Genomic DNA, 144179 nt, shown 5'->3' on the forward strand with positions numbered 1-144179 from the left:
TACGACTGTTATGTTACGACCGTTGCAACACAGCCAATGACCGATAAGCTTTCGGCTTTCAACAACCGGTGACGACACTTCCGTCCTCCCGTCTGCAGACAGCTCCGGGCGCGGGAAGTGCCATTGCACCATTCCGTGCGCACGATTGGCTGTGTTCGTGAAAATTTTTGCAGTGCGCCTTGCGAGACTGTTTTCAGTTCATCTGGTTTATCCGCCGAGGAAATCGATGGCCGCAGATTCGTGCTCCGAACTTCGATGAGTGGTCTCATTAGGTTTTCAAGGAAGCGGAACTGCTGGGGCGACATGCGCATGATGTTATGAAACATCGCGGCGTCACCAACTCGGAGCTTGGCGAAAAGGTTGTGAAAATCGCCGTCCACGGCCCTGTTGAGAAATACTTGCCGCACCCAAACCCTTCTGCGTCGCCTTCGTCGTCTTTGGGCGATTGAATACATGACTATAAGTTTGTTTTGAGTGTGAATTTCTTCGATCTCGGCCAGCGCTCGCATGTTGGCAGGAGCCATATTGGACCGCTGGTGACGTCGATTCTGCAGCTCCAAATTTGATTGGCCTGTTGTAAAAGCCGTAGTTTAAGCAGCAGTAAATGTGAACAAAGGTGCCGGCTTAACTGCCGTAACGTTTTTTACAGCCGTTACGTTCGATACGCCAAAAGAGCTGTTACGCGCTTTACGACCATAGTGTGAACATAGCATTAGTGGAACGCGCACTGAGCAGCGGCGCCTAATCTAACGCCGGTGCGCCAGTGTAAGGTAGGGGGAGAACCTCTGGCCATGCTTTCGCGTGTTATTGTGAGCAGTTGTGACGTATGCGCAGCAGACATGAGCATGCCGTCAATCTCGATACGACCTGGTGCAGCGACACACTATGCAAATCAGCAGCGCGCATTCACATCCACTGCATATATGGCTGTGTGAGCGGCTTGACGAAGTGACAAACAAGCAGCAGCCGGCGATTCGGTGACAAATTTCAAATTCTCAGGCACGATAGTGCAAGCTAGGTCGATCAGTTCCGTGTCCAGAAAGAATGACGACAGCTGAACGTCACAAAAGCATTCGCATGAGGTCTAGAATATTAACCTATAGCAAGGAAACCTGCCATATAGAAAGGCAGGCGGTGGATCAGTGATTTGTAGATGAAGAGCTTTCTAAGCGGACGATGTTTCTATTTATGTCTCTGGTTCAAGAACGAGCCTTGTTCAATCAACTTTGCAGGAAGACCTAATCATTGTGGACAAATTCTTAAAGGAAAGAGAAATGGAACTGTCTTATAGTAAGCCGGCTGTGCGGCCTTTCACCAGAGGGCATCTAAAGGATATTCAGCTGTGCCTTGAGGAACAACCTTCAGACATAGTGAAACAACACAAATTGCTGATTAACTAGACAGGCAACTTTCTTGCAATTCTCTTAATCAGAGCTCTGGAAGAACAAATTAACTCAGTAAGGAATTTTCCATGCACCCAATAACGCACGACATTTCAAGGTTCGGCTTCATCCCTACTAACGGTACATAATGCACTTATAAAGCTAAAGTTAGCTTATTCTTCACCTGTTCTGCATGGAATCTCCTGTTCATCCGAAGAGAGACTTCAACGACTAATAGCTGGGAGCCTTAGAGTATGCTTAGGCGTTCCTCGAGCGACCTCAATTTCCTTATTAATTACAGAGGCACGTAAACCTCCATTTCCTATTATGAGGACGGTTGAAACCTGTCGACACTATTTTCGCGTTTCAGTGTAACACAAAAGGCACCTACTAGCAATTGCACTTATTGAGAGAGACAGGACGAACATCAATACGATAATTCGGGTGCTAAAAAATCTACTACCACACAACGAATTTTGGTTCTCAGATATCTCCTACCTATCATGGTGACTTGTCGCTCCACAAATCGAACTTACGGTTCAGGGAATTATTCGCAAACGAGATATGTTTATGCTACCAGCACAACAACGAGCGTTATACCAGATATACTTTCGATAGTCTCGCTATATTCAAGCGTTTACAGACGGTTCTTGCCAAACAAAATCTTGCATAACTGATTTTGCCATTCCAGCATGGAACCAAATACAGGCATGTAAGCGATGTCACACGACACCATCAACAACAGCAGAGCTCTGTGCAATACGGTCTTTTTTACAATGCATAAATTCAATGCAAAACAAGGGGAACAATCGGTCATTATTTGCGACTCGCAGGCAGCTTTGCTTCACTTTATGGTGACTCAGCAAATCGCAAAACATGGCGTTAGTTCACGAGACACTGAAGGAACTCACAAAACAAGTTATGGAATATATTCCTGCAATATCACTGCAATATTGCACGATAGCTGCATTTTAAGTTCATCAGAATTACATATAATTTATTTTAATCTCAACCAAGTGCCATAAAAGCAAACAGAGATTTATTTATTCGAACTTTAAGGTGGACAGCTTTGGTACACCAGACTGAAGCTGCCAGCATCTTCTCTCGCTTGGAAGCCTGATTTATTCAAGTATCCTTATGTGTGTCAAGTTTTAGAGCGATCTTTTATTTTAGTCACATTTCAAAAAAAAAGTCAGGACAACTTGTACTGGCTCTTGTAGAACTATGATAGCGTCACTGAAAAAGGAATGACATACGAATTCATTTTGAGGTAAAGAGATTTATTATTTCAAGAATGACAAACACTTTGCTCCGAGAACAAATTTGAGCTAGTCACTATAAAGTGCTTTCGATTAACTTGAGCCACACCATAGGTGAAGAGCGAAATGTCGTTCTTTAATTACTGTATTCTTCCAATACAGAAACTTCCTATAGACTTGCAGTAAAATTTGAGCACGACCGCCAAGCGAATTTTCAGAGCGTCCGAGTGGTTTGGATTTTATAATGAATTTATGCTCAGTGCATTTGTTTGTTTCTTTGTTGTCTCCAATTCAACATATGGAGGAGGGTGAGCATGAAGCTGCCAGAAACACGTCTGGGAAGACCATCAACCCCCTGAAAACATGACAAAATGCATGCCAGAAAACACAGACATGGCTCAAGTGACCAAATAAAATAAAAATGAAGATGTGGCATGTCATCACACACACACAAGAGTCACCGCAGACACGGACACTTAATAAACGCCTAAGATTACAACGTGTACAGTAAGGGCTCATCAATATAAGTTCAGCATTGACAACAAGCTTACAACTACTTTGACAAATTCCTTAAATCGATCTGTATGATGTCAATAAAAAAAGAACGTAAACAAAATATGCCGCGCATGCAGGATGCACAATTATATCATCGCTAATTCAGGGACTTGTGCTTTTGCAGCCAAATAACTCGATGTTGTTCGAGTGGACATTCGACGGAGGAACCTCCTTCTTTACTTCCCGCCTCCTTCCTTTCAACATGGCGTCCACAGCGATCTTGTCTATGTTGGTTATGGGACATTCGCACATGATGTAGAAGACGAAGGCGAAGAACAAGCTGAAGAACAGCAATCCAATGGCATCCGTGAACTGCGTGACAGAGATAGGGTCATATTCATTCGCACATGAAGAGATCGTTATAGTTTTGTTCTTGTCTATCAACTACGATAAAATGTAAATTTTGGTTATACCAACGCCGTAGCTAAATATAGAACACTGAGCAAAATTAACATATCAGAGAAGATAATTAAGACAGGAGCAAAATTAAGTATGAATAAGTGGAAAAGAACAGCAATAATCAAGATGTTTCACAATTGCTTAAAAGCAAGGAAACCATCGCTATATTGTAACGCCGCGGCCGACGCCACTGGGGTCTCGTACTAGGGATTCCACCCAGTATTTTAAGGGCCGGGCCCTTAAGGACCGGCCCATGTGCGTGCCTCCGTGTGCTTCTCGTCTGAGAGCAATAAATGTTTTTCACCACCACCACCACCCCGAAGGAGCATGGAAGAGAAAGAAGCGGCGCGAGGTTTTCGGAATGATAGGCTGTTTCGGATCGCCCCATGTTTTCTCTACCATTTTCACTATAAATAAAACCATTCTTAATTCGTAACTATGTACTAAGAACATGACCAAAGTTGCAAGTACTATACTAGTACGAAGCGTAATACAGAGCGGCAGCATTACCTATGACAGGCATCAGCACATCATCTCATCATGCTGAATGTAGAGTTCACAGACAAGCGAATAAAAAGTCACAAATGCAAAAAGTTATTATTGTAATACATTATAATGAAAAACAAATCATCTCAACAAAACGCACAACTATACTGACAAAATGGTCATCATGAAGTTATGTTGCCATACAAATTGCGTCACACAAATTGTGCAGTGGTAGTTACGGAGAACTAATCAGCTCACTGTGCAAGAAACTCGCGCTGGTGTTTTTTAACGTCTCTATGTCGGGACACGTTCAGGATAACACAACTACTCTCTTTACAGATAAGATACGTCTATCTAAGACGTCTGTCTACGACATCAAGACTCCGACGAACTGTATTGCGATGATGGCAAAATCGTGAACATTCGATGAGGATGTGCTTTACATGATCAGGAAGGCTTAGCACAAGTTAGCTAAACAGCCTGTAGATACGCGAAGTCAAGACATAGACGATGTAATATTGTGTCTATAGCCCATTGAAATTTCACGTTTGGCGAGAAGCGCAGGTAAGGCCGAGTCCATGTTGTACATGAGATGTCATTTCGTCCACTCATTGTACCATGCCGTACTTGATAGTTTACGCCTGGTCATTTGGTGGCTGATGAAGAAAACGCTATGAGTGCCAGTTCATTGAAAACATGTTTCCCTGCTGCCAATTTTCCCGCTACTTCATTTCCAGTAATTTCAGTATGGCTTGGGATCCAGTGCAGATGAATTTGATGATCAGAATATGGTGCGATGCTCAATGGTTTATTATTATCATTATTATTCTGCTTAGTAACACAATGAGAAGTTTTCGCCGCGAAAACTGCCTTGCATTAGTGTCTCCAGGCCTGCTTGGAAACCAGAGTTAATCGCCCGGTTGTGACCGTATGTATTTCCAATATTTGATATCAAAGCTTCTTAACTGCCAAAAAACTTTGCTATTGTATATAAGGTTTTGTGTACTAATTGTATTTTTTGGCATTGCTTTCGACACGGTGAAGGTGGCGGATGGCAAGGGCAACGGCAGAGGGTATACAGCTCGGCGTAGGCCCTGTCACCCTTAAATCGCTCAACAGTGAGGTAGCATGCATTATATACATGCATACACGACACTTACAAATAAAAAATACATATATCATTATGTATTTTCAAATCAAGACAGCTATAGGTCCAACAGAGTAACATATGTAATATCTCCAAAGATGTACAAGCACAAGCTTAATTTGTCTTACAGAAATAAATACAATCAAGCATTCAAAATAATATAGAAGTGAAATAACGTAATTTATTAACATAATATCAAAGAAAGCAAATATGCTGTCCTAACGTTATTAAAGCATTTCTATGATTCGGAGTTTTTCACAATTATGGTCGCATTTGATGACGCATTTATGAGGGTTGGGAATAAATATGTTAGTGGTATCCTATAACGGTACCTGGTCCTGCAAAAAGGAACGCTACAGCGCAGATGCCTGAACTTGTATGGCGCTATACCTCGGATGTAGTACGTTTGGTAAACTGCGTGAGCATCTTCATTAATTTCACCCTGTATATATATATAGCGAAGTTAAGATAATATAGGTACGTGGGTTACTTTTGAAACGCCATGCTTCAAGGAAAACATTTGACGCGTGATCGCGGCTTTCAAGGTTTTCAATGCAACAAGCTGTTTGTTTGTGTGGACAAATTATGCAATCCGAATTCGATTTTTTCAATATGTCTCTTGAATGTGCTTCGGAAGAATGGAACGGTCAGTTTTCTAGAAATGAGCTGCAACCACTAAAGTAAAATATTGCTATAAACTATTATTTTCTAATGGCGCATTACGATACATGGTAGAATAAAAATGTTCCCTTCTTCAAATAGCTCAACTTAAATGGAAGGTAGATAAATGTATTTTATTGACAGGAAAGGGAGAGAGGTTGACCTGAGCTAGTGCGCTCTAATCTGCTACTCAGCACTGGGCAAGAGGGAAGGGGAGTAAAAGTACTAGGATAGATGATGATCATAAGAGAAAGGAAGAGTGCTTATGTACATTCGACGGTGGCCCTAATTAGCCGTTCGTCTAGTTTTGTGTCGTGCACAAACTTCAACCGCACTTTAGTCGTCCGCATTGAAGTTTCAGCGTCAGGCTATGGACCCAGAATAGCGGGCCTCGACAGTGGTTTCCTGCAAACATTGCCTAGTCAATATGTGTTCAAACGTTTCAAGCGTCTGACATTGTTCGCTATCAGGGCTGTTCGAGTGACCGGTGAGGTGTGCGTAGGGGCGGGTGAAAGCACGCCCAGCCGAATCCTTCATATCGATGATGCTTTGCTCTGCGTAACCATCGGAGGCAAACAAAACTACCTTCTGGGTCGATCACATGTAGGCGTCTCTGGATGCTGTCAGAGTTGGCTATGTATGTCCTTGTAAGGTTCTGCATGAGTGGCTTGATAACTGAGTAGGTGTCAAGTCACGAGTAGGCAATCCGTACTTCATCAGAGGAAGAGAATGCCGATATTGCCTCACTGTCAGCGAGCTCATTACCACTCACCTACAATTACCAGACACCCATTGAATAGTGATCAAGAGGTCACCTTGCTTGGCACTGTGATGAAGTTTAGCAATTTGCCGCGCGAGCAGGTAATATGGTCCTTTCTTTGAAGCACATTTTAGCGCCTGCAACACTCATTTGCCATCGCAGAACACCGTCCACATATGAGGTGTCTGCGTTCTCAAAAAATTACCGCCAATTGGATCGCCTTGTCCTGTCTTTGTTCCATCTTAGTGTGCAGTCACAGTTGGCGCTTTAGCTTTTGAAAGCTAAGCAGCAACTAGTTCCACAACGTGTTTTGCTGCACAGAATGTTCTGCAGCATCCTTTGTTGAGCTTGTCAAAGTGCCGTAGGACTCGACGTTGAGCCCGGCGAGATGCAGCGACGTCTAATAGTGATTTTGTCCTTCTGCATTGTTATGCTCTACCCCGTATCGTGTGAAGTTGCTCGTACTGGCCATCAATAGGATATTTAGGTGCGGCTGCGCTGAGCTTTTTTTACGTCGCGTAAGGTTTACGCGATGACATCTTCAACAGTAGGTGGTGAGTGGGTGATTTAACGGGAGGTGTTGACAGATTCTTGAAATGTTGGCCAATTGATGCAACGAACAGTGTGCGGAGCTGGGGTATGTAGCCATTTCAATTGAATATATGTTACAAGATGGCCGCTTCATTGGGTGCCGAGATCAGTACACCATCGTGTAGCAAACAGCAGGCTCTTAGAAACAAACGCACGGTTAAGAAAATCTGCAATTAGTGCCTCGAAAATATGTTGGCGAACCATCATTGGTCACCATCAAGCCTTAACGAAGCATGAAGTCAGCGCAGTCTCTAACACGGGCGTTCGTCGAAGCAGAGTCACGCAACGAACAGTGTGCGGAGCTGGGGTATGTAGCCATTTCAATTGAATATATGTTACAAGATGGCCGCTTCATTGGGTGCCGAGATCAGTACACCATCGTGTAGCAAACAGCAGGCTCTTAGAAACAAACGCACGGTCAAGAAAATCTGCAATTAGTGCCTCGAAAATATGTTGGCGAACCATCATTGGTCACCATCAAGCCTTAACGAAGCATGAAGTCAGCGCAGTCTCTAACACGGGCGTTCGTCGAAGCAGAGTCACGCAACGAACAGTGTGCGGAGCTGGGGTATGTAGCCATTTCAATTGAATATATGTTACAAGATGGCCGCTTCATTGGGTGCCGAGATCAGTACACCATCGTGTAGCAAACAGCAGGCTCTTAGAAACAAATGCACGGTCAAGAAAACCTGTAATTAGAGCCTCGAAAATATGTTGGCGAACCATCATTGGTCACCATCAAGCCTTAACGAAGCATGAAGTCCGCGCAGTCTCTAACACGGGCGTTCGTCGAAGCAGAGTCACGCAACGAACAGTGTGCGGAGCTGGGGTATGTAGCCATTTCAATTGAATATATGTTACAAGATGGCCGCTTCATTGGGTGCCGAGATCAGTACACCATCGTGTAGCAAACAGCAGGCTCTTAGAAACAAATGCACGGTCAAGAAAACCTGTAATTAGAGCCTCGAAAATATGTTGGCGAACCATCATTGGTCACCATCAAGCCTTAACGAAGCATGAAGTCAGCGCAGTCTCTAACACGGGCGTTCGTCGAAGCAGAGTCACGCAACGAACAGTGTGCGGAGCTGGGGTATGTAGCCATTTCAATTGAATATATGTTACAAGATGGCCGCTTCATTGGGTGCCGAGATCAGTACACCATCGTGTAGCAAACAGCAGGCTCTTAGAAACAAATGCACGGTCAAGAAAACCTGTAATTAGAGCCTCGAAAATATGTTGGCGAACCATCATTGGTCACCATCAAGCCTTAACGAAGCATGAAGTCAGCGCAGTCTCTAACACGGGCGTTCGTCGAAGCAGAGTCACGCAACGAACAGTGTGCGGAGCTGGGGTATGTAGCCATTTCAATTGAATATATGTTACAAGATGGCCGCTTCATTGGGTGCCGAGATCAGTACACCATCGTGTAGCAAACAGCAGGGTCTTAGAAACAAACGCACGGTCAAGAAAATCTGCAATTAGTGCCTCGAAAATATGTTGGCGAACCATCATTGGTCACCATCAAGCCTTAACGAAGCATGAAGTCAGCGCAGTCTCTAACACGGGCGTTCGTCGAAGCAGAGTCACGCAACGAACAGTGTGCGGAGCTGGGGTATGTAGCCATTTCAATTGAATATATGTTACAAGATGGCCGCTTCATTGGGTGCCGAGATCAGTACACCATCGTGTAGCAAACAGCAGGCTCTTAGAAACAAACGCACGGTCAAGAAAATCTGCAATTAGTGCCTCGAAAATATGTTGGCGAACCATCATTGGTCACCATCAAGCGTTAACGAAGCATGAAGTCAGCGCAGTCTCTAACACGGGCGTTCGTCGAAGCAGAGTCACGCAACGAACAGTGTGCGGAGCTGGGGTATGTAGCCATTTCAATTGAATATATGTTACAAGATGGCCGCTTCATTGGGTGCCGAGATCAGTACACCATCGTGTAGCAAACAGCAGGCTCTTAGAAACAAATGCACGGTCAAGAAAACCTGTAATTAGAGCCTCGAAAATATGTTGGCGAACCATCATTGGTCACCATCAAGCCTTAACGAGGCATGAAGTCAGCGCAGTCTCTAACACGGGCGTTCGTCGAAGCAGAGTCACGCAACGAACAGTGTGCGGAGCTGGGGTATGTAGCCATTTCAATTGAATATATGTTACAAGATGGCCGCTTCATTGGGTGCCGAGATCAGTACACCATCGTGTAGCAAACAGCAGGCTCTTAGAAACAAATGCACGGTCAAGAAAACCTGTAATTAGAGCCTCGAAAATATGTTGGCGAACCATCATTGGTCACCATCAAGCCTTAACGAAGCATGAAGTCCGCGCAGTCTCTAACACGGGCGTTCGTCGAAGCAGAGTCACGCAACGAACAGTGTGCGGAGCTGGGGTATGTAGCCATTTCAATTGAATATATGTTACAAGATGGCCGCTTCATTGGGTGCCGAGATCAGTACACCATCGTGTAGCAAACAGCAGGCTCTTAGAAACAAATGCACGGTCAAGAAAACCTGTAATTAGAGCCTCGAAAATATGTTGGCGAACCATCATTGGTCACCATCAAGCCTTAACGAAGCATGAAGTCAGCGCAGTCTCTAACACGGGCGTTCGTCGAAGCAGAGTCACGCAACGAACAGTGTGCGGAGCTGGGGTATGTAGCCATTTCAATTGAATATATGTTACAAGATGGCCGCTTCATTGGGTGCCGAGATCAGTACACCATCGTGTAGCAAACAGCAGGGTCTTAGAAACAAACGCACGGTCAAGAAAATCTGCAATTAGTGCCTCGAAAATATGTTGGCGAACCATCATTGGTCACCATCAAGCCTTAACGAAGCATGAAGTCAGCGCAGTCTCTAACACGGGCGTTCGTCGAAGCAGAGTCACGCAACGAACAGTGTGCGGAGCTGGGGTATGTAGCCATTTCAATTGAATATATGTTACAAGATGGCCGCTTCATTGGGTGCCGAGATCAGTACACCATCGTGTAGCAAACAGCAGGCTCTTAGAAACAAACGCACGGTCAAGAAAATCTGCAATTAGTGCCTCGAAAATATGTTGGCGAACCATCATTGGTCACCATCAAGCCTTAACGATGCATGAAGTCAGCGCAGTCTCTAACACGGGCGTTCGTCGAAGCAGAGTCACGCAACGAACAGTGTGCGGAGCTGGGGTATGTAGCCATTTCAATTGAATATATGTTACAAGATGGCCGCTTCATTGGGTGCCGAGATCAGTACACCATCGTGTAGCAAACAGCAGGCTCTTAGAAACAAATGCACGGTCAAGAAAACCTGTAATTAGAGCCTCGAAAATATGTTGGCGAACCATCATTGGTCACCATCAAGCCTTAACGAAGCATGAAGTCAGCGCAGTCTCTAACACGGGCGTTCGTCGAAGCAGAGTCACGCAACGAACAGTGTGCGGAGCTGGGGTATGTAGCCATTTCAATTGAATATATGTTACAAGATGGCCGCTTCATTGGGTGCCGAGATCAGTACACCATCGCGTAGCAAACAGCAGGCTCTTAGAAACAAATGCACGGTCAAGAAAACCTGTAATTAGAGCCTCGAAAATATGTTGGCGAACCATCATTGGTCACCATCAAGCCTTAACGAAGCATGAAGTCAGCGCAGTCTCTAACACGGGCGTTCGTCGAAGCAGAGTCACACATATCATGGTGGGCATTGAAGTCGCCGATAACTATGCGGGGACTTGGACAAGTTTTCGGTATGGACATCAAATATGAACAGTCTATGCATGATGTTGGAGGTATATATCCTCCAATAAGTGAGAATATGCGCCGCTTGTTCTTTAGCGTTCTACAAACGTACACGGTGGAAGCAGGTGGCGGAAATTTGGGCTATGCCTGCCGTGATTTGATGTTTCACTCGCTCGGCCAAACACGCATGCACACTCACACAGAACCGGGAGTTAAAATGTGCAAATAATTTCATTAGGGCATACTCCAGCATGTCAGACTGCCTTAGGCACCTCTAACGAGCTGTTTATTAGTAGTATTTGTCTTTTCTTCTTTCTATAATATGGATAAATAAATTAAATTATGGGATTTTACGTGTCAAAACCACTTTCTGATTATGAGGCACGCCGTATATAGTGGAGGAAGTGGAGGACTCTGGAAATTTCGACCACCTGGCGTTAACGTGCGCCTAAATCTAAGTACACGGGTGTTTTCGCATTTCGCCCCCACCGACATGCGGCCGCCGTGGCCGTAGATAAATAAATAACTATGAGAAAATTCCCTCTTGAGATTGATTGAACTAGATGTAACGGGGATTACCGAGTGAATCCCAAATTCTCTTTGACAAATAGGGGTATTTTAAGGATTCCCTCTTGGTCAAAATTGATCAGCAGGCAACCACTACGCCGCGCCTCAAATAAAATTGTGCTTTTGGCATGTAAGACTTCACAGTTGCAATTCAATTCAAAAGTATTCGCGCACGGCACTTAACAACGCGTTTACATCATTTGCAATTTGGTGAACACCAAATTACGATGTGCTGAGGATGCTTTTTGACTGTCATTCCCTCGTTCGTTACAATCACCGCACGGGCTGTCTGGCTCCACACAGAAAGAAATCTTCCGTTTCATTGTCGTACAGAGCGGTCCAGCGCATGCAACATCAAGCTCCAGTCCTTCGCGAAGCACCTATAATGTGATGCGTCAAATTGCCTCGCCGCCCATGCGCCAAGCCGCTTAGCATGTTCCTTTCGTTCCGTCTCTTAATGGAACCACCATGGTGCAATGTTTAGAACACCTTCGCAACATAAACTTCAGGAGGTCCAAACGAGTCAGGAGATAAAGGTATTTGTTCTGCTATGCGGCACCTTATTAGGGTCGACGAATGGAAGGAAGGCAGCAGACGCAGGTACGTTTATCATCTGTAAGGTGACTGAATTAAATATCAAATTAAGAAAATTCACCGACGATTACGATGCTCCCTAATGCGAAATTTGAGCGGAGCTGCGTACGTGTTTTAATTTCGCAATATATTGGCTGGCACGGACAGTCTGTCTCGTGCGGCATTTTGCAAACGGAGGGATGTATGGCGTGACTGCCTTGCTAATCCGCAGATCGGGAGAGGCGGCGCACTGGGAGAGCCGGGGTGGTTAATAGCAGCCGCAGCAGACAGACTTCCGTTAATGCAGCCCTTTGTTTCCATACAGACGACGCGCGCTACTTTGGCGCAATTTCGAAGTCACTGTCGCCGCAAAGCTCGTTTTGCGCGGTTCTACGCTTTTCTCCTCACGCTTTCGCCATGCCCTCCCCCTCCGCTTTCCGCTTTATGGTTCCGCTGCACCTTCCTCCTTCGCTTTCCTCCGCGTGCTTTCTTGGCTATCGTGGTCTTTCATATCCCGCTGAGATCCGCATTCGCTTTCATCCTTCGCTGTGCTCGTTCGCTCGGTTACGAGGGAGAACGTCGACGCGCGCCGCAGGAACGGGCGCCTAAAAGCTACGCTCTAATATAGCGGGTAAAGATGATCCCGCTCGCTGGCTGTGCGGCAACGCCTGAGGAAACACTCCGCGCTCTTCGACACTTGGCTCACCTGAACGTTTTGCGGGATCGAATCCCGGCCACGGCGGCCGCATTTCGATGGGGGCGAAATGCAAAAACACGCGTGTACTTAGATTTAGGTGCACGTTAAAGAACCCGAGGTGGCCGAAATTTCCGGAGTCTTCCACTACGGCGTTCCTCATAATCAGAAAGTGGTTTTGGCAGGTAAAACCCCATAATTTGAGCAATTAAATTTCACCTGAACGTCATTCTTCATGGGCGTGTGCATTCGCGCTCGGATATAGCGTCCACACGAACAATTTTGCAAATGGATGTGCTTTTTTACGCTTTTAGTGATCTTCCTGACCGCTGAAGAACGGCACACTACATCTCAACACCACTAAGGCGGTAGTTGGACGTTTGCCACGAGTCCAACCACCACCAATCGATCAGTGCCTATCCAGACGTCAACTCAGCGTGGACACCAACTCTTGACGGGTCTCACAAAAGGCTCGCAAAATACAAGCTCTCCGCAGAGGAATTTCGGGTGGAACCGATTTCTTCGACCGAAATTCAGGAAGATCTGGCGTTGTCTTATGACCCAGTGCGAAAAAAAAAGAGGATGAAACCGCAAGCTAGGCAGGCGTTGCTAAGCCGGAGAAGGATTTTCTCGACAGAGATTCCGAAAGAGAAGCAGGCGCTTTGTTGCGACGCGGAACACAGTGCAAAGGAGGTTGAAGTAGCTAGCTTGGGAGATGTAGTTCAATCGGAAGAGGAAATCTTTCCGATTTTCCCTCTCGAAATTCAGGAATAGAGTCAGGCGCTGAATTACGATGAAGAACTCTAAGAAGAAAGAAGATGAAACAGCTAGCTCGGGAGGCCTATTTAATGCCGGAGGAGGAAGTATTTCTGATTTCCCCGACGGCAATTCAAGAAGTTGGTGAGACCGAGGAGTCGCCAACGAAAATAAAAGAAAGGCACTTGGAACTGAGAACCAGCAACAATTCGAAGAGAAAGAGGCGTCGCAAATTGAGGAATTTTGCAGGGAAGACAACGCGGCCGAATAAATCTAAAGCCACTAAGCCCTGTGGGGAGCGCAATGGAAGATGTAGAAAGGCGCGTTTGTAGGTTGGAAGGTTTCGAGTCAGAGCGCGTCCGAGTCGTCAGACGAGGTTGAAAAGAAAGCGACTTTCGGCGCGGAGGAGGAGAAAAGCCAGGGGGCTAGTATGTTCCCCCTCGTTTAGTTCTCGAGGTATAGCCTGTATGACACGGTAGAACGCGGCAGTCAGGCGACGCGACATGGTCATATCAAGCAGGGCATTTTGATAGCAATACCAAAAAGGCAGGTGGACAGTTCAAAAGGTATCGGGGCTGTGCAGCGAGGGGCATGACATACGTTCCTTTTGTATTCCCGGGCTGACAAGCTTGACAGGAGATTTCAGACAGCGCCCACCTCGAAGACGGTTTAAGGAGACGGTTTTCGCGCGCGTAATGTTTGGAAAAAACTTTTTGATATGTCGTTCTGTTTTTCGAGCAAATAGGCTTCATTTTTTTTAGATGAGCTTGCAGCGCCAAGTCTAGGTTAGTTGGTTGAGACATGTAGTGCCACTCTTAAGTATCAGTTCGCACTCCGATAGTAGTCTCGAAAATTTTTTTTTTGAGAAAGACGCGTATTTTAGTGGAGACCTTGTTTAACCGCACAATTTAAAAAAAAAGTGTTAGTACTCTCCCCTTAAGGTGTGTCTCTCTCGGACACATAGGAGCAACGCGTTAGTGCTTGCCTCGTACGGGTATTCGTAAGGCGACAGCGGTTGAGAATCGCTTAGAGCGTGCGTAGGTATAAATTAGAATTAAGCTCGAATCTTCGTGTAATTTCAAGTGCGCAAGTTATGTAACATATTTTGGTTCTTTCATTAGTGCGGGTACTTTTGTGGACAAGAGAGAGAAAATGTTACTGTGTGAGTCGCACGACAGTTGAAGATTGGCGGGAAAATCTGGATTGCTCGAGAAGAAAGCTTCGTCTTCACGGCGTCACTTGTCTCGCCAGACTTCTGCAGATAATGCTTTCTCTGGTGTGACGCCAGCAACCGTGGTCAAGGTGTCGTCCTTGCCCAAATTAACGCAAGCTGTGAAGCGCATGCTGTGCTGTACCTCAGTAGAAAACTGACACCGTGAGAAGAGGCTCTTGCCACCTCGGAGAAAGAATGTTTTTGCATGGAATGGGCAATTGAAAAGCTAGGATGCGATATTCGAAGTGTTAAAGTCACGGTCGAGAGCGACCATGGCCCACTTGCGTGGCGGAAGCAAATGAAGCAAATGTCGGACAGAATCGGCAAACGGATGAGATGGTCGCATCGGCCGGAATAAGAATGCAGACGAGCTGGGCCGGGGACACGAGCTCAGAGTTTTTTAGGAACGTGTTATGTATGTATCGCTATTGATGTTATTGACACAGGCAACCTATTTCTGCCTTGTCGAGAGCTGACCATAGATAGAAAGGAGGAAGACAGAGAGAGGGGTAAAACTTTGTAAAGCGATACGGGGATCATAGCGTCCGGTGGGCGTGTCGCTCGGGCACGCCGACGAGTGTTGTGTGTGTGCCTGTGTATTCCCAGGGAGGTGGACACAACGAAGCGAGGGCTGGGTCTTCGAGCTGCCGCGTGACATCAGCCATCACTACTAGAACGATCTCCGAGGCCGCGATTGAACATGGACGCTACGGGCAACCTGTCATTTGGCCACCCTCAGGTCCAATATCTTAGCGACGGAGGTGTTGCACCGCTTCCACCTGTTTGTTGCGGCTTAGGGTAGCATTATGGCAAGGAATCCACCAAGCCCATCGACTGCTACGTCAAGTTATAAAAAATGGAGGAATAAGGGTTGTTGGCTTAGTTACACGGCTCTAGTACAGAAGCCCAATTCATGCAGGAGCAACTTAGACATCCAAGTTCTCATCAGGACCCTCTGTCCTTCCTCTCGAAAAGTCTCCGCTTTTAATCCCGTCGCCCTCCCTAGGCGAGTCGACTAGGGAATCTGAAGACTGTTCAACATCAAATCACACTCCTCGACTTCGTGGCGATACCACGCACATGCTCGCAAACGCGCAGTTACTCGGCCTCCGAAGAGACTGGTTTGGAATATGCGGCAAGAAAGCAACCTGTGATCGTCGTTGTTGTTCCCCTCCTTTTCATCCTTCGCTCAGGCTTCCAGGTAAAGGTTGAGGTGAGGGCCTTTTGTGAGACCCGTCAAGAGTCGGTGTCCACGCTGGGTTGACGTGTGGATAGGCGCTGATGCATTGGTGGTGGCTTGACTCTAGGCAAACGTCCAATTAACGTCTTTGTGGTGTTGAGACGTAACAGGCAGCACAAAAGGATGCCATTAATTTATTTAAAGTGCGGCCGAAGAGAATGGGAGAATCAGAGGCGAGCAAATATTTTCTAGCCACTGAATGCCTAGCTGAGCGCCTCGTGAACTTTCTCTACGCGCAAAGCCACTGCGTCTCATCACCCAGTCTTCTCTAACCATTAAATACTTTTAAATAGCTTCATGCCTTTCGAGATTCGTGCACTCAGTGCAGTACCTGATGGCAGACCGCCTACGAATGTCTATCACTCGATTTTCCAGATATTTATGAATTGAATAACAACAAAACGACCTGGAAGTTGCTTATGAATTTGTCGTGACCTACACAATTAATTTAAGCAAAAAATTTAAATAAGTGTTGTCGAATTAGTATTGTGTGTATTCTCCCGTTATCAGGTGTGTAAAATTTCCGCACAAGTGAATTAATTAAGCTTTGAAAGCACCTCGTTTTATGTTCGCATGTCTCACCATTGTCCACTGGTCCAGGGCTCTGAATTGCCTTGTGGTGATCAACTTGGTGTACAGCACGTAAGGGTGGACGAGGTAGAGGGAGAAGCTCAGCTTGCCCAACGGCATGAAGGGTCCCATGCTCAGGAACCGATTCACGAGATCTGGCCATGGGAGACGCAGTAACAGAACACAGCGCTGCACGATTGTCTAGCAGAAATAGATACCCCTGGGCCCTGGAGACTTAACAGAAAAAGGAAAATCGCATAGAAAGGCAGCGTCAACCAGAAAATTGTACAAGAACATGGGAAACCTCCCGATACAGCTTTCTGTTGCTTAATACTTTCTGAAAAAAAGTTTTTCTGAGCGTGAAAGAAACTCGGCAATGCACGCAAAATTGGCGCGTGGCTGGCCGCTCGAGGCATTTTGCCTGTGTTCGCGAGTTTCTTTCAGGCTCAAAAAACACACTTATCTGTACCATGTTTTGAGCAAGAGAAAGCTGCATTAAGGTTTCCCATGTTGCTCTATAATTTTCTCATTGACACTTTTCATCTATTTATAATATTTCAGGAGTTGAATGGTTAATTAAGGGTAATTATGTAATTATTCTAAATGTAAAAAATAATCTCTGTATCTCCAACCGACGGGAAACAGCATTGCCTTGGTTGTGTCCAGCTACGTAGCATCTGCATATATTTAGATCTTTGTGCATGATAGTTAGACTTCCTGTATATGAAGCACACAATAACTTAGAGCAATGGAGCCAGCGCATACATCAAATGACACGGTATGGTGCGCGACAAGCATATGAGAGCTTGGTTTCTTAGGTGACGTGTTTTCTCTCTTTCTTCACTTTCACTAAAAGTTGACGAAACACGTAAATTGGGAACATCTTTGTAACTTGAAAATATTTCAATTTCCCCATTTTGTCCTTGGCTTCAGTGAATGCTGGTTTTCTTTAATAAATCGCTTCACTAGTAGAAGTTAATAACATGTTAATAACATTAACAAGTTAATAACAGTTAAATAGAAGTTAACAATAATGTTAATGATAACATGGTAGAAATAAGCAATGAGTGTTTAACTCATAGGCTATGCAACAGAAGGAAGAAAGCTTACATGTGTACTAATCGAAGTATAATAGAGCACAACAGTCGATATGTTCGCTTACAGGCACGGTGAAAGTCGCTAGCCCTTCACTTGTCGACAAACTGCACGAAGCCTGCCTAGTCGCCTTGCCAGCTCTCCCGCTCATGTGTTCTTGGTCAAAGCGGGCGGCCTCAGAGCAGAGATTCTCGCTTCGTGAAGGAATATTTTCAGCGCAGACAAGACGACCACACAAGTACTCACACACGAAGGCAGAATCAGTGCTGACTGACAGCGGATCCGATGTACTCGTGTTCCTTGCGCCGAGAACGTTCGCTCATAACGAAATGAATAGCCTATTCCGAGATCAATTCTGCTGTTTCACTATTACTGCGGGAATTCAAATTGCGCAGCGACGCGCGCGTCATACCTGCCGTCCCTGTGATGCAAGAGTGCAGCATCCAGGTGACCGAGACACTCCAGAGCAGGGGATAGAGGCAGGCGTACAGGGCCGCCAGCGCAGGGTCGTAAGGAATCGCCGCCGAATCCCACGCGTAGGGAAACAAGCACACCAGTGTTGTGATCGCGACAGCCACGACCCACAGCACTGCGACACGCACCTGCACGTGTAGAGATTAGAAGTCGGGTGTCGCGATTACTCATCGACAATCGGAAGCCACGGTAATAAACTTGCTTAAACATGCTTGCTTCCGAAATCAACGGATGCTTCGCGGACTGATGCGGAATATATGAACGCGGATAGACGCTTCGTGATGGGTGCATTTATTATGCCAAAATGAGCCAAATCAGGTGTCATTGGTCTGCGCAATCAATTTAATGGAATTTACTGTACGCAGCATCCCTCGCTTTCCACGTGAAGCTGAAATATGCCTGACACGGAAATTCACGTGAGTGACTTTTGAAATCGCGATAAAAGGCAAGGTATCACGGCAGCTCGTGCAGAATTCAGTTGGTAAATACTATACCTGATAGCTGCATATTATGTAAGTGCACGGCGGAAAAAAAGATTCTAACCATACTCAGAACATTTATCTAGGAAGCTCGAAGTGCGTGTTGTTCGAGCTGGATAGAAAGCGATTTTTTTAGGGCGACATGCTTCCAAATATCGCGATCCAATAGGAATATCTATTCGTTTTTATGACACAATGTCATAAGACCATCGCAAAAAAGATACATATATATATATATATATATATATATATATATATATATATATATATATATATATATATATGTATTAACAAAAATTTTCAGCCCAGTCCATCTCATGATCGGTGTCGACGATAATGCTATTAGCATTGAAACACTGTACAGACAAAACGTATTGTTAAAGACACCTTTATTCATAATCTATGGTAGGCGAAGTTGGCTAAGAATGATAATCGCATTATTACGGATGGATGGATGCTATGGCTGACCCCTTTGGAACGGGATGGTGGGTTTCGCCACCAAGCTCATGTTATTATATTGCCAAATGTCCTACCTATGTCCAAAAAGAAAAAAATAGAAGAAAAAAAACCAACCCTCACTGTGAATTTTGCTTTTGCACGCTTGCGTTGTTTGTCGTATGCCTAGTTTTTTTCCACCAATCCTCCAATCGTCGCTTACTAACTTCTACTGCGGACATGTTTACTTTGCCACTGCTCTCACTGAAACCAAGGGCTTCAAGGGGACCAAAGATGCCTAAATCGACCACTCGGCAGATATATTTATATTCTAATAAAACGTGCTCCATCGTTTCCCTAGCTTTACCGCAGCGAGCACATGCTTCCTCTTGTTCTATCTGGCTTTACAAGTACGCGTTCTAAGGCAACCTGATCTCGCTTCGAAAAGTAATGAGCTTCCCTTTAGCTCTCATAAGTTGTTTTTCGTTCTTTTTCGTTTTTTCCTCTTAAGTAGTTACTCATAGCAGGTTTCGTTTCCATTGCAGCCACCCATGAGATGATCTCAGTCTCTCTGACTTTCCCCTTGACGTTCTTTGTTGCCATGTTGTTCACCGAAGAGGTCGCATACTTGCTGGTATGTTTCCTAGTTTCCTCCACTGTGAGTCAATATTTTTCTTGTACAAATACCTGAAAGCTTTCCCAGCTCATTTACTTTCTTCCATATTCCTCAGTCATTCTTCATACTCAATTTTACTGTGAGCTTCTCTCACTTCAAAACTTGCCCAGCCCATATAACCCTGCACAGTTTCGTAGTCTTCCCGTGAGCGCCCAATGTGAGGCGTCCCACTCACCTTTGCTGGCCATCAAGCCCTTGATGGTCCTTGATTTCAAGCAAACTATTGTATTTCCAAATGTAAGTCCTGGAACCTTTACACCTTCCCACATACCCCGGAGAACCTCGTACCTATTATATCCTCATAGCGCTCTGTGCTTCATTATGGCCGCATTTCTTTTCCCTTATTGCTTTTTCCTGCGTTTCCATATATCTATCGCCTTCGTTTATCCATATACCAATGTATTTATATTCTTTTACTCGCGGTATTTCCTGGCCCTGTATTGCACTGTCTGTTCACTGTGTTCAGTGAATAACACCTGATTTTTTAACGCTAAATTTCAGACCTACATTCTTAACTTCCTGTCCACAGATATATCACTGTCCACACGTTGCATATCACTTTGCTTGTTAACTAGCAAGGCAATGTCATCCGCATAATACAAACCTGTAAGCTTGTGCTCTACTACTTTAGCTGCCTGTTTGTATGAGAGGTTAAACCTATGTTACTTTCCTCTAGCGACCTTTCCATCCTCATCACGCACATCATAAACCGCAGTGGGGATAAAGGGCACCCCTGCCTTAGTCCTAGGTTGAAATCAACTTTCTCCTCGCTCCTCATCCCTTCCCATTCAATGGAAACGGTATCTTCTAGGTAAATCTCTCTCAAAAGCTGTATACAATCGTCGCCCAAGCCTTCCCCATCCAGAATATCCCACAAAATGTTGCGGCATACGTTGTCATTCGCTCTTGTAATGTCTAAAAAAAGTCACATATAACGGTATCTTTTCTACTCTGGATATTTATATAGGCTGAGTTAGGACAAATAAGGAATCTAGACGCCTACCTATTCAGAAGTTCGCCCGGTAATGCCATTATTCTTTGCCCATGCTTCCAGCTTTAGTTTAATTGCCTGCATTGCTAACCTCTATACTGCAGATGTAATGGCGTACGGTCTATATGAGTGAATTCTATCGTTCTTCCCTTACCTTTATACAAGGTGCTTTTTAACTGCACAAAATATAAACCACACAGATGCTCTCTTCCCAGCCAGTTTCGGGTTCAAGCAGCCTGTCAAGGGGAAGTAATCGTTCGCGTAGCTCCCACATGAAATCCGCTATTCAAAATGTAATCTTTCGGATAGGTAGTGTCGAGGACGGGCCCCAAAATACTCATTTGCTGTAGCCACTTATTGTTGATAATTAGAAAGTTATTTACCGTAACTTGGCTGATTACGCACGTAATTGCGGCAAATGCTTTGTATCTAGAGGCTGCCTATCTGTACACTCAAAGGGTTAACATAACGTTACCGTGATTAATATTTTTCTAATCTGAAAAATTTGGTGCCGCAAAAAGAAACCACCCTGTATATTAAAATCACTCTAATTTGTCGCGAACTGCCTGGTATTCGCCTATCTTTTAAAACGTTTTTCTACTGCTTTCTACAGACTTTCCTTACTTTTTGGACATAGTTCTTTAATCAGCCTAACGGGAACTTTGTCTAGCCCTGCGGCTATCCACTTCAAAATTTTCTCTTCGGCTTTCTTCCAGTTGGAATTCGTCAGCACCAGCTCCTTTACCATCTGGTTCTCTTTCCTGCTCTTATTTTCCTCAAGTAAAACCTCGTGATTGCCTTAGAAAGTATAATGTGTTATTTTCCGAATGTTATGTAATGCCGCGTCCCCTTCCAGTTTGTTTCCATCTTCGTCTCGGATACGTTGTTATATTGTTCTAGACTTCCTACCTAATAAGCTTATGTGATTCCAAAATATTCTAGGTGCAGCATTCTTTTTCTCAGGTGTTTCTGACAGCCAATTAGGACCCTGTTATCTAAAACACGACACCTATAAAATAGTGTGGAACCTTTGACAGCATTTTTTAATTTTCTTTCTCTCTCTTCGGGAACTAGACCTTGAGGTCAGCTATTACTGTTTATGTAGCCAAACGAAGGACAAAGGAAAGAGCGTACGTACAACAAAAAACCCATAGTACACAGCACACTTGCATCACAGTATTATATATATATATATATATATATATATATATATATATATATATATATATATATATATATATATATATATATATATATATATATATATATATATATATATATACATAAGGCTAGGTCGCTTGGCGGTGTTTTTGCCCAATTTCAGATTAGCAGATATTAAACAAGCCATCGGCTCCACAATTTTTTTTTTCCTTTGTCATGTCACCCAGGGTTCACAATGCTTCAAACAAGGGTCATTTTGCAGATCACCGCCATCAAAATCTGGCCGGTACGGCCTGGTGTCGAACCAGTGACCATGACTTCAGCAGCGTATACGTGCGCCATACAAGTCGCTAATATTTTTCTAAAAAACAAATATGGTGAAGAAATTCTGTTGGACACATGTTCAAGTATCATCGCACTGAGCGCATCTCTGGCTTGGACACGCCAGTTTGTGCTGCTGACAGGTGACAGCCGTGTCACTGCTAATTTCTGAAACCTCTCATGAAAAGTATTCCCGCGCTGGTAATAATTCATCCGTGTCGAGAACCATTTTGTCGAGGCTGTCGGCCCTTTCACCATAATCGTGCGAGCCGTGACCGAGGGGTGTCGCGGAGTGAACGGCCGATCACAACAACCTGTCCACCGGCTCGAAAGGGGGCAGCTCATCGGTGCCCATTGAAGAGCCCTTGGCCGCGCAGCAGGCGCAGCTCCGGCTCGAAGTCCCAGGTTCGCGAGGAGGATAGAAAGGCCGATCACAACAATGCGTTATCCTTTATTCTATGCTAGGGCACTATTCTGGACATTCCGCCATTTTCTTCGATGCGTGACGTAGGCGCGACGCAAACAAATTGGCGCTGGTGGTCCCGTTTTGCTTACGTAACGTGACGCCAACTTGACGTTTCGCCTAACAAACGTCAAGTTGCTTGTTAGGTCAGAGGCAAACACTTCAGGATACTGATGCCGTACTTTGCTGTTGGCAGGCTCACCGCCGACGCTCGGATACACTTGGAGGGACCGGCTGTACCCACTAGCAAGGTTACGGACATGCGCATCTGAGGATCCGTTTGGCGCATGCGCTTCACCGTCCTTCTGCGCTCTGCAGGCTGCCTTCATCACGTCACGAGCGTCACGTCACGAGCGTCAGGACTTGCTCTGCCACCTGGTGTCTCCTCTGTCGCTTAAAAAGCCTGCTCCTTCAACGGACGCTTGCAGTCAGCGGCAAACATTTCAGGATACTGATACCGTACTTTGCTGTTGGCAGGCTCACCGCCGACGCTCGGATACACTTGGAGAGACCGGCTGTACCCACTAGCAAGGTTACAGACATGCGCATCTGAGGATCCGTTCGGCGCATGCGCTTCACCGTCCTTCTGTGCTCTGCAGGCTGCCTTCATCACGTCACGAGCGTCACGTCACGAGCGTCAGGCCTTGCTCTGCGCCCTGGTGTCTCCTCTGTCGCTTAAAAAGCCTGCTCCTTCAACGGACGCTTGCAGTCAGCGGCAAACACTTCCGGATACTGATACCCGTACTTTGCTGTTGGCAGGCTCACCGCCGACGCTCGGATACACTTGGAGGGACCGGACCGGCTGTACCCACCGGCAAGGTTACGGACATGCGCATCTGAGGATCCGCTCGGCGCATGCGCTTCACCGTCCTCCTGTGCTCTGCAGGCTGCCTTCATCACGTCACGAGCGTCACGTCACGAGCGTCAGGCCTTGCTCTGGCACCTGGTGTCTCCTCTGTCGCTTAAAAAGCCTGCTCCTTCAACGGACGCTTGCAGTCAGCGGCAAACACTTCAGGATACTGATACCTGTACTTTGCTGTTGGCAGGCTCACCGCCGACGCTCGGATACACTTGGAGGGACCGGCTGTACCCACTAGCAAGGTTACGGACATGCGCATCTGAGGATCCGTTCGGCGCATGCGCTTCACCGTCCTTCTGTGCTCTGCAGGCTGCCTTCATCACGTCACGAGCGTCACGTCACGAGCGTCAGGCCTTGCTCTGCGCCCTGGTGTCTCCTCTGTCGCTTAAAAAGCCTGCTCCTTCAACGGACGCTTGCAGTCAGCGGCAAACACTTCCGGATACTGATACCCGTACTTTGCTGTTGGCAGGCTCACCGCCGACGCTCGGATACACTTGGAGGGACCGGACCGGCTGTACCCACCAGCAAGGTTACGGACATGCTCATCTGAGGATCCGCTCGGCGCATGCGCTTCACCGTCCTCCTGTGCTCTGCAGGCTGCCTTCATCACGTCACGAGCGTCACGTCACGAGCGTCAGGCCTTGCTCTGCCACCTGGCGTCTCCTCTGTCGCTTAAAAAGCCTGCTCCTTCAACGGACGCTTGCAGTCAGCGGCAAACACTTCAGGATACTGATACCTGTACTTTGCTGTTGGCAGGCTCACCGCCGACGCTCGGATACACTTGGAGGGACCGGACCGGCTGTACCCACCAGCAAGGTTACGGACATGCGCATCTGAGGATCCGCTCGGCGCATGCGCTTCACCGTCCTTCTGCGCTCTGCAGGCTGCCTTCATCACGTCACGAGCGTCACGTCACGAGCGTCAGGCCTTGCTCTGCCACCTGGTGTCTCCTCTGTCGCTTAAAAAGCCTGCTCCTTCAACGGACGCTTGCAGTCAGCGGCAAACATTTCAGGATACTGATACCGTACTTTGCTGTTGGCAGGCTCACCGCCGACGCTCGGATACACTTGGAGGGACCGGCTGTACCCACCAGCAAGGTTACGGACATGCGCATTTGAGGATCCGCTCGGCCCATGCGCTTCACCGTCCTCCTGTGCTCTGCAGGCTGCCTTCATCACGTCACGAGCGTCACGTCACGAGCGTCAGGCCTTGCTCTGCCCCCTGGTGTCTCCTCTGTCGCTTAAAAAGCCTGCTCCTTCAACGGACGCTTGCAGTCAGCGGCAAACATTTCAGGATACTGATACCGTACTTTGCTGTTGGCAGGCTCACCGCCGACGCTCGGATACACTTGGAGGGACCGGCTGTACTAGCAAGGTTACAGACATGCGCATCTGAGGATCCGTTCGGCGCATGCGCTTCACCGTCCTTCTGTGCTCTGCAGGCTGCCTTCATCATGTCACTAGCGTCACGTCACGAGCGTCAGGTCTTGCTCTGCCACCTGGTGTCTCCTCTGTCGCTTAAAAAGCCTGCTCCTTCAACGGACGCTTGCAGTCAGCGGCAAACACTTCCGGATACTGATACAGTACTTTGCTGTTGGCAGGCTCACCGCCGACGCTCGGATACACTTGGAGGGACCGGCTGTACCCACTAGCAAGGTTACGGACATGCGCATCTGAGGATCCGCTCGGCGCATGCGCTTCACCGTCCTTCTGCGCTCTGCAGGCTGCCTTCATCACGTCACGAGCGTCACGTCACGAGCGTCAGGCCTTGCTCTGCCACCTGGTGTCTCCTCTGTCGCTTAAAAAGCCTGCTCCTTCAACGGACGCTTGCAGTCAGCGGCAAACACTTCAGGATACTGATACCGTACTTTGCTGTTGGCAGGTGAGTTTGATACCTTACCTGCCTATTCTTTGTGTCGTTTTGCCGCTCACTGCACAGCAATGTCTCATCTATGTGGTTCATGTTCTAACGCTATACCTGATGATGGGAAATGTTTGACATGCTGTTCTTGTAATACGAGCTTTCACGTAGGAAAAGGTCGCAGTGCGATTGCTGAAGGCACGTTTGCAAAGATGTCTTCCGCGAAACGTGGCACTGTCCCGCTTGCAAAAGCGGCACGGGAAGCCAGTCCTCTGGAGGCGTAGCTCGTGCGGACAGTACTATGGCGCAGCAGTTGAAGTCTGTGAACGAGAAGCTTGACAAGTTGGGCAGAACTGTCAGTACGCTCGCTATGAAAGTGGGTGAGCTGTCGACGTTTGGGGAGGCCTGCGCTAGAATTTCAGATGCTGCTGAGGAAATGCAGAGATCTGTTGATTTTCTCTCCGCTAAATATGACTCAGTAACATCCTTCGTTACAACCACCAAATCAGAAATAACGGAGCTTCGTAGCCAGGTTGTCTCTCTGTCGTCGACGCTGACCACCCAGGCGGAGCAGCTTGACTGAGCAAACACAGGGCTGAATGATTGGAACAATACAGTCGCCGATGCAATTTTGAAATTCACGGCCTTCCAGCTAAATCTAATGAAGATTTGACTTCCTTCATTTTGGAACTTGCAGTGAAATTGAAAATATCTGATTTCAAAGCAGCTGACATTGCCGCCGTTCACCGTTTGCGCAGTCAAGGCGTCACCCCGCCCACTATTCTGGTCCAGCTGCAGAGCTTCGCTGCGAAACAGAAATGGTTCGAGGCACGTGGAGCTCTGTCTGGTCTAGCGCAGTTGGGAGTGCTTCCACGCCTGTATTTTAATGATAATTTAACTCTTGAGAACCGAGACCTCTTTCGGATGGCACGGTTAAAGAGCAAGGAAACAAATGATAAATTTTGCTGGACAAGAAACGGCAGAATTTTTGCTAGGAAATCAGAAGGGGCGTCACTGCTCAGAATCGATAGGAAGTCCGATCTTGATAAAATTGTTTGAATATGCACAGTTCCGGCTTTCTTGTCACTACTAACTTTTCCGAAGCTAAGGCATTTTTATCTGAGCCACAAGGAAATGCTTTGCGAATAAGCCATGTCAATATACGTAGCATTAAGAAACATTGGGACCAGTTCGTCGCTGCAACCTCAAGTGTCCGCTTTTTGTTTGATGTTTTCGTCTTGACAGAAATAAACATCCCATTTGAATGTACTGTGCAATATACTGTGCCAGACTATCAAACGTTTACATACACACGTCCTGTAGGAAAAGGGGGAGGCATCGCTGTTTTTGTTAAAAATAAGTGGTCCGTTTCGGAACTAACTGTTTCCTTAGTTCACGCTGAAGCAGTAGCGCTTCGCCTGAGCACTCCTGAGCTGTCAGTTGCCATTTTTGCAGTCTATCGCCCTCCGCGCTTCAATACACGGTTGTTTCTGTCTGAGCTAGATACTGCTTTATCATCACTTTCACTAGATGAACATGTGTGCCTGATAGGCGATATAAATATAGACACACTCTGTCCTACGAAGGCACTTGTCAGTGATTACATTGACATTATATCAAAATGGGGCCTAGAAACAACAATCCGTTGTGCCACACGCGAAGAATTTTTGGCAGATAGCCTTACGGTTTCATGTATCGACCACATAAATGTGCGGTCATGTAATTTAGTTATTAATTCCACAGTAGTTCAAACAAAACTAGCTGATCACTATTTCGTATGTACTTCTTTAACACAGCCACTATTGCTTCTAGCGCGTCCAAGACAGAAATTTCAATACCTGATTCAAGGTTATTTGATAGACTAGTCAAAGAATATGATTGGCACATATTTCTATCAACCGTGCCCGCGTCGGAAACTTACGAAAAATTCGTTGCGCTTTTTGATGACTTCAGGAGAGATTCCACTCAAATTATAACGGTTAAACAGCGCAGCGCTAATGATGGTTGGATGTCAGCAGAAATTCTTGCTGCTATAAAAGAAAAAGATATGCTTTGGAGTCTCTGTCGCCGAGTTCCTAACTGCAACACACTTCGGTTAAAATTTAAACTTTGCAGAAACAGGGTTAATGCAGCTATTCGCCTTGCTAAACGCAATCACTTTCGCAACAAGTTTAGGAATGCCCGGTTTGACAGCCGTAAAACCTGGTCCCTAATAAATGACCTCAGAGGTGTTGGTAAAAAGCTACGCAATGATAACTACTTCCTTTCTGACTTTTCATCTGATAGCCAGAGTATAGCTAATGATTTTAACGATTACTTTTCTGGAATATCGGGTTTTTCTAGACCACACCCGGATACATGTACATTAAAAGCAAGTAACCTACAATCGGCTCATCTACCGTTGCTGGCTGATTGTGATCTGAAAACAATTCTTTGAAAGTTTTAAACTCAACAAGTCCGTAGGTGCCGATGGCATCTCTTTCACCGAGCTTTGAAGAAACTACAGCTACATCAAGGACGTTTTGACAGCAAAAATTAATCAAATCTTGTCATGCGGCGTTATTCCAATCAGACTGAAAACGGCAATCATTTTACTACTCTATAAGAAAGGATCTCGAGGCAAAGTTGAAAACTACCGCCCCATATCAGTTTTACCTTGCATAGCACAAATTTTACAGAAAGACATGCTGCTCACTATGAATAGCTTCCTTGATACTAACATGTTATCACCGCAGCAATACGGCTTTATAAAAGGCAAAGGCACTCGGGCACTTTTGGATGATTTTTCTGATTTCCTAAACCTCTGTTTCGAAACTAACCAGGTAGCATGCGCATTGTTTTTTGACGTAAGCAGGGCATTTGACAGTGTCTGCCTTGACTTGTTGTTAACAAAGCTTTCTATGATGGGATTCCGTGGTTTGTTTCTGTCACTTCTCGATAATTTTCTCCGGGACCGGTTTCAGTACGTTTCAGTTCAAAACTTTCACAGCAGCCTTTCTCCAATCAAAGCCGGTGTTCCACAAGGTTCTGTATTAAGCCCTCTCCTATTTAACATTTACGTTAATGACCTGTCTAAGGCAGTCCCCATTAAGATATTTCAGTATGCAGACGATACAGTGTTAGTTTCTCATGCAAGTCAATATTCGATGCAGCTTCTCATCTACAAGAAGCAGCAACGAAGGCAATGGACTGGTTCGCCACAAATTTAATCGACATTAACGTATTGAAAACACACCTTGTCTGCTTTTGCAGTCCATTAAAGAGAGTACACTTGACTAGGGAAGTAATATTACATAATTCACATTGCAATCCATGTTCTTGCGCCCCTATCGACTACACATCTTCCGTAAATTATGTCGGTTTGCGTTTTGACAGCGATCTGTCATGGAAATCACATGTTTCTTATGTCTGTCAGAGGATTCGCTCAGTGCTTTGCTTACTTTATAAAGTCCGTCACCTCATGCCCATCTCAGTCAGGAAAACCACCGCGCATGCGTTGTGCTACAGTGTTGTCCGATACGGAATTACTGCCTACGGACATTGTGCTCTTCGTTATCAAAAAAGAATCAACTCACTAATGCGCTCCCTTTTAAAAGTTATAGGTTATGACTTGTGTCTTGAAGGCAACACCGACATTTTTAAGGCATTATCCATGCCAGATTTTTCTTCGGTTCTACTGCACACAATAGCCCTGAGACATTTCTGGGTCGATTGTTATAAAGTACCATATGTAACTCCCCGTAGCCTTAGACCAAAATGGCGTTACCAAATACCTCGTTGTGCAACAAAATACCGCAAGAGAATGCGCGAATACTATGTTCCTGCGTTGTTTAATTATTTACCCCGTAACGTGCTGCAGCCAACATCAAAATACAAGCTCAAGAAAGCACTAAAGCATGCGGATTTAAGCGGCTATAACATGTAAAGAAATAAACCTCGCTTACCTCCTCCTGTATTGCGCCCACAGAGTGGCTTTGATTAAAAATGTGGTCAGAAAGTTTGTTCCTGCACAGCTTTTATTGAAGCATTTGTGGTTTTTGACTCATTTTGTTATTTATAATCATCTGCTCATTTTGTGCCACGCAAAGTAATCATGAGACATGTTGATACTTGTACGCGCCAGATGTCTTCTCAAACCTGTATATGTGCACATACGTACACCTATTATATATGCGTACAATGTGAGTATCAGTGTATGTATATACATTTATCGCTTCCCTGTATCTCTATTTCTTTCTTTCTTTTTTCTTCTTCTCTTTATTTCTTGATATTGTAACAGTTTGTACGCTGCCGGTCACGCTCTGCCAGTCAAGCCCAATGTGGCTTTGGCAGGCCTGATGAATATATTTGGTTTTATAGAAATAATAAAAGAGTTTATTATTATTATTATTATTATTATTAAACTGAAATAAGGGCACTGAATGTAGCGTTATCGGTAAAGCAAAACAGTTTTCCTCCACAGTAAAAATAAAGCAGCTATCTCAAAGCGTATGATTGTTCCGTCGAAAACGCTTCTCGCTTCCGTCGTCTGCTTCAATAGCTAGGATGTGTGTCCCCGGAAAATGGAAAGAGTCATCGCATGTTGGCGCCAACGCGCTTGTTTTCTTGCTTGAGACAACATACGCGACCTACCAGTGGTGATGCGCGCACGTTCTAGGCCACGTTATCGCTATCTCGTGAAACGCAAGTGACTCAGCCCGACTCGACTGGCTGAGAAATGGCCGAATATCACCGGTAGCGTTGCGCGCGCCTGAGATATCCACTAGAGCGACGCAAGCGCCGGCGCTGCCATCTCTTGTTCATTTCGCTGGTTACTCGCACCGAGGGAGGAAACTTCAAGGCGCCACCTTGCGTACATTTCATTTTATAAATGAGAAAGAGGCCGTTGTCATAACGTTTCATTGTGCGAACAGGCATTAATCTTGATTACAATACGAATGCAGCATTGAAAAGTGGACAACATTGCCGAAAGTTTGCTATGTTCTACCAATATTATTTTGTATAAACGAGTTCTTTTAAAGAATGATGGCCCCAAACACAAATGCCAACACTACCCGAGAGCCATGCAAATACTATTAGCACGCGTTATGAACAAAATATTTTCGTGGCGCCAAACGACGGGGAAAATGAGGCGATACGCATTTCTCTCGGCTGCCATTGCATATGGCTGCTCATTAGCATAATTCGCGCGGCTCGTCGCAGCAAAAATTATGGCGGAAAATATCAGCAATGGCGGCCCAGCGCAACGTCACGCATCGTCAAAATGACGTTTACGAAACAGCCCTTCCTGTGACGCTCCTCGCGAAATATTCCTTCAGCCAATCAGCAAGCTGGCATGGCGCATATCTTGGATCGCCACCACATATTCGCGCAATCGCAGATGCATCGCACTGGCTACCGCTCACACGCAACCGCTCAACGCACGCTACCGCTCACATTATTTTTGAAGCACTAACATCACAATATATCTGCCAAGGACCAAAAAAATGTATTAGTCCATAAAATTTGCAGCTTCACGTCACGTTTCGTCATCTTGATTAAAACGCAAAATTGCATTTTGCAATACTTCCGCTTCCCGGCACAAATTTCAAAGCACGTGACCTTTCGACAGCCAATCAGAGCGTAAACATGGCGGATAATGGCGGCCGTGCAGCCGCCATGCGTGTCCAGCGCCCCAGCTACACTCTCGGCCAGAGTGTTATCATTGTTATCATTCCGGCTCGAGTCCCACAAAGCCGGGAGCTGCTCAACGAGGGATACAAAATAATAATAAAAAACCTTCTCGTCACTCCAAGAGGACACGGTGTTTAAAAAATATATATGCTGCACGCACGTGTAGGCGGAACGGCGGACATGAAACGACTGGCTTTTGCTGAACCGAAAACTAGATTGGATTTGGCTGAAGACACTCTGTTGTCGGATAACATTCGTTGGCTACGCCAAAATCGCGGCGGTTCGCATGGGGTCCGCCGAAACTGAAGCGGGAAACGCTTCGGCGATTTGTTGGACCGCGAGGGTCGCGATCCTGCGCGGGCCAACGGTGGTACGCACGAACTGGTGACGTCCTATCATGTGATGCGCGGACCGCGGTCCAAAAGAGCAATTTGGTCCGTCGTGTGGATCGGCCTTAACCGAATGAACGCGCCGTATAACCATCTCCGATCGCCCCCCAGTTTTGCGAAAATTTGGAAAGTTGGTTCTTTATTCTATGACGTCGTCGCACAGGGACATTTTCCTCGGGCCGCACGTCTCGCATCGGGAAACGGCGATGGCTGCTTGTCTCCTCCAGTTCGTCGCACAGTCATCGGATGGTTCCCTTTCACAGACGATAATGACGCCGAAACTCCTTCCGTCTGTCAGCTCTCTGTCAGCTCTCTGTCAGCTTATCTGTCAGCTCTGATAACGTGTCTAGCACCTCCAGTCGTTGACGGGTCCGGGAGAGCAACCCGAGGCAAAGAATGAGGGGGCGCTGCCATGTTTTCATGTGTATGAAGTCGCACCTAAGAGATGATCAACGCACGCGAGCGCGCACCACCTGCGAGTCTCCGAGGCGGCGCGGCCATGGTCGCAAGCAAGCAGCCAAGCCACAGCAGCGGAACTCAAAGCGGACTACCTCTTCGCCGGTTCCACTCATGGCCGACGACGGGTTCACATTGAAAATTATTGACAGGTGCGTGACGTGTTCATATTTGCGTTACCGCAGCGCTGTCTCTGACGGCCGCTGGCGCAACCACAATTCTGACCACTAACGTGAGGGCAAGGGCACCGTTTCCCTTTCGGAACCATTATGAGATTCCACCACAGGAATCCTTCAGCGGAAAAGTCTAAAGCGTTCGTTTTCGAGGTAAAATGTTTTGGCCCGCCACATCCGGAGAAACTGTGAACTTCCCGGTTCAGCACATTTGTGACAGTCGTGTAGATGGCGCTAGGTGAAAATTTTGCATGTACGTGCTGCAAAAATAGTATAAATTTCTTCCTTTCTTTGCATTTTGTCGCTGTGATTATAGTATATTACAATAAAAATGTCCATAGCTGCTAACGTTTGAGATACAAGTCCTTAGATTGTGGTACGGCTTGAAGATTGCGTCAACTTTATCGATGTTACCAGTGGAAAAGAAATTGTAAAATTCACGCGCCCCGTACAGCGTTTCTTTTTGCTTTATTGGAAAAATATGCGTTGAGATTTTGAATTCAGGCTTCTAATTGTCTCATGCAAAACGGCAGTTTCGTACCTTTAGTACCTTGCCGCAAAAATGGGCACAAGTAGGATCAGAATTCTACGTATTAATTTCCGTCGCATTATTAGGAACACTAATAAAGGTACATAAATGAAATTTTGCGTCCTGCATGGAAATTTCTTGAACTCTAATTTATCCAAAATTTAGCTTCCTTGAGCGTGTAGTTGCCGGGCTGATTACAACAGAACTTGCGATATTTGGCAATCTTCAAAAGCAAGTTATCCAAAAAGTAAATATTCAACATTATTTTGCTGCGTCTAGGAAAGGGATAAATGTGTCCTAAAGCTACAGAGCAAGCCGCAATGCAGTAAATGCGGTAGTTTCTTCTAAATATGGTCACAACTGAGACACAGTTCGCGAAAACCATGTATCTTATGCTTGTTCTTGAACATTTATTTCTAAATCACGATAATCAATTTATTTATATTGTATATAGTTGGAATATACAAGAAATAAGCTTTTTTATGGTACGTAGGACAACTTTATATCCTAAGTAGAAGAGTCGCCATGGTTGCTCCAAAAGTACTGAAAACGGCGGGCTCGTGCCGCCGGAGTGGGACCGCCACCTTGAAGTTAGAAAAAAAATTCCCGAGGATTACGACACTGCCTAATGTGAATTCTGACCGAACCTGTTTAGGTGTTTAGCTGTTTAGCCTACGCTCGGGCACCTCGTTTAGCAGCAGCGGCAGACGAAGCATTTCTACCGGTTGCGCCGCTCATTGTTCACAAAGAAACCGTGAACACAGTAACGCGTGGCTCGCGTGGAGCCCGTTCTCTAACGGCGGCGGCGCAAGTGAAATTATGCATGCGCACTGGATCCAAAGCCCCCGCCAGTACTCTGTTTCCATATATGGTGTCGGTGGACGCGCTCGCCGCATGCCTAGTCGCCGCCGCGCAGCACGTCTCAAGGCTGTTTCACGTGCTGCGACTAGAACGACGAAAATAGGTGCAGTCGCGCGCGCCGCAATGCGATCTTTAGAGGGCCCATTTCACATGATTGCGATTTCAACAATGCGACTGGTGCGACGCCCAGGGTTGCTCACTGCCAGGTTTCGTGGCACACGCTGCATAATTATTTTGTTGTAATGAGTAAAACGTATGCATTATAGTATTGTTCACTTTTCTTTGTGTCATTCCACGCCAACTGTCCCAACCTTGGCGCTCGACCATCAGCGATTTCTTTGAAAAACATTGAGGACTATCTATTTAAAAATTCACACAATTCCGGCGGTTCGCAACAATGTAAGTTCAAACTTCGCGCCCATCTGCTTCGGCGAGTTGCAGAACTGCTGATTCGAGGCGCAAAATTTTTACAGTCGATAACTCGAACGAGCCTTCCCATTTCTTTCTTCAGTTATCGCAGACTGGATGTTAAATCCAGCGCTTCACAAAGGTCAGCGGACTGCCTCATTCGGTCTGAATTGAACATTTAACAACAAAAAAAGACTGAGAGGGCGAGAAATTAAGCGTTTTTAAATGAAAGTTTATTGAACATGCCGAGTAAATGCTGCTTGACAAGCAATAAATCGACGTTACACCAGAAGGAGAAGCAAAAACAGGTGTCTGTCCATACAGATCCCAACAGGAAACTCATCCATCTCTGAAAGTGTAACACAGGCCATGCTGACACAAGATTCTCCCAGTGTCCTTGCATCTACAGCTTCAGTAATTTCTCTAGGCAGCCGATCTCCACATAATGCTATCTTCTTCCTCTACAATGCACTCTCGACATCTGAACATGCACTGTAGAAGAAGGAGCTAGCATATTGTGCTGATCTGCTACCTAGAGAAATTATGAAGCTGTAGATCTAAAACGCTGGGAGAATCTTGTCAGCATAGCCTCCGTTAGAAATGGATGCATTTTCCGTCAGGAAACTCACATCAATTTTTGCTCCTCCTTTTTGTGTATGTACGCCTTATTGCTTGTCAGCCAGCATTTACTCGGCGTGTGCATTAAACTTACGATTGTGAGATCATCTCGGTTTTCTTGTTTGTCCTATGTGTTCTCTGGTGCCGTTTGCAGCCAGGCAATTCTGTTTATTTTTAGACTGCAACAAGTCACTTTAATGGACCTTATGATGCTTCCATGTACCTTATATAATTTCTTTTTATTTTTGCAATGTTACAAGAGGGTACAGTGTGAAGCACTAAGAGCAGGGTACGCTAACTTCTAATTAAAAGGCTTCTTGTGAAAATGCAGTGACTTATAAAGGTTACCAGATAGTAGTACAGCAAAAAACCATGATAAAAACTAATGCTTGATGAAAGCAAACATAATCAAAAACAGGAAAGAGAGGAAATACAAATAAACATACAAGTCCAGAAAAAAAATGTGATTACCAAGTGCGCATGTGGCTACCATCTAAGAAACTCGTTTTTTTTGTTTACAATGGCATGAAACTGGAATAGTGTGCTTGCATAAGCAAGCTGTCAGTCTGTGTATTGGAATAAGAAAAATATTTCTTGAAAGGTGCTGGCATGCACGATTGGCGATTGTAATGCTTTCTTTCTGCACTTGGAATTTTTCTATATTTTCTTTCTGTAGGTTTTTTATTTATGTTTGGTTGCATCAAGCGCCAATGTTTATGTAGCCTTCAAAGCTGTTTTTTTTTCTGGTAAACTGTACAAATCTCCACGATTTTACAAGGAACCTTATATAGTTTGAAGGTAGCTCTCATCCGTCTCTAGCGTCATCCTGTTGATACTGCTTATGTGTGTGCGCGTGCGTGCGTGCGTGCGTGCGCGCGCGCGTAGATTTGGATGTGAAATCAGGGCCTTGGGCGGGTGTATCGTTTGTTTACTGTGCAGCTTCATGAATTCATTAACTATAGTGCAACAGAAGTACAATAGACAAGAACGAAGTGAACACACAGAGCAGTTCATTCTTGTCCGTTGTGTCTCTGTTGCGTTTTAGTTAATAATGAATACACGTGAACTCGTCCAGTTTTCAGTTCTTATGTCGGGATGATAAGCCTGCTTGTGTCCTGGAATATCTGCATGGCTATATATCCTGTAATTAAATTTTGGCGATGTGCTTGCAAGTCGCGTGTCAATCTCCTGATTTTCCTGACAATATTGTGCGATGTGCAGGCCCAGACAGTTTCTGGTGAATCCATGCTGATGTTCAGGGTGTTGAAGTCAGCAAATTTGCACTACAAGTGCTGCTTTGATTGCTTTCAGTTGAGCTTTTCTAGATGTAGGATGACCTAGAATGGTACTCACTTGTATGAGGTTTAATTTTATGCAGTGTCGCACTACTGTTACACTGATATTGCCACATCAGTGTACTATGTGCCTGATGTTTGCTTGCATCTTCATGATTAGCAACCTCCTCTGTGTGTTTAGCAGTTTCATATAGTCTCCTGGTCTAATTGTTTAATCCCATATTGCATGGTATGGGCCTGTTGTGTCTCAAGTTCAGGTGATCCTGAGGTTGTGTTTCTGAAGGGAGGGGTAGTCATTTTTGCATCTTATATGCTTGCTGTCATAGTATCTTGGAGCCAGGTTCTGAGCTCCTCAGGCAAAAAATTTTTGGTCCGTTCCTGCTAACAATGTTTCTGCATATCTTGTGTTATCCGTGATATTACATTGTGTCAAACGCTGTCTGTCGGCTCTGCCCTTCAAGCCCAATGCGGCTTTGGCATGCCTGTTATGTATTAATGCTGGCGGAATTTCTGTGTCAATAAGTATTATTATTATTATTATTATTATTAATTTGGGCTGCAGGCTGCAATGCTACTCTGTCTAGGTGCTTGATCGTTTGCTCTTTCTCATAGAGGTCTTCAGACATGGTAAAGTTGGAGAGACCTGTTGTTATACCCGATGCCTGTATTCAATGAGTTGTCTTTTTTGTGCGCTGCTGGTAATTCATACCGCACAATACCTTGGACACATGCACAGCATCTGCGATTTTCCATAGTGTCCGCTCGTCCACCCCCACGATTTGGAGATTACTCTTTTCAACAGCTGTAGAATTTGCGTCCAGGCATGGCAAAATTGTTTCCCCCACGTGTTGGCTCTGCTGGCATGGTTCTATACTAGCTGAGAATTTGTGGATGTTGACTTGCGCATATATTTGTCCAGCTATGTGGAGTACAATGTGCAATCTGGGGTAGTTATTGACTCTAGTCTTTTTTCCGACGTCGATGTAAGCCGACTTATCAGAAAGCGAGAGGCCAGACTGGCCAAGAAAGTGTGCAGTGTTGTGGAGAGCTTGTTGCGTCATTCTTGATTTCGGTATAATATAGCTTTCCCATAGACTGTAGTACTTCTTGTGGTATGCTTGTGTTGTTGGTGTGGCTGGGACAAATATACCTCCAACTCTTACCTGGAATTTTCTGTCTCAAAACGTTACTGTTGAACTTAAGACCTCTACCAGAAATGTTCTTGCTCATCGTTCCTCTTATTAGAGTAGCATGAGGCACTGCTGTTAGAAGCCTCTTCACTCTCTTCATTCTTTCATAAGCGGTATTACACAATGCCCTGTAATAAAGTTTCTGCTGCTTATGGCCCACTCATATCTGCCAGACGGGCAACTCTAGAAAAAGGCTTTCTTTGTGCTGTGTGCATGGTGTTGTACGGGCATTCATGTATTTTGACATTTATACATCTGTAGAATCAGCTGCCTGATAGATTACCGTGATACTGATCATGCTTATTTGTGCAGTGCTGTTGAACAACGCATATTCATGTAATGAGTGTTTACGCATTCGAAGTATCAGAAAAAATGCTTGTTTTATAATTGTGCCCTTTGCTTTCGGTTGGTGTTGCTATTGCTAGTTAGATTTTGAATATGCATGCCCTACTATGCAATGACCTTTGGGTTCAGTAAGGGGTCAACTAAATCTAAGCGCAAGAGCTTTCTTTTTACTTGTGACTCCCATCGAAAGGTGACTGCCGCGGCTGGCAACTCAACCCCTCACCTTGTGTTAGCAGCGGAACGCCATAGCGAAAGTGGCAGGTGAACAAATTGAAGAACAAGACAGACTTGTCTTTTTTCTTGCCTGTGTATATGTAAAAAGTGCAATAAGTAAATGTGTCGGAGCAAAAAAAAAAGCTGTTTGTGGCCCTTTATTGCATAAACTGCATGTTTTGTATAGTTGAAATGCATAAATTTCTTTTACAATCGCAGTTCTTGCAATTAGCGTGGTATTTCATTACTTATAGAGGTAGTAATCACAGTGGGCATCGTTACATGGGTTTACACACATATATATGTGATCATAAACTTATTAGAAAATGTTAGTAGAAACATGTAAGGTATGGATGTTTCTGCACACTTGATCAGCTCTGAACGCGCAAGAACCGTTTGTACTTAAAAAAATCTAAAATTCACAGGAAAGGATGCAACTGGCTGACTTCACTGCACAGTTTTGATTTCCTTTTCTTCAATGTGTCATCTTCTACTGTTTCATCTCCACGATAACAGGCTCTTTCCTGCTTTTCGCATTGTTGCACGAGTTTTACATGACGGTACGCTGTCACTGTGCCACTATAGCAAGCGAATAATTCACTGAATTTACTAACTGTAGAGTTAATTACCGTTCAAAGCACATGTTTATTCAGATGCGGTAAGGATACAAAGTCCGCAACATATTCAAGGTTTATTGGTTTTTGTGCAAGGAAAAATATTCTCCAGAGATGTAACTTAACGTGCATGAAATATTCAAAAACAAATTAACGACGCTGTTTATTCAAGCCACAGAGTTAATGCTATCGTTGAAAATTCATTACGATAGCCTACACGTTTCCGCTCTCAAATTTAATAAGTAAATGAGGTAAAATAACCTTCTGAGATGCATCGGGAAATTCAGGCGTGATAACCGACAAGAAAATGCAGCTTAACGGTGCCGCGTTCAGCACAACATTGAAACTTCGGGTACTTTGCTATACTGTCATTTTCCCTTGCCGAGGTAAATTATTTAGGCTGCTCCGTACACGTGATTTTTGTATGCTATTCAACAAAATAAAATTGTCAAGACCCCAAAAGGCCATGTCGTCTCGTGGCAACTCGCAAAGGTGTACGAAGCAAACGTGAAAATGCACTTCATTTGCTGCGTAGCGTGTCACCGAACGCGTAGAAACGGGAGAATGGAATCTGCGGTACAAGTTTTTTATTCTCCCTTCGCGTACGTACCGAATTCGGTAATCCACGTCTCCGCGCATTGCACTTGTTGTGCGAGACGCCATTTTCCAAAACAAACTTGCGAAATAGCTCCATGACAGCTCTCCGCGCAATTTCGACGGAGAATCACAGCGATCGCTGCGACGGTGCGACTGTGCGTCAACCGGTTGGTCGCAGCCGAAAATTGGGAGTCGGCACTGCGACTGCGATTTTCATCGCAAACGACGGAAATCGCACTTCAGGTGCGACGAAAATAGCATCATGTGAAACAGGCTTCATGCGGCACTATGTTTCCTCCTCACTCTTTAGCCATACTATGCCCCTTTGTTTCCTCGTCACCCTCGCACCATATTCTTTTCCTCCGCTTTCCTCCTCGCCCTCTCTTCGCTGTCGTCGTCTTTTATCCCCAATGCGCTCCGCGTTCGCTCTTTTATGCTTCGCTGCGCTCGTTCGCTCGGTTACGCCGAGTGACGCCGACGGTCAACGCAGAAACGGGCGCCTAGGTGCTGCCTTCTGAAAATAGGCCATCAGTCTCTTATTTCCTGCTGGCGCTCTTGACGTAGTAGAATGCTGTTCGTGTCAGAGAGGTGTTCAGTAATCAACCCAATCCGCCATAGTGGATCACCTTGTGTGAAGATTTTGTAGTGCTCAGGAAGTTTTAATACGTGTCAGCAGCCACGTAAAGGTGGATTTCCTTTAACATTGTGAATTGTTTGTTCAGAAAAAAGTCAATAAAGAAGTATGAAACACTTTGGCACACCGCGCTATAGCGTCGCGTTGTTGAACTTTTGAAAACCATGTGAGGCGAGTTGAATTCGACCTAGCACCAAAGAAGATTTAATTCTTTTCTTTTTTTTTCAATCACCAGGTCAGACACGACAGACACACACAAAGACGGACACGTCGATCAAAAAGGGGATGAAGAATCCTAAAAATACAAATCGCAATGAAAAAATGATGTGGAGCTGACGCATGGTGAAAATCAATGCAACGCAAAGCGTTTTGCAGCAAGTAGCGTGGCTATGCAATATTGTTTGGGGTTCCGCAAAGTGTTGCCCTATGGACCGGCGCCGGTCCAGATACGCGCGTATCTGTCTGAGGCAACAGTGTTTGTGACTACAGTACCAAGTCTATGACTATACGACAACCTTCCCCTTAAGCATCTTACCATTTACGGATTACCGGGTTAGTGGAGCCATAGATGGCGGTTAACGATAATTTATATTGACATTCCCTTCAAAACGAGGCGGCGAGAAATAGTCCTCGATGGTCTACTTCAGCTACTTAAGTTAGACTACGTACGGTACGTTGCAGTCTAGCATTTTGCTTATCTGTTCCTGATATTTTCTTTGTACTCACGACATTGCATTTCAATGGCTGCCGAGTGACTGCGGAATTATCGGCAACGCCACGCAGATGAAGCTACTCGCTCGGCTCGTCAAAGACATGAGCGGGTGCCTGTATCCCTCTCAAGAACGAATGCTACGCGCCAACTTCAATCACTTGCTCGCCGCATCACACTTCAAGGATGGAATTCACTGGGTTTTCTCAACTCACGCTTCCACTCTCTCGACCCTAACTTGCGACTTCGCCTGCCACCAGGACTCTCCCGCCGCAAAACAACTTTACTGTGTCGTGTATGGTTAGGCGTTGCATTTAGAAATTGTTATCCATTCCTCATGGGAATTACCAACAGTGCGGCGTGCAATTTGTGCAGGTGCGATGAGACTCTTAGAGCACCTTCTGTGTCATTACCCATCCTTTGACGCTCAACGACGCACTTAACACGCTAAACTCAACCTATCACATAATATAGTGGGCTCGCAAGAAGAAATGCTGAGACCATGTCCTATGCATTCTTGCACGCGAAAGGCCACAAAGGCCCTTCTACACTTCTTGAAGGCTAATGGACTGTACGAGCACTTGTGACTGTGGACATTCCTCTGCGACTGACTCTGTGAATGACTGACTCATTATTATTTTTCTTCCCACTTCTTATCTATTCTTACCATGTCCCCCTCCCCGAGTGTGGGGTAGCCAACCGGGCGCGTTCTCGTTGGTTAACCTCCCTACCTTTCCCATTTCGTTTCTCTCTCTCTCTATATATATATATACATATATATATTCCACTGTTCCACTGTCTAATGTGCGGCCAGGCTGGCCGCTTCCGTCCGCGGGGGAAATTAGTGTAAGCATTTATGCGGACTTCATCTTCATCTGTACAAAGTCATCATCAATCATCGGCTCGTGTTCGTTTTTGCGTCGGCGCCATTTTTCCTTCTTGGAATAAAGCGTCGTCTCAACCGTGGTATTTCAATAGATATATATATGTATGTATATATATATATATATATATATATATATATATATATATATATATATATATATATTCAATAAAACCCCTATACCTATACTGCAACCGCTACTCTATCGATCTCTTTTCATGCTTTTCTTCCCACAATTCTTCCGCCCGCAACACATACCATTTATGAAGTCGAGGTTTTGACGGAAGCCCGTCTGGTCGGGAGGCATCATGAAGAAGGGTAAAAAGAAGGACACCGACCACTGAATGAATACAAGAAAAGACGTTTCGGCTCCCCTGACGGGAGCCTTGTTCACAATGAAATCAAGGGCGTGCGATACAATGTTTATATGGTTTTAAAATATGATGTAAGCAGCGCTAAGATGATTTTTGAATGCAGAAGCACTGCTTGTCACTGAAATGTACTGGCGAATCTCGGTGATGACTGGCTGGCCGTACGCCCGGCGAAGGTACGCCCGGCGAAGGTACGCCCGGCGCCGTACGCACGCCCGGCGCCGTACGCCCGGCGCATATACCATTTATATGCGGAAAGTTTCATTCGCACGTAACACCACCGCAACTAATAGAGCATGATATTGCAAACAGAACATGAAGATGAAAGGAAACGCGTTCCGCACGCAACATGAATACCGAAAAAAAAGAGCATTCCCACAACAAAAAAGGTCTCGTTATTCACTGAATGGAGAGCACAACTGCGAAGAATTAAACATTATTCTTTTTTTAATCGAAATCTATAGCGCACAAACGTGAAGCCAAGTAAGCAGCTCTTGTTAGCAATAAAAGAGACATCATGAGTCTGGCTCCATCGCGAAACATGGTCACTGGGATATGCATAGACATTTATCAAGGATATCAGAGGCCACGCTGACCAAGCGGATGCTACTCTCTCACGAAGGACGTAATGTGTAAATCAAGAAGTTTTACAAAACAATTTCACATCTTTCCTCCATTTTTTTTCTCTTTGAAACCAGGACGTGCTGAATTAGCCTTGCTCATTATAGCAGAGTTTGAAATCGCAGTCACCGCAATTGGTGCGCTTGAAACAGGAGTGTGAATGCATGCCAATCCTTTTTCACGGGCACCCATTGCGGCAAATATGGTTTCAAACAGACGTGGTTGTCGCAGACTCAAAAAACGCGCCAGGAAAAATCTTCGTTATTCATGGGCTTTAGCTTTTGTTGACTCCTTCAGCACTTCCCCCCCCCCCCCCCCCCGGCCCACCTTCTTTGTGGGTTTGTCCTAATAAAAGAAAAGTTTGTTTCTCGGCCACATTTGCGACATTTGGAATGGAACTGACGCTGTATGCTCCGATACATAACCAAGAACTCCTGGACGTGCTAACCACTACCCCATAACGACGGCCTAACCACTAATACATGTGGCGTTCTGTTGTTGAGCACGAGGTCGAGAGTACTCGGGCGTAACGGCCGTATTCCGCCTGGAAGCAATTACAAGGACGCACACGCAGCCAGGTCTCGGTGCGAATTATGGAACCAATGGCGATTCAAAATAATCCCAACTCCCTCACTATACGGCGTCCCTCGATAGTACCAATGTAGCTCTGGGCAGAAATTTGCAAATTTAAGAGTACGCATAAGCTAGCTGCACAAACTTTGTTACAAAAAGTTCAGCAATATGACTCTTTCCAATAAGTAGTAATTTCTACATATATATAAATTAAACTGTAAAAAAGCATTGCTGTTCCTAGTGGGGGCAGCGCGGCCTATCTATTCAAATAAAGAACCTCGACTCCTATTATAAACCGCTTCACGCATTGCAAACTTGAAATTTTATTTAGTAATTATACTGACTTGATTACTTATACTTCCACGCAGCCCGGTGTCATCATTAATGTTATGAAACTTGATCCGAGCAGTATAAACGACAGCGCTGCGGCGACACGAGCTGCTGTGGACGGCGGCGCAAGGTGAATTTATGGCGCAAGAAAGCTACAGCAGGTAGCAGTGCCAGGTGCACTGATGACGTTCTGATCATTATAAGCCGTTGTCGCTCTTGAGCGCCTCATGCATCCACGTCGAACCACTATCAACCGTGATCAACGATATTCTGGCAGAGCCGCCGTGGTTGCTTATGGCTATGCATGGTGTTAGGCTGCTAAGAACGAGGTCGCGGGATCGAATTCCGGCCACGGCGGCCGCATTTGGATGGGGGCGAAAGGCGAAACCACCCGTGTAGTTAGATTTAGATGCACGTTAGAAGCCCCAAGTGGTCTAAATGTCCGGAGCCCTCCATTATGGCGTGCCTCATAATCAAATCGTGGTTTTGGCACGTGAAAGCCCCCATACTCTGGCGGCGGCTGTGTATGGCGCAGCTGCGCGGACCTGCAATCTTGCCGCTTAGTTCGCGTTGAAGCGAGAGGCAGCGTGAAGGTGAATGAATTTCCTCGCTGCTGTGGACCCTATCTTAAAGGCGATCGTCTTACGTGATGGGGTTCTTCGTTGGGTAGGCATCGAAATGCTCACGCATTTAAAACGGTAGGCAACTTTCGCGGTTTCGTAGAGGCTATTGAACATATCCACCGCAACTGCACTTTTTCTGGCGACAAGCAATGTTTCCTGAGTGTCGGGCTGTCCGGTGATCTCGAGCCGATAGAACGACAGACTGCTTGCGGAGGACTAGATACACATGGCTTTTTAAAGCATCCGCTTTTCTTAGCTCGTGTCTCAGTTTCGTGTCGTCGGCGCCGTCCGCAGCGCAGGCCTTCCCAGAGCGTCAGAACCTGCGCCCATCAGGGCGAGAGGAGAGTTCGGTCACGTGACGCAAGGCTCGGTCCCCTGAAACACGCAATTGGCGCGGCCCTCCGCGCATCACGGGCAGCGGAGCCCTAAAATGGCGCCAGCACTGTCGGAGAAGTTTTGCTGCGGCGCAGGTCACGCCTCGCCTTCCTATTGCTGAGTCGGCGGTGATGCAGATGGCGTATACGCGGCAAAGTTTGACACTGAAAGTAGTGACAGATATGAAAACTGCCTATCCCGCTTCCCTCTCTCATGCACTTAGAGGGTGGCATGCTAGGTAGAGTGTACACAAACCGGCTGATGGTTCCTTCTCTCGTACACAATTCCCCACTCCTTACCCTACTCCTAATTGCCCACATTGTGAACACAAAGGCAACCTGCTACACACCGTTTGGTGCCGCCCTATTGATCCTTCACTAAAAAGGATTATAGGCGCTAACTGTGACATGGCGCAATGGCAGGCCACCCTGCTCAACCTGGATCCTGACTTCTAGAAGTAGCTAGTGGACCGGGCCATCAGAGCTTTGGGAATGCCAACGGTAGCCCCGGACTAGAGCGCCGGCCATGAGTTCTTAGAAGTTTGGCAAATAACGTTTCTCTCTCTCGCTCTCTCTCAAGGCACGTTTCGCCCGGCAAGCAATCTGCTGCGATGTGCATTATGAGTATTTGCGGCGACATGCCATTATTTGAACTTCATCGCGCGCTTCCTCACGAGGTGTTTTCGTCTGACTTAATAGTGGGGTTGCATTCCTGGATTGAGCATTGAAATTAGGTGATGATGACTAACTCCGATTACGGGCGATTTTCAAGATGTTTTTTTACATGGGGCTCCATTAGAACGTGACTAGCTCCGAATTTACTATTTAAGCAACTGCCCCCAGGGTTCCAATAATAAAGAAAGGAAAATTAACGAATGTTCATCAGCTCTCTGAAACTCACATTATTGCAAGCAAAGTACGTCTGCCTCGCACTACAACTCCTCTACAAAACTGACATGTATGCTACGCTCATATGCCGTTTTTTCGTTCTTTAATGTATCGTCTAAATACCCCACCTATATTGGAATATTATTCTATACCGCCATCTCAGAAAGCTATACTAGAGCCATGCTGCGCTTCATAAGGATGGCTGGCCTACGAGACTGGGATTTATTGCGATACGACTCTGTTGTGCGTGCACATGTATCACTCGTTTTACATTTACACACACGCACACACACATATACACACAAAGAATTAGGGATGTATACATATAGGTATGTTTTATAACATTGACGCCCATCCCTACAGGAGTGGTAATATAATTTTTCTTGCATTTCTTTTTTTTTTGGTACCTGCGCATCAGATATATGTGATCAGGAACAACACTATTGCAGTGCGGATGAATGACATGCTCGTAGATGACGTGCCACTGTTTATACATGCAATTGTCTGAGGCTATGCATAATGCGAGAGAATATTCAATGTCGTCTTCTGCTTCCTCCAACTTATAGGCTAGCAAGCCTCCCGGCCATTTCTTTCCCTCTGTCTTACAAGTAATAAATGTTTAAAAAGAAAATAATTCTGTGCAGCGGGGGCATTTAACCACATGACCAAAGGACTCACCCGTGTAGTCGACCACAGCTTTTTGTTCACGAATACGTAAGCTCCGAATACACCCACGACGAAAGAGACGAAATGCTGGTGAGGCAGCATATAGACGAGACGGATATGATCAGCAGTGTTCCTGTAAAAAAAAGGAAAAGAAAAGCACTGAACGAAAACATACAGTAAATAGTATATAGTCAACCCTTTCCACTTGATGCGCTGAGATTCATACCTTAAAATGATTTTCTTTTTTCTGCATGAAGTCTAAGTAAAGATTACACTTGTCGTCATTCAGGGGCCTTTCACTAGTAGTTAAGCTTTAGTTAAAGAGCATTGTGGCGGAAACTAAGTAATCTCAGACCAGCGTAACTTTCGGAGTGAAGAGCTACTTCCGTGTCACTGCAGCAGCCTTCCGAGCCGGACTCACACTAACTTGTACGCGTACTTTCCCATCGGCTGGCGTTCTGGCTCACTCTCCTAACATTAGCACCAGAATTGTCGATTTAGTTGGTCAAGTAAGGCTCTAAATGTGGAGCAAAGTATCGTGTTTGAGTGCACTGACTACGTTACCTGTGACCGCTAGTCTCACTACAGTGTAGTTAAGGAAGTTCCTGTCGTATGTCATAATTTCCAATGCCCTTGGGAAAGAAAAAAACTCTCATACTCACTATCCAGAGGTATGGAGTGTCAGAAGCGTTACGGGACCGGAACTACACAACCGAACGATATATATGGTTAAGTCGAATAGTAGCCGATGTACTAATGGCAAAGGCTCTACCTGTCTGCTTGCCTTTTCAAGAATTGCTGATCTACATACGCCTCTTCGTTTTTTTAAAACACTGAACCCTTTTTTTGAATGACCCCTGCCCCTCCCATTTCCTGGATTCCTCTCTGTACATGGATCTGTCAATTGCCGAGTAATGTAGATCAATCTCCAAAAAAGTGTCAGACACAAAATGGGTTTTATTGGGAATATTAGAGAGAGAGAGAGAGAGAGAGAGAGAGAGAGAGAGAAAACTTCATGTAGTCGCCTGCAGGTCGACACCATGACTAAATGGCGCCGTGACGCGGGCCCTGACGTCTTCTCAGCGGGTCGTCTCTACTCAACTCCAGCGCGTGTTACTCCCGCGGTCGGCCGCCCTGAGGGGCAACGTTCCGTCGGTTTCGCTCGGCCTCTGTCTTTCAAGAGCCGCCGAGACCTGCTGGACGGCCCAGGTTTGGCTTTCGTGGTCGTAGCATTCCGCCGCAGCCGCCAGTCGCGGCGGAATTGTTATACTTGTAGAAGCTTCGTCGGGGAACCCATAGGAATCCAATCCCATAGGATGTGCGTCAGGGTGGCCCTCTCCCGCTGGCACACGCGGCACACATCACTCCCATTTAATTCGGGGTATAGATGAGTCATTAACACTGGGGTGGGTAAGGAACCAGTTTGCAATTGTCTGAACAGCACCGCCTGCGCTCGGCTCAGCCCCGGGTTCGGGGGTGGGAAAGTCCTTCGGGCCAGGCGGTGGAACTGTGTAAGTTCGTTGAACGTCGTCATGCGGTCCTTGGCACTACACCACGTTGAACGGTTGGTTGCAGCGCCGCGGTTGGTTAGCGCGGTATTATGCTGCATCCACGAACCTTGCGTGCTCGTCCTTGGCGTGAAAGTCGATGAGGGCCTTGGCCCTCACCGCTCTTGTTTCCTTGTTAAACTGCGGGTTCATGTTTCTCGGGATGAGGTCTACCCGAATCCGGCGCCGGGTCCCGTCCGGGACAGAAACGTCGCTACTCGCCTTTATCGCCCCGGGCGTGAAGCCCAAGTATCGAAGTATGCGCCTGCCGGCTTCGGTCATAGAGAGCCACTCCAGCTGGGAGGTCCGTTGCGCTTCCGCAATTTCCTCGAGGGCATTGTGTACTCCTAGGCTCAGGAGCTTGTTGGTGTTCGTACACTCGAATAGTCTGAGCGCTGCCTTGTAAGCTCGGCGTATCAGGGCGTCGATCTTATTCTTTTCACACTGCATCCAATTCTGGAAGGCTGCAACGTAGGTGACGTGGCTGATTACGAAGGACTGCACAAGCCGAATCAAGCTTTCCTATTTCATCTCGGCCTTGCGGTTGGTGACCCGTTTGATGAGACGTATTGCGTTGGTAATCGTGGCTGTAAGGTTCGGACCAGCAGTTCTGACTTGCTCGGTGAGCAGATCAAACCGGAACTGTTCAGCTGGTCTTCGACCGCGTCGACGGCTTCTTGCAGCGTGCTCTCAATGTGACCATCGCTGCCTCCCGGAACCCACAGCGTGATGTCATCGGCGTATATGGTGTGCCGGATGCCCTCGACGCGAGAGAGTCGCTTGGCCACCCCGATCATAACGAGGTTGAATAACAACGGCGAGATGACCAAGTCCTGGGGGGCCCCGACACTGCCGAGCCTCTTCTCTTGGAGCCATAGATCGCCGGCGCAGTGCTCGGTAGTCCGCCCCGTCAGAAAGTCCTTGACGTAATTGTAGGTTCTTGCGCCCATGTTGAGTCTGGACACCTGGGCTAGGATCGCAGAGTGCTTCACCTTGTCGAAGGCGCTCTGCAGGTCCAGCCCCAGAATGGCCTTGTTGTCTTTCGTTAGGGTGTCATCGTCAATGATATCGTTCTTCAACAGAATCATCGCGTCTTGGGTGCCGAGGGAGCGCCGAAATCCGATGATCGCGGTGGGGTATAGTCCTGACTCCTGGGTATAGTCCCGACTTACACCCACGGATGCCTTTCCGTGGGTGTAACCGGAAGGTATTTGCTGTCTATGCGTCTGATTACTTCGGTTCCCCGTTTTCCTTGACTGCTCTGGGAATGATCTTTGCGAGGCGGTCGCGTTGGTGGGATTTTGTTTTAGTCTCATCGAGCAGATGCCGCATCAAGTTCCAGGTTTTGCCGCAATGCATCTGCCCGTCCGCAGCGTTACAGAATTCGTTCCACTGCTGCGTGCAGAGCAGCTGACAATGGACTTCGATGGCGCGACTCTGCTCCGCCACCTTCTTCCTTATGCGCCGATTTATTCGTTGCTTCTTCCACCTGTTTAGGATAGATTGCTTTGCTTCGAATAAGTGCGCGAGGCGGCTGTCAACCTTGTCAACCTGCTCATCCGTTTCTATGATTTAGGTCGCCTCCTTGATCTTCCCCGCGATGTGGGCTGACCATTCTTCTATGTTCTCGATTTCCTCCGTCTCCGTTAGTAACAGGCTACGCTACGGAAGGCATCCGAATCCGTAAAATTATATTTTCTGGTGTCCTCCGAGGCCTTGACCTCCTCCGGTATGATGACCTCTACGATGTAGTGGTCGCTGCCGGGCTCTGACCCCGTGTTGCGCCAGGAAATATTCCCCTCCTCGTCGTTCTTCGTGAACGTGAGGTCCGGCGTCGTATCCCTGGACACAGAGTTCCCAATCCTTGTAGGATCAGTCGGGTCTGTGGTGAGAGTGAAGCCCAGGTATAATGTGTCTTGGAACAGGTCTCGCCCCTTGGCCAATTGCTTGTTATATCCCCATGCTGGGTGCGCCGCGTTGAAGTCCCCGTAGGCGACGAGCCTGTGAGTCCCCGCCACGGTGCTGGCTCTGTGAAGGAGCGTCTTAAATTTTCGCTTCCAGTGTGAAGGGCTACTGTAGACGTTAAGCAGAAAGGTGCTGTTCTTTTGTTTCTTGCCCGTAATGACCTCGATGAGAGTGTATTCAATTTTACTGTTGTGCAACTCGTGCTCAATGAAGGTGAGTCCCTTGCGAACCAATGTGCATATCCCTCTACCGCCGCTGACCTTCGGAGACCTGGCGTATACCTGATAACCGGGTAGCGACACTGCATCAGTGCGAGTCTCCTGTATCATGATTATATCGGGCTTGCGTGCTACTTGTGTTATGTGTTGCTGCAAGACTGCCCTCTTGCTAGCGAAACCGTTACAGTTCCAGTGCCAGGTCACGAGACCCTTCACTGCTGTAGTTGTTGTTGTTGCTGGAGCGGCCATAATTGTTGCTGATTGTGCTGCTGCGTTATTTGCTGTATTGAGTTCGTTAACTGCTGACACGTCCGCTCGATGGCGGCGAACCTGTCGTTAATCATCTTGGTGAAGGTTGTCTTAATATATTCTTCGAGCCCGTCGAGGTGTTCCTCGATTTGGTTGACCTTGCTTTCAGGTTGTCCACCCGGTCGTTGAGCTTGCGCTCCTTCAGGTTCTCGATCGCTCGTCTCTTGGGTGCCGGTTTCTTCTCAGCGGATGTTGGTGGTACAGCGCTGCTGATGCTGGGTGTGGGTTCACATGATACCGCTTGGGGCGTTTCGTTATTGGTGGAACGGCTCGTCACAAACTTCTTGATCTCCGCGATCTCGTTCGCCATCTTTATAATAGTGGCCTCTTGCCTACTGACTTTCGTCTCGAGCTCGTTGTTTTTGCGCCGGAGTGCCTGATTGGTTTCCTTCAACGTCCTCGTTGCCTCGACTTCCCTCGTCTTGCTGTTGTTGTTGCTATCGACGGTCTTGCTGGTGCTAATGGTCTTGGTCGTTGCGGTGGTATTGGAGGTGGTGGTGGTACCCCCCTGTGCTTTCTTGGCACCGCGCCTTGCTGCATCGGCCCAGCTCACGCAGTCACGTGACTGTGATCGCTTACGGCTAAGGCTATGCTATTTACTTTCGCTGGCCCTGCGCTTCGAGACGGAATGTTACGCGCGGCGACCAGCTGGGCCGGCAGGTGTTGCGGTTGCTGACATCAGCGATGGAAATTCCTCAACTCTGAGAGACGCTCGTTGTTGCTGCTGTGCTTGTTGTTCGGCCATCTTGCACTCCCATTGCCTCTTTGTAACTACGTATGGGACCTTGTACCTATTCTTGCAAACCTTGTCACCGGTCAGATGTGGCCCTCCGCACAATCTGCAAGTGGGGGTACATCTATGGTCTTCCTTGGGGTCAACGGCCCCGCAAGCAAAGCAAGCCCTCACGTGAGGGTTTCGACAAACGTCGCGGCGGCGGCCCACCTTTCCGCACTGCTTACATACATTGAATTGTTTTCGATATAGGCTGCACTTGGTGAGAACAGGACCATAGCACACGTAATTAGGGACCTTCAGGCCCTTGAAAGCCACGATGACTGTGGTCGAGCTACCAATCCTTTTCGCACCAAGTGCCAAGGGATTTCTCGAGTTAACAATGTTCCGGTCGATTGCGGCCGTGGAGTCCTCTATTGAGATACCTCTAATAACGCCTTTGACGGTGCCACATGGCGCGGTTTGATATGCACCAACCACGTGTTCCTTGCCACCAATGCAGATCTGTTTTATCTCGGCGTAACGTGAAGCACGTATATCGTCGGGGGTACTCACCACCATGATGTTTTGTTGCAAGTTGGGGCAGATTACAGGATGTTCTTACACAGAAGGAGGTCCCAAAGCCAAAGATTGGGAAGAGACCTCCTTTCTTAACTAAACATAATAAAGCTCAGGTTAGCATAGTTTCAACAAATTCTGAACAAGAAACAATTACAGGTTCCTTTAACATAAATAGCCTAATTGACAATTAAATGTGTATAAATAAGAAGCATATCAAAGAGCAGTGTCGCATAATACCGTGTAGCACTAATATAAATTAACATTATAAATCATCATTATCATCATCAGCCTATTTTATGTCCACTGCAGGACGAAGGCCTCGCTCAGCGATCTCCTATTACCCTTGTCCTGCGCCAACCGATTCCAACTAGCACCCGCAAATTTCCTAATATCCTCGTACCACCTAATATTCTGCCGTCCTCTACTGCGCTTCCCTTCTCTTGGTGCCCACTCTGTCACCCCAATGGTCCAACGTTTATCTAGTCTGCGCATTACATGAACTGCCCTGCGCCATTTTTTTCTTTTGCTGTCTATTAGAATATCGTCTACACCCGTTTACTGCCTGATCCAAACCGCTCTCTTTCTGTCTCCTAAAGTTATGCCTATAGGAATCTTTGTTCCATCACTCTTTGCGCGGTCCTTAAGTTGTTCTCAAGCTTTCTTGTCAGTCTCCAAGTCTGTGCCCCATATATCAGCATCAGTAAAATGCACCGTTTGTATACCTACCTTTTCAATGATAACGGTAAGCTTCCAGTCAGGAGCTCACGACGTCCGCCGTATGCGGTCCAAGCCATTTTTATTCTTCTGTTATTTCCTTCTCATGGTCGGGATTCCCTGTGATTAGTTGACCTAGGTAAACGTACTCCTTCACAGACTCTAGAGGCTGACTTGCGATCCTGAACTCTTGTTTCCTTGCCCGGTAGTTGATCATTATCTTTGTCTTCTGAATATTAATCTTCAACCCCACTCTTACACTCTCCCTGTTAAGGTCCTCAATCATTTGTTGTAACTCGACCACAGTGTTGCTGAATAAAACAATGTCATCAGCAAACCGAAATTTGATGAGGTATTCGCCGTGGATGCTTACTCCTAAACCTTGCCAGTAACAATATAAATGGCAGGACGTAAATAGCCTAATTGACGAACTCGAATGCATATCAAGCACATCAAACAGCAATATAGTGGTATCACAATGGAAGCTAAATTCAGGCGCACTGAATGAATAATTGTGGGTATGAACTAAGCGTCAGCATGGTATAGAATATATTTCTTTAGTGGTTACTTAATTGCATGAATTTTATATGTTTTTGTATTTAATGGTAGTGCGTTCCAGAAAGCGATGAATGAAATATGAACGCTTTTCTTACCCTAACATATACTCTGCCTAAGTTGAAGTTCCTAGTTATGGCAAAACTGGTAACATTGGTATTTATTATAGAAGATTGGGGTATCAAGCTATCGCATCCTGTGTAATTGATTTTTCGGAACAAAAATGTACCGAGGTCATATTGAACAATTTTTGCAACTCAAAGAATGTGATTAGTTTGTAAAAGTTTGTAAAAGATATGTGACGCTGTGGTTGTATGGGCTAAATATAATTATCCTAATAACCTGATTCGGTAGGACTTGCAATGAGTGTAAAAGGGCTACATGAGTGTTTCTCCGGCTTCTCCAATGCACGTGGCCTGCCAGCTACTCCTAGCCCACATCAGGAGGCGTGGCTACGTTATTGTTGAAGTGCTAAATACAAAAGTTAAGATCGAGGTCACGTAGACAAAAGGCTAGAGACTGATAGATGTAGTAAAACCATAAACGAAGGAAAGACCTGCTCAAATATCCACAAAGATTATCTAGGAATTAAGGTAAAGTGGAACGCAGCAATAATGACACATAGAACACTTTGGGGCCCCAATAAATATGAGGTGGTGCGAGGAATTTGGAACGGACTACTGGGGCCAGCTCTAACAGTCGAAAACGCCATTCTGTTCCTAAAATTGGACATATTTTGGGGGTTCGTAGTTAATCAAAGGTGGGTAGGCTACTTGACTTTGGGGAACCGCGTTTAAACCACAAATGAGACAGTGCAGGGAGACGTATGGGTTGGGACTCTTTTGAAGTGAGATAACTGCAGAGCAAAATTAGTTTTGAAGAAAGAATCAGGATCATGAATGAGAATGAATTGGTGGCTAAAGTGCACAAATAAGGTCAAATAATCAAAGGGGACTCTAATCATGAGAAGAAAACTTACAGAACAATAAAAATGAATTGGAGTACATAGCAGGCATTATCATATCCTGATTGGGAGCTTACCACTGTCGTTGAAAAGAAAAGTGTACAATCATTGCATTCTACCGGTGCAAATATATGTGGCAGAAACTGGGAGGTTAACAAATAAGCTCGAGAACAAGTTAAGGGCAGCGCAAAGATCGATGGAATGAAATTTGTTAGGGGTGACGTTAGGAGACACGAAGTGATCGTCGTGGGTCAGAGTGCAAACGCGGATAATCGATATTCTGGGTGCCAATAAGAGAAAAAGATGGCGCTTGGCAGGCCGTGTAATACGTAGGATACATAACCAGTGGATCATTAGAGCTGGACCATTATAGGTAAAGAATGGGTGCCAAGGGAAGGGAAGCACAGTCGAGGACGGCAGGAAGCTAAGTGGGGTGATGATATTAGGAATTTTCCAGGTGCAATTGAGAGTCTGCTAGCGCAAGACAGGGGTTGTTGGACATCGCAGGGAGAGGCCTTTGACGTCTAGTGGACTTGAAGACATGCTGATGATGATGATAAAAGCGCACAAACATTTGTACCTCAAAAGCGTGGAGAGAGAATGGGGGAAGAGGTCACGGAAGTTGTTAACCAGGTACAGATTAATTGAAAGAATAATTAGAGGACCAGGAGTCATCAAAAAGAAAGTGAGCGATACAGCAACCGTAAATTGTATGCAAAGGATGGAAAACAAAAAGACCATGGAGGAAGCACGAAAAAAAGCAAGAAAAAAATCGCGAAGGGAAATCTGTATGATAATGCATAGGTCATTGCCTTGTTATCTGAGGCCCGACCTGACTGCCTGAGGACAAAAACATCCCGAAGCAAATATTCCCTGTACGATGAGGCATTTGCCTGCTGCAGTGAGAATCCGCAGACCAGTTAGCACAGTCTAACGGAATGCGAATGTATTAATCTAGCGAGACCCATAGGAAACGTCCACCTTACAGTAGCGTTGCGATATAAAGCCGATGGAATGATTAACCAGTCGACGGCCTAGCCAAGCCAGAGCTGTTTAAATTGATGATGGAAATAAAGCAGGGAACAAATTGACAGGACCGAATCCGTTACAGCCACAGGTAGCGATACAAGGTAAATATAGAGATCTTAAAGAATAGAGAAGTGATTAAGGAGTCATAGATAAAATACTACACTGATAAATATTTACAAATGACTTGATTAGCTCGAGTAGGCTAGGCTACTTCTTACAACCGACTGTTTCCAAGTGGATGCCAATAAATAATCACTATCATCTAATCGCGTAGCTCGGCGGAGACATCAAAGCCGTTCGCGACTTTTCGAAGACTGAAGGGCTTTATCGCAGAGCTGTCTCGTGCTCCACCAGTAGCGGTCTCATTTCTTTACTCTAGTGCCCAAACACCTGCTGCAAAACAAACGGGCCCACTGCGAATAGGTAGCGGGCACGATTGCAAAGTCAGACAGTAAGACGCCCACTAGCTTTGACGTAAGTAGGGCATGTAAGTTTCCTATGAGTTAATAAATTTAATTTGTACATTTGGATACGTCATTTATTTACCCTGATGCTCATGCACCATCTGCAGACCTGCCGCGGTGGCTTAGTGATTATGGTGTTGCGCTGCCAAGCACGAGGTCGTGGCATCAAATCGCAGCCGCGTCGGCGGCACTTCGATAGGGGCGAAATGTGAGAACTCCCGCGCATTGGGCGCATGTTAAAGATTTCGTGGTGGTCATAATATCCTCCGTAGTATCCTCACTACGGCGTGACTTTCAAACCAATCGTGGTTTTGGCCCGCAAAACCCCGTAATTCAAGATAATTCAAAACACCATCTGCAGCGCGTACAAGACTTTTCACGTACTCCACTGCGGCTGCGTCCTTGATACAGTCTATCCGGTTTTTTTCTTATCATTTTGGAGGTTCATTATCCCCTTTTGATTGCCTGTTCGTATCTGTGATCTATTTTCCATTTTCTAATGTGAGAAGTGACATCTGACTCCACCGTCTATCAGTGTCCATATCTCTTTACAAAGCTATGAGCCCAGCAATGTTAGAAAAGAATATTCGCATCCTCATGCTACTACTACGCGACTATAACGCCATAGCGTTATCGGGATTGGCTCATATACATATTGGATTATGCCATCTACGAAAACCGCTCGCTTGACTCTGCGTCGATGTCTCCAACGTTCTGGCGCAGTGTGCTGTGTGACGTAGAACATTTTAATGAGACGTTGACACTATGTAAGAACATATAACGCCTTCGCAGACTGCGTGACAGCACCCACAGAAACAGTTATGCATTGTGTTTGTGTGTCTCCGTCCTTCCTTCTATCTCTGTCGCAATAAAAAACTTTATTTTTGTTACCACAACGGATGGTTCATGCGACGATCTCTACTATGTCTAGCTTTAACAGCTGAGCAGAACACTTGAGAACAAAAGGAAGACAAGACAAGGACTTCAATTCTGCTCCTTGTGCTTTTCTTGTCTCCTTTTTGTCCAACGTCTACAGTTCAGCTGATGAATTCGCCTTAGCCATGCACGAACTACCTGATATGAATATTATTTGGACGATCTTTACTTCTCCTTTTCAGGCTATACTGAAATTATTTTCTCACTCAGATAACGCTGCTGCATAAAAACTCACTCCATCTGCAGTGATCGCATGAACATGAAGGCGCCATAGCGGTAGGAGTAGACTTGCGCCGCCACAGCCACGGTTGCTGCTGCAGACAAGACCGCCAGGCACACTCCTCCAATCAGGGCCTTCCTGTTTTTCAATTGCGTGTGTGCGTGTGTTCAGAAGAGAAAAAGGAACACACATTACTTATTATGCTGTGAAACTGCGTCGTTAACAACATCTTTAAGGTCGCGTAAATACTGACAGAAATCATGGTTTATAGGCATATGATGAGTGTTTTTTTTCTCCCTCTCTATTACAACTATTTGAGCACACTGCAAATGTTTTAGATCCTAGTACGGACACCGTTCATACCTGAAATTGAGATCTGATACATATTCAGTCTTATAGTTCGTTTACTGGCGATCAACGGCGCCAACACGAAAAGCTAGAAGAAACAAGGTGATTGAGGACATTGAGAAATCGAGGACCCAAAGTACAGAGATGCTATCGACTGGGCGTATACGAAAAAGCGCACTTTTTCCAAGGGGGTCACGAAGCTTCGGGCAAAAAGCGGTCCAGAACCAAGTGTCACCGACATCAGCAAGGGCGGTTATGGGAGCAGCGATCGAAGCGCGACTATGTGAAGAGGGAACAAACACTCAGAAAGAAAAAAAACGTTTTTATTGAAAAACAGCCACTGCTTGATTTCATTCGGCAGAAATAAAATTACTAATCAATGTTATATACGTGTGACGAGGAAAGAAAGATTAACTGTCTTTTACTTTAGCATTAACAATAAATGCCTACTTTCGCGCACCCGCGGAAGACACGTCACCATCGAATAGAATGCAATGTAGCTCTTGGAAGGCGTGCGTTCACAAGTTCATCTGCTACTTTATAAGCACGCCTCGTACGTTGTGTTGTTTTACTTGTTCACGTTGGTCTGAATTATGATGGCGCAGTGTCTTGCGATTGCGTTTAGTATTTGTTCAAGATGTTCAGTCAAAAGTAGGGAGTTAATACCACCAGATCATTGTTAACCTTAGCTGCCTTCATGTGGCTCTGCCGACCGACGGTCCTTTGCGTCCGACGATGCGAGCAGTACTCAACACCCAAAGATTTCTTCGGCTTAGAAAGAAATTACGTTCTGTGTATGGGTGAAATTTTGACAGCTGTGGCCTAACGCTTTTCTGCGTCGTTTCCCGCAATCAGAGCTCGAACCGCTCGTGCAGTCGAACTGCGGGTCCTTCTAAAATACAGCTCCAATGGCAGGCCACTAAAACAAACTTCACGATTTTGGGAACAATAATGGCGTGGAATGGAAATGGAATGGAAATGGCTTCACATTATTACAGCGGAGCTTGCTTAGGCAAGTTTCTAGTGTTTCGTGATTTGCGTAGGCAAAAATGATGGTGGCGTCTTTAGAATTAAAATAGCTGAAGCATAAGGAAAAATCGTATCAGTGTATGTGTCCCAGCTGCGTTTGAGGCAACACGCCGCGGTTCCTTAGTAGCTATGGCATTGGGCTGCTGGCGGCCAGGTTTTTTTTTTTAAGTTTGCGGCCAGATGAGTCAAAAACGGTGACGGATGATGGTTCGATGCGTTGCGATCTGCGCAAACAACGACAGTGCGGCCGTTGTGCCCTATGCCTAACTGACGACGGGAGAGAGCACTGCCGTGGAATGTTCCGACGCGTGCGCCATACACAGACTGGGGACGGAATCCTTGTCGCCGCCGGTATGCGTTCATCCCGGAACGTCAAAGAAGCGTCCGTCAAGAACCGTCCGCGGTTATCGTGACGTCGTGTTACATACAGGTGAAGTGGGGGTGGTCCAAAAAAGTCTTTGATCAATCGCTGAGCGCTCATTGCAAAATTGGAATAGAAAAGTTTGGAATAGCTTTACGTTATAGCGCCCAGGGGCGCTATAACGTAAAACTATTCCAAACTTTTCTATTCCAATTCTGCTATCTCAGCCTTCCGCAATTGGTCAAAAACTTTTTTGGACCCCCCCCCCCCCCACTTCACCTGTCTGGAACACGACGTCACGAAAGCAGCAATACCTCCCCATCTGATATGATGTGTACACACTGATCATGCATGATTGGACCGAACAAAAGAGAAATAGTTATTTCTTATTCGACGCCTTTTCGCTATGAGACCTCGGCTATTGGCAAAAATTTTTAGGGCTGCACCCGCTTCACCTGCTTGTCACGCGACCTTACAAAAAAGCGAAAACTCACCACGTCAAAGGGACGTGTACGCGTTAAAGATGCATTAATATGCCGAACAAGACTGAATTTTCTTCTGAATAGCCGCAGGCTGGGCCACGATTAATTAGCGATGCCTTTTCCCGAAGCTAATGCCTTTCGTGCTTTTTTAAACCTGTGGATACCCGTTATTTCGCTCTCTTTTGGACTGTATTTCTTTTTCTTTTCTGCCTTACATGGATTTTCAAAATCGTGCTGCTGATTCTTGGACCTGCCAATATAGCGACGCGGCTGCGATACCGTAGTCAATAACCCTGTCTCCTTCTACGTCCCTAGTTCCTATATGTACGTTCCCTGACATCAAAAAATTCAGCTGGCAGTAGGCGCTTGTATTTGTAGTACCTCACACCTAGCTAACCACACACCTACCTTCGCGTACTTTGGTGCTTTGCGCTGAATTCTAATCCTGAACTTAGAACAACTCACTCGAATCGTTGTCCTAACTCTATGGATATAGCGTTTGCATGGGGGGTCGGCACTCCAGGGGCCCCTAGACCACTTTGAGCTTGAGGGCGACCGGACTCTTTCTCTCTCGCCATCGCTACCCTCCCCATGGGTGCTGACTCTACCTGCCCACCGCAGTGACTTAGCGGCTATGATGTTCCGCTACTAAGCACGAGGTCGCGGGATCAAATCTAGGTTGCGGCCGCGCATTTCGATGGGGGCGAAATTCAAAAATGCTGGTAACCCGAGCATTAGTAGCATGTTGAAGATCGTGGTTTTGGCCCTTAAAGCTCCAGAATTCAGTTGTATCTCTTCCTCGATCTGTACTTTTCTAGGAGACACATTGACATTGTGTCAGTTCTGAACGTCAGGTTGGAGCTTTCGTTGTTGTTAATTTATTTAAAAACACTCCGCATGCTTCAGCTACACGCTGTTGCTGCCGGAAGCGGGCCAAGGGCATGACAAGGTACGCTAGTTGAAATCAGTTGATTGCGCCCGAGAAGCAAGCAAGACGAGGAAGGGCGAACGTCCTACTGGCATGGCAAATGCGTGCTATCATACATATAAGAACTGGTGCCCGTCGTATATAGAGCATTAGACAGCTGTTACCCTGGTGACCTCAAACTCTGGTGACGTCACAAGTCACAAGGTATGATAATGGACCGGAAGATCAAGGAGAATAGTACGCGATTTTTGTTTTAATTACCGGCTGTGCCTTATGAGCCTCTTCAGGTAGACAAGCAAACTCAACCTGCTCTTGTCTAGTTGGTGTAAACGCCCTGAAATAGGCACATGTGTGCGTCCTCTCTCCTTGCACGAATTCTATGCGCAACTTCGTTGGATTAAAATTCGTAAGGAATTGTGAACATGAGTGCTGCGGAGCTGCTTGAAGTAGGTGAGTGTATTTTTTTTGTCCAGGCTTACCTTTTCATCAGCATGATGAATCCGAAACATGCAAGGTATATCTGGAAATCACACGAAAGAAACCACATGTGGACAGCACACTGAAAAAAAAAGGAAAGGAAAAGGAGCAGCTAAATGGTAATTCACTTTTCTATATCAGAATCAGAATCGGTTTTTATTGAGATCATTAGAATGATTACAAGTTGTTAATATTCAGAAGGAGGTCCCGAAGTCAAAAACTGCAATGGGACCTCCTTTACAAAGTAAACGTAATAAAACAAAAGTACAGCAGTTTCAACAAATTGTTAACATAGAAAAATTACAGGTTTTAGTATAAATAGCATGATTGAAGAAATACATATGCATAAATGCCAAGAAACAAAGCACTGTAACACAATCTCGTTGACAACTGATAAAGTAACTGTGTAAATGACGCGACGAACACAGTATAATTTTTAAACTTGAATGTATATGTGAGGCAAAAACAGAATCCTAATGGTATGGCAATGAAAATGAAATGAAGGCACCCTGAAAGAATTGTTGTGAGTATGGACTAGGCATCAGTATTCGACAGAATGTAATCTTTTGGTTGTTTCTTGAATTCGTGAATTTTAAGTGTTTTTATGTATAATGGTAGTGTGTTCCAGAATGCGATAGATGAAAAATGGATGCTCTGTTTGCCATAATTAGTATGTATTTTAGGTAAAGTGAAGTTCCCATTTATTGCAAACCTGGTAATATTAGTATTTAATAGAGAAGATTGTGGTAACAAGCTATCGCATCGTGTGTAATTGATTTGACGGAACAAAAAGGTACGTAGATAATATTTGACGAGTTGTGTGACCGTAGGAATGTGATTAGTTCGTAAATGATATGAGGCGTTGTTGTTATATGGGCTAAATGTAATTATCCTAATAGCCTGATTCTGTAGGATTTGCAATGAGTTTAAATGGGTTATGTAAGTGTTTTCTCAGCAAGTAACGAAGTAGTTAACGTGGGAATGAATAAATGAAAAGTATAATGATAGAAATATTTGATGGTCCAATATGTTTAGTGCTTTTAGAAATACCCTAATCCCGTAGGTAATCTTCTGTTTTAGTTTCGTGAAGTGTTCAGTAAATTTCAAATGTTTGTCTACTTCTATGCCAAGATAATTGCATGAGAAACTTGCAAGGATAGGACTTCCACCAAAAAAGAAAGGAGGAATGGAGTGAAGTGTTTGTTGGTGGGAAGTGAATACAACAAATTTTGTTTTCGACGGGTTTATCTGTAGCTGGTTAGCATGGCACCACTCCAACAGGCTGTGTAAATCGCCATTAAGGTTAGATACTAAGGTTGTAATACATTTATTGGAATTAATAATAGTAGTATCATCTGCATAAAGTATGCATTTCGAAGAGGACAGGCAGTTAGGGTGATCATTGACGTACAATAAAAGTAAAAGCGGACCCAATATGGAACCCTGGGGCACGCCAATATTAGTGAACATGGTTTTAGAATGAACGCCCGAAATGGCTACTACCTGCATTCTGTTTGTTAAGTAATTTTGTAGTACCAAGAGTGCTGGGCCGGTAATTCCCAATGATTCAAGCTTACGTAATAACATGCGGTGATTTATTTTCTCAAACGCTTTGCTTAAATTTACAAACACTGAAGCTGCATTATTCCCTTCATCGATAGCGAGTTTTAGTTGATCGGTTAGAGCAACAAGAGCCAGTTCGGTCGAGTAACCCGAGCGAGAGCCGTATTGGAATGATGAGAGAATGTTAAGTTTTATAACGTAATTAGTTAAACGTCTTTCTATTAGCTTTTCGATTACCTTACTAAAGAAAGGTAATACACAGATGGGGCGATAATTGGAATGTAAAGAGCGGTCACCTTTCTTAGAAATTGGGGTGATCTTGCCTTGTTTTAGTTCTTTTGAGAAACTGCCTGATTTAAACATGACCTTGATTGTGTCTGCAAGGACATCACTTATTAAGGGAGCAATTAATTTTATATGGGAAGGGTGTAATTTATCGATGCCGGCGCTGGTTATTTTCACGTTGTTTATAATGTTTAGAACTTCCTGGGATGTAGTTGTAAATAAAAAGAAAGAATGTGGCAGGTGCTGGGGCACGGGATTGTCATGCGCAGGTGACTGTAGCTCGCTGCTAAAGAAGAAATCAGCAAGCGCATCAGCTATTTCTTTGGCGGTCTTGTATACCTTATCCTGATAAGCAATTTCTGTGATAGCTTCGCGATTATTTGCCCAGTTTAAGAAGGAGTTAACAATATCCCATTTCTTTTTTACGTTTTTACCGCATTCAAAAATTTTTCTTTCGTACCATGTTTTTTTCAGCTTTTTTCAATGCGGCAGAAAGCTGGTTAGAAAACTTTTCTTGTTAAATGGTTGTCGTTTGGTTTTTCTTATAAAGATTATCCTTTTTGCGCATTAAAGCTAAGAGCTTATCTTTTATCCATAGATTTTGAGGCGACGCGTACTTCTTTTTGCATTTAACTTGAACGGAATGACGATCAACACATGACTTTAAGCAAAGAGTTAAGCAGTGCAAATGCTTTTTGTGGATCATTTGTAGAAAAGATGGGGGAACAGTCAAGGTTCGACACGGCGTCAAGGAATGATTCTTTGTCTAGTATAACCTTCGTGTACGTGATTTTTACGGAGTCATGAGTATAGTGAAAGCTTAAGAATATAGGATAGTGAGCAGTTATGACGGTCATTATAACACCTGCGTCTGGTGGAAATGCGAAATTTGATAATGCATGGTCAATTAATGTACCTATGGGGTGGTTAGCACATCGTGTCGGTATCTTAATTAAACATTCATAACCAAAGCTGTTAAACAATCAGAATAATGTAAATCATTAGTAGACGTACTATCAGCGAGGTTAATGTTGATGTCGCCTATAATTATTACATTTTTGTTTTCATCTGCTAGCAGTCCCCTGACTTTATGGAGAGCAGTACAGAAATCTATTGCTGATGACGTGGGTGAACGATATATGCAACCAATTATTAGGTCTTTGTTGTCTATGTTGAGGAAGTCATTCATGAGGTCAATCTAAACGCCTTCACAATTAGTTACATTAAGTTCAAGAACGTTCCTTCGGTTGTAAGTAATATCTGAATAGATATACAGCGCTGCTCCGCCATGGTTGCTGAACGGACGATTGGAGTATTCAGGAACAAAACTAGAAAAACAGCAAAGGTATTTATCGTGGTCGCTCAACCAAGTTTCAGATACTCCGATGACTGAAAATGGGAAAGTGAATGAAGAAACGAGATCGGAGAATTCATTGAAGTGCTTGCGCAGAATGCGCGCATTCGAGTGCAAGACAGATCGCTGATGATTTGAAAGTAGTTTATTTAACTGGTTAGCTGTTAGATAGGACGAAATTGTGAGACTTGCCTAGGTGACAGGCGTGGCGCAAAGGTGACTTAGAGTTAGATTATCACTCAAAGGTCGGATTCGGTTGCGATGCGAAAGACGCGGCTTTCAGTTGTTTTCCGGGCCTTGATTTGACAGTTTTCTGTCCATAGAAATCTCCAGTTTTTCGTTTTTTTCAGACCCAAGTCTTCGGAAAAGAGAGCTTTGTTTTCAAGTGTTAAGTGTTCATTAACTGTTCAGTTCAGCCTTATACAGTTCACTAAATATACAACTCTCCAACAGACGTACTCTATGAGTGATCATCATATGCATCCTGGCGCATGCCGCTGCGATTAGGTTTCCGAGAAAACTGTCTGTTGCAGTGTCGGACGCACCTGGTGCGTCTACTTATCTTATCATTGCTCTATCATTGTTGTAGCATTGATCTATGCATTGTTCAAATCGTCATCATCATCATCACTAGCCTGTTTTATGTCCATGGGAGGACGAAGGCCTCTCTCTGCGATCTCCAATTACCCCTGTCCTGCGCCAACCGATCCCAACTAGCGCCCGCGAATTTTCTAATTTCATCGCTCCAACTATTCTTCTGCCATCCTCGACATCGTTTCCCTTCTCTTGGTACACATTCTGTAAACCTAATGGTCCAACGGTTATCTTCCCAGCGCATTACATGACCTGCCCAGCTCCATATTTTTCTGTTAATGTCAATTAGAATATCGACCATACCCATTTGCTCTCTGATCAAAACCGCTCTCTTTCTGTCTCTTAACGTTATTCCTAGCAATCATTCCATCGCTCTTTGCGCGGTTCTTCACTTGTTCTCAAGCTTCTTTGTCAATCTCCAAGTCTCTGCCTCATATGTCAGCACTGGTAAAATGCACTGAATGTACACCTTCCTTTTCAATGATAATGGTAAACTTCCAGTCAGGAGCAGACAATGTCTGCCGTACGTGATCCAACCCATTTTTACTCTATGAATTGCCTTCTCATGATCAGGGTTCCTTGTGATTAATTCACCCAGGTAGACATACTTCTTCACAGATTCTAGAGGCTGACTCGCGATCCCGAACTTCTGTTCATTTATCGGCTATTCATCTTTATCTTTGTTCAGCATATTAATCTTCAACCCCACTCTTACACTCTCTCTGTTAAGGTCTCAATCATTTCTTGTAACTCGTCTACATTGTTGCTGAATAGAACAATGTCTTCGGCAAACCGAAGGTCGCTGAGATATTCGCCGTTGATCCCTACTCGTAAGCTTTCCCAGTTTAATAGCCTGAATACTTCTTCCAAGCACGCAATGAATAGCATTGGAGAGATTGTGGCTCCCTCTCTGACCCCTTTCTTTATAGGTGTCTTCCTGCTTTTCTTCTGTAGAATTAAGGCAGCTGTAGAACCTCTGTAGATATTTTCCAAAGTATTTCCGTAAGCGTTCTGTACTCCTTGATTACGTAATGCCTCTATGACTGCTGGTATCTCTACTGAATAAAACGCATTTTCGTAATCTGTGAAAGCCCTAGAGAGAGGCTGATTGTACTCTGCGGATTTCTCGATTACCTGACTGATGACATGGATATGATCCATTGTAGAGTATCCCTTCCTGAATCCAGCCTGTTTTTCTTGGTTGACTAAAGTCCAGTCTTGCCCTTGTACTATTGGAGAATATTTTGGTGAATATTTTATATAACACTGGTAGAAAGCTAATGAGCCTATAATTTTTCAATTCTTTAACGTCTCCCTTGTTGTGAATTAGTATAATCTTTGCATTCTTCCAGTTTTCTGGGACCCTAGCAGTCCACAGAAACTTCGTATGAAGAGCCGCCAGTTTTTAAAGCATTATGTCTCCTCCATCTTTGATTAAATCTACTGTTATTCCATCTTCTCCTGCCGCTCTTCCTCGTTTCCTTCTCTTGCAAGGCCCTTCTGACCTCATCGCTAGTTATAGGAGGAGTTTCTGTATCGTGTTTATTACTGTTTCTAATGGAGGTATCCTGACTCCTCTGGGTACTGTAGAGATCAGTATAGAATCCTTCCGCTAATTTTACTATATCTTAGAAACGGCTGATGATATTACCCTGTTTACCATAAATCTTAATTTTTACTATGCCAAGTTTATTTTTCACTGATATCAGGCTGCGTCCATTTTTTATGGCTTCTTCAGCCTTTTTCACGTTATAGTTTCGAATATCACTTATTTTCGCCTTGTTGATCAGTTTTGACAGTTCCGCAAATTCTATTGTATCTCTTGAGTTGGACACTTTCATTCTTTGTCGTTTCTTTATTAGGTCCTTTGTTACTTCGGAGAGCTTGCCTGCTGGTTGCATTGGTGCCTTATCTCCCACTTCAATTGGTGCCTCTGAAGCCAGTGTACAGGTACGGTTTCATTCATTACCTCTATGTCATCATCAACTCTCTGTTCTAAGGCTGGACATTTGTTTGCAACTGCCAGCCTGAATTTGTCTGCTTTTACCCTTACTGTTTCTAGGTTGACCTTTTCTTATTGACCAATTTTGATATTTCTCTCTTCAAACTGAGGTGAATCCTAGCGCTGACTAACCTATGGTAACGGCACTTTACTCTACCTATCATATCCACATCCTCGACTGTGCTGGGATCAGCAGGAAGTATGAAGTCAATTTGATTTCTTTTTTGACCATTAGGGCTTTTCCAGGTCCACTGTCTGTTGCTACGCTTCCCGAAAAAGGTGCTCATTATTTGAAGCTTATTACTTTCTGCGAATCCTACCAGCATCTCTCCTCCAGCATTCCTAAAATGGACGTCGTAGATGTCAATTGCTTGTTCACTAGCCTGCTTGTTCCTGACTTTTGCATTGAAGTCGCACATTACTGCAGTATACTGAGTTTGAACTTTTTCATCGCTCATTCAACATCTTCGTAAAACTGATCTACTTCCTCATCATCGTGACTGGATGTTGGAGCGTAGGCTTGTACTACCTTTTATCTGTACCTCTTAATAAGTTTGATTACGACTACAGCTATCCTGTCGTTAATGCTGTAGAATTCGTCAATGCTGCCCGCTATGTGCTTATGGATTGGGAATCCCACCCCGTTTTGCTTCTTTTCTAGGAGTCCTCTATAGCAGAGGACATGTCCATTATTCAGCAAAGTACAAGCTTCACCAGTTCTTCTAATCTCACTAAGGCGGATGATATCCCAAACAATGTCTGATATTTCCTCAAAGAGTCCTGCTAAGCTAGCGTCACTGCAGAGGGTTCGGGCGTTAGACGTTGCAATGGTCACTTTCGATTGACAGCCTCTCCGGACCGAGAAATTCTTAGCACCCTCTGCTGCGTTACAGGTCTGACCACCGCGTTGGTCAGGTGTTCCGCAGCTGCTGGGGACTGAGGGCCATTGGGTAATTGAGTGAGTCAAATTCAGGAGGAACCACCCCACGCATGGTCAGTCTTCTGTGATTCCAAAGCAGCCCTACAGAGTGTACTCTCAGCACTGCGCCATGGATCACTTGAGCAGCTCATCGCAGAGATCAGAGAAGTCCACCATCGACTAGTCGACAATGGACACGATATAATATATCTGAGGTTGCCTAGTCACTGTGGCATACATGGCAATGATCGAGCTGACGCAGCTGCCCGATCTGCCCATGACGGCGTCAACTGCGTTGCCATTCCTTTTTCGAGAGCCGACGCAGCGAAAAAACTTTCCGTACTTGCGCGTGACCTGACATTAGCCCAATGGAATTCATCCGATTTCACAAGTGCATGCCTTCATACGCTGGACCCTAATTTACAGCTCCGTATTCCACCCGAGCTTCCACGACGTGACTGCACCCTTCTGGTGCATCTATGGCTTGGAGTAGCATTTTCAAATGCCTACTCTTTCCTTATCGAAATGGCCAGCAGCCCACTTTGTGACTTCTGCGGGTGCAATGAAACAATCGACCATCTTCTTTGTCAGTGCTCTCGTTTTAACCCATAAAGAGCGGTCCTCTCAGCCACCCTAGACAAACTGGACAAGCGCCCAATGTCAGAAAACAAGATCCTTGGAAACTGGCCTACGCGAACATCAGCACAATCTGCTATGAAGGCGCTGCTGCGATACTTGAAAAACACGGGACTTTCTGACAAATTGTGACTACACTGTGGGACGCAGGACTGTACGGTGACACTGCGAAAGACTAGGAACGCCTTTGCGGGCTGCGTGACAGTGCCAACAGAAACAGTTAGTGTGTACGTGCGTGTGTGTGTTTTGGTTTTTCTTTTCTTTTTTTATCCATCTCTCTCTCATCTATTGCATTCCCTTGCCCCTCCCCTAGTACAGGGTAGCCAACCGGAGATAATCTCGGGTTAACCTCTCTGTCTTTCCTTTGCCTTTCTCTCTCTCTTTCTCTCAAATCGCTGCCAGCAATAACAATAAAGGCCAGCATACGTAAAATGGGCTTCGTTTCCACAATTTATGAGTTGCTAAAAGTATATTCATTTTCTATGAAGTGTGAGCATAAAAAAAACCAACCGTCCTTCCGTCTCCTCGACCCCCCTATTCGCCAAAAGGAAAGTTCAGAACGCTTTCCTTTTTTCGTTTTTCTCGTGCCGTGTATCAAATAGCGCGGAGCTGAATGACAAGAAACTGAGTAAGGCTGAAAGCTTTAGTGCAATCCAACATATGTTAAGTGCATCTCATTACAATGTTTAGAAATAGCCGACACAAAATTTACACAATCTCACTAGTTGACTGTAGCGCGCTTAGCGAGATTTGCGGTAACTACGTGTTCTACCTCTACCCACCGTGTTGCCAGTGGCTATGGCGTTGCGCTGATGAGCTCGAGATCACGGGCTGAATACCAGAGGTGGCGGTGTCATTCCGATCGGGACGAAATGCCACGAAAAAAAAATAACGCACAAATCATCTCAAGATTACTGTCGAAGGCAATGCGATTATCATTCGAGCAATGTACTCCTGAAGTCAATTTTATTTACCGTGCGTTGTGGTCATTTTGGGACTCTCGTTGCGTCGGCTTTAAGCCGCTTAGCCCTATACGTCCTACGTTGCTGTGGCACTCGCTTGCCAAGGTCGCCAATGAGCATGGCGGCATGACGATGACTGTATAACCCCGACGCAGTAACGAAGATGCAATGAGGAAGAAGGAATGGTGTCGATAGAACGATAAAAGTGGTATAACTACGGCAGCATCACGACAATAAGATATCGTTTCTTAAATAATGACGATGGCATAACGACAACAGCGTCACGACGACATGAGCGCATTGAGATGACGATCAGTGCATAACGACGATGGTGTCACGACGATGGTGTGATGATGGTATTACAGCTTGATGACAATGATGGCACAACCATGACAGCATGACGGTGGCGGTATGATAATGGATGCGTGATAGCGACTGCCTGACGATGACGCAGTGATGATGATGGCTAGAAAAGGGGAGCATAATCACGATTGAATTACGATAGCATGGTTACCTGCGATGTAATGACGAACAAGAAATGACGTCCATGGATCGAAGAAAGCGGTATGACTATGACAGCATGATGACGGTCGGGTGATGTTACTTAAGTCATCACAAAGACAATGCGACTGCGTGAAGATGGCGTCATAATGAGAATGGTATGGCGAAGGATTTGCGACGATGATCGACGACGACCAGGGAATGACGAGCCGCATGTCGCAGTCAGAATGACCATGATGGAACTACCACTACGGCATTACGACGACGCAATTGCGACGACGCCATGACAACGATGTGAGGAAAATGGGATGACGATGAGTGTATAGTGACAGGAGCGTGGCGACAACTGTATCATGAATCCGATATGAGGGCGATGGCGTGACGAGTACGAGAACGGCATGGCGAGGGTCGGATGACCAAGCTGCAGTGACGACGATGACCCGACCAGGGTGGCAGGACGACTACGGTCTGACAACGGTTACGTAATAGCGACTGTCAGACGACGACGGTGTCATAATCGTAATTGAGTGACGACTGTATGGTTACAATAGATGACGAAGAAAGATTAACATCGATGGAGCGACAAAGGTGGTATGACGACGAGGGCATGACTGCAGCCGGATGACATTATACTTACACGTTATACGTGTGTGTGTGCGTGTGTGTGTGGGTGCGCGCGCGCGTGCGTGCGTGTGCGTGCGTGTGCGTGCGTGTGTGCGTGCGTGTGCGTGCGTGTGCGTGCGTGCGTGTGTGCGTGCGTGTGCGTGCGTGCGTGCGTGTGCGTGCGTGTGTGTGTGCGTGCGTGTGTGTGTGTGTGTGTGTGTGTGTGTGTGTGTGTGTGTGTTCTCCCCAATTTTGAGCTGCCAATACGAGTGTAAGCTGCAGGAACCAACTAGCGACATTTCCCCCTTGACAGCTTCGAATCTGTCGCTATCCTTAGACACCAAAAATTAAGTTTTGCAACCTCTGTTACCAAAGCACTTGGATATTAAAATCCTGAGAAATAATTTCCGGATTTCTTCTTGTTTTGTTTTGTACAGCGTTGCAGGTTGCTTCTTAGCTTATAGAGAATTGACCGTCTAAAATGTGACGCTTCCGTGGCACGAGGAGCTTTTCTTACCTATTTCTGACGTCCGTCAAGCTGTAAAGGCTAGATGTCGCAAGCATAAGTGATTGATTGACTCATTGATTGATTGAGTGATTTATTTATATATTTATTCATTTATTGATTGATTTTGAAGCCCTGTACGATTGCGTGAGCTATGGCAAGACTATGCGAGACATCGCAGCGGAGGGCTCTGGAATAATTTTTACCAACTCCCGTCTTTCGATGCATCCCTAAATCTAAGAACGGCCTTCTTACTTTCTGGAGATCCATTCTTTTCGCCTCTGTCGTTGGTTCGAACGGGGTCCGGATGTTGCCGTCCCCCCGTTATCGTTAGAATCGGCCGCGCGGGGCGACGCGTGATATAAAAAGAACAATGAGTAACGAAACGTGACGTGGCAGAATATGTGGGCCCAGGAACGTTCTTGCGCTTGGCCTCCAACGAGGTGCAGTTGCTGTGGCTGGGACTCATACCCGCGACCTTCATTGTTGGCACCAGAACTGCATATACTTACATGCAAAGCCACTGAGCTATCATTTCATTTTATCCTCATGATAACTTCGTGCCTTCTTGCGCAATGCCTTCTTGCGCACAGCTTGTTCTACGGACGGGACACAGCTGGGCAGCTTTGGCGCGGGGTGCGTCACTGACAGGCTGTTTGTCTTAATATGACAGGACTGCGCTGTGACTGGTTATCTGAACACGCTCTGTTAAATCGGAGCATTCTTAGCGTCAATTGCGCTCGAAAGTTCTAGAAAATCGGGCTTCAGTGAGCGCGGAAACAGCCCACGTGACCGAGTTGCAACCTTATCGTGAATATTTTACTGGCGTAGAAAAGTACCATCTTTTTTATGCGCTGAATGTTTGTGACGTGCGCCAGGGGTGTCCACCAAGAGCTCTGGCACGGCTTGAGGAACATGTCTTCTCTGATGTGGTCCGCCACAGGCCCGTTCATTAAGGCCGGATACACGAACGACACCAGTACGAGGAAAACTGGCGGGCCCGTCAATCTGCCGCGAAAAATGGGTGGGAGGAAGGAAAAATTTACGACCGTTTTCTGTCTCGAAAAATACCAACAGCGTAAAATCATGTCTTTTTTTATATGTATAGAGGTAGTGGGGCACGCATCGTCATTGTGAATGAAAACAAAAAGGCTCTCGACGTTTTTCCAGTGTGGCAAGTTAGGAATTCGGGTTTAGGATGTCAGCTCCACGTAATAGCCATACCTGTTTGCAAAGCGTTGTCCTCTCTCCCTCACTTCAGCGATCCTGCGCAGAGCAAACTTCAAAAACAAGTGCGACGCCCTTAGTTATGTTTGGGGTAAAACACATAAACACGAGATTCGGCGTTCATCTGCTCCATCCAAATAGAGGTTCGCCACCAGGTTTTTACTCGCGTTTTCTTTTTTTACCGGGCCTAGAAAAAGCGTTTCCGCTGGCTAAAGGAGAGATATAGTGAAAAGAAAGCACCTCGGCAAGAGGTACTCCAGTACAGGACATTAAAAATATTTCATAGGTGTTGCCTCAGCTCCCGAAGGAACACTGGAAGATTATCGCCCGCCCCAGGGGTGGTCTGGATGTTCAGAAAACGGGCTCCGCTCGGCTTGGTCGGGCCGTCGCCGCCGCGGCAGGACTCACGTCCGAGCAAGCTAGCCATGACATCGTCTGCCCCAACGCAACACAAAATATTATCGTCCTCAGCACCGCGTCTCGCGATAACGCAGATGCTTATCTAAAAATGAATTGCATCACCCTGGGCATCAAGCAGTACGAACTCAGCACTTACGAAGCCGCACCGCACGCCACGTGTAAGGGTGTCATACGTCAAATTGATGTGTCGGAGAGCCAGGCCGACCTAGACAGAAGCATTCTCAACGAGAGAAATCCGTTAGCCCTGGGAGCCAGGCGAATCAAGAATAGCGAAACGGTAGTCATCGTTTTCGACGGCTACAAGGTCCCCAACTTCGTATTCTACGGCTCGGCGCTAGTCAACTGTTCCTTGTACCTCAGGCAGCACGACTGCTGCTATGCCTGTGGTAGACTAGGCCACAGAGCCGACGTCTGCCCAGCGCCGGAGGACAAGCTATGCAGGAAATGTGGGGCCAACAACCCCGACGACAACCACACCTGCTCGCCTACTTGCAGCCTCTGCGGGGGCCCGCACGCCACAGCGGACAAGATTTGCAAGCAAAGGTTCCAACTCCCGTACATCGTTCGGCGGAGGAGAAGGGAAAGAAATGCGGAATCCAGGAAGCGAGACCCGTCACCAGCGCAGACAAGCGCCGACAGCGAACCAGCTAGAACATCGAGCAGGCGCTCCCGCTCGAGAAGCCGCTCGAGGTCCAGCTGTTCCCGGTCCAGGTCCAGGAGCCGTTCCAGGTCGAGGTCCCGCGGTCGCTCCAGATCGGGAAGCCACTCCCGGGGCCCACAGAACAGGGTCCGGTTCGAGGAGCCAGCCGGTGCTGGGAAACAAGGCGCCACTTGGGCAGACAGGGTGCGGAGTGGAGGAAGAACTGCCGTAAAGGTAACTGGGGGTGCGGCGCCAGAGCATGGTTCGTCGGAAATAGCTCAGCTTAGAAAAGAAAATGCCGAGATGCGCAGCATAATTGAGTTAATGCGAGCCGAAATAGCAGAGCTCAGAAAGGCTAATCAACCTCACCACGTCCCAGTCCCTTGTTCAACCCCCTCAGGAATCCCTTCGGCGACCCCCTCTCCCCAAACCCCTCGGGGACCTCACGCCGTTCCAGTCCCTAGTTCATCCCCTTCGGGGACCCCCTCTCCCCAAACCACAGACGTTCCCATGGTCGTGGATGCGAGCCACTCGGGCAACCCAGCCAAAAGAAAGGCCGTTCCCAGCATGCCCGAAAATGTACCGGCTAAAGCCAAGTCCGAAGTCAGAGAAATGTTGAATTCAATCTGCTACGAGATCAAGAAGATTACCGATCGACTATCTGCAGTGGATCAGCGACTCTTGGTCGTGGATCAGAAGTTAGACGCACAAAACGTCAAAATTCAATGCTTAGAAAACAGAATGCCAGAGATAGAGTCCAAGGTGCAGCAAATGGACATCATGACGTCAACCCACGTACGTCCAGTTTACTTCACGGATGGCGCGTTGGTACCTACGCCGCCATCACTGCACATTCCCGGACCGATTAATAGAACCACCTCCCTCGAGACCCTAGTAGCAACGCCGGAAGGCGCTCTATGCAGCAAGGATGGCGCCACACACCCAATTTAGGATTTGGCAGTGGAACTGCAGGGGACTCCGCCATAAAAGATGCACCCTGCAGCAGTTTGTTCGCACTCACAAAGAAAAGCCACATGTTATATTATTGCAAGAAACGATGACTGATCAGGTTTCACTCCCGGGATACAAAGCTCTTACTCTACGTGGGGATGGCAGAGGAATCTGCACATTAGTCAGCAACAAGTTCACTTTCGTCGCACACGATCTAGGGGTCCGGCCTAGCAAGACGGAGACCTCCCTAGTAGAAGTCATCCCAAGCCAATCCAATACCTCTAGCATTTTTATACTTAACGTATATAGCAGCCCGAGCGATCACAGACAACGTTTCAAAACCATCATCACTAGAGCAACGAAACTCGCCGGAAACTCTCCCCTGGTTGTGGCCGGCGATTTCAACGCCCCCTTTCACGCGTGGAACTACACGCACGACACGGTCAAGGGCAGAAGCCTGTGGCAGGAGGCGGGAGATGCGGGACTCTCTCTATTGACGGACCCAGCCTTTCCCACCAGACGGGGCACCTCCTCGACCAGGGACTCTGTCCCGGATCTCGCCTTTGTTAAAAACGCTGGCTCAGCCATGTGGTCGAATCTGCTCATAGACCTCGGTAGTGATCACTACATCACGGTCACCAGCTTACAAGTGGAGCAGAAAAGAAAGAAGGCGTTCTCGGTGCCTGACTGGGACAAATTCCGTGAGGTTCGCAAGGCCCGCGCCGCCCGTGGAGAAAAGCCGGAGAGTCTCGTCCAGTGGTGCGCACTAATTCTGCAAGATGTCTGCTCCACCACCAAAACCATAGAGACGGATCTACAGACAGACAAAATGGATAGCAGGCTAGCACACCTTCTCGAGGCTAAGCAATCACTTCTCGAGAGGTGGAAAAGCCAACGCTTGAATCGCAAGCTCAGAAAAAAGATAGCCGAGATCAACAAGCAGATCGACGAGCACTGCCAAGCCCTGTCTAGGCAGCAATGGGACGAAATTTGCAATTCAATTGACGGGCAGATGCGCACGGGAGGGAAGTGGAATCTTCTCAAACACTTGCTCGACGACTCCGGCACCAAGTCAAACCAGAGAAGTGTCCTCGCTAAAGCGCTCCACGAAGCCAAGAAGTCGTCTTCGGAAAAGGACATGCTGGAGATGTTGGCTAAGAAGTACCTGCCGCTCAAAACTGTGGCCGATGAGCCGGCATACCCGGTATACAAAGGGAAGCCGAACTCCGCGCTGGACGAACCTTTCAAAATCAGTGAAATCCGCCGCGCCCTACACGACCTCAATGGTAGGTCAGCACCCGGCCCGGATCACATTAACAACAAGGCTCTCAGAAACCTAGAGGACGCATCGATCGAGTTTCTTACAGATGAGATAAATCGGATTTGGGAGCAGGGAATTGTACCTGAAGAATGGAAGTTGGCGAAGGTCATACTAATCCCAAAGCCCGGTAAACCGCCGAGCCTGGACAACCTCCGCCCAATCTCACTGACATCATGTGTAGGGAAGGTGGCCGAGCACGCCATCCATAACAGAATTGCCGAGTATATCGAGACCAACGACCTTTTCCCTCACAACATGATAGGTTTCAGGCCAGGCCTCTCCACTCAGGACGCCATGAAGCTTATCAAGATCCAAATCCTGGAACGCTGCACTCGGGACACGAGAGCCATCCTTGGTTTGGACCTGGAGAAGGCCTTTGATAACATCCGTCACGAGTTCGTCCTCGACGCCATCTCCAAGCTCGACCTGGGCTCGTCCTTCCATGCCTTCGTCAGGTCTTTCTTGAGCAACCGATGCGCCATCCTCAAGGCTGGAGATTTGGAATCGGAGACAATGGAGCTGAGTAGAAGAGGCACCCCCCAGGGATCAGTCATCTCACCACTCCTCTTCAACATCGCAATGGTTGACCTCTCAAGGTATCTAGGCAAGGTCCAGGGCATCGGTCACACGATCTACGCGGATGACATCACTGTCTGGTGCGCGGGTGGCAGTGACGGACAAGTCGAAGCCGCTCTCCAGGAAGCTGTCGACACTACAGAGCGCTTTTTAACCAACACGGGACTCCGGTGCTCCCCAAAGAAATCGGAGCTCCTTCTCTACAGCCCAAGTAGAAAGGGCCGCAAGCCACAGAACTGGAAACCGTCCCCTGAAGTTGACATTAATCTCTACACCAGTTGCGGAGATCCCATTCCCAAAGTCGCGTCCATTCGAATCTTGGGAATGACACTCGAAGGGACAGGCACAAATAGCATCACCATTCACAAATTAGCAAAGAAGACGGATAGCGTCATCGGTCTAATCAGGCGGGTAGCTAACAGAAGGAGAGGCCTGAGCGAAGAGAATCTGTTAAGGCTAGTCCACGCTTTCTTGTTGTGCCATTTTACGTACGTAGCGGCCATGCACGTCTGGAAGAGGGCCGAGCGAGACAAACTAAATGCCATGATAAGGAGGGGCATCAAGAGCGCGCTCGGACTACCAAACTACACACGCACCGACCGACTCCTGCAGTTGGGTATTCATAATACCCTGGAAGAGATTGCAGAAGCACAAGAAAGAGCACAGATTCTCAGGCTCTCCGGCACCAGGGCGGGCAGACGACTCCTAACTGAGATGGGCGTCCCCCCGGCCACTGTCGAAGACGCCTACCAAGGCCTACCGAAAGAGCAGAAAGATAATATCATCATATCGCCCGCCCCGCGCAATATGCATCCCCAGCGCAACGTAGAAAGAAGAAAGGCCAGAGCGGTGGCGCTCCTACGCCGCGCAACAGAACTCCCTGGCGGCAGCTGCTTCGTTGACGCGGCCCAGTATGGAAACAGCGACAATTTCACGGTGGTGTCAATCAACCACAGGGGTTCAACCGTTAACGCGGCTTCGATACGAAGCACGTCGTCGCGTGCGGCGGAGCAAGTGGCCATTGCCTTGGCCCTCCTGGATGACGGACATGCCAACATCTTCAGCGACTCCAGGGCAGCCATCCGCGCCTTCAGCGTTGGCGCCGTGTGTAAGGAAGCCTGTCGCATCCTCGACGGCAAAATCATCACCACCCACACTCTCACGTGGTTCCCCGCTCACATGGGATCCATCACGGGAGGCCCCAGAAACCTCAACGAGCTGGCCCACTCCAAGGCGCGAGGTCTCACTTTCCGCGACCATGGAGAACTCCAACGCCGGCCCGCAGCGGTGGAGAATAGAGATCAACCGACCACATATAACGAAATTGCGCAGCACTTTTATCTCGGCAGGAGAGAGTTTCCCCTTCCACACAAGAAGTTAAATAGAGCGCAGGCATTGACCCTCAGATTACTGCAAACAGGCTCTTATCCCAGCCCGGCTTTATTCCACAAAATTTATCCCGACACCTATGCCACTAGTTCTTGCAGGCATTGCAATGACATCGCTAGCCTAGATCATATGCTCTGGCGTTGCCCCTCGTTACGAGGCACAGAAGAAATCAATGAAGAAAAGTGGCTCTCCGCTATCAAGAGCCCTGATGCTGGGGTGCAACTATGGGCTGTCCAGAGGGCCCACGATGCGGCGGTCGGGCAAGGCCTGGCTGTCCCAACGTGGGAGCGGCCCGCAGCGCGCTGAGTCGCGTACCTCAGGACCTTATTAAAGTTTCGCATCCATCCATCCATCCATAGGTGTTGCAATTGTGTCTTCATTGGTTCTTTTTAGGTGAATCTGCTTCTGAATAAAGGACTCGCAGATTTGGTGATATCCTGGTAATGACAAATCTATGCTCTATCTTTCGTCATCTCTCTAAAATCCACGTCTGAAAATGCCGCAGTTGTTATATTGTAAACTACGGAGAACAAGCTAAACTATTATATTGACACGTGTACTTGTTTGTCTTTATCGGGCGACACGTTTTACCGCCAAAAAAATGTTATCGCACAGCGCAGGACGCGCCTGCATGTATCGGAAGTTTCTGGAATGTTATCAATGCTTCTATCCGCTGTCTCTGACCGAACCTTGTGAAATCTGATCGCATGTGAGCACGACGTTAATAATGTAGAACTTTATGGAAGGCACGCGGGCACGTGAGTCCCAGCGATTACTCTGGAACATTCGACGACTGATGTATAAAAGCCGACGCGCTTGACCCACTGGTCAGATTTTCGACGATCGCCAACCGTGTTCGCCGCTATCGTTGAGTTATAAGTGTAGCCTGTTCTTGTGGGCACAGGTTCGCCCACAAGTTAGTTTTGTCTTTCACAGTATTGCAACTGTGTCCTTCAACGTCACCACCACGTGACATCTGGTGGAGGTGCTTTTCGTCTATGCACCAGACGCCCCCGACAAGCCGTGATCCAAGCTCGGACCGTAAAGAGAGCACCAACGCAGTCACGGACCATCGAGCAAGCCGCTGTCTTCAACAGCTGCCCCGGAGCATGGACTTCTACCTAAGAAGACCAAGAAGGTTGTGGCCAAGGCAACCACAATGGCAGCCCCAGTGTCACCCATCGTACTTCAACAGCCCAGAGAGCCCCCTACTTTCCGTGGAGCTACGTCGGAGGATCCGGAAACCTGACTTGAAACCTTCGAAAGGATCTCGACCTTCAACAACGGGACCTCTGAGGATAGGCTACGACATGTGTACTTCTCCTTGGAAGATGCCGCGAGGACTTAGTTCGAGAACCGAGAGTCCACCCTTGCAACATGGGACCTGTTCCGCACTAACTTCCTGAGGACGTTCACGAGCGTTGTCCGCAAAGAAAGGGCCGAAGTTCTGCTGGAAACCCGAAGCCAACTACCCAATGAGACCATCGCCATCTTCACAGATGAGATGACCCGTCTTTTCCGGCACGCCGACCCGGAAATGTCCGAAGAGAAAAAAATGAGTTTCTTGATGCGAGGCGTAAAGCAAGAACTTTTCGCCCGACTAATCCCAAACCCACCGAAGACCGTAGCTGAGTTCCTGACAGAGGCTACGACTATTGAGAAAACGTTAGAAATGCGCACTAGGCAATATAACCGCCAAGTGCTAAGGCCTCAGTGCGTCACCCAAGCGCTGGGCTCCGTTGATCTCCAAGAGACCATATGGGCCATTGTGCGCGAAGAACTGCGCAAGTTCTTGCCTTCGTCGCAGCCTCAAGTAGCCTCGATCGCTGACATCGTGAAATATGAGGTTCAGCGATCGCTGGGACCTCCTGAGGTGCAACCTCAATTACCGCAGTGCCAACCAGAAGCGATTACCTACGCCGCCGTCACAGGGCTCTGTCACGCCGCCGTTCCGTCGTCCACCGCCAGCACGACCACCCATCGCCCAGCGCACCTACGCGAGGAAGACGGACATTTGGCGCGCCCCCGATCACCGCCCGCCCTGCTACCATTGCGGTGAAGCCGGCCATGTGTACCGCTGATGCCCATACCGCGACCTGGGATTGCGAGGATTCGCCGTCAACGCACAGCGCCCGAGGGAAGGTGAACACCCTCGTGACATCGCCGACTACCTCGCCGCTACTCAGTGGAGCCCTCGACGACCGTCCCGTTCGCCGTCACAAGGCCGCTACCTGTCGCCGCAGCACCGTGCATACACTGGCCCAGCCGGGGGCCGATCCGTGAGTCCATATCCGGAAAACTAAAAGCAGCAACCGATGGAGGTGCAGTTGCTCTTCGACGAACTGACGAAGATCCTCCGCCGCCTACGAAGACTACGAAGAGACTGCCTCGACGACATAACAACGACACGCCGCCGTCCCGACGAAGACTGGAAGCAAAGAATACGCTGACGAAAGACCACCTGACGACGCCACGTATCAGCCACAGGTCAACGCGACGCAGCCGTGATCCGACGCCAAGGCCTAACTGTAACGGAAGTCAAAGAACCACCGACTTCAACGTGCTTCTCGACGGCCACGCAGTCACCGCCTTAGTAGACACAGGAGCCGACTACTCCGTCATGAGTAGACCCATCACAGCCCAGTTGAAGAAAGTTAAGACTGCATGGGAAGGCCCGTTAATTCGGGCCGCTGGAGGACACCTCATCACGCTGACTGGAATCTGCGCGGCAAGAATTACCAGTCATGACCGGGCTTACCCTGCCACTTTCGTTATCCTGCAACAGTGTTCACGAGACGTCATTCTCGGCATGGACTTCCTGAACCAACACGGCACAATCATCAACCTGAAGTCGAAGTCAATAACGCTGTCGGAAGATCAAGCGATAACGCCAGAGAGCCCTCGTAGTCACCACGCCTTGAGTCTGCTCGAAGATCAAGTGAGCATCCCGCCTCGCTCGAGGATTGTTATCTCGGTCGGCACCGAAACGCCCGCTGACGTAGAAGGCGTCATCGAAGGCGACCAACGTCTACTGCTCGACCGTTAAATTTGCGTCACAAGAGGGATCGCTCGACTGCACGGAGGAAACACGAAAGTGTTACTGGCAAACTTAAGCAAGGAGTTCAAGCACATCAACAAGGGCACGACGATCGCATACATCGAGGAAATTCTGGAAACCAGCAATGCGTTTGTCCTCTCGGATTCCGTCGCATCTACCCCGACGACCGTAGTTCCCGAGCCAGACCTCGACATAAATCCAAGTCACCCCGTGATTAAGCGGCAACATCTCAGAAGTCTGCTTCTACGATACAAAGACTGCTTTTCGACGTCATCGAGGATTCGACAAACACCAGTCGCAAAGCATCGCATAATATTCGAAGGGTGCGCTGGGCCTCTCCGCCAGAGCCCTTACCGAGTTTCGACGTGAGAACGCCAAGGTATAAGACAACAAGTCGACGAAATGCTGCGCGACGACATCATCCAGCCGTCGAAGAGCCCGTGGGCGTCTCTAGTTGTTTTAGTGAAGAAAAAGGACGGAACTCGATTATTGTTGACTGAACAAAATCATGAAGAAAGACGTATACCCCCTCCCACGGATAGACGACGCATGGGATCGGCTCTGCAATGCTAAATACTCTCATCGATGGACCTCAAGTCTGGCTACTGGCAAATAGAAGTCGATGTAAGGGATCGCGAAAAGACCGCCTTCATCACGCCAGACGGCCTCTATGAGTTTAAGGTTATGCCATTTGGAGTGTGCTCGGCGCCTGCAACGTTCCAGCGCGTGATGGACGCGCTTTTAGCAGGATTGAAGTGGCAAACCTGTCTTGTTTACTTGGAGGACGTCGTCGTCTTCGCCGGAAATTTCTACGATCACCTTAAGCGGCTTCCGACAGTATTAGAGGCAATCAAGTGATCAGGGCTCACTCTGAAGCCGGAAAAGTGTCGCTTCGCTTACCATGAGCTTCTATTCCTAGGCCACGTCATCAGCAAATCTGGGGTACGCCCCGACCCGCAGAAGACAGCTGCCATCGCAAAGTTCCCGCAGCCAATCGACAAGAAGGCAGTGCGCAGGTTCCTTGGCATGTGTGCCTACTATAGGCGCTTTGTCAAGGACTTTTCACGCATCGCGGAGCCACTAACACATCTAACGAAATGTGATGTCGAGTTCAAGTGGGAAACGCCGCAGGTCGACGCATTTCAAGAACTCAAACGACGCATGCAGTGGCCGCCGGTACTTGCACACTTCGACGAGGACGCCGATACTGAAATCCACACTGACGCCGGTAGCTTAGGCCTCGGTGCCGTCCTAGTCCAGAGGAAAGACGGACTTGAACGGGTTATATCTTATGCTAGCCGGTCGCTGTCAAAAGCGGAAAAGGAATTCCTCGCCATCATTTGGGCTACAGCAAAATTCCGCCCTTACCTCTATGGCAGGCCATTCAAAGTCGTAGCGACCATCACGCGTTGTGTTGGCAAGCTAACCTAAAGGACCCTTCAGGACGGCTGGCGCGGTGGAGCCTCAGGCTGCAAGAATATGCCGTCACCGTAATATACAAGTCCGGAAGAAAACACTCTGACGCCGACTGCTTATCACGCGCCCCCATCGATCCCCCGCCGCAAGACGACGAGGACGACGCCGCCTTCCTTGTAATAATAAGCGCTGAAGACTTCATTAAACAGCAGCGAGCAGACCCGGAGCTAAAAGGCCTCGTCGAGTAATTGGAAGGTAACACCGCCGTTGTCCCTAGGGCATTTAAGCGCGGGTTGTCTTCGTTCACGCTACAAAACAACCTGCTTGTGAAGAAGAACTTCTCACCAGTCCGCGCCAGCTACCTTCTTGTTGTACCATCAGTGCTGTGTTCAGAAGTACTGCACGCTTTACACGACGATCCAACCACTGGGCACCTAGGATTCTCCCGGACGCTGTCGAGGATACAGGAAAGGTATTACTGGCCGCGTCTGACCGCCGACGTCGCCCGTTACGTCAAGACATACCGAGACTGTCAACGACGCAAGACACCACCGACAAGGCCAGCAGGGTTACTACAGCCGATCGAACCTCCTCGTCGACCATTCCAGCAGATTGGCATGGATTTGTTGGGGCCGTTTCCGACGTCAACATCCGGGAATAAGTGGATCGTCGTGGCGACGGACTATCTCACCCGCTTCGCGGAAACTAAAGCTCTACCAAAAGGCAGCGCAGCCGAAGTGGCGAAACTGCTGCGACATGGTGCCCCAGAAGTCCTCATTACCGACAGAGGAACGGCTTTTACAGCAGAGCTCACCCAAGCCATTCTGCAATATAGCCAGACAAGCCACAGGAGGACAACTGCCTACCATCCGCAAACGAATGGTCTCACGGAGCGCCTGAACAAGATCCTCGCCGACATGCTAGCGATGTACGTCGATGTTCAGCACAAGACGTGGGACGCGGTCCTGCCGTATGTAACCTTCGCTTACAACATGGCGGTGCAAGAAAACAACACAGATCACGCCGTTAAAGTTGGTTTACGGCAGGAATCCGACGACGACGATCGACGCCATGCTGCCGCACGTCACTGACGAGGAGAATCCTCACGTCGCTACCTATCTGCAGCGCGCTGAAGAAGCCCGACAGCTCGCCCGCCTACGGATCAAGAACCAGCAGCGTACCGACAGCGGACACTACAACCTCTGACGACGCTTCGTCGAGTACCAGCCCGGCGACGGTGTTTGGGTATGGACCCCGATACGCCGACGAGGACTGAGTGAGAAACTATTGCGACGCTATTTCGGACACTACAAGGTCATCCGACGTATTGGCGCACTGGACTATGAGGTCGTGCCAGACGGCATTTCGCATTCACAGCGGCGCCGCGCACGATCTGAAGTGGTCCACGTGGTGCGTCTTAAACCCTTTTACGGACGCTGACGAATTTTTTTTATTTTGTTGTTTTCTTTGCTACGAGTGTTTATTACTTTCGTTTGTGGGCAGCATCGGGTCGATGCTTTAATAAGAGGGGGGGTATTGACACGTGTACTTGTTTGTCTTTATCAGGAGACACGTTTTACCGCCTAACAAATGTTACCGCACAGCGCAGGACGCGCCTGCATGTAAAAGAAGTTTCTGGAATGTTATCGATGCTTCTATCCGCTGTCTCTGACCGAACCTTGTGTAATCTGGGGCCGAATCTTATAACGGTTCGGAATACGAACCGTTCGCTTCGCCACTTACGTCACTTCATGTGCCACTCCCAAGCCGGCGGTGGAAGAAGGGGAGGACGCGACCAGTAGATGAGAGGGTGCCACCTCTGAAGTGTACGTCATTATATGACGAGCTAATCGAGGAATTGCAGAATGTTTCCGCTTGCTAAATAAATGTAAAATATAAATTTAATATTATACGCCAAGTTCTGAAGTATAAACGTGTGGTGCCGGGCGTTTACGCAATGCAGAAGTAATTTATTAATGTCATTCTTTTTTATTCTCAGCCGACAGGCGGTATCGCAAGCGTAAATGAGTTGGTAGAGCGCAGCGCTATGTCGTCTGCTACCAGGAGCTCGCAGGATGCACGCAACAGGAACGCACTACCGGCATTTCTCAAGTAGGGAGCGCGACAAAACCGTGAACTGGTTCTTAGGGACACCTTTACTAGCCGACTATATCAATTTTCCATCTTTTTTCGCCCTTCGTCATCGGCTCGGACATGACTCGCTCGCCGCCGCGCTGCCGCTGTCCCTGCGATAAGCCCCACGGCGCGTCGCATGATAAAAGCAATGGAACTTGAAATCGAACATTACGATACACGGGCCCTGCATTGCCTGCGCCAAGTCAAATCGAATAGTGTGGTGCTGACGGTGCGCGCTGTGCCGTAAAATTGTGTAACAAAGTGCGGCACTCCCGAACCAGAGAAATAAAGGCAGCCAAATAAGAGATCTCCACAATATCTTTCCGTCCTGACTGTATAGTTTTATCAGCCGAACGATGGAAGTGCTAAACCAACCTAGGTTGAACCCTTCTGACTGCTGAACGGCGATCTGCAAGCTATTCACGCTGGCGATAGCACTGAGAATTCGATCTCACCATGCAAATATCTCCTTGGCATTGGCTTTAAAGCTGAGGTCACGGGAAAGCTGACCCACCCCTTCAACCGGCCAACACAGTAATTGCGAGAGCAACTTTGTGGATGGTGTCGGCAGCAGAGATCTAGGTCATTCCGATGAATGCTTCACGTCCGACCGACCTCTGGGAGCTGCAGGCCAGTGGCGATGAACCGCAGCGCGCAATATTCCTTCCTCTGCGTGGAATGGCCACTCGTACGCTTGCACCTGAGTCCCCTACATTTGATTGCGTAGCCTGCAAAAGGTTTACTTAGAAAGCCAGCAAGGGCGGTGCAACTCATTATCTGTCACTTCTTCGAACGCGTATCGCGCTTCCAGCCGTGGTCGACACCGAAAGAGGAACGTCAAGCAGACGACGAAGGCAAGTCATAGCCTCCGAAGCAACCAACGCACGCGCGCGCGACGCCCGCGTGTCTCCGGGGTCGCGCGACCGGCGCGCGCGGCCAGGGTGACAAGCCAAAGCCAAGCCACAGAAACGGAACCCAAAGCGGACTACCCCTTCGCCGGTTCCTACGACCGGTTCGCTTTGAAGATGATTGACAGATGCGTGACGTATTCGAAAATTGCGATACCGCCCCGCTGCCTCTGACGACCTGTGACGTAATAAAAATTTTGGCCAATCAGGTGAGGCCAAAGGAACGGTTCCCCAACCGAACCGTTATAAGATTCGGCCCCTGATCGCATGTGTGCGCGACGCGAATAATGTAGAACCATAGAGAAAGAAATTCAACAAGAGGGGACACTCTTCAAAAGCTGGCAACAGGAAACACGTCCCGCCTAGTTTCAACAGCATCCGTTAGTTGACGCGAGCATCAGAGAAAAAAGAATCTGAAATAAACTTCTAGACAACGTTTTATTTTTGTTATTCCTCCCCACTAAAAGTGAAAAAGTTTTGCGTGTAAATGAACTTATACTTTGCAACTTCTTGTTGCGTTGCTTAGCAACAAGCTAGCGGCACGCCAGACGCGCGTGCATACGTCATGCGCCAGACAAGCCGCAGGAGTGAGCGAGGCCGGCTGCGCATGTGAAGCTCGCGTGCTCGGTGACCCGTCTCTTTTGGATGTAGCCCGTTTTTTGGGCTCCCGGCGTTCTCTTGTGTTCCGTCTGCATTTCGACGCGGCACCGCTGCACTACTGAACTACAGCAAGGTGACGAATTTTGTTTGCACTCTGCGACGCACTTCAAGCACATTTAGGCTTGCTGCACAAAACTGAACCTATATAGTGACGCAGTTATCGAAAAACAGCTCCGCAGTCCAAGCATAGTTAATATGAGTTAATTACTCGTACTGGGAGATGTCTGCGACGCTTTCTATGAGCCCAAGCATAATTATAACCTATTTCGGTAGTTTTTGGGCACGCTCGCCGCACCTGGCTTTCTGCCGAAAAGCACCTTGGCCGTGTGACGCAGTTTCGTGTGTACCGAGTCTTACCGGGCCAAGTTTTGGTGCCTTCTCTGACCCAAGACATTATTGTAACTAATTTCACTACTTTTTGGGGTACTTTTCAAGCGCAGTGGCCGCGCTCGGCGTAGTGGTGCAGTTAGCGAAAAGCAGCTCGGCTGTGTGCTGCAGTTAGTTTTGCGTGTACTGAATCTTACGCATTCTCTGACCCGAAGAAGTATTGTAATTTAATTGGTAACTTTTTTGGATATCTTGAGGCTTGCTTCAGGCGCCTGGGGTTGTGAAGCTGTTAGCAAAAAAGCAAGCCGGCCATAGTTAGTTTTGCGTGTACTGAATTTTAGTGGGACGAGTTTGTGACGCATTTTATAGCCCTGCAACAATATATACCTTATATCGGTACTCATGCTTCTCGAAAACGCGACGCGTGATTGCCGAGAGTGATAACACGGGAGCGTTGCATGCGCCGGCAGGACGCGTAAAAAAAAAAAACACGGAGGAGCTCAAGAACATGACATTTATGTATTCTGAGCGACTGAAAACAGGCTTTGCACCCACGAGTCTGACTTGATAGCGATTAGGAGGCATTCTGCGAGTGTGTAACATGGTATGGCTGAGCCTGTGTTGTAGCCACCTTTGTGTGCTTGGCGTACCACCGTGACGACTGAGGCCAAGTTGTTTTGGAAACGCGCAGTCACCCGTGTATTTGTGCACTTAAAGTGCAGGAAATAATGCCCGGGAAAGGAGGGGTGCTTGAAAATCGGATGTTCAGATGTTGTGGCATTGTTTGGGAGAAGTCTTTGCTGCGAAATGTACGTAAAAGTGAATTTATCTGTAATGCCGCTCATTCACCACTCACGCACGTTTCGCCTCTACACGCAATACTGTTAGGGTCAATATACCGAAATGATAGCATGCTTGTAATTTAGTTTCTTTCAGCTGATGGCATCCGGTGGAGCATCGTACGGCAACGACTGCTGCTTACCTGGTGCCACAACTTTGGACGAATGCAGAAGAAGCCCGGAAAGAGCATTTATATAGAGCAAAATAAACATTTCATCATTTCTGAAGACGTCTTTCGTTTTCTTCATGAAATTGCACCTGATAGATTCGGCGCAGTCTTGTAAAGGTCAATCGCAATCGTTTCTACTTAATAATGAAACGATTCCACGCCAAGGCCACGCGAGGTTCAGCAGAAGCGAAAAAAAAAAAAATGAATGCCGCGCCGAGCAGCGGAGCCGGCGCGGCGTGTACCAACCGGTGTTCAAAACGCGCGCACCCGAAACCGGAAGGAGTCAATAACATCCGCTTGGTGTGCTACAGTGAATTCGGCCGCTGGGCTCTATGGGAGTGTCCGCTGTTGTTGAAATTTCTTTCTCTATGGTAGAACTTTGTGGAAGGCACGCGGGTCCCAGCGATTACTCTGGAACATTCGACGACTGATGTATAAAAGCCGACGCGCTTGACCCGCTGGTCAGATTTTCGACGATCGCCGACCGTGTTCGCCGCTATCGTTGAGTTAAATGTGTAGCCTGTTCTTGTGAGCACAGGTTCGCCCGATAAAAGTTAGTTTTGTCTATCACAGTATTGCTACTGTGTTCTTCAACGTCACCACCACGTGACAATATGTATTGATAGGACTAAAGCAATTATAAGACCGAAAATATACTGAATAAATACTACTAAAGTATAATACTGATACTCAACTAAAGTACTGATAGGCTAAAGCTACTATACGCGTTGTATGGGTGTATGGGCATTGATGCATGTCTTCAGGTAGCTTGTGCGGGTTTTTTAAGTAGTTGCCTTCAACCAGAGAGATCACGTACACGTGAAGCGTGCGACCAAAAAGGATGTTTCACATACCCCGTCAAGGCCACGAGGTGTGACGCTGGCAAACACTCCAAGATTTCGTTCTAGTAGATCAACACAATTAACCCAGAAAGCAAATGGGAAAACAGCAGCGCGGTAGGTCAATTGGTAAGATCATCGCACGCGTAAGGCGGGACCAGCTGTTCTTTAATCCACTTGCATTTCCATTAATTTATGATTAATTTGATTGTATTAATACGTGCATGTAATTTCTCCTATGCTGTTCTTGGTATCTTTGTTTTCTCCTTATGATATGACTAATAAAAATGAGGCCCTCGGTTTCCTGTCTTCTCGTTCTTTACAAAACGAGGTCTCCAATCCGGTAGCATTGATGCATTCAAGTACCATGTGTGGATTCATTATCCAGTTGCCTTCACCCAGAAAGATCACACCTGCGACAAAAAAAAAGGATGCTGCACATCCGCCGTCATGGTCGGGAGGTGTGACGTTGGCTAACACTCCCAGGTTCAGTTCTAGTGGGTAAATATAGATGCCCCTGAAAGTGGATGGGAAAACGGCGCCGCGGTAGCTCAATTGGTAAAAGCATCACACGCGTAGTTCAAAGACGTGGGTTCGTGCCCCATCTGCGGCCAGATGTTTGCTTCGTTCACTATCATTTCCATTAATCCACAATTTATTTACTTCAATAAATAAGTAGACCTTGTTTCCGCTATGCTGTACTTGGTGTCTTTGCTGGCTTCTTATGATATAGAAGCTAAAGCAATTGTAGATTTGTGATCACATTTTCCACGTGACCTTTATCATAGACTGTAGTGCTAGCATTCATCGAAGTCTTTGGTGCACCAGACTTTACGGGCTATTTCTATCAGCAGTACTTCGTCCGCATATCAATAACCCCTTCACATTTTGCCGCTCCATCTCCCCATGCTTTATTACTTGTACTGATATTCCATCCCTTCCTTCCGGCTTTCCTTGGTAAATTTCTTGTGAAGCCAGTTTAGCATTTTCCCCGCTTTATAGCGCCCCTCACCGGGTCTGACCATATCGAACTCACAGGCGTAGTGTACACAATTCGCGCTAACCATCGAGCCTACAAAGTTCTACACCACTACGCGCCGCGGAAAGAGCATAAATTTCAAGCCAAACGCCGGTTGTCTTTCTCCTTGTGGGCGCCTCGCTCCCAGTCGGAGAGTCGGCGTCAATCGCGCAAGTGCGCCTACGTAGTCCACCATGTTGTGACGTCACTGGCAGTGTCACGTGAATTTGACAATTATTCAACACAACAGCAGTTATTTTTTTTATCCGTCGCATCAATATACCAAGTAAAGTTTTGAGAAATAATAAAACCTACAAGCCGAATGCCTGCGCGTCTTTGTTTTACTTCGCACCACAAAAAGAGTTGCAAAAGTTGCCTTTGCAAGGTATTTGAAAAAATGATTAATCGGCGACTCATCCATTTCCCTGAAATGAGCAAAATGCTTGATCCTTATCAGTGCGGCTTCCGAGAAGGGCGCTCCACAACCGATCATCTCGTACGTGTTGAAGGAAACATCCGGGACGCATTTATACATAAACAGTTCTTCTTATCGATATTTCTCGTTATGGAAAAGGCGTATGACACAACCTGGCGTTACGGAATATTAAGAGACTTGTTAGAAATGGGCATCCATGATAATATGCTAAACCTAATAGAAAGCAATTTGTCCAATCGTACATTCCGAGTGAAAGTCGGCAATGTATACTGTCACGTCCTTTTACGCAAGAAACAAGAAACTGGTGTACCCCAGGGAGGCGTGCTTAGCTGCACGCTCTTTATCATGAAGATGAACACGCTTCGTGCTTCATTACCACCAGCTATTTTTTATTCTGTCTATGTGGACGACATTGAAATAGCTTTTAAAGCCTGTAACCTTGCAGTGTGCGCAAGAGACAGGTACAGCATGGCTTGAAGAAAGTATCAAAATGGGCAGAGAAAAGCGGATTTAAAATCAATCCTAACAAAAGTTCTTGTGTTCTTTTTACATGAAAGAGAGGCCTGGTCCCGGATCCTTGCTTAGAACTGTGTGGACAACAGATACCTATGAACAAAGAGCACAAATTCTTAGGTGTTATACTTGACGATAGACTCACTTTCATTCCACACATCAAATATCTGACAGAAAAATGTCTAAGAATAATGAACCTAATGAAACTTCTATCTAAGACTACGTGGGGCAGTGACCGAAAGTGTCTAATGAATCTCTACAAGAGCCTAATTCGGTCACGATTGGATTATTGGGCCGTAGTGTATAACTCTGCTGCTCCGAGCGCGCTAAGGATGCTGGATTCTGTCCATCATCTAGGTATCCGCTTAGCCACTGGCGCTTTCAGAACAAGCCCGGTTGAAAGCTTGTATGCCGAATCGAATGAGTGGCCGCTCCACTTGCAGAGATCATACATCAGCTTTACATATTTCCTTGTGCTGCACTCTAATCCTGAACACCCATGTTTTATTACCGTTGCCGATGTGACTTGCGCTGCACTTTTCCGCAACCGTCCGTCTATAAGACAGCCTTTCTCGCTGCGTGTGAAGGAGCTTAGCGATGAAATGCATGTCCCACTCTGGGAGCATCGCCTAATGCACCTAATCAAGCTCTTACCTCCTTGAGAGTGGCAGGTGATACACTGTGACATACTTTTTATAAAAAGTTACAAAGCATGCTCCTGAGGCCGAAATCAGAATGCATTTCCTAGAACTTCAGTACAAACACTCCTGCGCAGAGTTCTACACAGACGCTTCGAAGTCAGATGCGGGGGTATCCTATGCAGCAGTCGGCCCATCATTCTCGGAATCCGATGTACTGCATTCGGAAACAAGCATCTTTACGGCCGAGGGCTACGTATTACTCTCTGCTGTGAAGCAAATAAGAAAATCAAACTTCCAAAAGCAGCGATCTATACAGACTCTCTAAGCGTCGTGAACGCCTTATTGTCACTTAGTAAACATAAAAATTCCGTATTTAATGAACTCTATTCGGTCTTGTGTAAAGCGTATTCATCTAACCAGAATATCATAATATGCTGGGTACCTGGCCATAGGGGAATCGAAGGTAACGTTCTGGCGGACGAGATGGCCACGTCAATCGCATCGCGAGCTGTTAACCCTACCGCAGATGTGCCTGTCACAGATCGGAGGCCTTTCTTACAAAAGCAACTGCGAAACCACTGGCAGTGCACGTGGGACGCGCAAACAAATAATAAACTGAACGTTATAAAGCCCCAGTTAGGTTTTTGGCCCTCGCCAACAAAATCTTGGCGAACAGATGTCCTATTCTGTCGCCTCAGAATAGGACACACATTTAGCACCCATAATTTTCTGCTTACTGGAAGTGAACCTCCAACCTGTAGTTGATGCGGGGAGAGGCTGACCGTCCTCCACGTCCTGTTGGAGTGTCGGAAAGCCGAATCGGAAAGAAACATTTTCCGCTTGCATACCGTTATTACATCCCTCTACACCCGGCTATATTTCGTGGTAAGGAACCGCTTTTTAACCACAAGGCAGTCCTCAACTTCTTAAATGATGTCATGCTACACGTTATAAGCCCATTAAATTCGTAGAGCATCCTCGCTCCAGAAGATGCTGCTGCGATAATTGTTTTCCATAGCACATGCCTCCAGGCCCTTGTGTTTCAAGGGCTCTAAGGAGCCCTTCCTTAAGGATTCTGTCCATCATCTAGGTATCCGCTTAGCCACTGGCGCTTTCAGAACAAGCCCGGTTGAAAGCTTGTATGCCGAATCGAGTGAGTGGCCGCTCCACTTGCAGAGATCATACATCAGCTTTACATATTTCCTTATGCTGCACTCTAATCCTGAACACCCATGTTTTATTACCGTTACCGATGTGACTTGTGCCCTCCTTAGAGCCCTTGAAGCACAAGGGCCTGGAGGCAGTAGTGCTCTAGCATATCTTATAACCTGATATATTTTTATCCATCGTATCATTCTTTTTAAATGCAGCTTAATGTTCATAGTACACGTCATACGTCATCGTCATAATTTTATTATACCGATTTTACGCACCTTAGAGCGACCATTTTAAGGCCCCTTTACAGCCACGTCACACCAATTTCATAGAACTCATACTTACACTGCGAACTCATCACCAAGGATTCAGGGCCACTCGGTCAGCCCCAATGGCTGCAATCCTAACAAGCAAGCTCACTCTGCTGTGCGAGATCTCACATGCCACGCGGAAGATCAAGAACTGCTCCAGGGTGACTGCGGCTCCTACGAAGACCCACTTATTCCTTTTCACGAGATCACCTCCCACTATAGGAACTGCAGGAGGTTTTTCCCTCTCCCCCCTCAGAAATCAACCGAGCTCAGACAGTCACATTAAGAATGATTGAAACTAAATCTTATCCCACACCTTTTGTGCTTAACAAAATTGACCAGGATTTTCCCGCGGAATGTAAACGTTGTGGACACACTCCGTGCCTATTTGATCATATGTTCTGGCTGTGCCCCAACCAAAGGGCTTCTGACCTCAACAGTGAGGAGGACTGGAGTCGGCGCATATCCAGCGAAGTCCTCCAAGATCAACTGCTGGCCGTCCGGAGAGCTCACGACATCGGGAAAGCTTTTGGCCTACCGGTGCCTACGTGGGCGGAGCCACCGACTTAGCCTGGGGGCTTTTGCCCTCGGGCCCTAGTTTCTCTGGACCCAAATAAAGTTCTTGCCATGCCATGCCATGCCAATAAGAAATGCGGGGGCCCGTGACCCCCGCATTTCTCGTATGCGGGGGTATGTGCTCGTATACCCCCGTATGCGCTCGAGATCCTCCAGCTTCGATATGGGAGAACACCGGGAAGAAATTTCGCTTGCGAAGGCTAGACAGGTGCAAGTGGAGAGAATGTCTGTGTTGGTGGTGTCGTTCGCCTGCTGAAGCCATGAGTTCGCGGTACTGAAATATTTCTATCTAGGCTATTAATGAACCAACGTGTAAAATTCTTGCCGTAGAACGCTCCCCAGAGGACATTTAACAACTTTCAGCGCATAACCGAAATTTCGCTATGTGCCGCGGTTTAATGCTTTCCTTTGTTACGCTTGAGGCTGACTTTCATACCTCAACAGCAAGTACGTATAGTTGTGACTACGTGGAATTTTCTGAGCGGCCGCACAGCTAATGGCACGGGCCCGCTTCGATGCAGTGGAAATACTCCAGAGTAACGATCAGAGCAGATTGTTGCTCATATTTGCCAGTGACCAAGACCAGTGCCAGGAACCAGTGACTCAAGTAAACCTTTGAGGACCTGGCGGATAACAATTCGTAGCAAAAGGATAGACTGCATAAAATCAGATCTTCAAGGGCTCAAATTAGTAGCTCTATTACAGCTAGCAATTACCTGTACGGCAGACTTACTGCATTTGGTATTCAGAAGAAGCACGACGTGTGAAGCAGCGGGTAGCGAAGCATTAGCGCCTCGTTATCTTATTATATGGCGCTTTCACAGCAATGGTGAACATATGAAGCGATGTGCTCGAACCTGCAACACCCGTTCCAAATATGTTTTCACAACTACTTTTTTATTTGTTGAGGACTTCTCGGTAGGCAAGCACTGGTCCCTTCGGCAATAGCAGGCTCGAACTACCTCATCCGGAAGAAAAATGAAACAATCAGGCACATGTAATATACTCACCTCATGTACCTCTTCCACAATTTCATCGGCCACGGAGTTGGTGGTTTTTTCTGATGCACCTCGTTGAATATGGCGTAAGCAACCAAAAATCCGCTGTAACGAAATGAAGCACTCAGAACCGCAAACCAACATGCATGTCATATGTCATATGCCATCGTCTCTGCTCCATGTGTCAGTGATTTGAATAATGCCAGCGAGATAGTATCCAGCTTTCAGATAACCCCTTCAGCATTGTCGGTGCAGTTCACTGCATGCTCTGGGTTTTAGGTGCTTCAATTTGTAAATGGGGGCACGTAACTGTAGCCTGCACCGTTTTCTGCACGAAACTGTTCATGTGGTGTACCCTAAACGCGTTAAAATCGGAAACGGATCCTCAGCGCGTGCCCTTTCCTTTCTTTTTTGTCACTGTATAATGTTACAGTGAAAAGGTACGGTGGAGCTAGGTGCTGTAGAATTAAAAACACTATACCCTACTGTGTGTCCCAGCTAACGTAAGCCAAGCTGTTGGTGGATGGATGGATACAGTTTTCTTGTACGTTCGGCAAGGTTTAACGCGAGCCGGGCTCAGGTCTCCCACGGGGGAACGTCAAGGCCCTGCCTCAACGTCGCCTCACGGTCTTGCTGGACTTCCCACGTCTGGAGTCCGAGGTCTGAGCTGCGCAGAGCGGCGGCCCACCACGACGACAGGGTCTCCGGAGTAACTGCCATCCCTTTCAACTAAAAAATAAACGTTAAAGAAAGAGACAGTGCAATGCATAACTTTAAGACCCACATTGTTCGGTTTTCAGAGGTCTGACAACCGAAGAGCATAGATCTTAAGATTATATTTTACATCATTTTAAAGATTTTTTTTCCTTGAGCAGCTTGGTTAACGTTAGCGGTGAGCGCACTGACTTCCACATTCTTGCAAAAGTGCGGCGTAAAGTTAATACACAGTTCTGTCTATCACCCTCAGTCAAACAGTGTAGAGAGGTGGCATTCGGTGCTTCAGCGAGTTTTGCGTGCGCTCTGTTACGAGCACAAGGATAATTTAATTAATTATGGGATTTTACGTGCCAAACCACTTTCTGATTATGAGGCACGCCGTAGTGGAGGACTCCGGAAATTTCGACGACCTGGGGTTCTTTAACGTGCACCTAAATCTAAGTACACGGGTGTTTTCGCATTTCGCCCCCAGCGACATGCGGCCGCCGTGGCCGGGATTCGATCCCGCGATAGCACAAGGAAGACTGGGAGAACTATCTGCCGGCAACTTTTTTTGGTATGCGAACGGTTCCACATGAAGTGACAGGGTTCTCGCCAGCAGAACCAGTGTATGGGAGGACGCTCTTTCTCCACTGAGAATGTTAAGAGAGATGTGGGAGGAAAGAGGGGAGAGTCTAACAGTGGTTGAATACGTGCTAAATTTCCTGGAACGGCTAAGCGCAACCCAAGAACTAGTTGGAAAGAACATGGGAGTAGCTCAAAAGAACGCCAAATTCTATTACGACAAGAATGCGAGGCTTCGTACGTTTAACGCTGGAGACCAGGTAATGATCCTCAAACCTTCAAGAAAGAACAAGCTTGAAGTTCACTGGGACGGGCCCGTTAAAGTGTTGCACAAACTTTCAGATACTAACTATGCTCTGAAAATGCCCGGTCGCAGGAAGGAAGTGAAGATATATCACTGTAATTTGATGAAGCCATATGTAGAGCGGAGCGGAGTCATTAACTATACCATCAAAAAGCAGGATGGCACTAGTACGAAGTTTAATGAGTATAGGGCGAGCTCCAACTCTGAAATCGGCCTAGAAGAAGTAGTAGAACACTCGGTAAGCTCGCACGCTCTAAGACCCGAGCAGCTAGATGAGCTAAAAGAGGTGTTAGGGGAATATCTCGACAGATTCAACGATCGGCCGGGTAGAACAAGCTAATAACGCATGAAATTGAGCTGACATCAACCGAACCAGTAAGACCAGATCCTTACAGGGTGTCTCCAAGACAGAGAGAGAGATTATGGAGGCAGAGATACAGCGCATGCTAGAGTTGAGAGTTATTGAGCCCGCTGAGAGTGACTACACGTCACCGCTAATACTGGTTGAAACCCCTAACAAGGACTCTCGTCCGTGTGTTGACTGCAGGAAGTTAAATGTCATCACTAGGGATCAGCTGTACCCGATACCCAACATTGAGTAACGAATTGAAAGAGTTAGCGCTGCTAAATACATTTCAACTATAGATCTCGTGCGGGGGTACTGGCAAGTTCCCCTTTCAGAAAGTGCCAGCCGCTATGCCGCATTCATCTCACCTGTAGGCACTTTTCGCCCTCTCGCACTCAGCTTCGGGCTGAAGAACGCGCCGTTTAGCTTCTCTAAGTTAATAGATATTGTCCTAAAAGCCTTGCAGGAGTTCGCCTTGCCCTATCTTGACGATGTAGCAATTTTTTCGGACAGCTGGGAACAACACGTATCGCACCTCAAACAGGTGTTCTCACGGTTGAGGGAAGCCGGCTTAACGATGAAAGCAGAAAAGTGTAGGTGTGGTTCTTCTCAGGTTACTTATCTGGGCCATGTTGTCGGCCAGGGCATGAGACGGCCGGCCGAGCTGAAAATAGCCACGATTGGAGAATTTTCTCAGCCGCGCACGAAAAGAGACCTTCGTTCATTTTTAGGACTTGTGGGGTACTATCAACGGTACATTCCGAATTACTCGCAAATGGCAAGTCCGTTAACGGACGCCCTCCGAAAGGGAGCACCGAGTAACGTACACTGGGATGAAGACAAAGAGAATGCTTTCCAAAGTTTGAAAACGCTATTGGTTTCTCGCTCTGTGCTTCGCGCGCCAGACTACACAAAGGAATTCATAGTTCAATGGGACGCAAGCGACAGAGGTATGGGCGTGGTACTTAGGTCGGTGACGATAGCGAGGAGCATCCTATCCACTATGCCAGCCGTAAACTAAATGTAAGAGAGGAAGCCTACATCGCTTCAGAGAAGGAATGCGCTTGTTTAGTTTGGGCCGTCCAGAAGTTGCCGTGTTACTTGTACGGCGCGAAGTTCATCTTCGAGACCGACCACTGTGCTCTGACGTGGCTCAATCAAATGTAACACAAAAATGGCCGATTGCTCCGATGGAGCCTCACTCTCCAAGAGTACAACTTCTCCGTTAGATATAAGAAGGGAAAGTTGCATAGCAATGCGGATGGTTTGAGCAGGCTAATTTGAATTCTGCGTTTGCATATCCCGCCTAAATTTTAGGGTTAGTAGTGTTAATTTTATTAAGCCAAGAAGATCCCCTCTCATTTAGCAGGATTCCCTGCATGATTGCTGAATTTGTCAGCACGAAATTGCTTCAGAAATTGGCATAACGAAATGCAGCATTTTTTTTTAGTTTCTCCACTTATGTTTTTTTTTAAAGCCTAGCGGGTCTAAAGTGAGAGCCAATGTACGTCATCTCGGCGCAGAGCCGTGTTGTGGGGTTCATTTTGCAGTTGCCTGTCCTTCTTGGATGTTTTGGGGGGTTGACATTACGCAAGTGGTCGCTGCGAGCCAAGGCATCACCCCCCTGCCCACCAGCCGTTCTCTCACTGCCCAGTGGTTGTCAGCGCTAGACAGTCAAGATTTTGTGGGTCATGGAGGCGCTGTTAAGAACGGCCAGCTTCAAAGCCAGTTCGTTAGCCAGTTGCGACTGCGCAGGCAACATCCCGGGAGCATCGCCGCCAACCTCTAGCCACGGTGTGACCGAGTCGACTTTGTGTCGGTATCAATACGCGCATCCTCCCCTCTCCGTCGCTTCAGCTAGGATGCGTTGTGACTGAAGGAGTTCGACGAAGCAGGCTTTGTGCGCAACACGACAAAGCGGACCGGATTTCCTACGGGCGGGGGAGCTGTCGCGGGAACGCCGACGGAGGCTCCTTCCCGCGCACCGGCCAAGACGCAAGACAACGCGCTACCCGGAACGGCTCCAAGTTCTACGAAATTCGTGTGGCGTCGGTTTCGGACCGTGAACACGTGTGTGTGTGCATGTGTGTGTGTAGCCTGTCCTGCGGAGAGGCGGCTAGTTTGCGATGGCTAAACGAACGTTCGCGTCACCTTGTATCGCGGGAGGACCGAGCGTTTAAAAACTGCTGTTGTGCGGATGCTCGACACACTTCTCTTAAGCAGTCATGTTGGACTGATACACTTTTCTTAAGCACTGATGTTAGACTGATGTACATTCTCAAACAGTCATGTTAGACTGTTATAAATACTGTAAATAAACCCGTATTCCTCGATGAGAAGCAGTCCTTCCCTTCAACAATGTCCTCAGCGTGGATAAGTGGATGGCATGGGCCAGCTACCTTCAAATTCATGCCGGACTCCAATCTTGACAACGGATCACGAGCGATGGGATTGAGCCTCCAATCCTGACAGCGCACAGAACCAAAACAAAGCCGCCATTGTGGCCCGAAAGGCGCGGCCGCTAAGGCAAAGAAATAAAAAATGAGCAAGAAAAAGGAGAACCAAATACGTCGTTTCCTCCACACTTTTCTCCTAGCGCGTGGAGGAGGTAGGGCTTCTCCTCAGTTTCCTTCCTCCATGCTGTATATGCTACCAAGGGTAGCCTTTGGTAGCATATACAGTAACTCTAGCGAAAAAGAGGCGATTGGAGGACTAAACGAAGGGAATCGAGAAAAAACGGAGACGTACAAAAGCACAGTTCGCAATAGGGTATCAGAAAATTTGGTGGTGGGAATTCATACAGCTCTTTTTATTTTTTTATTGTTTAACCTAGGTAGGACATTAGGCAGTAAAATAGCAAGAGCTTGGTGGCGCAACCCACCGCCCCGTTTCAAAGGGGACGCTCATAACATCCCTCCATCCAAAAAAAAAAATGTCCATTTCATTCTCCATTTCCCGTTCGGCAAAATGATGACAGAGCACCAAACAACACATACATACTATGCACAACACAGCAACGCAAACTTTGCTCGAGTCACGACAGAGCAACACAACGTAGTATACTGCGCGGAGCAGAGCAACCACAACACACACAAATACTGCTCGAGCTGCCTACATCCATATGCCTTGGAACCTCGTTATATAGCCATGATGTTTCGACCATTGTAGTGCCAGTGAGTGACTATGTTATAAGTAATTCAGCAATAAGTTTCTATAAAAAACGTGCTTGGGTTATAGTCACCTGATAGGCACGGCAAATCCACACAGACGCGTTAGAATAAAATTGCACTATATACTGAATGCTTTTGACTAGCGACTTTCCATTATCAACATGGTTGCGACAGCGATCCAAGCCTTTCACTTCGAAGCCGTAGCAGATGGCGCTGACGTTTACAAAGTACATTCTGTTGAAATCACTGCAATGTTTTCTCGCCTAATTTGATACAGAAATGGCAAACAATCTGTTATTCGCGGCGTCCGCACGCCGCTGCAAAGCGGCTACGTGCGAGCCGGTGCGCTGTGTGCCGGCGGCTGCCGGCGGCAGGACTTGCCGGGACGCTGAAGCCACCGCTTTCGAGCAAGCCTTAGAAACCATATTTTGCTTTCCTGTCCACAGACTAAAGGTATTCGACCAAGTCAAGGACATCGTTCGCTGCTACACGCTGAGCAGCGGCGTGCGATTTCTAAGGATATTGGAGGAGAGCAGACGTAAATACTAGCGTAGCATCCAAGGAGTCTACGATACAAGTTACTCGCCGTGATGTCAGGATACTGCTACGTATACGAGAACCAGAGATTACTCTCCGCGGTTGGCGTTACTAGCCCCGTTCACCATTGACGATATCAGAAGGCTAACTGCTGGTGTCTGTTGTGTTATATCCACCTCCAGGGGAGTCGTGGTAAGGAAGATTGTTGCGATACAGTCTACTAGGCTACAACTACTATGACCATGGTGGAAATACAGTGGCTGAAGCGTGACCGTCGCGACAAGTGCATGACCGGGAAGGATAGCTCCCACTTTAGAGTATGGCGTCTCTTTCAGAGCGCCTCTTCTGCAAAGCTGTGTCTGCGCCATGCTCGCCGTGCTTTCTGCTAGAGAGAGAGTGTGGTTTCGCTTTGTACCGACGTTCGAGTTCGACAGCGCTATGTAGCTGTTTAATATCCCAGCACTCGAAACAGCGCACAAGACTCCCGTACCCATGTGTGTCCCATTAACTTCGTCTCCCGTTCACGTCTGGGCATATCCATTTGCCCCTCCCCTTGTGCCTTTCATAGGCTTTTCGTACTTTGTAGTTTCAGTGGTCCCTCTACATGTTAGCTTCGAGAGTGCATCCTTTTCGTCACAGACGCTGACAGCCGTATGTGCAAAACTGAAACGCGGAAGTCAGGAATTTGTAAAAGCTTTTTTTTTCAAATTTATTTTCTGGATACTTTTTGTTTGTACGTTTGCTTGTACCCAGCCTTTTAGGAAATACATCTATTGTTGGTCGGTGCTTCCTGTCTCTGTAGTGTAGTGTGCGCTAGATGGTGCATCACGAAGCCGCTGCTGGCGGGCGGAGTCGCAGACGAGCCGGTACGAAAGTGGCACCGGATATGCAGCTGTATATCTGGTTGCATGGTGCGCTCTAGCGCCTCCTTTCTCTGCGGCAGGGTTTGTATTCCAGCTGTGGATTTGACGGCGTTGCTTTAACGCGCTCACACCGCCCAGCTACGTGCCGACGGCGCCATCAAACGTATTTTGCTTTTACTTTGAAGTCGTCGCAGATGGCGCTTCAAAACGGCCACAAATGCATACATTTGAGATAGCTTAACCTTCGCCTCATCCGAATGTCACGCATCTAAACAAGAAAGGCTGGCTGATATCTGCGGGGTCTAGGCTGATATGATTGATAACGGGCTGGCCTCGCTGTGCGTGAGCAGCGGGGCGCTGCTTAGTTAAACTATACCCTTATCGCAGCTCCCCTTCGAGCTAAAGGTTTGACACAGGTGTGCGCTTGTCATGAAAGCTTTAGACCTCAGATTTTGATACTTAGCATTACTTTCCGTCGAAAAGAAGTTATTGTAGCCGATGTTCGGGTCACCGGTGGCGGCGGCGACGCAAGGTACGCACGCAAGGGAGAAAGGTTTCTACCCTTTTAATTGCCACAAGAGGGCGCAACATGTGAAGTGCGTGTGCAGGAGGAAAACGGCTAGTTCCTCCGTTCTCGCGCCCTTGTTTTTAAGAGTATAGTCTCATATATGAACTCTTCGTTCACATAGAGTTGCAGCCAATGACTCACTGTTTCACGGCATGCACTTTTGAAAACGTTCTTGTTATGGTCTATGAGCAAAAAATATGGCATGTCAGGTTTGGAAAGAATGTTCAGGCAGGCCGCAATGCACTTCGCGATGCACTGTACTCTATGCAGTTCGCTTGAGATATGAGTGTAAAACCAGGCGTTTTTTTTTGTCACACTCTTTAGGATCTATATAGCCTTCAAATTTCAGCGCAACGCCTATGGCAGCGACAACAGAGTCGCATGCACACACAACGCCAAATTCATCTAAACCGGCTGCTTACTTAAAGGGAAGCTGAAGAGTCTGTCGAATTCAATAAGACGCTCCTATAGGGATGCGGGAACCTTATAAACCATGTAGGTAACATTTCGGTTTTTTTTTCAATTAGGAGCGACGTAATCGTCGGTTGAAATTGCGCTGTAGCTCCGCCCCCCGTCGAATGCCGCGCGCTGACGCTGACGATGCGAGCGGAGACCGGAAACCGCGGTGTTGTGACGTCAACTCTAGTGTTTCGTTCCTTCGCAGCGTCCGCGACCGTGCCTGAACGCGCTTGTTTCTGCGTGCGTGCCATCGTAATCTGCTTCGATCGACCCTGCATTGCTTTGTTGGTGCGTCTGCGTGTATGTAGAGTGGTAGTCAACGTGCGTGGTAGTCAACGTGAGTGGTAATCAACGTGAGTGGTAGTCAACGTGGTAGTCAACATGTGAAGGTCACTACACGTACTGCGTGAACCGGGAAGCTTTTCACGCGTTTAAACCGCCTTTGTAAATTGCCGACAGCTTTGGACAGCGCACGAATGCCGACGATCGCATCCCCGCTTACGTTCCACGAGGAGGCATGCAGGAACACAACACTGCAGTTTTTTGACCGGAAACGAGCTCACTAGATCGGCGAAAGATCGGCGAGATCACTAGATCGCTTTGCAAAAAACATACTCACCGAAGAACATTTCCAACACGAGGAGATCCCACGACTTTGCTTTCGTTCGCGTCGAAAGCACTACTCCCACCAGCATCGTTTGCTTCTTCGAGAGGCCGGCTCTTCGCAATCGGCTCGTACATGTAGGGAGTAACGCCGAACTCCTCAGAAAAACGCAGCCTCTCTAAATTTTCCATTACCGTCTCAGAAAAACAGCACCAAACTACCTGGCACCACGCTTCATGTGTAGCGGCCGCGGTCGGTTACTAGAGTTGACGTCACGAGGCGCCCGACCAATCACAGGCGGAAACGAGACGCGCGAGCTGGGCGTGTCCACTGCTGCACTTTTCGTCGAAATAAAATATATTTGCGCTTTCTTTCGCTCAATTTCGATACGATATTCGAATTCGGAGGGTTGAAAACCATTATGTACAGATGTTCACTCAGTTTTTTCTGGAAAACCTTTCAGCTTCCCTTTAATGTGTACTAGCAAAAATGAAATTCCTATTGCTCCCTAAAGTGCATGCATCCTTACCTGAGCAAGAAAAATGTTTCGACGCTGAGGAAGCCCGAGAACGCGGTAGTGAGCGCAATATTGGATCTCAGAGCGAGTACGTCGAGAATGTTCCCTTTAAAAAGAAAAAAGAAGAAGAGGGCACTAAGATTAGCAGTACTCGCAAAATTGTGGTTAGACATCTTGAATGCTTTTTAGAGACAGTACACGATGGAAACAACACGACAAGAGGCTGTTTCTGCTTTTTCCGTCGCTGTTTCTATATCGTGTACTGTGTACCGGTGCGCTTGAAAAATTTTCAAGATGCAGATCGACCAACTAGCCTGTTAGGCCGCTCATCTCTCGAACACGCAGAATGGACGGCGGAGGGCTGCATGATTGTTTTGTATATACTTTTGAAGTGCCGCGAGTTGCCGGTGCGTTTTGTGAATAGGGAAGCGTCTAACCCCCCAGCGCCTCAGGCGGCAATCGTTTCTGTGGTTGAGGGGTCGGACGGCCCGCGTGGTGTTGGGTGACGAGCCGAGGCGCGCGCCGCCGCGGGGGGCGCGGTGCAGAGGAAAACGGACTCGGAGAAAATGCTTTTACGCGGGCTTTGTTGACATTCCGCCGATGGTCATAATAGGGCCACGCGGACAAAGCTCGAGCGGACAAAGGTTGTATACGCGACGTTGTGGCGCCGGCTCTTGAGTCCCCTGCTAATTAGAGACGCAGCTGCCAGCAAGGTTGACCACGTCTGGCGCGTACGGAGCGGGGGGTTCACCCCCCTACGCATTCGGACGGCAGCCACGTGCATCTTGTTTTGAGCGCTGGGGAGAGCCCGCTTTGTGTCGTGTTACAGCATGCAGTGCGCGCCGTAGAGAGGGGCGCGGCGTCGTTTGAAGAGCACCCGAGTCCGGATGCCGCCAGCGGTAATTAGTTTTCTACCAGGAAAAACCTTGAGGGGGGCTACGGTACGCGGTGTTGGGACACCAGCGCCCGAGCCACCCTTGCTGGCTAGAAACGCCGCTGAGGTGCGAGATGGCCTCAATAAATCATGCAGGCCTGGCGTGTTTGACGAGGCCGTCACTGACCACGTGGAAATAGGAGGGGGAGAAGAAGATGTGGGAAGAGGGAAAACAGGGTGGTTTTCCAATAGATTCACTTATGAGAGTAAGCCCAGCCCTTTGGGTTGTGGCTTAAGAAACTGTCAACTCTCATTGGCAATTGCTTCCGTGGGATGGGCTAACGACCCTACCGCCCTTTTTCTTTGTCTCTTTCCCCTATAACAACCGAGACGAGGTGCTTGCTCCTCAGTCTAGGCTGTAATCACTAAACCTGATAGAACAGTAAGACTCCGTACGATGCAACGCTAGTCTGGGCCGTAACCACTTAGTGGTAGAACAGTGAGACTCGGTTGGTCGTATGTAATGACAGTTGTCCTAGGCTCTAACTTAAGAAAAAGTAGAAGAGTAAGGCGCTGTTTACTTGTGTGTTTTGTATCAGTGTTCTTTTGCTAACTCTGTATTTGACTGTGTAAATATTTCCGTTGCAATATATCTTCAAGTTTGTTACCTCCAACCTGCCTCCTGCTTCATCAACGCCGATAAACACCTTGAAGAGACGGTTGGTCGACTTCAAGGAGAAAAGAACAACCATCCCAAAAGAAACTTAACTGGCGCAGCCGACAGGATCGGCGAGCTCTACAACATCGAATCCTGGACCAGTGGTGAAGGGATCAAGTCATCCAACGAGCACCTCCTGCACCTTTGAGAAGATCCCACAGCAGCCAAGCCCGGCACCGTGGAGGAGATCCGAAAACGACAGTGCATTCAGCAAAGGGTGAGCAGGATTTCTTGCGTCTTTCTCAAGTTGGCATGGCAGTTGATGTGTAGAGCAAATGGTGAGGACACGCGGGGGCGCAGAGACAATGGAGTCTAATGGAGTTGAGGGTGCGTCGGTGGCGGAAATGGATCGGAATCGGGAGTTATCAAATGACGATAGGCTAAATTCCGATAAGTCAAATGAAATGAGAGAACCCAGTCAGAGCCAGGAATTTTCGCAGCAGGCATCTCAGCCTTTGCAAATTCCGAATGATACAAGAACGCTTGAGCTTGAAATTCAAAGGCTCAATGCTCAGACTACCTGTATACAACTTCAGATCGAGTACGAAAGGCTGTTGCAGGCAAGGACGAATGCTGAACGTCTCAATGGCACGTCGTCCAGCGCTGAGTCGGAGCGGGGCGATCGGAGGCGAAGGGGCTTCGACTCCGTCGAGCAATGCGCAAAAGTGCTGAAAGGGTTCCGCCTGCCGTGTGACGCGGATGTACCCTTATGGTTTGAGGAGGTAGAACGACTTTTTGCTACTTACGGGGTACCGTATGAGAGTCGCGTGCATTTAGTCATGCCAGCTCTAACTGAGCGTGTTCGCTACCTACTGCGTAACCTCAACCAGGAAGAGAGTACAGATTACGAGTCAGTTAAACAGGCAGTGTTGATGGAACTGAAGCTTTCTCCTGCAGAGTATCTGCAAAGGTTTGAGAGAGCAGTGAAGCGGAAGGAGGAAACGTGGTCACAGTTCGCGTCGCGAGTGAAAACGTATTTTTCCTACTACCTTCAAGTAAGAGGAGCCGACACTGTAGAAGTGATGGCAGAACTCATGGTCGCGGATCGTATAAAAGCGGGCCTTAGTATAGAGGGTCTTGAATACGTGAGGCTACGAGAAGGCGAGGAATGGCTTAAGCCACCTGAGATTGCCAAAGTACTGCAAACTTTGGAACAAGCGAAAGGCAAAGGGTATGCCTCAAAGCCATCAGCGGCAGAGATGGGGCAAAAGCCGACGCGAGTGGCGAAAAGCGCCCTAAAGTGCCACGTATGTCACAGCTCAGGCCATTTCGCTAAGGATTGCCCGATGTCTAGTGACAAGGAAAATCAGCCAAAGAAGGCTATCGAGCCAAGGCCGAGGGCACAAAGGGTGGTGATAGCCGACGAGACGGGAAGTGGGATACCTGATGGAGTCCTTACTGCAAAGGTAGAGGCCTTGAAACACCAAGGTGAAGGCATGACTAACCTACAGTTGATCCCGATCTCATGCGGAACCGTATCCACAGATGCGATTCTAGATACGGGGAGTGAAATAACTGTCATACGCGAGAGTCTCCTTCCGAAAAGTATAGTGGAGCCATCAGGCACAATAAGATTGGTGTCTGCATTTGGTAAAACTATTGAGGCAAAGCTAGCAACGTTGCCGGTAAAGTTAAATAGCCCGCAAATGGCAGCGGAACCTCAGAACGTGGACCTACTCTGCGCGTTGACTAATGAGCTCGTCGAGGGCACAGATTGTTTGTTGACCAAGGAAGATTGGGAACATTTGTTGAGGGCCAGCAGCTCTCTGGAATCCACTGTAGCACCGGCCGAGCCTACTCAGAGGATAGAGAGATCAAATGAGAAAGCCGAGGTAGTGGCCTGCAACTTTACTTTGGAGGAGGAAGGTGTTTCTGGGGAAGTTGAGCTAATTGATGAAGAGAGGGATGCGTCAATAAGCCAGAGAGAAGAGTTCCGCAGATTGCAGCTAGCTGACGCTACCTTAAAGAAGGGGTGGGAAGATGCTCGGAGTGGGAAATCCGGCATGTTCGTCTCTGATGGACTCTTACACCACTGGGACTCAATCGTAGGCACCCGAGTGAGACAACTAGTTGTTCCCAAAGACAAGCGCAGTGAGGTGATGCGTTTAGCTCATGAGTCACTATGCGGAGGGCACCTAGGGCCAAGGAAAACTAAAGTGCGTATTAGGTGTAATTTTTTTTGGCCTGGCATGGAGAAGGAGGTATTAGAGCATTGTAGTTCATGCCATGATTGCCAAATTCGCTCTGACAGGCGTCGCACGGACAGAGTACCTATAACTCCTCCCACTAGGCCAAATCACCCTTTTCAAATTGTCAATGCAGACATCATTGGACCCTTAGACAGACCGTCAGCGAAAGGTCATAGGTACGCGCTATGCTTGGTGAACATTTGCACAGGGTGGCCAGAGATTGTCCCAGTGCGCTCTTTGACAGCTAAGGCGACTTGCGACGCGTTGATTGAAATTTTCAGTCGCACTGGCGTGCCGGAAATGATCTGTTCCGACCAGGGCACTAATTTCAAATCACAGCTCACACAGTCGATGCTCAAGAAATTAGGTTGCGCACCAAGATTCTCAACCCCAGAACACGAAGAGAAAATAGCTGCAATTAAGAATGTGGCGACACCACGCACTAAAAAGGAGCTACGCATCCTGCTAGGACTGTGCGGCTACTATCGCGAGTGCGTCCGAGAATGTGCAGAGGTGGCGAGCCCGCTCATGCGGTTAACAAAGAAAGGGGTACCCAATAGCATACCCTGGTCAGAGGAAGCTCAGACGGCGTTTAAGACGCTGAAACAGTCCCTGTGCGAGGCCGTGGCGCTCAGCACTCCGGACCCATCTGAGTCCTACTGGCTTTTCGCAGACGCGTCAGCTACGGCGGCGGGCGCTTGTTTGGCGCAAATGACAGCCGAGGGAAAGGAGAGGCCTAATGCCTTTGCCAGCCACCGCTTCACGCCGACTCAGACGCGATGGTCGACAATTGAGAGGGAAGCGTTTGCTATTATATGGGCCTTAAAGAAGTTTGACTACTGGCTTTTTGGTGCCGAGATAAACGTTGTTTCCGACCACAATCCATTGTCGTACCTTACAACTTCGACTCCACACGGGGCAAAATTGACAAGATGGGCGCTGGCTTTACAGCGATATCACGTGTCAGTGCGACATCGGAAGGGTGTCAGTAATGGTAACGCGGATGCTTTGTCCAGGCTTCACAACAGCTCATGGAAGCCAGCGTAATACTATACTGCCATGCCAACTGGATGGGCGTGAATGTTCCTGCTCACTTGGCGCTGTATATTGCGGACTTTGTGAGTGCCGATTCAAGACCCAGAGACACTAGAGTGCTCTTACAGTTTGGAACTGCAATCGTGTGCTTGATAGTTTGATGACATGTATTGTGTATTTCTTTTTACTCTCTTCTTGCTTTGTTATATGAAAGTGTTTGTTGTTGGGATGTAATTAGGCTAGGGTGTGGTTAGAATGTTCATTACGTAATCGCGGCAGTGATTTATCGTATCACTGAGCGAAAATCAGCCCAGTATACTCTTTAGGGGGAACGTGTTAGGCCGCTCATCTCTCGAACACGCAGAATGGACGGCGGAGGGCTGCATGATTGTTTTGTATATACTTTTGAAGTGCCGCGAGTTGCCGGTGCGTTTTGTGAATAGGGAAGCGTCTAACCCCCCAGCGCCTCAGGCGGCAATCGTTTCTGTGGTTGAGGGGTCGGACGGCCCGCGTGGTGTTGGGTGACGAGCCGAGGCGCGCGCCGCCGCGGGGGGCGCGGTGCAGAGGAAAACGGACTCGGAGAAAATGCTTTTACGCGGGCTTTGTTGACATTCCGCCGATGGTCATAATAGGGCCACGCGGACAAAGCTCGAGCGGACAAAGGTTGTATACGCGACGTTGTGGCGCCGGCTCTTGAGTCCCCTGCTAATTAGAGACGCAGCTGCCAGCAAGGTTGACCACGTCTGGCGCGTACGGAGCGGGGGGTTCACCCCCCTACGCATTCGGACGGCAGCCACGTGCATCTTGTTTTGAGCGCTGGGGAGAGCCCGCTTTGTGTCGTGTTACAGCATGCAGTGCGCGCCGTAGAGAGGGGCGCGGCGTCGTTTGAAGAGCACCCGAGTCCGGATGCCGCCAGCGGTAATTAGTTTTCTACCAGGAAAAACCTTGAGGGGGGCTACGGTACGCGGTGTTGGGACACCAGCGCCCGAGCCACCCTTGCTGGCTAGAAACGCCGCTGAGGTGCGAGATGGCCTCAATAAATCATGCAGGCCTGGCGTGTTTGACGAGGCCGTCACTGACCACGTGGAAATAGGAGGGGGAGAAGAAGATGTGGGAAGAGGGAAAACAGGGTGGTTTTCCAATAGATTCACTTATGAGAGTAAGCCCAGCCCTTTGGGTTGTGGCTTAAGAAACTGTCAACTCTCATTGGCAATTGCTTCCGTGGGATGGGCTAACGACCCTACCGCCCTTTTTCTTTGTCTCTTTCCCCTATAACAACCGAGACGAGGTGCTTGCTCCTCAGTCTAGGCTGTAATCACTAAACCTGATAGAACAGTAAGACTCCGTACGATGCAACGCTAGTCTGGGCCGTAACCACTTAGTGGTAGAACAGTGAGACTCGGTTGGTCGTATGTAATGACAGTTGTCCTAGGCTCTAACTTAAGAAAAAGTAGAAGAGTAAGGCGCTGTTTACTTGTGTGTTTTGTATCAGTGTTCTTTTGCTAACTCTGTATTTGACTGTGTAAATATTTCCGTTGCAATATATCTTCAAGTTTGTTACCTCCAACCTGCCTCCTGCTTCATCAACGCCGATAAACACCTTGAAGAGACGGTTGGTCGACTTCAAGGAGAAAAGAACAACCATCCCAAAAGAAACTTAACTTAGCCCGATTCACCATATTGTGGTTAGACAATTTTGAGGATTCGTACAGCACAGTGTACACTCTCGGCATTGTAAAACTGCTACAGCGGTTTGCTATTCCGCAAATTAAGCGCGGAATGTGAAAGGCATCTTATGTAATGAAGATGGTGACAAATTACACTTTCAATTAAATGTTTGTCGCTTCTTTACTGAATGACGCATTGCAATCTACACAGCACAGTCTTTGCCGACTGCATTAGGCATTCATATCGCGCCCCAACTTCGCATAAAAAAATGGCAAGACACCGTATTGAAGTACTGCAGTGAATAAATAACCTGGTATGGTGCGAAAGGTAAGACTTTCAGTACTCTGATATAGTAATCTAGGCCGCTAATGGAACATGCAAAGCCTATATCACAAAAGCACAAACGCCACTCAGCGGTTGTGGGCAACGTCCAGCTGTCCTTTAGTGTAGCAGTGCGTACATGCCAAGTGCTACCTTATTAATACTTTTACACAGCACGCATCTCATGGCGCCTACTCATGAACTAGGGCATGGGTGCGGCGACATCCCAGTCCTGCCGACTAACAATGCAGTGGAACAAATAATTTAAAGAGCAAAGCGAGGAAGGCTCCGGTGCGTTTTCACACGACGTCACCTAACTCGTTGATGTAGCAGGCGCTAAGTGCAGTCCCGCAGCAAACGATGACGTCGTGGCGACAACAGGTGCTGGCGTAGTGAACGCCAGCTTGCCTGCTACAAGGCCGGCACTTCCGAGAGCAAGGCGAACTGTTATTTCGCATCAAATCCAATTAAATCATATCATAGGATTCAGCGTCCCGAAGCAACACCGGGCGGCTACGAAAGACGCCGTGGTAGTGGATGGATGGATGGATGAAAAACTTTATTAGCCGTGGTAGTGGGGCTCCGAAGTAATTTCGATCGCCATTAACGTGCACCTTGCTAAAGTGAAGTGAGTGGCGTTTCCTCGACGCTTGACTCTTTCAGAAGTTAAAGACGGGATTCAGTGCGTGCAAAAAGCGCGTACCCATGCTGTTCGGCTCCGCTACGACGTAGTTGTGCAGGAGCACGACCCACGCAGCGCTCAGGAAGCGCACACCATCAAGGCAGCGCAGTCGTCCTCCAGCTCCGGCATCGAAGTCGAAGAGTCGCTGGGTGTTGGCGACGGCCGAGAAAGCCAGCAGTAGCTGCGCCTTCGTAGTCTTGGAGTCTTCGCACATGTAGCGGCACGCAAACAGTAAACAAAAAGGAAATAAAACTGAGGTGTCGGTCAAAAGAAAACTGCTGCTTTTGAAAGCAGCGCCACTGTCCTTCTCAAAGACAAAAAAATATCACTGACACTGACATATCTTCAAGTTGGTCATTATAAAATCGCGACTTGGTCTGCGACTAACGTGCAAAACCTATTGTTTGCTCAAATGTCCCTGTCAAGTTGGACACAGCAGCACATACCGGTGGAAGGACTGTTGTGGGCATGCGAACTCGCCGCACGATGTTAAGTATTGGTCTTTGTGTTTAGGCACAGAAGAGCAGCTTCTACCATATCAAACATCAGGTGACGGCTACATTGTCGTTGCACATCAAGATGCTTCCTTCACCGTCTAACCAAAGCCACCGGAAAGGGGCAGTGACGCTTGGATGAAGGGGCTTTAATCTAACCGTGGTACTTAAACAAAAAAATGGTTTTTCACGTTTGTAATTTACCAGTCGGTAACAATACCCGAGTTACAAAGCTTTTATGGCCCTGATATGTGTTCGCCTGTCTCGGGAGAAATTATTTTTGAGCGCCCATGTGCAGTTACGGCCGACAGGAAAGTGTATCACCGCCTTTCTCCGTCATATAGGGGAGTAATTTTTGTTTTCATCATCCCTTTAATATGATGTCTAGTCATTGCCTTTCAAGCATTCTCGGGAGGTGTCGCCATTTCTGTTTTAAGCAATAACGTCTTTTAAAGAAAGCGTTTATCTTAGTAATAACATGGAACATTACTAATCTATTGAAATTTTCACAGCTTTGATTACTCTGTGCGTGTTTCCAGGGCTGTACTGGAGTCGCAAAAAGTCATTGGAGCTAGATGCACCATCGGGAGCACACATTACAACTTCCAAATCGTCAAGTAGTTCTACTACTGTAACATTGTCCTGTGAAACAAGTGATATAGATTTTCCTTGTGTCACATATCGAAGGGTAAAAAAGGTACTGCCGAGACTATTTGCAGATGAAAAATGTGGACATCCTGCTGCTCACTCACCTGCAGTAGCATCAGAGAGTTAGCCTCACGTAATGCTAGAGCTGATAAATTCTTCAAGACATACTGAGCAAGATCACAGAAGGCGCTATCAGCTGCTAGGGAAGATGGTTGCAGCCTGGTGGTATTGTTCCATCATCCGCACCGCCACCACATATTCCCAGATCTCTGAAGAAGCTTGCTTAGGAACTAGCGAGCCATCTAATGATGACAAGATAAGCCTCTGGACTGCGATAAACCTTCACGGGCGATTCCTTTGTTTCCCAGATCGCAAAGCTATACCCAGCGTCGAATGAAACGCTCCTCGAGGCACTCCAGCTTTACAGTTAGATATCAGAAAGTGGCGGAAATCACATGAGTAAGTATAGCTAGAAATCGCAACGTGAAGGTATAGCTAGTTAAGAAGACAGTAAAATTAATCCTTTTATTATTCATTTTCGGGCACCTGTTGCAATTTGGAATTCAAGCTGAATATTAACTAAGTCATATGTCTGATCAACAGAAAGCTAAAGGTTAGCACCACTTCGACGGTTATCGTGCTTAATTAATATGTGCCACAACTTACATTCGTGTTCCACCTGAAACTTTCCCAAAGGCATCCCTCTAGCAGTTCGGGACAATGTTAACTGGCGCTGTCGTTTTGAAGTCATTAAGCGTGAATGATAGCTCGTTACACTGAATCTTTATCAATGCAGTATGGATAATAACTATTAATTGCCGAGCACCTTTGAAAGCTGATTGATTCATTTTTGTTGAATACCGGAGCCACAGATCCACGGCGGAGGCCAAGATCACCACCGCCAGCAAGCAGACCAACGCACACCTGAATTGTAAAGAAAAAGGGAATTCATTACCAAAAGTCCCTGCCGAGTTGCAATGCTGCTTTTTTTCTTCCTTCATTTCCTGTGTGTCATGGCCGAATCCTTACCCGCTTAAGCTAAACGTTCTGTATTGAAACAACAACAAAAAAAACCCAGCTTTATTTAATTTATTTTTCTGCATGACGCCGTTCGATTTGTATGGCCGTTCCGCCTCATTATATATTGTCTGTCGAAACCGAAATTTTTCTGTGGCGGCAAGAATCGAATGAAAAACAAAAGAAATTAAAATTTTGTAGGAGCATTACAACGTATTCCTTCAGTTAATTTCCGGAAAAAACGGCATTTGCAACGACGAAACTGCCTGTTTTCGTAAACTGTGATGCTTTGTATTTCTTGTGATTGGTTTCATCTGTGCGAGGTCACTAAAAAAACGAACAATCTTTAATAACGACAAGATGCAATCACACGATATGGAAAAGCATTCTTGCCATAGCGTGTATACTTACAGTGCGAAGACCTGATCTGCACCCAGCCTTGTCGGTGAGGAATCAGTACAAACAGGGACCTTAACTCGTACGCCGTAAGGTTCGGCCGCTGCGTCAAAAGAGAGTGAAAAAAAAGTCGTCGATGATTTCCATACTCTCTTATGCGAAATTTGAGCGCCGCTCTATTAGTGTTTTTATTTCGCGATATATTGGCTGGCGCGGACAATCTGTCTCGTGCGGCACGTTGCAAACGGAACGGAGTGTGGCGCCACTGCCTCGCTAATGGGCGATCACGAGGGACAGAGCGTGGAGAACGCGTGGGCGCGTTTCACAGCAGCCATCGCAAACACACCTCCGTTAATGCAGCGCTTTATTTTCACATATATTTTCGTTGGACGCGCTTGCCGCACGCCGCCGGTGAACAGAAGACGCGCGCTACTCTGGCGCCATCTAACCATCGTCGCCGTGGAGAGGCACTACGCTTTTCTTCTCACTGCTCATGCTTTCACTCTAGCCTCCTCCTCCCCATTTATCCACGCACTTTCTTCGCTTTTCTTTTCCCGCTGCGGTCCGCGTTCGCTCTTTCAACCTTCGCTCTGCTCGATCGCTCGGTTACGCCGACGCTCAACGCAGGAACGGCCGCTTAAGAGCTGGGCTCTAAAAAGAAAAAAAAAAACATGCTGTGAGCACGCGCCACACACATACACGCCTTGTGGAATACAAATGCGCACGCAACATCAAGGCCGCGGCGCGGCAGTGAAGTCCTCCAGCTGGCGTTACACGTCAAGAGGACACGGACCAAACTTCTCGAGGCTAGAGGCTATTAGCAATAGTGAACTGTTCATACTTTGTTTAAAGGGGACAAGTACGCCCAGTAGATGCACTAGTGCACATTGTGTATACTTATAGCTACTCCGTCTGCCAGTTTATGCGTGCCGTAGGCCCCAAGAGCACCAGTGGACGTGTGGTTCTGTGAGCCAGTGAGATTCAGCAGTCCCGATTCAATGACTGCGCTGAGGAGCTACCCTGTAATATACCGGTTCATATGATCTAGAAACCCTCACATGAGCTCACGAATCATTATATGGTTACCTTATAGTAATGCTTAAGATTGTTCTTCGTTTCTAACTTCACGTTAGTTGCATTAGTTGTGCTCCAACAAAGAAATGCCCGGCTGTGATAGTGTACAATGTCAACGCATTTCCCGCAGAAGACAATAGTAAAAGAAGTAGCGTTGTAATTTCACTTTCCTAGATCACAAAACAATTTTGACAGGCCAACTTTAAAGTGCATATATAGTAGCATAAAATGTGGAATCGCTTATGGGATTAAAAACAAACGTGAAAAGTATTATGAAATTAGCAATGCCCCATAATTTAACTCCGCCACCAAGTGTAGACTGCGCAATAGCGTTAGCCAATTACATGACTTCCGAGATTCCCGACACCACAATGTGGGTTGCCTGGATGCTCGCCTCAGAACTCCCGCGCACCCGAAGCGTACACACACCTTGGGCTCGATCGGAGATCTTTGTTCGGTACGCGTTGTGTTCGGTTGCTGCAACGTCACAAAGTTGCAGTAAGCAAAATTTGCGAGAACGGGGTGGATAGAGCAGCCAATCGGCAAGGGATGAACTCCCCAGAAGTTTACTTCCCTCCTTTGTCGTCTACTTGCAAACAGTATACTACAAACGAAATGTTTTTCGTCTTCCAAAGAATGAAATGTTTATCTAAAAAATGTATTTTTTTTTCTTCTCAAGCATAAACACGTTTTCAAATAGTATTAGGTGTGACTAGTACCATTTATAACTATTAGTTTCTCTGCGTCGTCCCTAGGTGGTGTCCTACAGCGAGAAAAAAAAAGGAAAAAGAAACGACGGGACGCGGGAACAGTGGCGCACTTTTCAAGAGGCAGCAACAGCATTCCAGTGGCTCGCTGGCACCCGATGATGGGGTCAATTTCGCTGTACAACCAACGCACTATTTGCTTCGAGAAACGAAAGCGACGCCGGAATTCGCTTCCTGCCATTTCTTCAAACGCGCTTCGCAGCTACAATTGCTCTTCTTCCTCGTCGAGCAACGCCAGCGCAACAATTGAAGTTTCCAACGCAAGCGCCATTTTCTCGAATTAAACTATGAATTGGATCGAAACGTGCCGTTCCACAGCCGCAGCCGCCGGTTGGATCCAATGCAATCCACCAGACGCGCCATGCGAAGCCAGTCTCGTAACGAGTGTATGATCGCTCCAAACTTCCCAACTCCCGTCGGGTTCAGCGCCTAGCAGATGACGTGCTCGGTTGCACGATGATTGACAGGAGCGTGTCGTCATTTTGATGTGACCAAAAACGTGGCTGCGCCCCGCGGCCGGCGACGCCGGCGCGGAGTAGGCCAATCGCGCGCGCCGGTAACCGAACGAACGCCCCGAAAAATTATCTCCGATCGCACCCCTTATGTCTACAGTCATACCGAAGCACCGGCACAACATTTCGCGGCCGTCACAATCCTCCTGTATGTTCCATTTTTGACGTATACATCTTTGAAGGAGTTGTTCCTGCTTTATGCATGTGACAGACCGGAGGACTACGCATTTTACCGTATCACCTATAACCCAAACCGCCACTTATGATTATATTGCGTTTGAGGATACGGCCACTCATACACAGGCACCTTTACGACGAACACAGGTGAATGATGCCCAAGGTTTGACAATATCCGAACGCGTAAATGAACTAAAGTATGAAGAGAACAGTTAACTCTAGGAAAAGAAACACACATAGTTGAGAGAAAAAAACAGTGTTACCTGCCGTATATCCCTGGTCAGTCAAGGGCCAGCGGACGCGATCATCCGCACTGGTCTCTCCCCCTTAATTCCACCCCTGAGGCAAGGATACCTCTCGCGGATGTGCCGGTCACTCTCGCGAAAAGCAAGTGAGTGACGGGTATAACAATACTCTGTTGTCGGCAGAGGAAGAGCCTGCTCGAAAAGTTTGGAAAGCCTTGGAAGACTTGTAAAGGACATCTTGAATGCCAAACTACTCCAGGCATTTTATGTGAATCCCACAGACTATGAATGGACGGAGACGCTTTAGTTCACTTTAGTTTCTCTTCTCTTCATGTGGCTGTAGCTTAACATCAAACCCACCTTCATTTCCCTCATTATTCGCGATTAAGACATTTTAAAACGTCTCCGGTAAGGAGAGGGCTGATATTCTTCAAACAAGCAATACTTTCACAGCCTAACATTTGATGCTAAGAAGGCGATCGAGCTAGTTGGTCTTCGCTGAAATATGCATAATATACGCAGCAGCGGGCCTGCGTCAAAGTGCTTCAACGTAACTTCGGAGCACTTACAAAAAAGCGCATAGAGCGGAGAGTAACTTACGGGCGCTATAACGTAAAACTATTCCAAACTTTTCTATTCCAATTCTGCTATCAGCCCTCCAGGATTGGTCAAAAACTTTTTTCGACCACCCCCACTTCACCTGCTTGTCAGGCGACGCCACGAAAACCGCGATACCTCCCCATCTGATATAATGTGTACACACTAATTATGCATGATGTGACAGAAAAAGGAAAAATAGTTATTTCTGATTCGGCCCCTTTTCGCCATTAGCCCTCGGCTATTGGTAAAAGGTTTTCGGGCTGCACCCACTTCACCTGCCTGTCACGCGGCGTCACAAAACCGCAAGTACTCATCGCGTCAAAGTGACGTGTACGCGATAAAGATGCATTAATATGCCGAACAAAACTGAATTTTCTTCGGAATAGCCGCAGGCTGCCCCGTTCCGAAAGGAATAGAAGACGGCTGCCGCCGATCACCCAAACGCTGGCTACTTGCACCTGCCGGAAAGCATGGGTGTATTTGCCTATAATAAAACTTCTGCCCCTTTGCATATCTCCCAAGGCTTTCTTTACAACGCCGGAAGAAGTAAAGAAAGCCTTGGGAGATATGCAAAGGGGCAAGGCAGCTGGGGAGGATCAGGTAACAGCAGATTTACTGAAGGATGGTGGGCAGATTGTTCTAGAGAAACCGGCCACCCTGTATACGCAATGCCTCATAACGTCGAGCGTACCGGAATCTTGGAAAAACGCTAACATAATCCTAATCCATAAGAAAGGGGACGCCAAAGACTTGAAAAATTATAGACCGATCAGCTTACTGTCCGTTGCCTACAAACTATTTACTAAAGTAATCGCAAATAGAATCAGGAACACCTTAGACTTCTGTCAAGCAAAGGACCAGGCAGGATTCCGTAAAGGCTACTCAACAATAGATCATATTCACACTATCAATCAAGTGATAGAGAAATGTGCGGAATACAACCAACCCTTATATATAGCTTTCATTGATTACGAGAAAGCATTTGATTCTGTCGAAACCTCAGCAGTCATGGAGGCATTACGGAATCAGGGTGTAGACGAGCCATATGTAAAAATACTGAAAAATATCTATAGCGGCTCCACAGCCACCGTAGTCCTCCATAAAGAAAGCAACAAAATCCCAATAAAGAAAGGCGTCAGGCAGGGAGATACGATCTCTCCAATGCTATTCACAGCGTGTTTACAGGAGGTATTCAGAGACCTGGATTGGGAAGAAATGGGGATAAAAGTTAATGGAGAATACCTTAGTAACTTACGATTCGCTGATGATATTGCCTTGCTTAGTAACTCAGGGGACCAACTGCAATGCATGCTCACTGACCTGGAGAGGCAAAGCAGAAGAGTGGGTCTAAAAATTAATCTGCAGAAAACTAAAGTAATGTTTAACAGTCTCGGAAGAGAACGGCAGTTTACAATAGGCAGCGAGGCGCTGGAAGTCGTAAGGGAATACATCTACTTAGGGCAGGTAGTGACTGCGGATCCGGATCATGAGACAGAAATAATCAGAAGAATAAGAATGGGCTGGGGTGCGTTTGGCAGGCATTCTCAGATCATGAACAGCAGGTTGCCATTATCCCTCAAAAGAAAAGTGTATAATAGCTGTGTCTTACCAGTACTCACCTACGGGGCAGAAACCTGGAGGCTTACGAAAAGGGTTCTACTCAAATTGAGGACGACGCAACGAGCTATGGAAAGAAGAATGATAGGTGTAACGTTAAGGGATAAGAAAAGAGCAGATTGGGTGAGGGAACAAACGCGAGTTAATGACATCTTAGTTGAAATCAAGAAAAAGAAATGGGCATGGGCAGGACATGTAATGAGGAGGGAAGATAACCGATGGTCATTAAGGGTTACGGACTGGATTCCAAGGGAAGGGAAGCGTAGCAGGGGACGGCAGAAAGTTAGGTGGGCGGATGAGATTAAGAAATTTGCAGGGACGGCATGGCCACAATTAGTACATGACCGGGGTTGTTGGAGAAATATGGGAGAGGCCTTTGCCCTGCAGTGGGCGTAACCAGGCTGATGATGATGAAAACTTCTTGCGTAGCCGTGTGTTTTCGAGCACTTTCGGCATGTTTACCCCTCATTCTGCCAACTCTTCTTTGCTGAGGGTCTGTTTTAGCGTCATTCTTCAGCTTCCGTTGCATGCCGCCGCGATTTTCGACCAGCCGCCGCAAGCTAAGTAAGGGAAAGCCGACCAATCGTAGACGCCAGCACCACCTTCTTCATCCGGTTATCGATTTTCAGTGCAGTGGCTCAGCCCCATCGAATCCCTCTCTACTTGAGCCTTCTCCTCGCCTCTTGTCAGCCAATTAGATAAGACAAGCCGCTCACTGTATTCAATGTTATTCGTTTTTCAAGCAAACAAAAGTGACCTCCTATGAACGATGAGAGCGTTTGATTGGTCTGTTCAGACAACCCTGCGGGTGACCGCCCGGTGCTTGCGTCGGTGGTTACGCAAATTTGACTTCAGGAGATTGGAATAGAAACATATTGGAATAGTTTTACGTTATAGGGCCCTACGTCACAAATAGGTTTACGTAAGCTGTTTGGACTAATGCATCAACCCTACATACTTGTTCTTCACAACGTAACGCATTCGTCGCGGCAGTGTAAGCGTCGAACGAACAAAGGCTGGAACAACTTACCAGCTGCGAGCAAGCTCTCCATGTCGGTGGCTGTGCACGTAGACGGGGCACAGAGGGCCGCCCGCATACCCAGCTGGTACGGGTTTTCTTGGAGGCTCTCGAACTCCTGAAAGCTTCCTATGCGCTTTTTCATCTCCGGCGTATTCTCGAAGACGCGTCTGATGAGCTTTCTCAAGAATGGGTTCCCTTGTGCCTTCAGGAAGACGCTGCAGAATGAGCCCCGGAACGCCACTAGGCTGCTGTTAGCACCCTTCGGCACTGCGATTCCCAGGCACTCATCATAGCGCCCGAGACTACCACTGTTCATCTCAAGTACTCCAGCAGGAATGCCCACTGACTCGACAACTGGGAAGCAGGAAAGAAAGAAAAATAAAGAGAAGGATACAAAAGTGTCGTAATTAAAGTTTTGGTGCAACATACTGCTTACACATAGTTGAACACAAAACCATGGCATATATTTTCCGGCTCTGAACAAGTGCTTAGACACGTAGCCTTGCGTATACGGGGATATATATCGCCACATGGTGAAGAAACTGCGCAAACACCAGACGACGGCTATAAAGAAGGCATAGCACAGAGCGCTTATTACCAACTGACGCTTATTTCTGCGAGTACAACGTATACCAGTCAACACACAATGCAAAGCTTATATCAAGAGAGCGGGAAAACGAAACATTTCTTCACCATGTTTTGTCACGATGTGAAGTCACCAACTACTTTACGTGTGCGCCCTTCTACAATTTATGAAGCTCTATAGTTGGAGTTCATGGTCGGTGCCTACAGAGTGTAAGCAGTCTTTTGTGTGACATTGAAACTGATGCTCAGTCCCTGGCCTTGCCCATCAAAACAGCGCAAAGCCTTGGACTTCGTGTTCTCGTATATTGAGTCCACCGGTTTACTGTCTAAACTATGACTCATGCACGTCGTCTCATCAAGATTGTGATTTTATTTTATTATGCATTTATCGTATACATTTGTTGCATAGAGCACTTACCCTTCTACTGATAACATCTCACGACCTGCATTTTTTCCCATTTTCTTTTGTGCCCACCTTCTCCTATGGTCTTTCTTCTCCTTCGTCCTAGTTCCTGCAGAGTAGCATGTAGGCGAAAATACGCTGGCTAAACACTATGCATTTTCAATAAAGAGCTTTCTCTCTCTCTCTCTCTCTCTCGTGTGGCGTCGTTCTACCACCACCTCAGTCCACAATGTCACATTCCTGCGGAATTGGCTTACTACAACAAACGAGACAGAGGTATAAAAGAAGAAGTAGAAGCAGAGGGATAGATGGGAGGAGAGGTGGGCAGGTAAACTAGGCTGCTTCTGGTTTGCTACCCTACACGGAGGCTTAAGGAAATGGACACAAACGTGAAATAAGAAGGAAGAGTGCCATAAACTCATCCGCTTATTCATACGGAGGGCAGCGTTTTTACTGCGCACTCAAGAACAGTCGCGCTGATCAGTCTCCCTTACGAGGAGCAGAGGGCCTCTAGTATAGCTTTCTAAGAGCATGAGGCTAGTTTTTACTGCGCACTCAAGAACAGTCACACTGATCAGTCTCCCTTACGAGCCGCAGAGGGCCTCTAGTATAGCTTTCTAAGAGCATGAGGCTAGCTTTTACTGCGCACTCAAAAACAGTCGCGCTGATCAGTCTCCCTTACGAGCCGTAGAGGGCCTCTAGTATAGCTTTCTAAGAGCATGAGTCTAGTTTTTACTGCGTACTCAAGAACAGTCGCGCTGATCAGTCTCTCTTACGAGCCGCAGAGGGCCTCTAGTATACCTTTCTAAGAGCATGAGGCTAGTTTGTACTGCGCACTCAAAAACAGTCGCGCTGATCAGTCTCCCTTACGAGCCGCAGAGGGCCTCTAGTATAGCTTTCTAAGAGCATGAGGCTAGTTTTTACTGCGCACTCAAGAACAGTCACGCTGATCAGTCTCCCTTACGAGCCGCAGAGGGCCTCTAGTATAGCTTTCTAAGAGCATGAGGCTAGTTTTTACTGCGCACTCAAAAACAGTCGCGCTGATCAGTCTCCCTTACGAGCCGCAGAGTAGTATAGCTTTCTAAGAGCATGAGTATAGTTTTTACTGCGTACTCAAGAACAGTCGCGCTGATCAGTCTCCCTTACGTGCCGCAGAGGGCCTCTAGTATAGCTTTCTAAGAGCATGAGGCTAGTTTTTACTGCGCACTCAAGAACAGTCACGCTGATCAGTCTCCCTTACGAGCCGCAGAGGGCCTCTAGTATAGCTTTCTAAGAGCATGAGCCTAGTTTTTACTGCGCACTCAAGAACAGTCGCGCTGATCAGTCTCCCTTACGAGCCGCAGAGGGCCTCTAGTATAGCTTTCTAAAAGCATGAGGCTAGTTTTTACTGCGCACTCAAGAACAGTCACGCTGATCAGTCTCCCTTACGAGCCGCAGAGGGCCTCTAGTATAGCTTTCTAAGAGCATGAGGCTAGTTTTTACTGCGCACTCAAAAACAGTCGCGCTGATCAGTCTCCCTTACGAGCCGCAGACGGCCTCTAGTATAGCTTTCTAAGAGCATGAGTCTAGTTTTTACTGCGTACTCAAGAACAGTCGCGCTGATCAGTCTCCCTTACGAGCCGCAGAGGGCCTCTAGTATAGCTTTCTAAGAGCATGAGGCTAGTTTTTACTGCGCACTCAAAAACAGTCGCGCTGATCAGTCTCCCTTACTAGCCGCAGAGGGCCTCTAGTATAGCTTTCTAAGAGCATGAGGCTAGTTTTTACTGTGCACTCAAGAACAGTCACGCTGATCACTCTCCCTTACAAGCCGCAGAGGGCTTCTAGTATAGCTTTCTAAGAGCATGAGGCTAGTTTTTACGCGCACTCAAGAACAGTCACGCTGATCAGTCTCCCTTAGGAGCCGCAGAGGGCCTCTAGTATAGCTTTCTAAGAGCATGAGGCTAGTTTTTACTGCGTACTCAAGAACAGTCGCGCTGATCAGTCTCCCTTACTAGCCGCAGAGGGCCTCTAGTAGAGCTTTCTAAGAGCATGAGGCTAGTTTTTACTGCGCACTCAAAAACAGTCGCGCTGATCAGTCTCCCTTACAAGCCGCAGAGGGCCTCTAGTATAGCTTTCTAAGAGCATGAGTCTAGTTTTTACTGCGTACTCAAGAACAGTCGCGCTGATCAGTCTCCCTTACGAGCCGTAGAGGGCCTCTAGTATAGCTTTCTAAGAGCATGAGTCTAGTTTTTACTGCGTACTCAAGAACAGTCGCGCTGATCAGTCTCTCTTACGAGCCGCAGAGGGCCTCTAGTATACCTTTCTAAGAGCATGAGGCTAGTGTGTACTGCGCACTCAAAAACAGTCGCGCTGATCAGTCTCCCTTACGAGCCGCAGAGGGCCTCTAGTATAGCTTTCTAAGAGCATGAGGCTAGTTTTTACTGCGCACTCAAAAACAGTCGCGCTGATCAGTCTCCCTTACAAGCCGCAGAGGGCCTCTAGTATAGCTTTCTAAGAGCATGAGTCTAGTTTTTACTGCGTACTCAAGAACAGTCGCGCTGATCAGTCTCTCTTACGAGCCGCAGAGGGCCTCTAGTATACCTTTCTAAGAGCATGAGGCTAGTGTGTACTGCGCACTCAAAAACAGTCGCGCTGATCAGTCTCCCTTACGAGCCGAAGAGGGCCTCTAGTATAGCTTTCTAAGAGCATCAGGCTAGTTTTTACTGCGCACTCAAGAACAGTCACGCTGATCAGTCTCCCTTACGAGCCGCAGAGGGCCTCTAGTATAGCTTTCTAAGAGCATGAGGCTAGTTTTTACTGCGCACTCAAAAATAATCACGCTGATCAGTCTCCCTTACGAGCCGCAGAGGGCCTCTAGTATAGCTTTCTAAGAGCATGAGTCTAGTTTTTACTGCGTACTCAAGAACAGTCGCGCTGATCAGTCTCCCTTACGAGCCGCAGAGGGCCTCTAGTATAGCTTTCTAAGAGCATGAGGCTAGTTTTTACTGCGCACTCAAGAACAGCCACGCTGATCAGTCTCCCTTACGAGCCGCAGAGGGCCTCTAGTATAGCTTTCTAAGAGCATGAGGCTAGTTTTTACTGCGCACTCAAGAACAGTCGCGCTGATCAGTCTCCCTTACGAGCCGCAGAGGGCCTCTAGTATAGCTTTCTAAGAGCATGAGGCTAGTTTTTACTGCGCACTCAAGAACAGTCGCGCTGATCAGTCTCCCTTACGAGCCGCAGAGGGCCTCTAGTATAGCTTTCTAAGAGCATGAGGCTAGTTTTTACTGCGCACTCAAGAACAGTCACGCTGATCAGTCTCCCTTACGAGCCGCAGAGGGCCTCTAGTATAGCTTTCTAAGAGCATGAGGCTAGTTTTTACTGCGCACTCAAAAACAGTCGCGCTGATCAGTCTCCCTTACGAGCCGCAGAGGGCCTCTAGTATTAGCCCCGAGAACGAACACGAGCGGCGCTGCGAGCGCCGCTCGCGTGACGTCAGGGCACGGACTCGCGCCTGTCGTCTGCTACAGTTCGGGCGTTGTCCGGGCGCTTTCTGCGGTGTTTTCGTTTGTTCGCCCTCGTTCTCTCTGCTTGTATACTTATGGTGGTCGTCTCAAATATATTTTTACGACGTCTTCCTTTGCGAACATTTATTCAAAGAGCTAATTTCTTAGACAACAATGCAGCTCTCGAAGGCAACGCTACAGTGCCAGCCGAAGCGACGCAGACCAGCCAATTGCGGGTTTTTCATACGCGGATAGACAATCGCAAGAGCATAGCCTATAGGAATCCAGTTATGATACCATACCTGCCGCGGTGCAACAAGAATGTCACAAAGCTGGCTATATATGACTTCTACAGCAGTTTTGCATTTCCTCACAGAAACGCTCGGCAGTACTGATACTGATAACTAATACTGGAGCTTAGATTCTACACGGCTCACTTGCTTCTTTAACTGCTTGTCCACATTAGGCGGTTCTTCACGTGTTCATTTTTTTAAGCGGCGGAAACTTGAAGTAAAGTTAATGAAGGCTTACAGCTATTTACAGAGTACAAATAGGAATGTACCAATATATATTCCCTTTTCCTTGCTACAAGTTCAACTCACCTCTTTAGAGCGCGTTTGTCAATGATTAATAATGTATGTTATGTTCCTCTTTTTTTTGTTTATGTTACCTAGTGTATATCATTTATTTATTTCAATGCCGCAGTGTGTTTTGCATTGTTATTGTGGAAATATTTCACTGTTCTTTCATATATTGTATAACTGCAATGTTTTATGGCCACTATATAAATGTAATTTATATGGCGCTTGATGTGTTACCCCATGCAGCCATATTGTACCTAAGGGGGTGAGGTTACCTCAAGCCGCGTCTGTGCGACTTTTTTCCCTCATCCACCTCCACTTACCACTCCTCTGTACATGTGTGTGTGTAAATGGAAATTATTAAATCAAATCAAACTCACTTGAGAAATTTACTGGTGCTTGCTGCTTGAGGAATATACATGACGAATCTGTTTGGCGAACTGACACAGGCTGCTCGGCACAATTTTTTTAGTGAAGTATGCCTGCTGGACCGCATCGCTGCAGCCAGAAAGAAGTCGAAGCGTCAATGATTAGTAGTATGGGACATATTGAAGATATCGAAATTCCCCCGGTGGAGGGTCAGAAATCAAGTGAAAGTATATGCAAGGCTTGTGGTGCTTTCTTTATGAATGTTTGCGATTGGATTGGAGCAAACTTAATTTGCCTGCAAGGTTCTCTTTTATGTACCGACGAAGCGAATAGTTATCCATTTGTATAATTGAACAACGCTGGATCGAGACATGGTGAGACAGAAGGTGCTTGAATTTTCCTTTTGTATACAGGAAATCTAAGCTGCGGTGTAGTAGCTCGAGAATACTTTAGCCATTCCAGTTGGCGCTGTAAAAAACATGCTTTATGGTTTTAATTCGAAGTTGTAGTGAACTGATGTGTTTCGCGAACATAGCGTGCCTCGCCATACGGACAGTCGATTGCTACCGTTACGTGATCAGGGGTGTGCCATATTGTCGATAAAGGCTACTGAGGGCCACTATGAAACATTTCATCACTTTCAATTGAGTGGCTCTCGATCTTAACAACGAAACTTTTCTCTCAGGTGATTGCTACTATGGTGTTTGTGAATTAACTATGTAAATACTCTACATGACGCGCCGTCGTGTTAGCAGCCATGAGCAATTCGTTTTTTTTGGAGGCCTGTTTCAGAGGGGGATGAAAGTAGCAGCAAACTTTTTCATAAGAAATGCGCGCCTAAGTATTTTTTTACGCATTAATGAATGGCCATAATTGAATAGAACAACACACCAGAGTAATAGGAATCATGATGAGAGCTTCGCTGGGCAGTGTCTTTCTAAAATCAGATAACATGTTGACGCCAATTACCAAATTTTTCTTCCACGTAAAATGCAATGCCTCTCATAGCTAAATACTAAAGGAATGTTAAATGTTTAGCGAAGCATCATACACAACTTCGCGCGTTGAATCTGCAGATATTCTTCTTTTAGTCAAAGTTTACCGATAGACACGGCGCATATATGCATTGCAAAACCTAGTAGACCCCTTTAACGCTACTTAGCTTGCGATATCCAAGCCGCAATGTTTCTCGACTCACACGCTTTTGAAGAAGAAACTGTAGTTAAGGTATGGCAGCTGAAAGAAGCCGACGTATTCTTCAATACGTACGGCTCGAGCCACCCATACCCCAAGCATACACGAAGGGAACGAGCGCGCGCGGCAGCCGAGCAAGGCGGAGCGACCGGCGTCCTGGCCGTGACGTCACTCGCGAGAGGGAGCCACTCCTAATTCTCGGGGCTAATAGCTTTCTAAGAGCATGAGTCTAGTTTTTACTGCGTACTCAAGAACAGTCGCGCTGATCAGTCTCCCTTATGAGCCGCAGAGGGCCTCTAGTATAGCTTTCTAAGAGCATGAGGCTAGTTTTTACTGCACACTCAAAAACAGTCGCGCTGATCAGTCTCCCTTACGAGCCGCAGAGGGCCTCTAGTATAGCTTTCTAAGAGCATGAGGCTAGTTTTTACTGCGCACTCAAGAACAGTCACGCTGATCAGTCTCCCTTACGAGCCGCAGAGGGCCTCTAGTATAGCTTTCTAAGAGCATGAGTCTAGTTTTTACTGCGTACTCAAGAACAGTCGCGCTGATCAGTCTCCCTTATGAGCCGCAGAGGCCCTCTAGTATAGCTTTCTAAGAGCATGAGGCTAGTTTTTACTGCGCACTCAAAAACAGTCGCGCTGATCAGTCTCCCTTACGAGCCGCAGAGGGCCTCTAGTATAGCTTTCTAAGAGCATGAGGCTAGTTTTTACTATGCACTCAAGAACAGTCACGCTGATCAGTCTCCCTTACGAGCCGCAGAGGGCCTCTAGTATAGCTTTCTAAGAGCATGAGGCTAGTTTTTACTGCGCACTCAAAAACAGTCGCGCTGATCAGTCTCCCTTACGAGCCGCAGAGTGCCTCTAGTATAGCTTTCTAAGAGCATGAGTCTAGTTTTTACTGCGTACTCAAGAACAGTCGCGCTGATCAGTTTCTCTTACGAGCCGCAGAGGGCCTCTAGTATAGCTTTCTAAGAGCATGAGGCTAGTTTTTACTGCGCACTCAAGAACAGTCACGCTGATCAGTCTCCCTTACGAGGCGCAGAGGGCCTCTAGTATAGCTTTCTAAGAGCATGAGGCTAGTTTTTACTGCGCACTCAAGAACAGTCGCGCTGATCAGTCTCCCTTACGAGCCGCAGAGGGCCTCTAGTATAGCTTTCTAAGAGCATGAGGCTAGTTTTTACTGCGCACTCAAGAACAGTCACGCTGATCAGTCTCCCTTACGAGCCGCAGAGGGCCTCTAGTATAGCTTTCTAAGAGCATGAGCCTAGTTTTTACTGCGCACTCAAGAACAGTCGCGCTGATCAGTCTCCCTTACGAGCCGCAGAGGGCCTCTAGTATAGCTTTCTAAGAGCATGAGGCTAGTTTTTACTGCGCACTCAAGAACAGTCACGCTGATCAGTCTCCCTTACGAGCCGCAGAGGGCCTCTAGTATAGCTTTCTAAGAGCATGAGTCTAGTTTTTACTGCGTACTCAAGAACAGTCGCGCTGATCAGTCTCCCTTATGAGCCGCAGAGGGCCTCTAGTATAGCTTTCTAAGAGCATGAGGCTAGTTTTTACTGCGCACTCAAAAACAGTCGCGCTGATCAGTCTCCCTTACGAGCCGCAGAGGGCCTCTAGTATAGCTTTCTAAGAGCATGAGGCTAGTTTTTACTATGCACTCAAGAACAGTCACGCTGATCAGTCTCCCTTACGAGCCGCAGAGGGCCTCTAGTATAGCTTTCTATGAGCATGAGGCTAGTTTTTACTGCGCACTCAAAAACAGTCGCGCTGATCAGTCTCCCTTACGAGCCGCAGAGTGCCTCTAGTATAGCTTTCTAAGAGCATGAGTCTAGTTTTTACTGCGTCTCAAGAACAGTCGCGCTGATCAGTTTCTCTTACGAGCCGCAGAGGGCCTCTAGTATAGCTTTCTAAGAGCATGAGGCTAGTTTTTACTGCGCACTCAAGAACAGTCACGCTGATCAGTCTCCCTTACGAGCCGCAGAGGGCCTCTAGTATAGCTTTCTAAGAGCATGAGGCTAGTTTTTACTGCGCACTCAAGAACAGTCGCGCTGATCAGTCTCCCTTACGAGCCGCAGAGGGCCTCTAGTATAGCTTTCTAAGAGCATGAGGCTAGTTTTTACTGCGCACTCAAGAACAGTCACGCTGATCAGTCTCCCTTACGAGCCGCAGAGGGCCTCTAGTATAGCTTTCTAAGGGCATGAGGCTAGTTTTTACTGCGCACTCAAGAACAGTCGCGCTGATCAGTCTCCCTTACGAGCCGCAGAGGGCCTCTAGTATAGCTTTCTAAGAGCATGAGGCTAGTTCTTACTGCGCACTCAAGAACAGTCACGCTGATCAGTCTCCCTTACGAGCCGCAGAGGGCCTCTAGTATAGCTTTCTAAAAGCATGAGGCTAGTTTTTACTGCGCACTCAAAAACAGTCGCGCTGATCAGTCTCCCTTACGAGCCGCAGAGGGCCTCTAGTATTAGCCCCGAGAACGAACACGAGCGGCGCTGCGAGCGCCGCTCGCGTGACGTCAGGGCACGGACTCGCGCCTGTCGTCTGCTACAGTTCGGGCGTTGTCCGGGCGCTTTCTGCGGTGTTTTCGTTTGTTCGCCCTCGTTCTCTCTGCTTGTATACTTATGGTGGTCGTCTCAAATATATTTTTACGACGTCTTCCTTTGCGAACATTTATTCAAAGAGCTAATTTCTTAGACAACAATGCAGCTCTCGAAGGCAACGCTACAGTGCCAGCCGAAGCGACGCAGACCAGCCAATTGCGGGTTTTTCATACGCGGATAGACAATCGCAAGAGCATAGCCTATAAGAATCCAGTTATGATACCATACCTGCCGCGGTGCAACAAGAATGTCACAAAGCTGGCTATATATGACTTCTACAGCAGTTTTGCATTTCCTCACAGAAACGCTCGGCAGTACTGATACTGATAACTAATACTGGAGCTTAGATTCTACACGGCTCACTTGCTTCTTTAACTGCTTGTCCACATTAGGCGGTTCTTCACGTGTTCATTTTTTTAAGCGGCGGAAACTTGAAGTAAAGTTAATGAAGGCTTACAGCTATTTACAGAGTACAAATAGGAATGTACCAATATATATTCCCTTTTCCTTGCTACAAGTTCAACTCACCTCTTTAGAGCGCGTTTGTCAATGATTAATAATGTATGTTATGTTCCTCTTTTTTTTGTTTATGTTACCTAGTGTATATCATTTATTTATTTCAATGCCGCAGTGTGTTTTGCATTGTTATTGTGGAAATATTTCACTGTTCTTTCATATATTGTATAACTGCAATGTTTTATGGCCACTATATAAATGTAATTTATATGGCGCTTGATGTGTTACCCCATGCAGCCATATTGTACCTAAGGGGGTGAGGTTACCTCAAGCCGCGTCTGTGCGACTTTTTTCCCTCATCCACCTCCACTTACCACTCCTCTGTACATGTGTGTGTGTAAATGGAAATTATTAAATCAAATCAAACTCACTTGAGAAATTTACTGGTGCTTGCTGCTTGAGGAATATACATGACGAATCTGTTTGGCGAACTGACACAGGCTGCTCGGCCCAATTTTTTTAGTGAAGTATGCCTGCTGGACCGCATCGCTGCAGCCAGAAAGAAGTCGAAGCGTCAATGATTAGTAGTATGGGACATATTGAAGATATCGAAATTCCCCCGGTGGAGGGTCAGAAATCAAGTGAAAGTATATGCAAGGCTTGTGGTGCTTTCTTTATGAATGTTTGCGATTGGATTGGAGCAAACTTAATTTGCCTGCAAGGTTCTCTTTTATGTACCGACGAAGCGAATAGTTATCCATTTGTATAATTGAACAACGCTGGATCGAGACATGGTGAGACAGAAGGTGCTTGAATTTTCCTTTTGTATACAGGAAATCTAAGCTGCGGTGTATTAGCTCGAGAATACTTTAGCCATTCCAGTTGGCGCTGTAAAAAAACATGCTTTATGGTTTTAATTCGAAGTTGTAGTGAACTGATGTGTTTCGCGAACATAGCGTGCCTCGCCATACGGACAGTCGATTGCTACCGTTACGTGATCAGGGGTGTGCCATATTGTCGATAAAGGCTACTGAGGGCCACTATGAAACATTTCATCACTTTCAATTGAGTGGCTCTCGATCTTAACAACGAAACTTTTCTCTCAGGTGATTGCTACTATGGTGTTTGTGAATTAACTATGTAAATACTCTACATGACGCGCCGTCGTGTTAGCAGCCATGAGCAATTCGTTTTTTTTGGAGGCCTGTTTCAGAGGGGGATGAAAGTAGCAGCAAACGTTTTCATAAGAAATGCGCGCCTAAGTATTTTTTTACGCATTAATGAATGGCCATAATTGAATAGAACAACACACCAGAGTAATAGGAATCATGATGAGAGCTTCGCTGGGCAGTGTCTTTCTAAAATCAGATAACATGTTGACGCCAAATACCAAATTTTTCTTCCACGTAAAATGCAATGCCTCTCATAGCTAAATACTAAAGGAATGTTAAATGTTTAGCGAAGCATCATACACAACTTCGCGCGTTGAATTTGCAGATATTCTTCTTTTAGTCAAAATTTACCGATAGACACGGCGCATATATGCATTGCAAAACCTAGTAGACCCCTTTAACGCTACTTAGCTTGCGATATCCAAGCCGCAATGTTTCTCGACTCACACGCTTTTGAAGAAGAAACTGTAGTTAAGGTATGGCAGCTGAAAGAAGCCGACGTATTCTTCAATACGTACGGCTCGAGCCACCCATACCCGAAGCATACACGAAGGGAACGAGCGCGCGCGGCAGCCGAGCAAGCCGGAGCGACCGGCGTCCTGGCCGTGACGTCACTCGCGAGAGGGCGCCACTCCTAATTCTCGGGGCTAATAGCTTTCTAAGAGCATGAGTCTAGTTTTTACTGCGTACTCAAGAACAGTCGCGCTGATCAGTCTCCCTTATGAGCCGCAGAGGGCCTCTAGTATGGCTTTCTAAGAGCATGAGGCTAGTTTTTACTGCGCACTCAAAAACAGTCGCGCTGATCGGTCTCCCTTACGAGCCGCAGAGGGCCTCTAGTATAGCTTTCTAAGAGCATGAGGCTAGTTTTTACTATGCACTCAAGAACAGTCACGCTGATCAGTCTCCCTTACGAGCCGCAGAGGGCCTCTAGTATAGCTTTCTAAGAGCATGAGGCTAGTTTTTACTGCGCACTCAAAAACAGTCGCGCTGATCAGTCTCCCTTACGAGCCGCAGAGTGCCTCTAGTATAGCTTTCTAAGAGCATGAGTCTAGTTTTTACTGCGTACTCAAGAACAGTCGCGCTGATCAGTTTCTCTTACGAGCCGCAGAGGGCCTCTAGTATAGCTTTCTAAGAGCATGAGGCTAGTTTTTACTGCGCACTCAAGAACAGTCACGCTGATCAGTCTCCCTTACGAGCCGCAGAGGGCCTCTAGTATTGCTTTCTAAGAGCATGAGGCTAGTTTTTACTGCGCACTCAAGAACAGTCGCGCTGATCAGTCTCCCTTACGAGCCGCAGAGGGCCTCTAGTATAGCTTTCTAAGAGCATGAGGCTAGTTTTTGCTGCGCACTCAAGAACAGTCACGCTGATCAGTCTCCCTTACGAGCCGCAGAGGGCCTCTAGTATAGCTTTCTAAGAGCATGAGCCTAGTTTTTACTGCGCACTCAAGAACAGTCGCGCTGATCAGTCTCCCTTACGAGCCGCAGAGGGCCTCTAGTATAGCTGTCTAAGAGCATGAGGCTAGTTTTTACTGCGCACTCAAGAACAGTCACGCTGATCAGTCTCCCTTACGAGCCGCAGAGGGCCTCTAGTATAGCTTTCTAAGAGCATGAGGCTAGTTTTTACTGCGCACTCAAAAACAGTCGCGCTGATCAGTCTCCCTTACGAGCCGCAGAGGGCCTCTAGTATAGCTTTCTAAGAGCATGAGTCTAGTTTTTACTGCGTACTCAAGAACAGTCGCGCTGATCAGTCTCCCTTACGAGCCGCAGAGGGCCTCTAGTATAGCTTTCTAAGAGCATGAGGCTAGTTTTTACTGCGCACTCAAAAACAGTCGCGCTGATCAGTCTCCCTTACTAGCCGCAGAGGGCCTCTAGTATAGCTTTCTAAGAACATGAGGCTAGTTTTTACTGCGCACTCAAGAACAGTCACGCTGATCAGTCTCCCTTACAAGCCGCAGAGGGCCTCTAGTATAGCTTTCTAAGAGCATGAGGCTAGTTTTTACTGCGCACTCAAGAACAGTCACGCTGATCAGTCTCCCTTACGAGCCGCAGAGGGCCTCTAGTATAGCTTTCTAAGAGCATGAGGCTAGTTTTTGCTGCGCACTCAAGAACAGTCACGCTGATCAGTCTCCCTTACGAGCCGCAGAGGGCCTCTAGTATAGCTTTCTAAGAGCATGAGCCTAGTTTTTACTGCGCACTCAAGAACAGTCGCGCTGATCAGTCTCCCTTACGAGCCGCAGAGGGAATCTAGTATAGCTTTCTAAGAGCATGAGTCTAGTTTTTACTGCGCACTCAAAAACAGTCGCGCTGATCAGTCTCCCTTACGAGCCGCAGAGGGCCTCTAGTATAGCTTTCTAAGAGCATGAGGCTAGTTTTTACTGCGCACTCAAAAACAGTCGCGCTGATCAGTCTCCCTTACGAGCCGCAGAGGGCCTCTAGTATAGCTTTCTAAGAGCATGAGGCTAGTTTTTACTGCGCACTCAAAAACAGTCGCGCTGATCAGTCTCCCTTACGAGCCGCAGAGGGCCTCTAGTATAGCTTTCTAAGAGCATGAGTCTAGTTTTTACTGCGTACTCAAGAACAGTCGCGCTGATCAGTCTCCCTTACGAGCCGCAGAGGGCCTCTAGTATAGCTTTCTAAGAGCATGAGGCTAGTTTTTACTGCGCACTCAAAAACAGTCGCGCTGATCAGTCTCCCTTACTAGCCGCAGAGGGCCTCTAGTATAGCTTTCTAAGAACATGAGGCTAGTTTTTACTGCGCACTCAAGAACAGTCACGCTGATCAGTCTCCCTTACAAGCCGCAGAGGGCCTCTAGTATAGCTTTCTAAGAGCATGAGGCTAGTTTTTACTGCGCACTCAAGAACAGTCACGCTGATCAGTCTCCCTTACGAGCCGCAGAGGGCCTCTAGTATAGCTTTCTAAGAGCATGAGGCTAGTTTTTGCTGCGCACTCAAGAACAGTCACGCTGATCAGTCTCCCTTACGAGCCGCAGAGGGCCTCTAGTATAGCTTTCTAAGAGCATGAGCCTAGTTTTTACTGCGCACTCAAGAACAGTCGCGCTGATCAGTCTCCCTTACGAGCCGCAGAGGGAATCTAGTATAGCTTTCTAAGAGCATGAGTCTAGTTTTTACTGCGCACTCAAAAACAGTCGCGCTGATCAGTCTCCCTTACGAGCCGCAGAGGGCCTCTAGTATAGCTTTCTAAGAGCATGAGGCTAGTTTTTACTGCGCACTCAAAAACAGTCGCGCTGATCAGTCTCCCTTACGAGCCGCAGAGGGCCTCTAGTATAGCTTTCTAAGAGCATGAGGCTAGTTTTTACTGCGTACTCAAGAACAGTCGCGCTGATCAGTCTGCCTTACGAGCCGCAGAGGGTCTCTAGTATAGCTTTCTAAGAGCATGAGTCTAGTTTTTACTGCGTACTCAAGAACAGTCGCGCTGATCAGTCTCCCTTACGAGCCGCAGAGGGCCTCTAGTAAAGCTTTCTAAGAGCATGAGGCTAGTTTTTACTGCGCACTCAAGAACAGTCACGCTGATCAGTCTCCCTTACGAGCCGCAGAGGGCCTCTAGTATAGCTTTCTAAGAGCATGAGGCTAGTTTTTACTGCGCACTCAAAAACAGTCGCGCTGATCAGTCTCCCTTACTAGCCGCAGAGGGCCTCTAGTATAGCTTTCTAAGAGCATGATGCTAGTTTTTACTGCGCACTCAAGAACAGTCACGCTGATCAGTCTCCCTTACAAGCCGCAGAGGGCCTCTAGTATAGCTTTCTAAGAGCATGAGGCTAGTTTTTACTGCGCACTCAAGAACAGTCACGCTGATCAGTCTCCCTTACGAGCCGCAGAGGGCCTCTAGTATAGCTTTCTAAGAGCATGAGGCTAGTTTTTACTGCGTACTCAAGAACAGTCGCGCTGATCAGTCTCCCTTACGAGCCGCAGAGGGCCTCTAGTAGAGCTTTCTAAGAGCATGAGGCTAGTTTTTACTGCGCCCTCAAAAACAGTCGCGCTGATCAGTCTCCCTTACGAGCCGCAGAGGGCCTCTAGTATAGCTTTCTAAGAGCATGAGGCTAGTTTTTACTGCGTACTCAAGAACAGTCGCGCTGATCAGTCTGCCTTACGAGCCGCAGAGGGTCTCTAGTATAGCTTTCTAAGAGCATGAGTCTAGTTTTTACTGCGTACTCAAGAACAGTCGCGCTGATCAGTCTCCCTTACGAGCCGCAGAGGGCCTCTAGTAAAGCTTTCTAAGAGCATGAGGCTAGTTTTTACTGCGCACTCAAGAACAGTCACGCTGATCAGTCTCCCTTACGAGCCGCAGAGGGCCTCTAGTATAGCTTTCTAAGAGCATGAGGCTAGTTTTTACTGCGCACTCAAAAACAGTCGCGCTGATCAGTCTCCCTTACTAGCCGCAGAGGGCCTCTAGTATAGCTTTCTAAGAGCATGATGCTAGTTTTTACTGCGCACTCAAGAACAGTCACGCTGATCAGTCTCCCTTACAAGCCGCAGAGGGCCTCTAGTATAGCTTTCTAAGAGCATGAGGCTAGTTTTTACTGCGCACTCAAGAACAGTCACGCTGATCAGTCTCCCTTACGAGCCGCAGAGGGCCTCTAGTATAGCTTTCTAAGAGCATGAGGCTAGTTTTTACTGCGTACTCAAGAACAGTCGCGCTGATCAGTCTCCCTTACGAGCCGCAGAGGGCCTCTAGTAGAGCTTTCTAAGAGAATGAGTCTAGTTTTTACTGCGTACTCAAGCACAGTCGCGCTGATCAGTCTCCCTTACGAGCCGCAGAGGGCCTCTAGTATAGCTTTCTAAGAGCATGAGTCTAGTTTTTACTGCGTATATATATATATATATATATATATATATATATATATATATATATATATATATATATATATATATATATATATACGTGCCGCTGTTAATACATCGCCCAAGCCAAACCTCGAAAATGCTATTTTTTTTACTTCAAGGCAGCCCCTCATAGTCTGCAGACAGCCTTACGACGCAGGACCCATGAACAACTGGTGTTTGAGACCAGAGAGGTTCTCCATCAAGCCCTCATAAATGGACATGCCATCCTCTTCCAATGGTTTGCCGGGCACTGTGGCATCGCAGCAAATGACCTTGCTGATGATGCCGCCCAGTCAGTCCATAAAGAAACCCTGAAACTTCCTATACCCTTATCAAGCACAGACGTTGCGAGGTGTCGTTTACTTGCTCAAACCAAGACAGAAACTTTGTGGAACACACTGATTTTGTCGAAAGGCCGTCTCCACCGGCTGGATCCTTCATTGAAGCTGCAGATTATATCGAACTTCTCCCGCCATGTTGCAACATTACTGTGCCGCCTCTAGCTCGGGGTGGCTTTTACGAAAGCGTACTCATTCCTTAGCGAAATGACCGACACAACGATTGCATGCAAATGGGAAGAGGCGATCGAGCACGTGTTGCGTTTTTGTAATCTTTATGAGATCGAACGTGACGTTTTTCGGAGGGTGTTAAACCAATTAGAGAGCAGGCCATTTTCAGAGACTAAGATTCTCGGACCATGGGCCCAAGCGTCGCAGGCTTACAAAGCGACGCGCGCACGTACTGCTTCGTTTCGTGAAGGCGACTGGCCTCAGTGACCGATTATAAACATTGAGTTATGGACATCCGCACGTATTCACACTGCTAGTACCTTCTTCCCTCCCTCTTTTTCTTTTATTCCCGTAAGCTCCTTCCCTTGTGTAGGGTAGCGAACCGAACGTGCGTCTGGTTAATCTCCCTACCTTCCCTGCCCTCTTTTGCTCCTCCGCCACTTCCTCCTCCTGTTGTTCTTGTTGCGTGACTTCACGTCACAAATACAGTGCGCTGTTTCAGCTGTACGGAGTTTTGCAAAAAGGTGAATTTTGTGAGGATATCTCGCGATATTACCTCTAATTAAGGGCGCCCAGAAGTACAACGAGTACACAAATTGGAACGAGCTCGCCCGCGTCCGTGCCCGCGACCGTTGGCGTCTGTGCTTGCGCGTGTCGCCCTCCACCGCTTCAGACCGACTCACAGTGTCGGTGCCGGCGTATGGCGTCCCTCTCCTGGGAGAGAGCGTTCGTTTCATGGAGGACCCAAACGGGACCATCGCGGTATTCGACTAAACACAAACTGAGCTGTTCGAACATTACAACACCGCACTCCCCTCTTGCGCGCTCAAGGAGCGAGTTTTCAATGTCGCTACTTTTGTCTTCACAAGAAAACGAAGCAAGATGACTGACGAGCATTTTTAAAAGCAATTAGTGTACTGATAAGCAAAGTGTGATGCGCCGAAAAGGACACAACGAAAGTACCAGGTCAGCTCGTTCTTGTAACTGTATCCGTACAGTGTTAATAAAAGTTCGGATAAAGTCACGTAGAAGTAATCGGCTATTCTTGAGTAAATCGTCAATTTCATTCGTCGGGCAATAACTGTAGCTGCAATCATATGCACCACTGAATGAAGTAATTGCAATCGGTTACTTTTTCCCTGTAACTTGTACAAATCTGTATCTGCAAGATTTATTGAAGTCTGTAGTGAGAAAGACAAACGTAAGTGGCAATTCCTGCAAATGGTTCTGATGCAGCGTAGTCGCGATTGCCGCGCGAGGCACAACTTGGGTATGAAACGCATGGATGTAGATAATATTTTTTCTCAATTATTTCCACTCACTAAATGAGCCTGTCTCGCATTCAGGCCACTACGAATATGTTTTGCTGACTTAGGCGGACCATTTTGGCGTTTAGAAAATCTCATCGTGTTTGCATCCCTTTAAAGCACTCTGCAGTGTTAGAAGTCCACAGAAAGTCTACCTCAATTCAAGCCTAAGCACCAACATGCGCAACAAGAAATTATTTCGGTCTAGTTCAAATATCAGGCAATCAAAATTCTCTATAAATATTGTGTTTATCTTCCGCTTAAAGGCCGAAAGACTCTATCCGCCATGCGCAGCGCCTATGGGGGCGCCACTGAAAGCCGCTAGCGGCGGCCGTTTGAACCGCCGGCGTGCCTCGTGCCGGAGACGCCTGCTTCCACTGCAGGCATGACTGAAGTGTGTGCGAGCGATTTGCCACTAGTGCGCATCCCAGATAGTTACTTCTGCGGTGTCTGTGTGCGCAAGGAAATCGCACTGTACAACAGTGGACATGTGTCCGACATTGTCTTCTTACGCGCCAAGTGTTTGCCGCAGATGAGCATCGACAAGCTTGCCTAAATGGCGCTCATCGCCAGTATGCCGCTTTCATTATGACGCCCCGGCCGCTAATGGCTTCATTTGTTCGCCCGTGGACCAACGTTCTCTATGTACACATTTGCTTCGTGAACATGACGTGTTTTTTCATAGTGCGTTGAGGAAGCGCCGTCGCGCCTGCGAATGGTTTGTACAGGTGCGTCCACGTGAGAAGCCAGCGACGGTAAAGACAAAAACCAGCACGATGAGCTTCAGAAAAATAGCACATATAGGACTCCGCCAATAATTAAGGGTTTCATTTTCATTCATTTTATTTCGGCATTACGGTACACTACAGCAGGTACAGAAATGCTCGGGGCACAGACTAAAAGGCAGAATGCTTGACGGGGTCTGTACCCGATAGTTGCAATTTCACAGGGGCAACAGGAAATGTTCGTATGTGACAAGCTTACAATGCCAAAACTATACGTTTGAAAAATAAAACTAAAAGTGTTGAAATTACCATTAAAACGGAAATACTTTACTTTAATGCAGGACATCAAAAAACTTATGAAAACTGAGAGAAACTTTCCAGCACAAGATCAAAACTTAACAGCAGCAGCATTACAGAAAACAATGCTGGTTGTTTAAAAGAGTAGGCAATGTATATGCGATCATTTGTTGGCCATAGTTAGGACGGGTCCATGGCGTAAACAAAAAAAGTTATTTTGCGCTTGTCATAAACATGCATTCTTTCAGTCAAATTAGCGAGTTTTTTCAAGCACAGATTATTTGTTTTAGTGCCTTGTTTGTAGCGTGTCATTAGTAAATAATCGTACTAGCCGGCAACAGGTATTACGTTTAGGTTTTTACAGATAGCTCCTGCTTATGCTTTATACGGAGCATTGAGAATCAAACGGACAGCCTTTTTCTGTAATCTAGAAAGCCTAAGAATGTTTGAAATTGTGGTGGTTCCCCAGACAAAGTAGCAATACCACAGTTTTGAAAGGAAAAGTAAATTATACAACAACAGTTTTATTTTCGCAGGCAAAAGAAAACATGTGCGCGATAATATCCCGTACAAAAATGAGTGTTGATTAACCATTGATATATTGTTGGGGAATTGTTGAAACAACTGACTTCAACAAATTTTCAAGAGCAATTGAGTTCACTCAACCTTTGCACAACAATATTACCGTTGAGTGTTCTCAATAAACAATTTATTGGGTAATTTGTGTTGATTTTTCTAGTTGTTCTTTTGTTGTGTAGCAGTTGAGTCCAGTATACAATAATTAGGACTCGCATATGAACACATTCCAAACATGTTTTGCGATGCGTCCTAACCTCATTCCTGTCACTTTGCGGCAGGTAGGTTCTTCTTTCGCCTCGCTTTCATTAATAGAAAATTATGTGTGACCGATGGGGTGGAATCGAACGTCGGCCGTCGAGCCCGGTACTCTAACCAATAGGCCACGAGCGCGCGCATACTCCTCTCATTCGAAAGCCAGTAAGCTCTGAAATGCTTGGCGTGTGCGCCGCGTGCCACTTCCTGGTGCTGTCGCTACAGCTGGCGCTTTGAAGCGCCTATCTCCGGGACCGCCCCGCTTTCGTAGCCATTTTCGCTACGTAAAAACTGCAACGTTAGACTAGATTCATGACCGCCCAAGTTCATAACGATTTATTTCTTCGCCGGTGTACAAATGCCATCGTCGTTTTAACATACACTAGATGACATAACCATTGGTACGATCCGAAATGAGCACGTTTCGGGGAGCAGAAGAATGCGAAATTCACTTGCCAACACGGTGACTACGCGCATGTGGAGTTCCCCAAAAGTAGACACGGCGGCAGCGCGGCCGGCGATAAGACAGGTGCCGACAGGCGACGACGCTACCTTCGAGCATCGGACGCACTGTGGGAACCGTAGGATGCAAGCGCGCACACGCTACAAACATACACGGGTGAGGTCTTCGAATTTCCTGCGACGTACCCTCTGTCCGTAAAGCAAATATAGTTTTTGTCCAATGTCCGTGGTACTAGAGATCGAAGAATGAACGCGCTTTGAGATTGCAGCGCGCAGCCGCTATAACCATTGACTTCAAAGAGCTTCAGATTCAGCAACAGCCGCATTAGTATCACAGCTAATCGCTGTAACTGCGGCTGCTCCCGTTTCTCGCCTTGCAAGCAGCACGCGATTTATTTGAGCCTCGCTGAACGGTCGTCCTCTCCCAAGCCTGCAGGTCTCGTATGTTCAGTGAAGAACACCAAAGGGAAATGAAAGAAATACAGGTGACGGACTCTTATTGTACCTTACTTGTCACCTCGTTATCTGCAAGAACGCTACAAACTATTTTGGAAGCTTTATTTTTGTAAAAATAATGAAACTAGTAGTAATTTTTATTCCTAGGTGGCGCGACAAATGTTAAGGTAGCGTTCGGGTGTGTATCTGTGCGCGCAAACGGGTGCAACCGACCTTTGTTTTGCGCACACTTTTGCAACAGTACACATGGTTACCGCTAGTTTCGTAGTCGCATTTTTTGGTCGTAGTATTTATTGTTTACGCTATAAATTAGGTAGTTCTTAATAATTTATGAAGGTTAGCTGATGAAAAATTATTGGTAATTAATTAGTGGTTCTTAAGTGCCGTTATATTGTGTTTGAAAGGTTTTTATAACTGAATACGATAGCGAAGCCATGTGAAGCTGTGAACGGCTTTCGGACTCAGTTATTCGGTTGCAGTTGTGCGGTAGTTCACGCCTCGTGCTTCTTGATGAAAGTATTTTCTTTTCGGACATCATGACGCACATTTTAGTGAAATGCTTTAACGACGATAAGTGGGACGTTTATCCGGTGAAGTGGTTGGCTCACCCAACAACTAGTCTTCTACTGATGTGCGAGCCTGACGGTTTTGATGAGTTGCGCGGCAGAGGCCATGATTCCTGTTGGAGAGAAGGCACCCCGAAACGGTCGCAGCCGCACTTCTGAAGATAGGTAAGTAATCTCGTTTTCTTGGGCACGTAGCCTTCTTTTCTATTTTGACATTGACGAGCGCGACATGTTAAGCACACCGTTCACTTTCTTGAAGCAAACCGCATGCCCCGGAGCAAATGCGCGCGATACTAACTCTCGCTGCCGCCATCACTTCGTTTGAAACAATGGTAGGCGAAGAGGCAGCGGCGTCCCATGTGCGTAGAATTGCATTGCTTCATTTGTTCCTGTGTAATAACGTTTCCTTCATTTGTATGAGAGAACACAATTGGAACATAAGGATCGGCTTCTTTGCGCAGTGATAATTTTGTACAGTGGCCACGTCATTTTTCATGGGGGCTCACGTACGCCGTCTAAGCGCTTGTTATCGCGTTCCGATACGTGAGAGGCGCGCTGCCTTTCAAGGTATTTAGGCGGGCACTACGAGTTTAGGAGAGCCGCGACAAATAATCGTGCAGCAGGTGTGCAGCTGTGCTACGCTTGTAACACACTCGTACCGGAAAGCAGTGTTGCACTTCACGCTTACGCATTTCGTAACTATGGCGGCCTCCCTGGCAATTTGGGGATCGAGGTCGTGGATACGATCCCTGCAGCGGCCGCATTCCAAAGGAGCGCAATGCAAAAACGCTCGTGCATTGTGCATTGTATGCACGTAAAAATTTCCAGGAAGTCAAAATTAATACGGCGTCTCCAACTACGACGTGCCTCATAATCAGATCGTTGGTTTGGCACGTGGAACATCAGAATTTTTTTTTCCGTAGTGGCTCATCGTATACCATACGGTTAGTGTGGTCACCTTTTGTGCCGTAGCGGTTAAGCGCGCCTCGATTTAGGTTGCGGCTAATGATGCGGCGCACCGCGAAATATATTTCGCCTCTCTCGGATTTTCGGAGAACGGCCGACCGATTAGTCACAGCTTCCGCGCGGTGACTGTACACGGATACACAGCGCAAATGAACAGAGGTGTGGTGACGTGGTCAAAGAACACAGCCGCCGACGGGCTCACCTTATCGTCTATCACCGCCAAAACTACCGCAGTAAGCATCTTTATCTAGCGCGGTGGTTTGCCGTTGAAGGCGTACTGTACAATTTTAATAAGCGATAACCGAAACATGCCACCGTTCTCTGCTGCCTCTATGAGTTGGACCGATCCGAATATGCGTTGTTTCTAAAAGCGAAAGGAGCGCCAATCGGCGCGTTGTCGCCTCGAGCTAAGCGTCGCACTCGAGCACCGTTTGCGCGGTGAAGAATGACGCGTGTATGAAGCTAGCTCACTGCGCGGACGCTATCGCGCAACGCAAGGGCATGTACGCGACGTTCTGCACACAAATCGCGCGGGATGATCGGAGCCACGCCGGAGCGCGGGTAGCTTCAAAGAAGCGGTACATGTTCTCACTCGTACAGGCACGCTCACGCTCGCATCGCTCTCGGCGTATGTTTAGGTCATCCCTTCTACTGGACTTCTACCCAAAGATTCGATATCTGTTAGGTATGGGCTATGCACTGTCGCGTGGTCTTTGGTTCTGCAAGAGAGCCGGGAATATTTTCCTCACTGTGAAACATCGCTGTGCGTGTTTTAGCTAAGATTTACCGTAGCAACCCATTCCGTCCTTTTCTCGACGGCACTCGTAAAGAGTCGCAAATTTTTACTTGCCAGTATAGTGTGTACTTCTATTTCGTGCGTAGTTATGTGCAGTGTGTGGCAGATTCTTAATCCGCGCAATCTCATTTTCTGTCCACATTCCCTTCTCACAGGTTACGTATGCAGTAAATTCCCAGATGCTAAAGTATTCTACGCCAAAAGCACCTTGGCGTCTTGCAAGAGACACCCGTTGATATGTGGCTGATTCACTAGCAAGCTCGCATCTCTGTTGCCAATCTCCATCAAGTGGGATTTTCAACTATTTTTTGTGTTACTCTGTGGTGTACTAGCTGCTGCATGGACGCTGTGAAGGCTTACTTTCGATTTACTCTGGCGTTTAGTAGTAAAGGAGGGGCTACCTTTTGAGGGGAGGCATTTACTTTTGTTTGTGAGAATGCTTACCAGCCTAACCAAGTGATACGTGGGTACTGTAAACAGCAGCACGAACAGAGGCGGACGACGAAATAGGTAGGAGCACACACGAGCGCAAGCTCTACTAAATGTTTGCTTTTGATGACAAAGGTATTAAACACACTGGTCAACTTGGCAAAGGTAAAAATCCGTGCGTGCGTGGCAGAAACACCCACGTGCGACAAGAAAAAAGTATGAAAAAGCCATGTCATGTAGAATAAACGTGCGTGAAAAACGAGAACTATCGGTCAAGTCTAATGAAAAAGCGAAAAATTTGTCCGATAAGTGATACTACCCAACGGGAAATATTCTTTTTAGAACAACTTTTTCCCACTAAGGGCAACAGAAAACTTGGTTACACAATTGTTTCGTTTGTGATCAATAAATATTGCTTCTGGAACTCCTCTGGTGTTGCGGTATAGAGCAGAAAGAACGATTGTTTCATCACAAAGACCAGAACACAAAAGGACTTATGGAAGCATTATTTATTGATCACGAAGAAATATTCATAAGCAAGATTTCTGTGACCCTTAGTGGGAAAGAGTTGCTACAGTACTTCTCGTTACTATCGCTTACATGAGAAACCTTTCAGTTTTCATGTTTTTGTTAGTTTTTGACGAACATGTTTATTCTACAGGACGTATTTCGGTCCTTTTTTGTTGTGCCGGGCTGTGTATGCAGCGCATCCATGGCTTTTTCTTTGTGAAGTTGGCCAGTGTGTTTAAAATCTTCGTCTTCACGAATAAACTTCTACTTGAGTCAGCGTTCATGTGTGTTCCTACCTTAATTCATCCTTCTCGTCTCTGTTTGGGTGGTTGTGAAATACAAATGTACACCGAATTGTCGAAGTGTCAATAGAATTGATACATGAAGTTATTTGCGCTGTTTATTTCAGGAAGAACGCTATAGGGTCTTATCTTCTCTTTGTTTTTGACACTGAGTACATTTTTCTAGTTCAATTTCAAGGAGTCCCCTGAGGAAGCCAATAAGAGTGATGGTAACTTCCTTTGTGTGTAAGATTTATGAATTTCATCCATTCAAGGCATGACATGGCACATGCCTGGTTGTAGGTTGCAAGCATTCGTAGTAAGATCTACTTTTCGGTTCTCATGACGCTTCTTTGTACTGCGCTGCATTCTCCAGGCACATGAACCTTTTTATGCTCTAAGTGCATGCGTTCTTTTTCTATATGTTGGAGCGAAAATGGTAAACTTAAATATGCATATGTATCATTTTCCTTGTAATCTTTTTCAACATGGGTGCGCTGTAGCTCCCTCTGTCTTTCGGTTACTGCTTTGTCCCAATTTTTGTGCAACCTTTATGTATTTTATGCAGCAAAATTCTGGTGCTATTTAATAACATTTTATCTGCGAAATTGAGGTAATTTGTGTTTGTATATGATTTATTTGCGTTTTTCACTTTCTCAGCAATCGGGCTGTCGAGTCATTGGAACCTTTTCTCATACTGTAAGACTATTTCTGGGGTGCTTGATAATGAAAGTGCAGGTGACCATTTATTTGGCTGTTTGGAATTGTGTTAGCCATGTGTTACTACCAATTTTCTTTGCTAAATAATTATTTTTTCTCTTATCGTTCAAGGTATTAGCCTTTCCTTATCTCTTTATTGACTGAGGTAGCACTTAGTTGCTGGGTATAGAAAAAAAGGCCCCAAAAAGTGCTTTAATTAGCTTTGCGCAAGTCCAGAAAGATTACCTGAAAAGGAGCTCACTAAATTGAGGAAATGCCACTAACCAACTCCTATGTACCCCAAATTAACAATCAAATGGTGTACTGTTTGTTCTTGACTTGTGCCAGGAAGATGAGCTGCTTTCATTACACAAAAGCTTTACAAGTTTATTTCTGAAGAAAGCAATCCTGGCTTGTCAGAAACACGATTCAGGTGTTCATCATGCCCGACAACTTTCTAAATGATGTCTCGTCAAATAATAGCTAAGTTGAGTGATGTTATTTTATAAAATAATTGGGCAACATGAAAATATATATATCTCGAAGACAAAGCTCAGGCAAGTCTACTTTGGTACTTCATTAAATATTAATCGCGGTGAAAGACGTGTGCTAAAGGTTGTATATATTTACGTGAAGTAATTTGTTTCAAGTTGGTTATTTTGCCTTCTCACAGTCAGCCGCAGCTCTTCCTGTGATGTGTTAGTGTGCGCAACATTTTAATGTAGCATATTCAGATGTCTTTTGTGTATTCACATGCAAGCAGCTCCAAGTGTTCATGGGTTCAAAGTTGGTTGTTACAAGGGAATGCTTAAGCCCTGCCTTTTGAGTCGCTTTGCCTCCTAGTCATAAACTTAAGTCGAAAGTGAAGAGCACAATGATTGTTTTGATTGGATTCATATGTATAGGTTTTTCCAGATGTATTTACACTGCTAGAGTGCTGTAGGTACTAGCCTGTGTCTCCAGGTTCAATGTAGTGGTGCCTTATGTACTGTAATAATGTTCACGTGCACACATCTTTAGTGTAAATAAAGGTACTTCAAGTTGATCAGTCTCTCCTTTGATTTTGTTTGTGTTTGGGAAAGTTATGAGCAGGCACCGGGGCATGCAAGTGTGAACAGCGAAGCAATTTCAATATATGAATAAAAATACACTAGCCCAACGAAACCTCATATTTCAATGGCGACTTCTGAAATCTCAATCGCATCTCAACTGTGCCACGATATGCTTTTCAATGCTGTGGCAATAATAACTCAACAACAGGTCAACAGAACTACCACAACGTTAGTTCAACGCAGAATCAATGGTAACTCAACAACCATTCAACAAAACGAACACAACGGGCCGTTTAAGCACAATGGACTTTCAATAGTAACTTAACAATTATTCAACATTGAGGTACCCAATGGTGTTTCAATTCGATTTCAGTGGCCAATATTCAAGAGTGCTCAACACTCAACCCAACAATTTTCCAACATACTCTCAATAATTCCTCAATAAAAAAACTCAACATTGACCAACAATATTTCAATGCTTTCTCAATAATTTTTTTTGTACGGGATACCAATCGAGCGAGAAAGGGTGGAACAAACAAAATAAGACTGAATCCCAGGACATGTTTTCATTAAAGAGTACGCCAAGGCATTTCACAGCCGGAACTACCTCAATTTTTGATGTACCAAGAGAACGCGCTAAATCAAAGCTGACTTTCTTGTTTCTAGCTCTAAATAAAATGGCTTTTGTTATTCACGTATTTATAGTTAGCGAGTTGCTCAAACTCCACACGTGCAGTTTTGCGAGTACGTTATTTTCTCTGGAATTAATTGCCAATAGATCTGATCCTAAAAAAAATAAGCTAGTACCCTTAGCATAAACTATAAATTGGGTATTTTCATCTATTCTTACTACGTAATTAATATATACATTAAAAAGTAGAGGCCCTAGGATGCTTCCCTGTGGTACTCCGCTGTTTAGGGATCGAAAGCTTGATTTATAGTTTAAGTTATACCTGCTGCTGGCGATCGCTCAAGTTGCTTTGCATAAGTGTGCAAAATGCGCCACGGAATCCGTAATGCTCTAGCTTTTTTAAAAGCGTGGTATGATTAATCCAATTAAACGCTTTCAAATAGTCGATAAATATTTCAAGTATGTAAAGCTGATGCTCGAAACCATCTAATATGATTTCTTTTTGAAGAAGTAACGCGGATTTCATGGAACGTTTTTTACTAAAACGAAATTGAAACGTCGCATGTCGACTTAAAAAACTATTCTGTCTTGTGGGAATCAACTTTTCAATAGCTTTGGAAAAAATGGGCAGTATGTAAATAGGTCTGCAGTTTGATACATTATTTTTGTCACCGCCTATGAAAATAACGGTGACTTTAGCAGCTTGTAGTTGTCTCGCGAAATTGCCAGAAGAAAAGATTAGATTGATCACATGTGTTAGGGCTGGGGCTATGATGTCAAGCACGTACTTGACCGGTAGAACTTGTAGATCATCAGGGTCGGCGCAGTAGCTATTCATGAGGGATGAGAACACTGCTACAACTCCTGGCTGGGAGATGGGAAACAAATACGCAGAGTCACGTGTTCTCGAAGGCATAGATTCCATGCAGGACGTATTATGAACACTGCTTGTGACAGAGGCAAAAAATTCTTAAAAAGGTCAGCTAGCTTACAGCCAGTGAAAATATCGTTATCTAATTTGATCTCAGTGAGACCAGTGTTTTCTTTATAATAACCTTCCAAGAAAGAATTTAGCCTTTTCCAGACAAGTTCCGGTTTTCTAGATACTTTGTGATTAAACTAGTAATAAAAATATTGTTCTTTTTGTCTGCGCAAAAGGCTATTTGTTTTATTCCGATGTTTCTTAAACGCTTGTAAATCGGAGGCGCTTTTTGTCCTAAGGAACCTGAAACAGTGCGTTTTTATCGATGACAGCTTCCAAGCATTCCGAAGTAAACCACGGCTTTCTTGCCTTATATACGGGGACGGGTCTTTTTGATGTAAGGGAAACTTACGGTGAAGGCTGTTTTAATTTTATCTATTAGTAGTTCATACTCGCTAGTAGCGTTACCACTGCCATAGATGGAGCGCCAGTCTGTAGTTAGTAAAGTTGAACGAAAACTCTGCAATGTCTCCTGGTTTACGTTACGGTATATGACAGAACTTTCATGTTTTTTTTTAGTTTGGTTTGTTAAAGCTTTGTATTATGTATGTGGGCAAATGGTCACTAATATCTGGTC

At 46.9% G+C, this 144179-nt stretch overlaps 1 protein-coding gene across 1 annotated transcript; it reads right to left on the reverse strand.

Annotated features, from left to right (window-relative positions):
- Positions 1–2663: 2663 nt before the first annotated feature.
- Positions 2664–92435, reverse strand: LOC139051354 (nose resistant to fluoxetine protein 6-like). Its single transcript, XM_070528374.1, has 10 exons — positions 92342–92435; positions 71482–71649; positions 70711–70852; positions 70030–70198; positions 59269–59309; positions 55657–55779; positions 45439–45559; positions 18087–18276; positions 16592–16734; positions 2664–3508 (listed from the first exon to the last, which is right to left on the reverse strand). The coding sequence occupies exons 1-10, from the start codon at positions 92433–92435 to the stop codon at positions 3299–3301; spliced, it is 1401 nt and encodes a 466-aa protein (XP_070384475.1). The 3' UTR covers positions 2664–3298.
- Positions 92436–144179: the final 51744 nt, after the last annotated feature.

The sequence above is a fragment of the Dermacentor albipictus genome, unplaced genomic scaffold (assembly GCF_038994185.2).
Source record: "Dermacentor albipictus isolate Rhodes 1998 colony unplaced genomic scaffold, USDA_Dalb.pri_finalv2 scaffold_11, whole genome shotgun sequence".
Lineage (NCBI taxonomy): Eukaryota > Metazoa > Arthropoda > Arachnida > Ixodida > Ixodidae > Dermacentor > Dermacentor albipictus.

Excerpts from the sequence above, each read along its gene's own strand:
- LOC139051354 (XM_070528374.1), bottom strand. The coding sequence starts at position 92,435 with ATGGCAGTTACTCCGGAGACCCTGTCGTCGTGGTGGGCCGCCGCTCTG. Across the intron at positions 55,780-59,268 it reads TTCATCATGCTGATGAAAAG|GAAGGCCCTGATTGGAGGAG; the intron begins GTAAGCCTGGAC and ends ATTGAAAAACAG. Across the intron at positions 45,560-55,656 it reads ATGCGATCACTGCAGATGGA|GAACACTGCTGATCATATCC; the intron begins GTGAGTTTTTAT and ends TTTTTTTTACAG.